General features: G+C 40.0%; 1 protein-coding gene, 1 non-coding gene and 1 pseudogene across 2 annotated transcripts; 2 read left to right on the top strand and 1 right to left on the bottom strand.

Annotated features, from left to right (window-relative positions):
• The first annotated feature begins 10,120 nt into the window (after nt 1-10,120).
• FLT3 (fms related receptor tyrosine kinase 3) lies at nt 10,121-107,257 on the top strand. Its single transcript, XM_066365827.1, has 24 exons — nt 10,121-10,213; nt 17,694-17,815; nt 51,665-51,867; nt 55,518-55,633; nt 61,281-61,410; nt 65,388-65,515; nt 66,240-66,379; nt 66,476-66,629; nt 67,591-67,759; nt 75,098-75,201; nt 75,871-75,979; nt 76,254-76,432; nt 77,201-77,307; nt 77,419-77,551; nt 77,642-77,746; nt 81,220-81,330; nt 82,514-82,667; nt 85,261-85,343; nt 86,740-86,867; nt 90,523-90,645; nt 92,488-92,599; nt 92,959-93,058; nt 93,895-94,000; nt 106,966-107,257. The coding sequence occupies exons 1-24, from the start codon at nt 10,171-10,173 to the stop codon at nt 107,098-107,100; spliced, it is 2,994 nt and encodes a 997-aa protein (XP_066221924.1). The 5' UTR covers nt 10,121-10,170; the 3' UTR covers nt 107,101-107,257.
• Nucleotides 39,235-39,353, top strand: LOC136396278 (U2 spliceosomal RNA; annotated as a pseudogene).
• LOC136396501 (U6 spliceosomal RNA) lies at nt 104,149-104,251 on the bottom strand. The gene has a single exon (XR_010749786.1). It is a non-coding gene; the product is annotated as a U6 spliceosomal RNA (small nuclear RNA).
• Nucleotides 107,258-121,896: the final 14,639 nt, after the last annotated feature.

Below are 121,896 nucleotides of genomic sequence, written 5' to 3'. Positions count from 1 at the left end.
GAGAGACAAGAGAGACAGACTCCTGCATGCACCCAACCAGGATCCACCTGGCAAGCCCTGTCTGGGGCTGATGATGGAATCAACCAAGCTATCCTCAGCACCCAGGACTGACACTTTAACCAACTGAGCCACTGTCTGCAGGAGAGGAAGAGAGAGAGAAGGGGGAGAGGGAGGAGAAGAGAAGCAGATAGTTACTTCTCCTGTGTGCCCTCACTGGGGATTGAACCTGGGATGTTTGCCTGCAGGGCTGACACTCTATGCACTGAGCTTACTGACCAGGGCCATAGGTTTCTTTTAATCTTAGGTTAATCTTCCAATGCTTTCTTTTTTTTCTTACCAGATTTTGTTGAAGAAAACAGGTTATTTGACCTATGAAGTTTCCTGAGGTTGGAATTTTCTGATTTTATTGTTTCATTGTTGATCCTGTTCCACTGTCCCATGTACCATATCTCCCATGTATACGATGCTCCCATGTATAAGACGCACCTTAATTTTGGGGCCCAAAATTTGAAAAGGTTACAGAACTCAAGTTTTATTCATCATAAAACTCATACAAATCCTCATCGCTGTCAAAACTCCCATCCATTAGCTTGTCCTCATCTGTGTCTGATGACGAATCACTGTCTTCATATAATGTCTTGTCCTCAGTTCCCTCTATGGCATTTGAAATGCCACACTTCTTAAATGACTTGACAACAATCTCAATCTTGATAGTATCCCAGGATCTTTTCACCCAGGTACAAACTTCTTTTATAGTTGGTTTCTTCACTCTTCCTGCTGGTGTCAAATTGTCCCCAGAAGACTTCATCCATTGGTTCCATTCATCTCTCATGGCAGCTTTGAAGGGTTTATTAATGCTGACATCAAGTAGTTGGAGCTGGATGTCAAGCCTCCAGGTATAACAGCAAGTTTTGTTTTTTGCTCTGCAGCAATCTTGTTTGTGTTTTTTGTTATGTGTGCCCTGAACTGATCAAGCACCAATAGGGCATGTTTACATATGAGCCCACGTGGTCTCCTCCAGACTTTCTCAAATCAGATCTTCATCCCATCCTGTTCCAACCAACCCTTGTCATGAATGTGGACAATCACTCCTCAAGGAATGTCTTCTTTTGGCATTGTTTTGCTTTTGAAAATAAGCTCAGGAGGCAACTTGCTTCCGATGGCACAAGCTAGAACAACTTTATAACGTCCACTTGTCTTCTTCACAGTTTCAGTTTTTACCCCCTTCTTATCAACAGTCTGTTACTTCGGACATCAAATTGAAGGGGGACTTCATCCATATTTGCAATCTGTACCAACTCAAACTGATGTGTCTTCTGACATGGAATGACAAAATGATGAAATTCAAGGACCTTCTGCTCATAGCTTTCAGGCATCTTTTGAGCAAATCTGATGTGTGTACACATGCTTTGTTCATTCTGTTTTATGAACCTGAAGCACCAATTTTCAAAAAGTAACTTCTTTTTCATCAGCAATTCTTGCCTCATGTTTGTGGACACAGGAATTCCAATTGCCCTTTGCTCTTCAATCCATATCTTCAATTCTCTCTCTAAATCAGACCATTTAGCTGACTTGCCTCTCATGGCCTTCTTCTGCCATGGCATTTTCAGTAGGGTTTCTTCTCCCCGTAGCCAGTATCAGATTGATTTCTCAGTTGGAGGAGGACAAACTTATGTTCAGCAGCATGATTTCTATTCACTTTTGCAAACTATCACTTCTAATTTGAATTCAGCACTGTACGAAAATCTTTTCTGAGCCATTTCTGGGCAGAACATGGCAAAACATAACAAACCATAATATACCAATAACTAGCATGAAACAATGAGCGCAAAGACAAGCGTGGAAAAGCGGGAAATGTAAGTAAAAAGACCTACAACCACTGTATAACACACACCCTGAGAAGCCACTGCACCACCTCACCCGCAGGTGTTGTAAAGTACCAAAAGCTACAGAATCAATATTCATATTTTAAGAGGCTTGAAGAATATTTTATTAATTTGTGTTAAGGTGTGCAGAGAAATTGTGAGAAATAGTCTCTGTACTGTGTGATTGGCATAAAACCAGGATGGCCCTTGGCATTGTATTGTAAATGCAAAGGGGAGGAAAACATGGATTCCCAGACATTCTACCAACCCTGTGGGGAAAGGGGTGAATGGCTAGCCAGGTGCAGGGAGAGAAAAGCCAAAATAAACCTTTTCTTATGATAATGAGCCATTTGCGGGCATTTGTCCCTGGAAACTACCTCTCCCATATGAATGCATATAGTTGGTGTGTGTGACTCTGGACAAAGAGATGGCGGATAAACATTAGAAAATATAGGAATGTCTTTTAATATGTAAAGAGACATCTTTCTACCATTGTGTTGGCTTGTAAATTTTGTTTTCTTCAAAATGATGTATGGCTTGCAAATTGAACATGGTCCTATCATGTTAAAGGACATATGACTATAACCAATAGTGGTAAAGGCTCCTAATTGCAATTTTTTACTTCTGTACTTCCCACTTACAAAACTATAAAAACTAGGTAGAACAAAGGGCCGGAGCATTCTCCCTCAGATTTCTGTCAGAGTTGCCACAGCTTGGCCAAGCTAAGACAGTAAAGCTTTGATGTGTAATGTACGGACTTTGTTCATGTCTTTTGTGTTTCAGGTCCCTCTGGATTAGGCTTAACAACCCAATTTTTAGACCCCACATTTTATGGAAAAATGTTGCATCTTATACATGGGGAAATACAGTATTTCTATAAATTGTAGTTGGATCTGGAATCTTAATCAGACTCAAATATTATTTAGATACAACTAGTTCAGAAATGGAAGTATTGTGTCAAACTTCCATTTAATTTTTTTTATTGTGAAATACATCATACTCACCGCAGTATATAAAACTAATTATATAGTATAAAGACTAGTTAAAACAATGAACATGCAGTCGCCATCACAGAGGTTAAAAAACAGTAAGAGCCTTAGAAATTCTGTTTGCCTTTTCTAATTAAATCCCCTTTGTAAGGCTAGTGGCTGTGGCCATGCAAGTTCACACTGGATCTGGGCAGAAGGTGAAGGAACTGTGGAGCTGGAGGATGGCAGTCCATTCCCTTTATTAGAATCTTGTAAGGGCTAACAAGTGAGCTAGCAGGGAAAACTGCTTCTCTCTCTCTCTCTCTCTCTCTCTCAAGACGCAAAAGCAAAGCAGCCAGGGGAAAAACCCCTTCTCAGGCAAACAATAGCAACAAATGGCCCCTCCCAATGGTGGCAGGCAATCTGCAATTTACATTCTGCCACCCTGAGGGCAAGCACCAATCAGGCAAAGTACTAGGCAAGCAAGCCTAACACACTTGTTTGCCCAACACTCTTCTGTTTCCTCCCTGTTCTAGAGGTAAGAACTATCCTGGGTTCTGTAATAATTATTCTTTCACTTTCTTTATGCCCCTTATGCCTATCTTTCTAAAAAGAATATTGTCTGGTTTTGCCCTTACCTCTATTATTCTATGACTTGCTTTTTACCCCTTATACCTCATGGTTTTTGAGATTCATCTCTGTTGTTTCAGTTAACTGTAGTTCATTAATTTTCACTGTTAAATAGGATTTCATTATATGAATATACCATATTTCTCCATGTATAAGACACACCTTAATTTAGGGGTCCAGAATTTGAAAAAAAAAATGTATTACATAAAATTAACTTAAGTTCTTTCATCATAAAATCCATACAACTCCTTATCACTGTCAAAACTCATACCCATTAGCTTGTCCTTATCTGTGTCTGATGATGAATCACTTGTCTTCATATATTGTCTTGTCCTCAGTTCCATCTATGGCAGGGGTTGGGAACCTAAGCTTGCGAGCCAGATGTGGCTCTTTTGATGGCTGCATCTGGCTCGCAGACAAATGTTTAATAAAAAAAATAACGTTAAAAATATAAAACATTCTCATGTATTATAATCCATTCATTTCCTACTGCTCATGTTCATGGTTGCAGTTGGCTGGAGCCAATCACAGCTGTCCTCTGGGGCAACACCAAATTTTTATTCGATAATGTGTAACATACACGGGTTGTTGTATGGCTCTCACAGAATTACATTTTAAAATATATGGCTTTTATGGCTCTCTCAGCCAAAAACGTTCTCAACCCCTGATCTATGGCATTTGAAATGCCACACCACTGTATAAGATACACCCAGTTTTTAGACCCCAAAATTTTCAAAAAAGGTGCGTCTTATACATGGGGAAATATGGTACTATAGTTCTGTTGGTGGGCATTTATTATCTCCAATTTTTTTTTTATTTAGACAATTAAATTTAACAGGGTGACATTGGTCAACCAGAGAGAGTACATAGTGTAAGGTATTTTTCCCCACCGAGAAGGAAGGAAGGGGTGTAGCCACCAAGTGTGGAATAGTAAAGGCTTTATACAGTACAGAGCGTTTCTCGGATGAGATTCACTGGCCTGGAAGATGGAGGTCAGGAAAATCGCGCATGGAGAGACTGCGTGGGCAAATTTAAAAGGGTCCTCTAAGTCGGGCTAATATGACCTAGCAAAATCTCACTGGCTGACAGTCAGTTGCTTTTTTCCCAAGGATTCCTGCAAAGCCTCTTTTGGTGCGCTTGGTTGTGGGTGGTCCTAGCCAAAGTTCGTAGGTCTGACCTTTCCCCATTATCTACCGACTTTACACTTAGATTTAGAGAAAACATCTCCACATCATTTGGACAGTCGATTATGCTGTATATCCATCACCCAAAGTAAAATCATCCTTCGTCACCCCACTCCCCTCCACTCCTCTCTTCTCTTTCCCCTGGTAACCACCACACTCTTGTTCGTGTCCCCAAGTCTCATTTTTATGTCTCACCTATGTATGGAATCATACAGTTCTTAGCTTTTTCTGATTTACTTATTTTACTCAGTATAATGTTATCAAGGTTCATCCATGTTGTCATAAATGATACTATTATTCATCATTTGTTATGGCTGAATAGTATTCCATTGTATATATGTACCACATCTTCTTTATCCAATCCTCTATTGAGGGGTATTTTGGTTGTTTCCATGTCTTGGCCACTGTGAATAATGCTGCGAAGAACATGGGGGTGCATGTGTCTTTACATACCAATGCTTTTGAGTTTTGGGGATATATACCTAGTAGAGGGATTGCTGGGTCATATGATAGTTCTATTCTCATTTTTTTGAGTAAGAACCATACTTTCTTCCATAATGGTCATACTAATTTATGTTTCCACCAACAGTAAATGAGGGTTCTTTTTTCTCCGCAGCTTCTTCAGCACTTGTTATTACCTGTCTTGTTGATAATAGCTCCTCCCCCCTTCTCTCTCGCTGTCTCTCTCTCTCTCTCTCTCTCTCCTCTCTAAAAATGAATAAAGAAAAAATTAAAAAAAAAATTTTAAATTTTATTTATTCATTTTTAGAGAGGAGAGAGAAAGGGAGCTGGGGGAGAGAGAGGAGAGAGAAACAGAGAGAGAAGGTGGAGAGGAGCTGGAAGCATCAACTCCCAAATGTGCCTTGACCAGGCAAGCCCAGGGTTTCGAATCAGCGACCTCAGCATTTCCAGGTCGACGCTTTATCCACTGTGCCACCACATGTCTGGCGATTTTTTTAATTTTTTAAGTGATTGGAGGGGAGATAGATAGACAGACTCCCCCATGTTCCCCAACCAAGATCCACCCAGAAACTTCTGTCTGAGGCCAGTGCTCTGCCCATCTGGGGCCATGCTCATAACCGAGCTATTCTTAATGCCTGATGTGAAGGCTCTATGGAGCCATCCTAAGTCCCTGGGGCCAATGCTCTCCAATTGAGCTATGGCTACGGGAGGAGAAGAGAGAGAGTGAGACAGAAAGAGAGAGAGAGAGAGAGAGAAAGGGAGAGGAGGAGAAGCAGATGGTTGCTTGTCCTGTGTGCTCTGACTGGGAATCGAACCCAGGGCTTCCACATACCAGTTGATGCTCTACCACTGAGCCAACCAGTCAGGGCCTCTGATATTTTGATATTACAAATGGTAATGCTATGAACATTCTGGTACATGTCTCCTGATGCATAGGAATTTCTCTAAGGTACATATATATCTAGGAGTGAAACTTCTGGTTGTAAGGTATGCACATTTAATTTTTAAGTAATGTCAAATTATTTTTCAAAGTGCTTATACCAATTTAGAGTCCCTCTATCAGTGAATGACAGTTACTTATGACTCTGAATCCTTGCTAACACTAGGTATTGTCAGGTTTTGCCAATTGGTGGGTTCAATCTATTAATAAAAGATGTGTAAAATTGTACTATATAGTTAATATTTCAACTGAATTCACAGGACTCCTATTCAAATATTCCTTTTGCTTGTCCCTTATTTTAAGAAAAATATAAAGCTTTGTATTTTAAAAAATGACATGAAAGCATTTTACTTTTGGGTTTCCACTGAAAATATATCACAGTTTTTGAAGGGGGAAAAGGAGACATTTGTGTAATTTAAAGGCTGGAAAGATGTTCAAAAGATGAGATGAATGGCCACTTACTCATAGAGATGCAGCAACTAAGTTTCATGCGGATAAGAATCTAGATAAAAATGTATCATGTGTAGAACTAATTGCGAGACATTTCATTCAGCCTAGAAACAAACTTAATATTCTCTCTTTCAGTTTCTTCTTTTGCCTTATTCCTCCTGGTTGCTTTCTGCTTCTTTTGCAGCTTTTTAATAATAGCTGTCATTCATATCATGAGCTCTGAAAACATAATGTTACACTTGGGTGTTCAAAACTAGCTATGCAATCTAGGGTTTTAGATAATGTAGGGCTACCTTTCTCACAGTATCATGGTGAGGAATAAATTAGGTACTGTAACAGGCACGGCTCTTGGCACACTTCAAAGTATGGTGGGCCCTATCTCACCTTCTAAATGGTAGCCTATACATCAGACTATAAAAATTTTTAGTCCATAAAATTTTCTTTTTCTAGAATTACTTTTCTTCATTAATTTCCAGGGAAAATCAAGTGCACTTAGAAATCATTCCTAATTTCTCCCCTCTTACCATTGATTCTTAGAGATTTCTGCCTTGCAGCTAACATTCTTTGTAAAAGTAGTAGTAGCTTCATGAATCTGTGTCCATGAACAGTGCCTCACCCAAGCTGATATTTTGCAAAGTTGAAATCATCAGTCCCTCCCCCTCCACCAAAGCTTGCAATAATCAAGCTACAAATGAAAGGGAATGCATTAGCTCTGGGCAGTTGGAAGGCTCTCTGGCTCACTTTTCTTCCTATCACTATCCTGCTTCATGTCTTACTTAACTCATGTGTCTTCTTTCCTTGGTTCTGACCTAAGATAGACAGCTAAATCTTTTAAAAACTTAATTGTGATAAAACGCATATAATATAGAGTACACCACTGTAATCTTTTTAAAGTGTACAATTCAGCAGTGTTAAGTACATGCACATTGTTGTGCAACCATCACCACCATTCATCTTCAGAACTCCCTTCACTTTTCAAAACTGTAACTCTGAACCCATTAAACAACACCACCCTTCTTCATCTGTTTCTATGAAATTGACTACTCTAGGTGCCTCATATACATAGAATCATATAGTTTTAGTATTTTTGTGACTGGCTTACTTCACTTAGTATGTCCTCAAGGTTCTTCCATGTTGTAGCATGTGTTAGCATTTCTTCCATTTTTAAGGCTGAATAAAATTCCATTATATGTATATACCACTTTTTTATTATTATGCATTCATTCAGTTTTGCTTATCCATTTATTTGTGGGTGGATATCTGGGTTACTTGTATCTTTTGGCTATTATAAATATATTGTTATAAACACAGATGCACAAGTATCTCTTCATGACCCTACTTTTAATTCTATGGGTTATATATTCAAAAGTGGAACTGTGGGATCATATGGTAGTTTTATTTTTAAATTTTTGAGAAACTGCCATACTGTTTTCCATGGTGGCTGCACCATAGTAGACACTTTTATTTTATTTTATTACATTTGTTTCTTTAAAAAAATTTTTATTCAGCCCTGAATGGTTGGCTCAGTGGTAGAGCATTGGCCTGGCATGTGTATGTCCTGGGTTCAATTCCCAGTCAGGGCACACAGGAAAAGCAACCACCTGTTTCTCTACCCCTCCCCCTCTCACTTCTCCTCCCTTTCTGCAGTGATAGCTCAGTTGGAGCAAGTTGGCCCCAGGTGCTGAGGATGGCTTCATGGCCTCACCTCAGGTGCTAAAATAGCTCGGTATCCAAGCAACAGAGCAATGGCCCCAGATGGGCAGAGCATCACCCCATAGGGGGCTTGCCAGGTGGATCCTGGTCAGGGTGCATCCGGGAATCTGTCTCTCTGCCTCCCTGCTTCTCATTTTAAAAATTATTCATTTAAAAATTTTTAGGCCTGACCTGTGGTGGCGCAGTGGATAAAGCATCGACCTGGACTGCTGAGGTCGCCGGTTCGAAACCCTGGGCTTGCCCGGTCAAGGCACATATGGGAGTTGATGCTTTCTGCTCCTCCCCCACTTCTCTCTCTCTCTCCCTCCTCTCTCCTCTAAAATGAATGAATGAATGAATAAATAAATAAATAAATAAATAATTTTAAATTTATTCTTGGGGGGAGGAAGAGAGAGAGAGGAACATCAATGGGCTCCTGTATGTGCCCTGGTGGGGGATTGAGCCAGCAACCTCTGTGCTTCTGGATGATGCTCTAACCAACCAAGCCATCTGGCCAGGGTTGCTGCTGCTTCTTCTTTTTCTTTTTCTTCTTTTTTAATTTATTGTGTTGACATGGTTTCAAGTGTCCCACTCAACATAACACACTCTACATACCACACTGGACACTTTTAAAGTTTCTCTCATGCCCTGGGACAGACTGCAGCCAAGGAAAAGAATTCTGTGTCCAAGAATGAACACTGTCAATTATTATGCTTTATCAGAAAAGTATTAAAAACATGGAATTCCTAGAATTTGGAGATACATTATAAACCGGTTCATTCCCTTCATTTGTAGGTAAATAAAATGGGACTCAGAAAAACAAATGGCTGTTTAGGTCAATGACTTGTGAAGGTCAAAGGGCTAGTTAACTGGGAAGTCAGAACAGCATCCAGGGGCTTCCAATCTTCAATTTACTGCAAATAAAATAAAATTTTCCCCCAGAGAGAGGAGGGAGAGAGATTAGAAGCATCAACTCCTAGTTGCCAGCACTTTATTGTTCACTGATTGCTTCTCATGCATGCCCTGTTCAAGGGGCTCCAGGCAGCCACCATAGGCTCATGTCGATAATCCCATGCTCAAATCGATCACCCCACACTCAAGCTGGTGATCCTGCACTCAAGCCCCAGACCTCCCGGGTTTCCAACCTGGGAACTCAGCGTCCCAGGTGGATGCTCTATTCACTGACCCACCACTGGTCAGGCTGCAAGTAAAATAAATTTCAACTGGAAATATTATGCAATGAAGAACAAGAATTATGGAGTGGAGAAGTCATAACATCCTCTGCGATGCAAGGTCTGTATTTTGCTTTTGTTTCCCTGGCTGGTTCTCAGCTTTCCGAATTTCCTGGGTTGACATTGAAAGCGAGCCTGTTTTTCTTGCTGCCACTAGCGGACTGAGTTCTGGGCATCCTAGAAGATGGAGCGGAAGACAAAGCCCAGTGATCAGTCAGGATTCACCGAGCGTGGACCGCGACCCTCTGCTGGCCTGTGCACTTGTCAGGGCTGCAGGTGTAGCGCAGCTATAGATCCCATTCTGGGGCCTTAACAACCCCCCACCCCAGACGCAAGGAGGGTGCTTTCTGGCTCTCTAATGAACACACACCCCGAGAGCCAAAAGAGGTGTTCAGGCACGCCCTATGGAACAAGGTAGCTCTTGCCGTGCTTCCTCCTCAGCCAGAGCCACAGCCTGTGCGACTGGCCCGCCGTGGAGCGCAGGCTGCGAACACCGGGGACACGTGGGTTCAGCCGCTGCGCTGCGCCAGGCACCCGCTCCCCGCTGGGCCCAACCTCTGCGCGCCCGCCTTGGCCCCTGCCCGTGCGGAGAGAGATCCTCCCCCCTTCCACTTTGCACCAGTCCAAGGGAATTTGCGGTCGGTGACGCGCATCCTTAAGCGAGCCACCTGCAGCGCGGGGTGCGCGCTCTGGGCAGCATCGCAGGGTTGGGCCGGCGCGGCCAGGGGACCCCGGGCTCCGGAGGCCATGCCGGCGTTGGCGCGCCTCGGCGGCCGGCTGCCGCTGCTCGGTAAGGCCCCGCTCGCCCGCTCGCAGCCCCCGCAGTCCCCGGCGCGGTCTCAACCCCCAGCCCGCAGAGTAGCTGGCGCGCGCCTCCAGGTCCCTGGCGCCGGGCGCCTCTCCGCGCTTTCCCTCGCTCCCGCGCCCTCCCCTCTGTTGCGCCCTCCGGACCCAGACTCGGACTCGCCCCGCAGTGGCCCGCTGACCCGGCCCTGCTCACCCTACGTCTTCTGCCTCATCCGCAAAGTTGCTCCCAACTCGGGCCGCGTCCCGGCTGGCGGCCGGATTCCGCGGTTGGCCCACCGAGGCTCTGCCTCGGCCGGGGCCACCCCGCCGTCCGCCACCCGCCACCCACCGCCTGCTCGACCCGAGCGCTCTGGGGCTGTGCCCTCCACCTGCGTCGGCCGCCCCGCGGGTGGCGCAGGGTGGCTCCGGACCTTGCCGAACCGACCCTGGATACTGTTGGCTTCTGGGTGGCGTCTTTCTGTCTTTGGGGGTTTTAACGTATGAAGTGAACTATGATTGACAAATGCGCCCGCATTCTCCCCCAAAGCGAGTCATTCTGAATGACCCCCACCCTGCCGAGTTTAGGATGGATTAACGAATAAATTACTTTGGGAATATTATGCAAGCAGGATTTACATATTAAAACACTAGCTGCCCCTTCCTTCTTTACTCAATTTTTTATGTTGGCATTAAACCCCAAGGGAATTTTCAAGGACTTAGCTGATAGTTCCCAAATAATCTGCTGGGTAGTATAGTTGCCACTGGAAAAAAAAAAAAAAAAAAAAAAAAAGGCCCCTTTCGATGCACTCCATCTGTCTGGAAAGATGAGAGGGTGGACTCGAGTTTCGGGGAAAGGAGACAGTTCTGGGAGTCTGGGAGGCTCAGTTCTCTGTCCTCGGTTTGCAGTCTTGGAACCTGCACTCACTACTCCCAAATTCTAGGATTTCTAACATGAAGTTTCTATGGTATATATAGACATGTAAACATTATGTCCAGTAGTTTTTGTTACAAATCATTCAGAATTACAGAGTAAGAAATGTGACATAAGGGGGAAGCTGGGGAAAACAAAGACATTTGCATTTCTTAGACATTTTCCCTAGTTGGTAAATATGTATGCTTCAAATGTATAGTCCAATATGTTTTTCAGTCTATGACTACAAAGTTAGCTTTCTGTTAAGTATGACACTAGTGAGTTTTTCAGTGGCATATAAAGGCTTTCAGCAACTATAAAGATGAAAATTTGCAACTATATTTAAGCTGTATTGAGTTCTTTATTTAGGAAAGAACCCCCAAATTTCTACATCTCTCTGCAGATTTTTGTAAATAAGGTATATGATTTGCCTACAGCAAATATGCACAGTCATAACAGTATAACTCCATTAGTTTTTAGATATGTATGTGTCCACAAAACCATTATTGGATCAAGATATAAAACAATTCCAACTCAGCCTTGTCTCAGTCACTACTCTGCAAAGGTAGCTATTGTTTTGACTTCTAATATCATAAGTTCACTTGTTTTTGAACTTCATATAAACCAGACCATTGTCATGTACTCTTTTATGTGCAGCCTCTGCACTCAACACTGTGATTATGTGATTCAACCTTGTTCTCAGTAGCAGTGGTCATTTAAAAAATTACTGAGTGCTATTCCTTTGTATGGATATATGTATGGTTTGTTGGTCCATTCTATTGTTGAAAAACATTTAAGTTGTTTTCAGTTTTGTTTAATATGAATAATAGTGCTGTGAACATTTTTTGTGTGTGTTTTTGGTGTATATAACACACATTTCCCCTAAGAGGAATGATACCCACAAATAGAATTCCTAGATTATAGGGAAAGGCATATATTCAGTTTTGCTAGATACTGCCAACAGTCTTCCATAGTAGCCATACCAATATACATTCCTTCTAGCAGCATATGGGAGTTCCAGTTCCTCAGGTCTTTGCCAACTCTCAGTATAAGTGAAGCTGAAAAGTGAGGGCTTTAAAATATTTAAAAGCTTTAAATTCTTTGGATTATAAGATGCAATCCCCATTTTTCTTATGTTGTAAACTCTTTTATGAATAATGATGACTTTTTCTAAGTAGTGTATACAGAGTGGAACTGTACTGGCCAAGGCCTTAACTATATTGTGTGCTGATACTGGGTTAAAGAGAGAAATAGTATTTTAATAATTATGACATGACTTCTCTCACTAGTGTCAGAAAATTCATATTCAGAGCCTTGAATTACACATTTTCATTGACATCCTTTGTCCTAGTTGCTTAGCTATCTTTATTTGCCTTCTTGTAAGCTGCCAGTCTAAGAGAGGTTTGATTCAGGAGGAGGTAGAGGGCAGAGATAGTAGGCAAAGATCAATTTGGGTTGGATCAGATACCAGACCTGGTAACCTGATATTAAGGTCCCTTCAATTCTAGTTTGAATTGTCATCATACAAGTTTAGATGGCTATTTGTTTCTCCCAAGGTACAGCACATCTGTCTAGTAGTAAATGATCCTGTTAAGCTTAATTATGAACCACTTGCCTTCCATTTGAGAATGAGTCTACTTTTTATAACTAGAAAGACACTCTCGGTAACTCTTAGGTATCAGTGAAGATTTTGTTGTTCTTGAATTCTCCTGTTGTTTAAATGAAAAACAGCCAGGTGATAAGATAGTAAACATGAAGGGGGACCACTTTCTTATATTTCAGGGAAGACTTCAGATAAGAAAGGCGAGGAGGAAGCAAGCTTGGGAACGAAATTTTCTCTCTGACATGACAAGTTTTTACTGAACACTTATTTCTGTGCTAGGTAGAAATAATACAGAGATGAAGGGGATAGGGATGGGGGAACTTACATAGAGATAATAAGTTCCATTCTATTTAAGTAAATGCATGGACATTACCTTTCTATAGAAAAAGCATTTGAGCCCAAAGCTTGTTTTTAGTTGGTTCAAACTTCCAACACAGTGATATTCATTTATGGATATCACTCAATATCCGTAAATGAAAAATACTGTGTTTCAGCGAGGGAAGCTTCAGCCAGGTCAGAACAGGAACCTGGGTTTTTTGCCCCCTGAAACTACATAAACATACCCTGTTGCAGTGGAGACTGTATTGACTGGTTGTGGGAAAGAAACTGCTCTTCCATTTCTGATGAAACAAATGGAGTGTTCCAGAGTTAAGTCTGACCATCTTTTAAATTTTGGGAAGGAGTTTCTGAATGCTTCTTTGAAAAAATTTGTTGACTATGTTTTACTTTCAGAGAAGCATTTCTGCTCACTCGAGAAGCCCATGGAATGGATCAGCCTTATTGCTTTCTGCATAGTTCTTCTTGTTCCTCTTATCTTGTCGTTCTCTAATGAAACTCAGAAAGCGTGTGACAAAAGCTCATAGATTCAGTGTTGAAGATGTACAATCTTGCTGACTCCTGAAATACCCACCAGATGTTGCTTTAACCTTTGGGCCAAGATTCTGATTTGACAGAAAGCAAACAATCTCAAAAATAGTGTATTTTATAATTTTTCTTAATGTTGAAAGGGACTGTGCAGAGAATAAGAGAAGAGTAAGGACTTCGGGAAGAGAAATTGAGGGTTTAAAATTTGCTTCACCTACTTTATAATTTGCTTACGTTGGTCTTGCTCTATCCTTCAGTCACTCTAAAACAGCAAACCATAGTAGGTGGTTTGTCGGAGTAGAGCTCTTGGTTTTCATCGGTGACTTTGTGATCTTAAGCGTTTCACCCTGACTTCCAAAGACACTTTCACCACTTCTCAGTTAGGTAGTCACAATGTGTAGCTGAAGGTCTTTCCTTTTTTTGAGGGGTCTCTCTGAGCTTTACACATAGGTGATTTCAGTGCTGGTGGTTGATACCTTGTATACTTATGTTATTACTGGTCCTCATGGAATGAAATGAAAACTTTGGTCATTGATTTTAATCATGTAATTCTGTTCTATGGGTACCAACACATGTGGAGGAAATTTAAAAATAACATAAAGTACACACACACACAGTGTTCTTTTGTGGCTAGAGGAATTGCATAAGACCCCAAAAGAGGAACTATTGTTATTTTTTAGGTTAAACAGTAAAATATATATATTTACTGCTGTCATTATTAGTCAATTGGTAGCCAAGAATCCGCCATAAAACTATTCATAGTCTCTAATAAAACAGGATGTTGTTATTATTTCTTAAAACTATTGTATTTTGGTTATAAGAAACCCACTAAATTCAGTCTTCAGATGCTTTGCCATTTTTCAGATTTTCCTAATATGAGGGATTCTGGGTTTTAAGAAACACAGGTAGGACCACCACGTGGGAACGTGCTCTGTCCTCTGGCAGGGGGTGTCTCTGCACGCAGGCTCCTTGTTTGTACAAAGGAGAAAGCAGTACCTTAGAACTTCGAAGCAGATACTTGTGAGGTATGGCTGTGTTCCTTGTCAAGCAGGTGCTTTGCAGAAAGAGAAATGTATAAAGTCTGGAAAAATCATTAGGATTTAGAGCTACTGGATTTTTCTCCTTCACTTCTTAGATACTTTTTGAGCACCGACTATGTCCAAGATTTGTGTTAAGTGCCACATGTGACTGGTTCTGTCCCTCCAAAAACCCACAGCCTAATGGGGGTGTTGACAGGAAAGGGTCGGGAATGTAAAAGGAAAATGGCCGTGCAATTGTAAATATAAGCAGAGAGGTGACCCAGACTGGGAAAATAAGGCAAAGCTTCCAAGAGGAGGTGGTGACACTAGAGCCAGCACAGTTGACAGGGAAAAGAGAGGATAAGGACATTGCAGGCAAATAGGATAGCAAAGAAAACGATACAAAGTTGAGAAAGAAACATGGAGTAGATGGAAAACTAATTTTTTCTGGTTGCTGAGACAGGATGAATAAAGGCTGCAGGAATAGAGTGACTATCATTTACAAAGTTGTAACTCAGAAAGTTGTCTGAAGACTGTTCAGTGGTTAGCTTTATAAAGAATTCAGGTTGCCGGGGGCTCAATGTGTCATGTGTCAGTGTGTTGTAGTGATGTGATAAGGGACTTGAACTTTGTCATGTAGACCAAGAGTCTTTGGGTAGAGTTTAGAAGTCCATCGTATCCGTTAGGATGTGTGTGTGTGTGTGTGTGTGTGTGTGTGTGTGTGTGCGCGCGCGCGCACCTGTGCATACATGATATTTTTTTGAAAAAAGGGTTGATTGTTTTCATCAGATTTTCAAAGAGGTCTGTGACTCAAGAAATGGTAAGGACCATTGCTGTAGGTTGTGGAGGGGTTTTAAACAGAGCAGTGACACTCTGTGATTAGATTTAGAAAGACAACTCTGGTGTCTGTATGGAAGCTGGATGTGAAGCAGATGTGACCATGTCAAGGAAGCCAATTGGGAAGTTGTTGGCAGTAGTCCAGGCTAGAGATGATGAGGGCTGAATTAGGGCCATAGTAACAGCAAGGGAAGACAATACATAGAATTGGGAATCATCAAAAGATTAAAACATCAAGGCTTGACAACTGGCTTAAGGTGATGGGAAGTGAGGGAGATGGAGGAGTCATAATGACTTCTCCCGTTTGTGGCTTTGGTGACAGTGGATGTGTTGCCACTAACTGAGAGAGAGCAAAGATGGGGGAGGGAGTAGGTTTAAGAAGGAATAAATCAAGTTCAATCTGAATTTAAGGTTCCTGAGGGCCACCCAGATATGTAACTATATACACAGGAAGTATGAATTAGGAACTCATGAGCAAGTAGACAGTAGTTAAAATCATGTCAATATCCGGAGAATGAGAGAAGAGGATGAAACCAGGACTACCAAGTTCTAAGGCAACACACACATGTCTCCTTCTCTCTGTGCATGTCACTGCTAACACTGAACACTTCTGCTACTCTGGTCACCAATGTATTGAGGAGCCATTTCCCCACACCAGGCAATTTTGTAACACCAGCTGAGTGTCCTATGATTTAACTCAATTCAAACACTATCCAACTGGAGATAGTGTCAGATCCCACAGGTTATAGGTACAAGGACCCCATCCACTTCAGATGCCAGTCACAAGTCCAGGTGTCCCTGGGCTCCTGACGACAGGCTGTAACCAAAGGCTCCTTTGACCCACTCCTCAGGTTCGATTAACTTGCTAGAGGAGCTCGCAGAACGCAGGGAAACATTTTATTTGCTAGATTAGCTGTTTATTATAAAGGATAGAACTCAGAATAGCCAGATGGAAGATATGCATAGGACAAGGTGTGTGGGAAGGGCGCGGAACCTCTGTGCCCTCGATGAGGCAGCCACTCTCCCAGCGCCTCCACACGCTCACCAGCCCAGAGACTTCGCACATGTTTCAGTTTAAGAATTTCTATAGAGCTTCATTTGCAGCCCCCTGCTCCTTCCTTGTGGTCAGAGGGGGTGGCTGAAAGCCCTCACTTTCTAATCACTTGGTCTTTCTGGTGAACAGCCCATATTCAGGCTATCTAGGGGCTCCACCCTGTTACCTCATTAGCATAAACTCAGTTGTGCTCAAAAGAATTTTTTTATGAATGACAAGACACTCCTACCATTCATGAAATGCCAAGAGTTTTAGGAGCTTTGTGTCAAGTTTTATTTAAAAAAAATTTTTTTGGTGACATTGGTTAATAAAATTATACAGATTTCAGGTGCACAATTCTACAGTACATCATGTATATTGCATTGTGTGTGCACCAAAATTTTGAGAGCTTGAAAGTACATGAAAAATGCGGAATCATAAGGTGGGGCTGAGAAAGCTGAGAAGGGACCCCTGAAAGAACATAAATTGCCAGCACGAGCTCCCATGCCATGGGCAGCAGGCAAGAGAGGGGAGTCTTTTCTAGGGCCTCTGACTAGCCCATGAGAGAAACCTAAAGATATCCATGTGCAGAGCAAGCAGTGGGTCAGTTGTATGTGCAGAACCAACATGATCATCTTCTGTGTCCTTCTTATGTTCTCTGTGAGCAAACTGTCAAGGATCTTCACTCATTTGGGAAAAACATCCCAGTAATAGGAGAACAGAAAGTGAAAGAGAGAGAAGGAATAAAATAATTCAAGAAAACTTCTCCAAGGAGAAGAATATGAGTTTCTAGATTGAAAAGGCCCTCTGAGTACCTAACACTGTGGATGAAAATGGACTCTCCAATAACCACACAACTTTGAAAGTTTTAGTGCACAAAGAAAAGATTCTACAAGCATCCTTAAAGAAGAGGAAATGGCTTGTTTACAAATAGTTAGCTCCTCAGTTGCACCAGCCTCATTTCAAGTGATTAATAGCCACATGTTGCTAATGACTACCACGTTTAACAACACAGGTAAAGAATATTTCCATCACTGCAGGATGTTCTATTGAACAGCACTGATCTAGGCGCCTTGCTCTTGATGGAATCATACTTTCCTGCTGGCCACCTTTCCCCTGATGAACTTTAAAGTGCTTTTGTTTTGTTGCAAGATGAATACATATTTTCTATTTAAGGTGTGCATGTATCAACCTCATTGTTTCTATTTTATTTTACAGTTGTTTTGTCAGCAATGATATTTGAGACTATTACAAATCAAGATCTGCCTGTGATCAAGTGTGTTTTAATCAATCATAAGAATAATGATTCATCAGTGGGGATATCATCATCATATCCCACGGTAAAGTAATATTAATATTATAAGTTTAGCTATTTTCTCTGGAAACTATTGGGACCTACCAGGGTTATATGGGTCTTTTTAAAAAAAATGAATTTAAGTGTGTTATGTACTCATATCTGGTGTGTGTGAGCATCTATAACTCACTGCTCCCTGACACTGTAGTCCATCAAGAGTCATGTTCTCTTTGAGTTTGGTTTCAGGAAGGACAGATACACAACTTGAATAAGCAACAGGTAATTTCCCTTCCTCCTTAAAGAGAATCCAGACTTCTCTCTCAAGCCTGAGTCCCCACTTTCTAACTACCTCCTAGATATAGATAAATAAAATTTCCATTTTCTTGTTAAAACCAGCTCCATAATTCATTCCACTTCTATTTCCCCAAACCTGCTCCCATTCCTGTATTAACTGACTTCTGTTCATGGCCCTTCCCTGTTGCCAGGCTCGGAAGCTCAGTGTCATTTTGGAGTAGTGACTTGGCCTTCACATTCACTCAGTTACCAAGTCTTGTCAATTTCCTTTTTTTAAAAAAACTGATATAATCACCTCAGATTCTCTACTCTCACATCCTTAATTCAAGCCCTCATTAATTCCACCATAATCACTGATGGGATTCAGTTGGTTCGCACTGGTTCAGCGGAACCAATACCTAATGTTTTGTTGAGTTCAGCTGCTAAAATGGCACTTGTCATCAGGATTCTCTCAAAGTAGGCACCTGGGCAGCTGCCCAATGTAGAAATCACAAATTTACATTCCTTACTCTTTTTTTTTTTATGTTCATCTGCACAACAGCGTATTCCAAGCACCTGTAGTAATGTTCATTCTGTCCATAGGTGAAAAAAAATTGCAAATGAGGATGCTAATCAAGAAGCAATATGGAAATATCTTAAATAACAGTTTTATTGGTTTTTGTCAGGTATTATTTAATATTTTTTCATTATTATTTTAAATTTTTTTCTTATAATATAATCTAGGGTTTTTTTTAACCTTTTTATTGTCCTTATTTAAGTATTAAATGTATGAAATAATAGACTACCTTTTGGGTATGTGTCCTGACCAAGAATCAAACTCATAACCCTGGTTTATCAGGACGATGCTCTAACCAACTGAGTTCAGGGCCAGGGCCATATGTAGCTTCTTTATTGAGCAGTTCATCTCAGATGGTCTGTCAGATGATTTTTCCTGAAGCACAGCTCCATCCTTATTGCCTGCCTTAAGACCTTCAGTGACCTCACTTAGACTGACATGCAAATTGCTTCATAACCTGGCTTTGTTTCCTTCAGGTCCCAACCTTGATTTTCATCACTCTTCTCCTTTTTGCTATTCATCTAACATAGCCTAGGTATTAACACAAATACAGAAAGCTTAAATGACAGAGAACTGAGAATGTTAGAAGTTTATATACAATAAAAAGCAAACTGGCCTGACCTGTGGTGGCGCAGTGGATCAAGCACCGACCTGGAACACTGAGGTTGGTGGTTCAAAACCTTGGGCTTGCCCGGTCAAGGCACATATGGGAGTTGATGCTTCCTGCTCCTCCCCCCCCTTCTCTCTCTCTCTCTCTCTCTTCTAAAATGAATGAATAAATAAATAAAAATAATTTTTAAAAAAAGAGCAAACCTAAATCCAATTCTATGGACATTTCCAGTTAAGGATTTATACAAATATATAGTTGCTATTGCTTTTGCATAGGTATAATACATACACACAACATGACCTGAGATATTAAAATTTGAGATATTAGAAATAGTCTTAGATTTTAAAATCAGTGTGAAATAAGTTTTAATGACAACATCCTACATGAATGCAAACATATAATTTACTGCATGATTTTTTTAAATGCCAGAAGCATGGTTGGCTTGAATTTTTTAATTGCTATTGGTATCATAACACATTGGCTTATTAATAGTAGTATTTGTATACATAGTATTTCAGTGAGGACAAAACAATATTATTCCTATGATGTTTTAAACTTTCAGTGTCTTTTCAACATAAGAAAATAATTGCACACATTTAATTGGTTTTTACTTTTATTTATTGATTTTAGAGAGAGAGAGAGAGACAGAAAACATAGATCTGCTCCTGTATGTGCCCTGATCAGGGATCGAACCTACAACCTCTGCACATCAGGATGATGCTCTAACCAACTGAGCTATCTGGCCAAGGCTTAAGTGTTTTCTTATAAAACACAATCTTTAAAAAAAATTAATGATAATTAAGTCCTGCATTATTTTTTTCATGTAGTATAGATTATATTCTTATGCAATATTCAGGATTATATTAAGACCCAATAGTTCTTAAACAGCATTAAACAATCAACCATAGGAATTTTAACTGTGGTAAAGGTGAGTATTCCTCATTGTGCTCATTCATTTTCTCGAAGTTGAAGCTGCTGTGTTTGGGTATTTTCCCACTTCAATGTGAAGTTGATTGTTAGCATGTCTGTGACTTTTTAAAAAATGGTTTTGAACCCTGCCTAGGTATCTCAATTGGTTAGAATATTGTTGCCATATGCCAAGTTTGCAGGTTCCATCCCTGGCCAGGGCACATAAAAGAATCAACCAATGAATGAATAAATAAGTGGAACAACAAATTGATGTTTCTCTCTGTGTGTGACTTTCCCTTCTCTCTCTCCCTCTCTCTCTCTAAAATTAATTCTAAAAATTTTAAATCAACAAAAAATCTTTTTGAAGGATTTGATTTCTTTCACTTTTCATAGTTCTCAGATGAGACATCTTTCTGAAAATTTTATAGCCCAGGGGTATTTTTAATAACCAAGCATTCTTTAGTAAACAAAACTTGCCCATGAAAATCTAATAGGTTTCTACATTCTTAGCTATATTACCAGTATATCCTGGACCCAAAATAAGTTTATTTTACTGTTCCCACAATCCACTTAATTGTTGTTTAAAATCTGAATATTGCCATCGTTTTTTATTTCTTCTTGAAGATTAAGGTGGTATGTGCTGGGTTTCTCCACTTTGTAATTAACAAATACTACTTCTCCTTTGTAATTAACAAATATTTAAAAGGAGATGCAAATTCCCTTTTTCTTTTTCATTTTTCACCTGCTGATTTTAGATTCCATTAGTGGACTTTGTTGACAACAATTATTACTGTGATGTTTGCCTAATGGTGATTTTTTTAATTCCCTTCTTCCTTCCACATTTATTAATTGGCATTCTTCTGTGAGGAAGAGCTGTCCCTTCTCTGTTTTATTTATTTATTCAATTATTTATTTATATCAGTATGACCTCATAGATATTTATTTTATTCTATGAGTTCTAACCCAAAACTGTCATTTTTATTTTGTTGTACAAATGTTTCCAGCGTTGGCCCTTGAGAGCTACTTCAGGTTGGCTCCTATGTTCTTCAACATGTCCCTATCTTTTTTCAAGCACCTCCTTACTTTTTGGCACAGCAACATAGTTCAGACTCATCTTGTATTTTTCTTGCCTCAGCTCTGGAGTTAACCAGCTAACTCTCAAGGAGCACTGATTTCTTGGAGAACTGTATTTAGAAACCAAGATCTGAGAGCTGGATATACTCATTGCTACTGGGATGTAATTGTTTCTAGGCCCTCTCAGCAGGCAGAGCTAAGAAATGTATATATGAGTACTAACACCCTCCCCCATACACACACACTATTTATATTTCTCTATCACCTCTACATCTATCTGCTGTCATCTATCTATCTATCTATCTATCTATCTATCTATCTATCTATCCATCCATCACCATAAGTTCAAGCTGATAACTCTGGATTTAATTTGGCACCAAAGGGTTCATTCTAGCTTTTCCTCTTTCCTTATTTCTATTCTCTCTCTAAAAGTGAGAAATATGGCTGCCATTACCTATAATAATTTACTTATATATTCAATTCTAGTATATACATAAACTAGTTGGAAAAATACATATTAACCCATAACCCAATGAGAAACAGGTATACTAACTAAAGTACTATATTTGTGTTACAATTACTTTTGTCTTTTACCTTATTGTATCCAAAGTATTATTTTCCAGAGTTACTTAGATTAGTTCTTTACTATCCCATCCCCTTCACAATGGTTATGTTATTTATTTGTTACACATTAAGTTCATTTGTTTGTGTTTCATTTAGAGTTCCTCCTATATCCTGGTTGGTTTTAAATATTTATTTTTTGAGTGTATGAAACATAATTATGGTCCTAAAAGCCAAAGCAATATAAAAATATACTCAGAGAAGTATCACTTTCTTCTTATCTCTAGTACCTAGTTTTCATCATTTTCCTACTTACCTCCTATATTTAACCAATTCCTTTAGATTTTTAATATTATTCCTGCATTTCTTGTGCACAAATTAGCAGATACATGTGTATTTTCTTTTAAAAAAAATTTTCTTTACTGATTTTGGAGAGAGAGAAATATTGATCTGTTGTTTCACTTATTCATGCATTCATTAGTTGATTTCTTGTATGTTCCCTGACTGGGGATCAAATCCACAACCTTGGCATATTGGAACAACACTCTAACCAACTGAGCCATGGCATCTGTATTTAAAATTTTTTTATTTTTGTATATATTTTTTGACAGAGACAGAGAGAGAGTCAGGGACAAACAGATAGGAAGGGAGAGAGGTGAGAAGCATCAATTCTTCGTTGCGGCACCTTAGTTGTTCATTGATTCCTTTCTCATATGTGCCTTGATGGGAGGGGGGCACTACAATAGAGTGAGTGTCCCCTTGTTTAAGCCAGTGACCTAGGGCTCAAGCCAGTGGCCTTTGGGCTCAAGCCAGTGACAATGAGGTCATGTCTATGATCCCACGCTCAAGCCAGTGACCTCGCAATCAAGCTGGTGAGCCTGTGCTCAAGCCAGATGAGCCCGCGCTCAAGCTGGCGACCTAGGGGTTTCAAACATGGGCCCTCCATGTCCTAGTTGATGTTCTATCCACTGCACCACCACCAGGTCAAGCAATTTTTGTGTATTTTTTTATATTCCCTTCTTTTTTACATGAAGTATAGCATACTTGAAGGTAGATAGATTTTGCATTTAGCTTTCTTCACTTAACCGTATATCCAGGAAATAATTTTGAGTCAGCGCATAGAGACTGTTCTTTTCTTCTTTTTTTTTTATAAATAAATTTTTATTTTAATGGGGTGACATCAATAAATCACGGTACATATATTCAAAGAAAACATGTCCAGGTTATCTTGTCATTCAATTCTGTTGCATACCCACCACCCAAAGAGAGATTGTCCTCCGTCACCTTCTATCTAGTTTTCTTTGTGCCCCTCCCCCTCCCCCTCTCCCTCTTTCCTTCCCTCCACCCCTCATAACCACCACACTCTTGTCCATGTCTCTTAGTCTCGTTTTTATGTCCCACCAATGTATGGAATCCTGCAGTTCTTGTTTTTTTCTGATTTACTTATTTCACTCTGTATAATGTTATCAAGATCTCACCATTTTGTTGTAAGTGATCCGATGTCATCATTTCTTATGGCTGAATAGTATACCATGGTGTATATTTGTCACATCTTCTTTATCTAGTCTTCTATTTTTTTTTTACAGTGATTAAAGCCTTTAAGCAAACTCTTGGCCAATCCAGCAAGAATCCATAAAAGAGTAGTGTCCTTAACATGTTCACCAAGTCCAAGTTGGTCCCAACACCATGCCAAGTCCCTGATAAATGCAACCCAACCCCAGTTCAGTCTGTTAGGAGCTGTCACAAGGACCAGGAGCCAAAAAAAAGTCCACATCCAGGAAGAGTTCGCATGGCACTGGAATTGTTGGCACAATTCTATACTTTGCAGATCACGTCAAAGTCCCAATGACCACTGCTTCTAGCTGGGAATGATTCAGGTAGACTGGAAAAGCCATCTGCAGCATGTGTGGAGATGGAGCTTCTGTTCTCTTCTGCCTGGAGAGATGAGCCCAGATTGCTTTTCCCTGGAGCTCTGTGACTGTGGCTTGGTAAAGAGAACCTTGGGATACACTAAGATGGGTGGCAAAGGTAGATTCATAATAGAAGTTGGCAAAAGGGGGAAAGAGAGCTCTAAATTAGGAGTAGTTCCCAGCCTGAAATATGAGTGGGGCATTGAGGTAAGAGGAATTAAGGAAACACTATATATTAGACAAAGCAGCAGAAAATAGGACTATCAATGCCCACAACAGAGATCTTCGAGGGAAGAATAAAAAACCTGACTATTCAGGCATGACATAGTTAAATGGCCCTTGTGCAAATGAGATCAGTTTACCTGCTTCTTGGAAGAAATACCCTAGGCTCATCCACAGTGTCATAGATGGGGCCGACAGCCCTGGCCACCTTCAGCCTTCAGTGGCAAACCCCAGCATTCTGGGCAAGGTTAGGTCATAGGTGCCTGGAGCAGGGCTGGAAGAGACTGAACCCTCCCTTAGAGGAGCAAGGGAGAAGTACCTTCCAGTGTCCCTGTTTCCTCACAGCAGAGGCATGTAAGTCTGGCAGGCTTTAGCTCAATGACCTTCCTTTCCACTATTGAAGCAGGACCCAGATGGCATCCCATGAGACCCCTTTGGAGCGTTGGAACCTTTAGGGACGTATCCTAAAAGCTGGTAGTTCCCCTGATCTCTATTGGGCTTTTTCTGCCTCTTGGTATCTTAAAAGCCATGCTCAGAAGATCTCGCTGAAAGGTTTGAGGATCCCCATCTGCCTATATCAATCTTTTCCATATATCTGGAGCTATTTGGAAAAAGACAAAACAGTGTTATTAGCTGGATCAAATAAAGAAGGTAGTAGTTTGCAGGCGAAAAAGATTTGGCGTCTCCTGTTCATCAGCATTCAAAAGAAATTAAATTTTTTTTTTTAAGTAAGAAGCATGATATGGTAGACCCATAGGAGTTCCAAGATATGACTACCCCCTTTTAATTTTTTTTAAATTGATCTTAAAATATTTGCTGGGTACACTTTAATAGTACCTTAACTTTAAAGATTGTAAGAATGACAAAATACAGTAAATGCTTTTGCTCCATATGCAAGAACATTTTCAGTTTAATCAGTTTAGGAAATCCAATAATAGAACAATCATACAGACAATGAGCTATAACATGTTTAGCAGCCTTTCCTGTTCTGACAGAGGTTACTATAAATCCAGAATATGTATCCACGGTAACGTGGGCATAGGACTGTTTGCCAAATGAAGGTATATGAGTAACATCCATTTGCCAAAGTTGTCCTGGTATGGGTCCTTGAGGGTTAACTCCAATAGAAGGGGCAGATTGTAGTATAGGACCCCTTGAACAGGATTTCCCAATCTGCCGTGCTGCTTCTCGAGAAAGTTGAAACTGTTTATACAGGGCTGCAGCGTTCTGGTGATGAATAGTATGAGACTGAATTGCTCAATCTGTCATGGTTGCTGCAAATAATTTTCTTTTGGGTAGCTTGATCAACAAGGGCATTCCTAGGCCCGGGCCAGTTGGCTCAGTGGTAGAGCATCGGCCTGGTGTGCAGGATTCCCAGGTTCGATTCCCGGCCAGAGCACACAGAAGAAGCGCCAATCTGCCTCTCCACCCCTCCCCCTCTCCTTCCTCTCTGTCTCTCTCTTCCCCTCCCGCAGCCAAGGCTCCACCGGAGCAAAGCCACCCCAGGTGCTAAGGATGGACCCGTGGCCTCTGCCTCAGATACTAGAATGGCTCTGGTTGCAACAGAGCAACACCCCAGATGGGCAGAGCATTCCCCCTGATAGGTGTGCCGGGTGGATCCCAGCCGGGCGCATGCGGGAGTCTGTCTGACTGCCTCCCCATTTCCAACTTCAGAAAAATACAAAAAAAGGGGGGGGGGCATTCCCTTGTGCTAAAGCTCCAGGGAGCATGGAGTGAGCTCGAGTATGTCCTATGAAACATGGAGCTCTATGTTGACATACAAGTCTTTGAAGAAGGAGGAACTTCTGAAATAGTTCATCAGCATTTGTCCCTAAGACAGCAGTCTTTATAGTGGAAACACCATAAGTAAATATTTGCTGTCTGTATATAGATTAAAGGGGGGAATATGGCAAATGCTGAAAAGCCATGATCATAACATATAATTCTAGACTTTGAGCTGATTTTAAGTTGAGTGTTTCAGTATAAAGTTGTCCATTGATTTGCAAGAGCGATTTGCCATTTAGTGGAAGTTTCCCAGAGACATTGTTGTTGAACCTTTGAAAAAAGGAACAACAATAATTTTGAGGCTCAAAACCTATAAGGTGTAAGGGTCGCCTATGCCCCTTGATAATCCAGGAGGCAACAAGATCAAAATATGGACGTGTATTCCATGGGCTATTAGATGGTTCAATGTGCCCAAGCTGTAGCTGCTCTTGTACCAATTGAGCAGCTACCCTAAGTTTCTCCTGAGAAAGGGGCCATTGGTCTACCTATACAGGATTATCTGATTTCCAAGTAATTGGGTCTGCACAATGCATCATTGAGGTAGCAGGAGCTCCCAAGGCCCCTATGCTAAATTTTGATATCCTAATCCACACCTTCTGGTATTGGGTGCCACTTCTATGGGGGTGGGAATTCCTCACTATTCTTTCGCTAGACCCTTGGTGGGCAAAAATGCCCGATCAAGCATCTGAGTACTGACCCAGGCATCCCCAAACTGCGGCCCCCTGAGGCCATTTATCCAGTCCCCACTGCACTTCTGGAAGGGGCACCTCTATCATTGATGGTCAGTGAGAGGACCACTGTATTTGGCAGCCCTCCAATGGTCTGAGGGACAGTGAACTGGCCCCCTGTGTAAAAAGTTAAACCATTAGGACTGACAAGCAACACTCCCATATTTTTCAAAACATCTCTACCTCACAATTTAATTGGCCATCCATGGAGCACATAAGCCTTAAAAATCCAGAATGACCTTCTTAATCTTCCCAATGTAGAAAACTAGGACTTTGTTGAGGGGATTTACTCTGCCCTATACCTTGTAATTCTGTGGCTGCTGCATGAGTGGGCCAGGAAGGAGGCCAATGTAGCTTAGCAATAACAGATACATCAGCTCCAGTATCTAAAAGTCTTTTAAATTTATGCTCATATATTGTTAGTTCCATTTCAGGCCATTCCTGACCTATTTTTTTTTTTAAATCCAATTGGCAAAATCAGAGGAGCCAAATCACCAATTTGCTTGGGGCCCCTTTTGCAGAATGTGGCCTGAGAAGCAGAATTAGCATCCTTATACTATTTTTCTGTCTGAATTAGCCATGAGACACATTCTTTTCTTTTTTTTGATTAATTTTGATGGGGTGACATTGATAAAATTGTCTTCTGTCACCTTATAACTGGTTTTCTTTGTGCCCCTCCCCTCCCCTAACCCCCTCCCTCTGCTCCCCTCCCCACCCTGTAACCCCAACACTGTTGTCCATGTCTCTGAGTCTCATTTTTATGTCCCACCTATGTATGGAATCATATAGTTCTTAGTTCTTTCTGATTTACTTATTTCGCTCAGTATAATGTTATCAAGGCCCATCCATGTTGTTGTAAAAGATCCGATGTCATCATTTCTTATAGCTGAGTAGTATTCTATAGTATATATGTACCAAAGCTTTTTAATCCACTCATCCTCTGATGGACACTTGGACTGTTTCCAGATCTTTGCTATTGTGAACAATGCTGCCATAAACATGGGGGTGCATTTCTTCTTTTCAAACAGTGCTATGGTATTCTTGGGGTATATTCCTAACAGTGGTATAGCTGGGTCAAAAGGCAGTTTGATTTTTAATTTCTTGAGGAATCTCCATACTGTTTTCCACAGTGGCTGCACCAGTCTGCATTCCCACCAGCAGTGCAGGAGGGTTCCCTTTTCTCCACATCCTCGCCAGCACTTGTTCTGTGTTGTTTTATTGATGAGCTCCATTCTGACTGTGCAATTCTCTAATCATTAGTAATTTTGAACATGTTTTCATCTGCCTATTGGCCATCTGTGTGTCCTCTTTGGAGAAGTGTCTATTCATTTCTTTTGCCCATTTTTGGATTGGATTGTTTGTCTTCCTAGTATTAAGTTTTACAAGTTCTTTATAAATTTTGGTTATTAATCCCTTATCAGACGCATTGTCAAATATATTCTCCCATTCTGTAGTTTGTCTTTTATTCTGTTCTTATTGTCCTTAGCTGTGCAGAAGCTTTTTAGTTTGATATAGTCCCATTTGTTTATCCTGTCTTTTATTTCACTTGCCTGTGGAGACAAATCAGCAAATATATTGCTGTGAGAGATGTCAGAGAGCTTACTGCCTATGTTTTCTTCTAAGATCCTTATGGTTTCATGGCTTACATTTAAGTCTTTTATCCATTTTGAGTTTATTTTTGTGAATGCTGTAAGTTGGTGGTCTAGTTTCATTTTTTTGCAGGTAGCTGTCCAATTTTCCCAACACCATTTGTTGAAGAGGCTGTCTTTACTCCAATGTATTCTCTTATCTCCTTTGTCAAATATCAGTTGTCGATAAAAGTGTGGGTTTATTTCTGGGTTCTCAGTTCTGTTCCATTGATCTATATGTCTGTTCTTATGCCAGTACCAGGCTGTTTTGAGTACAATGGCCTTATAATATAACTTGATATCCGGAAGTGTGATACCTCCCACTTTATTCTTCCTTTTCAAGATTGCTGAGGCTATTCGTGTTCTCTTTTGGTTCCATATAAATTTTTGGAATATGTGTTCTATATCTTTGAAGTAAGTCATTGGTATTTTAATCGGTATTGCATTGAATTTGTAAATTGCTTTGGGTAATATAGACATTTTAATGATGTTTATTCTTCCTAACCATGAGCACGGAATATGCTTCCACTTGTTTGTATCTTCCCTGATTTCTTTTATCAATGTTTTATAATTTTTTGAGTACAAGTCTTTAATATCCCTGGTTAAATTTATTCCTAGGTACTTTATTTTTTGGTTGCAATGGTAAAGGGGATTGATTCCTTAATTTCTCTTTCTGACAGTTCATTGTTAGTGTATAAAAATGCCTCTGATTTCTAAGTATTGATTTTATATCCTGCCACTTTGCCGAATTCATTTATCAGGTCTAATAGTATTTTACTGAGAGTTTAAGGTTTTCTATATACAATATCATATCATCTGCAAATAATGATAGTTTTACTTCTTCTTTTCCAATTTGGATGCCTTTTATTTCTTTTTCTTTTCTGATTGCTGTGGCTAGAACTTCCAGGACTATGTTGAATAAGAGTGGTGAAAGGGGGCACCCCTGCCTTGTTCCTGATCTTAAGGGAATTGCTTTTAATTTTTGCCCATTAAGTATGATATTGGCTGTGGATTTGTCATAGATGGCCTTTATCATGTTGAGGTATGTTCCCTGACTTCCGACTTTGCTGAGAGTTTTGATCATGAACGGGTGCTGGATTTTATCAAATGCTTTTTCTGCATCTATTTAAATTATCATGTGGTTTTTCTCCTTCCTTTTATGAATCACATTGATTGATTTGCAAATATTGTACCAGCCTTGCCTCCCAAGAGTAAATTCCACTTGATTATGGTGTATAATTTTTTTTATATATTGTTGCATCCGGTTTGCTAATATTTTGTTGAGGACTTTTGCATCTAAATTCATCCAGGATATTGGCCTATAATTTTCTTTTTTTGTGTTGTCTTTGCCTGGTTTTGGAATGACAATTATGCTCGCCTCATAAAAGGAGCTTGGAAGTCTTCCTTCCTCTTGAATTTTTTAAAGTAGCTTGAGAAGGATAGGAGTTAGTTCTTCTTTGAATATTTGGTATAATTACTTGTGAAGCCATCAGGCCCAGGACTTTTCTTTTTTGGGAGTTTTTTCATAGCTGTTTCAATCTCATTTGTTGTAATTGGTCTGTTTAGATTTTCTGATTCTTCCAGATTGATTTTTGGAAGATTGTATGTTTCAAGGAATTTGTCCATTTCATCTAGGTTGTCTAGTTTTTTGGCATACAGTTCTTCATAGTATTTTCTTACAATATTTTGTATTTCTGTTGTGTCAATTGTTATTTCTACACTCTCATTTCAAATTTTATTTATTTGAGTCCTCTCTCTTTTTTTATTGGTCAGTCTGGTTAAAGGTTCATCGATCTTGTTTACCTTTTCAAAGAACCAGCTCCTAGTTTCATTGATCCTCTGTATTGTTTCTTTAGCCTCTATGTCATTTATTTCTGCTCTGATCTTTATTATTTCCTTCCTTCTACTAGCTCTGGGCTTTACTTGCTGTTCTTTTTCTAGTTCTTTTAGATGTAGGGTCAAGTTGTTTATTTGAGCTTTTTCTAGCTTCTTGAGGTATGCCTGTAATGCTATAATCTTCCCTTTCAAGACTGCTTTTGCTGTGTCCCATAAATTTTTTTAATTTTTTTTCCCTTTTTCTGAAGCTGGAAATGGGAGGCAGTCAGACAGACTCCCGCATGCACCTGTCCCGGATCCACCCGGCATGCCCACAAGCGGCGATGCTCTGCCCCTCTGGGGCATTGCTCTGTTGCATCCAGAGCCATTCCAGTGCCTGAGGCAGAGGCGACAGAGCCATCCTCAGCACCCGGGCCATCATTGCTCCAATGGAGCCTTGGCTGTGGGAGGGGAAGAGAGAGACAGAGAGGAAGGAGAAGGGGAGGGGTGATGGAGCAGACGGGCGCTTATCCTGTGTGCCCTGACCGCGAATTGAACCTGGGCTCCTGCACACCAGGCTGATGCTCTACCACTGAGCCAACCAGCCAGGGCCGCTGTGTCCCATAAATTTTGAGTTGATGTATGCTCATTATCATTTGTTTCTAGGAATTTTAAAATTTCTTTTTTGATCTCATTGTTAACCCATTCGTTATTTAATAACATGCTATTTAGTTTCCAAGTGTTTGAATGTTTTTCAGTTTTTCTGTTGTGGTTGATTTCTAGTTTAATGCCATTGTGATCAGAGAACGTAGTCGATATGATTTCAATCTTCTTAAATTTGTTGAGACCGCTTTTGTGCCCTACCATGTGGTCTATTCTAGAGAATGTACCATGAGCGCTTCAAAAGAATGTATATTCTGCTGTTTTAGGGTGAAAGGTTCTGAAGATATCTATTAAATCGAGTTGATCTAATATGTCCTTTAAGTCTGGTGTTTCTTTGTTAATTTTCTTTCTTGAGGATCTATCTAATGATGTTAATGGGGTATTGAAATCCCCTACTATTGTAGTATTGCTGTTGATCTCACCCTTTAAATCCATCAAAGTCTGCTTTATATATTTAGGTGCTCCTATATTAGGTGTGTAGATATTTATAATGGTTATATCTTCCTTTTGGATTGCTCCCTTTATCATTATGTAGTGACCTTCTTTATCTCTAACTATGGTTTTTTTTTAAGTCCATTTTGTCTGATATAAGTATTGCTACCCCAGCTTTTTTTTTATTTCCATTTGCATGAAATATTTTTTTCCATCCTTTTATCTTCAGTCTGTGTGCATCTTTTGATTTAAGGTGTGTCTCTTGTAGATAGCATATGTATGGGTCCTGTTTTCTTATCCACACAGCTACCCTATGTCTTTTGATCGGATCATTTAATCCATTTACATTTAAGGTTATTACTGATATGTAATTGTTTATTGCCATTTTATTCTTTCAAACTGTATTCCTCTTTTGCTATATCCTTTTTCTCCTTCGATCTGTTTACAACAGGTCCCTTAGCATTTCTTGCAGCCTTGGTTTGGTTGCAGTGAATTCCTTGAGGTTTTTTTTGTCTGTAAAGCTTTTTATTTCTTCTTCAATTTTAAATGATAGCCTTGCTGGATAAAGTAGTCTTGGTTGTAGGCTCTTGTTCAGCATTACTTTGAATATTTCTTGCCATTTTATTCTGGCCTCAAGTGTTTCTGTTGAGAAGTCTGATGTCATCCTTATGGGGACTCCTTTGTAGGTGATAGTCTTTTTTTCTCTAGCAACTTTTAATATTTTCTCTTTATCACTTAGCTTTGGTATTTTAATTATGATGTGTCTTGGTGTTGATTTCTTTGGGTTTCTCCTTAATGGAGTTCTCTTTGCTTCCTGAACATGTGAGATATTTTTCTGCCTTAATTGAGGGAAGTTTTCAGCTATGATATGCTTGAACAAAGTCTCTATCCCTTGTTCTTTCTCTTGTTCTTCAGGAACCCCTATGATGCGGATGTTGTTTCTCTTCATGTTGTCACAGAGCTCTCTTAGAGTTTCCTCAGACTTTTTGAGTCTCTTTTCTTTTTTCTGCTCTGCTTCCGTGCCTTTATTTATTGTGTCCTCTAACTCGCTGATTCGATTCTCCATTCTCCTCTTCATCTATCCTGCTTTTAATTCATTCCATTGTATTCTTTATTTCAGATATTGTATTTGTCATTTCTGACTGATTCTTTTTTATTATTTCAATGTCCTTTTTTATATTTGCTATCTCTTTATTTAGGTGTTTTTAATGACCATCTATTTTTGTTCTAATATCTTTAAGCATCCCAACAATTGTTATTTTAAACTCTGCATCTGGTAATTTGGTTATATCTGGTTCATTTAGGTCCTTTTCTGGGAATTTCTCTTGTTTCATTTGTATTGCCTTTCTCTGCCTCCGCACTTTGTATTCATGGGAGTGGCTGTGATCATGTGCTCGGGTGCACAAGCCTTGGTGGCCTTCGACTTTGCCCCGGCTCCATGGGTGATGTTATGCTCAGTGATGAGGGCACTGGTAAGAACCTTTGCTCAGCTGCGGTACTCCACCTGTTTCCAGGCTTTCGCCACGCTTTTGCAAGAGGAGCCCGCTCGTGGAACGGCTGCTAGCCTTGGCTCCACCAGCTGGGCAGCACTGCATGCCCACGCTCAGCTCAGTAGCGGAACTCAGCCTGTTCTGGGCTTTTGGCTCCACCCTCGCGGGAGAAGCCAGCTCCTAAGTCAGACCACAAGCCTGGGTTGCACGGGTGGGAAAGGCTGTGCTCCTGAGTCCTTGCTCAGGGGCTGGTCTCCACCCTTTCTGGGGTTCCCGCCCTTCTCCCGCAGGCTGGATTACAGGCTGCCGGCAGCTGGGCTTGACCGCTTTTGTACTCCCCCTCCTCCCCAGCCGGGCAAGACTGAGCTCACACCTGAGTCCAGTGGTGGCCAGCTGGCTTCCGCCCCTACCAACAGAACCACGCTTCTGTCTCCTGCTTCTGGCGAGCCCTCAGCCACGTGGGTGCCGGCACTGCAGCTCAGACCCTAACCCTCACTCCTGTAGACCCGAAAGCTCCCTCCTTCTAAGCAGCTCTGCTCTGAGTGCCGTGGGGGGAGCTTGTTTGGCTGCTCTCTTGCTTCCCTTTGCTGGTATTGCTATTTCCGGGGGAAATATTCACTTCAGATTTGGGGAGTGACTCGTCCCAGGGGTTAAGGTGGCTATCTCCCAAAATGTTTCTCCCTGTGCCTCCTAGATTACACTCTCTTCCTGCTACTCTGGTATTCTCTCTCTCCCCATCCCCTGGAGCCCCGGGTGAGTGGTTGTGAGAGAGGTTTTCTGCGCGGTCCCTTTAAGAAGAATCCTGGGTCTGAGAAATCAGTCTCTTTCTCACAAACAGTATCCTGACTTGTTTCCAGCTAAATACTGTCCTTACGCCTCTTCTGGGCTCTGGGGCTACAGGCTGGGACTCAGGACCCTCCCCTCTCTGCTAAACTCACTTCCTGCCACGCGAGTCTCTCCCGGCTGCTGTTCGCTCCAGGGAGCTGGGCAGCACTCTCTGCGTTTCCGCTTTTCTACCAGTCTCGGTGTGGCTTCTTCAGTGTTTCTTTGTTGAAGAGTCCTCTTAGTTTAGTCCAAAGTTGGTTTTTCCAGATGATAGTTCTTAATATTAGTTTGTAATCCGCTTTGGTTCTGGGAGGTAGATGTTGGTACATCCGCCTTCTCCAGCACCATCTTGTCTTCTCCCTGTTCTTCTTTACAGCTGCGTAATACTCTGTTGTTTGGATGTACCATACTTTTTTGACCACTCTCCTTTGTATGAGTATTTAGGTTTTTACTAATCGTTTACAATTACAAGTGAGCCCTGGTTGGTTGGCTCAATGGTAGAGCATCAGCCTAGTGTATGGACGTCCCAGGTTCAATTCCTCATCAGGACACACAGAAGCAATCATCTGCTTCTCCACCCCTCCCTTTCTCATTTCTCTCTCTTTCTTTCTTTCCCTCCCTCAGCCACAGCTCGGTTGGAGCAACCCCTGGGAGCTGAGGTTGGCTCCATGGCCTCACCTCAAGTGCTAAAATAGCTAGGTTGACAAGCAACAGAGCAACAGCCCCAGATGGGCAAAGCATTGCCTGGTATGGGGATTACTAGGGGGATGCTGTTCGAGGTGTGTGTGGGAGTCTGTCTCTCTGCTTCCCCGCTTCTCACTTAGAAAAATTAAAAAAGTAAAATTAAAAAAATACAATTACAGTTAATTATTAGAGGTATATTTCTAGAAAAGTGATTGCCGATTCAAACACTGAGTGCATATGTAGTTTTATTAGATATTGCCAAAATCCTAGAAGGTTGTACCAGTTTGCATTCCTCACTGCCTCACTAACAAAATGTGTTGTCATATTTTATAATTTATGCCAGATTAATAGCTGAGAATAAAAATATCTTATTTTTATTAATTTTAATGCACTGACATTGATAAATCAGGGTACCTATGTTGAGAGAAACATTTCCAGATTATTTGGACATTTGATTATGCTGCATACCCCTCACCCAAAGTCAAATTGTCTTCCGTCACCTTCTATCTGGATTTCTTTGTACCCCTCCCCTACCCCTATCCCCTCCCTCTCCTTCCTCGCCTCCGCCCCACCCCTCCACCCCACCCCCTGTTACCATCACATTCTTGTCCATGTCTCTGAGTCTCATTTTTATGTCCCATTTATGTATGGGTTTATATAGTTCTTAGTTTTTTCTGATTTACTTTTTTCACTCCATGTAATGTTATCAAGGTCCATCCATGTTGTTGTAAATGATCGATATCATCATTCCTTATGGCTGAGTAGTATTCCATAGTATATATGTACCAAAGCTTTTTAATCCACTCATCCTCTGATGGACACTTGGGTTGTTTCCATATCTTCGCTATTGTAAACAATACTGCCATAAACATGGGGGTGCATTTCTCCTTCTGGAACCATTCTATGGTGTTCTTGGGGTATATTCCTAAAAGTGGGATAGCTGGGTCAAAAGGCAGTTTGATTTTCAATTTTTTGAGGAATCTCCATACTGTTTTCCACAGTGACTGCACCAGTCTGTGTTCCCACCAGCAGTGCAGGAGGGTTCCCTTTTCTCCACATCCTCTCCAGCACTTATTCTGTTGTTTTGTTGATGAGTGCCACTCTGACTGGTATGAGGTGATATCTCATTGTGGTTTTAATTTGCATTTCTCTAATGATTAGTGATTTTGAGCATTTTTTCATATGCCTATTGGTCACCTGTATGTCCTCTTTGGAGAAGTGTCTATTCATTTTTTTTTTTTTTTGCCCATTTTTGGATTGGATTGTTTGTCTTTCTGGTGTTAAGATTTACAAGTTTTTTTATAAATTTTGGTTATTAACCCCTTATCAGACGTACTGTCAAATATGTTCTCCCATTGTGTAGTTTGTCTTTTTATTCTGTTCTTATTGTCTTTGGCTGTGCAAAAGCTTTTTAGTTTGATATAGTCCCATTTGTTTATCCTGTCTTTTATTTCACTTGCCCGTGGAGATAAATCAGCAAATATATTGCTGCGAAAGATGTCAGATAGCTTACTGCCTATGTTTTCTTCTAAGATGCTTATGGTTTCATGGCTTCCATTTAAGTCTTTTATCCATTTTGAGTTTATTTTTGTGAATGGTGTAAGTTGGTGGTCTAGTTTCATTTTTTTGCAGGTTGCTGTCCAATTTTCCCAACACCATTTATTAAAGAGGCTGTCTTTACTCCATTTTATGCCCTTACCTCCTTTGTCAAATATCAGTTTTCCATAGAGCTGTGGGTTTATTTCTAGGTTCTCCATTCTGTTCCATTGAATAGTATAGAGGAGGTTAGTCTGTGGGCAATTATTAGAGCAGTGGCTATTTAGCTTCATGGGGATTGGATGAGAATGGCTACAATCACCAGGGTTATATGACTTACTGATGAGTAGGCAATTAGTGATTTTAGGTCTGTTTGACATAAGCAGATTGAGCGTGTTATGATTATGCCTCATAGTGACAGCATTATAAACGGGTATGCCATATTACTTGTGAGCGGCCTGTTCTGTGTGCCTGTTCTTATGCCAGTACCAGGCTGTTTTGAGTACAATGGCCTTGTAGTATAAGTTGATATCCCTTTATTCTTCTTTTTTAAGATTGCTGAGGCTATTCATGTTCTCTTTTGGTTCCATATAAATTTTTGGAATATGTGATCTATATCTTTAAAATATGTCATTGGTATTTTAATTGCTATTGCATTGAATTTATAAATTGCTTTGGGTAATATAGACATTTTAATGATGTTTATTCTTCCTAACCATGAGCACAGTATATGCTTCCACTTGTTTGTATCTTCCTTGATTTCTTTTATCAATTTTTTTTTTTTTTTTCATTTTTCTGAAGCTGGAAACAGGGAGAGACAGACAGACTCCCGCATGCGCCCGACCGGGATCCACCCGGCACGCCCACCAGGGGCGAAGCTCTACCCACCAGGGGGCGATGCTCTGCCCATCCTGGGCATCGCCATGTTGCGACCAGAGCCACTCCAGCGCCTGAGGCAGCGGCCACAGAGCCATCCCCAGCGCCCGGGCCATCTTTGCTCCAATGGAGCCTTGGCTGCGGGAGGGGAAGAAAGAGACAGAGAGGAAAGTGCGGCGGAGGGGTGGAGAGGCAAATGGGCGCCTCTCCTATGTGCCCTGGCCAGGAATCGAACCCGGGTCCTCCGCACGCTAGGCCGACGCTCTACCGCTGAGCCAACCAGCCAGGGCCTTTATCAATGTTTTATAATTTTCCGAGTACAAGTCTTTAGTCTCCTTGGTTAAATGTACTCTTAGATACTTAATTTTTTTGGTTGTAGTAGTGAAGGGAATTGATTCCTTAATTTCTCTTTCTGACTGTTCATTGTTAGTGTATAAAAATGCCTCTGATTTCTGAGTATTAATTTTGTATCCTGCCACCTTGCTGAATTCATTTATCAGGTCTAGTAGTTTTTTGACTGAGAGTTTAGGGTTTTCTATATACAATATCATATCATCTGCAAATAATGATAGCTTTACTTCTTCTTTTCCAATTTGAATGCCTTTTATTTCTTCTGCTTGTCTGATTGCTGTGGCTAGGACTTCCAGGACTATGTTGAATAAGAGTGGTGAAAGGGGGCATCCCTGCCTTGTTCCTGATCTTAAGGGGATTGCTTTTAAATTTTGCCCATTGAGTATGATGTTGGCTGTGGGTTTGTCATAGATGGTTTTTTATCATGTTGAGGTATGTTCCCTGTATTCCCTCTTTGTTGGGAGTTTTGATCATGAATGGGTGCTGGATTTTATCAAATGCGTTTTCTGCATCTATTGAAATTATCATGTGGTTTTTCTCCTTCCTTTTGTTTATGTGATGAATCACATTGATTGATTTGCAAATATTGTACCAGCCTTGCCTCCCAAGAAGAAATCCCACTTGATCATGGTGTATGATTTTTTCCATATATTGTTGGATCCGATTTGCTAATATTTTGTTAAGGATTTTTACATCTATATTCATCAAGGATATTGGCCTATAGTTTTCTTTCTTTGTGTTGTCTTTGCCTGGTTTTGGAATCAGAATTATTCTCGCCTCATAAAAGGAGCTTGGAAGTCTTCCTTCCTCTTGAATTTTTTGAAATAGCTTGAGAAGGATAGGAGTTAGTTCTTCTTTGAATATTTGGTAGAATTCACTTGTGAAGCCATCAGGCCCAGGACTTTTCTTTTTTGGGAGTTTTTTGATAACTGTTTAGATCTCATTTGGTATAATCGGTCTGTTTAGGTTTTCTGATTCTTCCAGATTGATTTTTGGAAGATTGTATGTTTCAAGGAATTTGTCCATTTCATCTAGGTTGTCTAGTTTTTTGGCATACAGTTCTTCATAGTATTTTCTTACAACATTTTATAGTTCTGTTGTGTCAGTTGTTATTTCTCCACTCTCGTTTCTAATTTTATTTATTTGAGTCTTCTCTCTTTTTTTCTTGGTGAGTCTAGTTAAAGCAGCGGTTCTCAACCTGTGGGTCACGATCCCTGCGGGAGTCGAACAACCAAAACACAGGGGTCGCCTAAAGCCATCGGAAATACATATTTTATTTAAAAATGTATTGTATAATAAATATGTATTTTCCGATGGCTTTAGGCAACCCTTGTGTTTTGGTCGTTTGACCCCCGCTGGGTCACGACCCACAGGTTGAGAACCACTGAGTTAAAGGTTCATCAATCTTGTTTATATTTTCAAAGAACCAGCTCCTAGTTTCATTGATCCTCTATATTGTTTCTTTAGTCTCTATGTCATTTATTTCTGCTCTGATCTTTATTATTTCCTTCCTTCTACTACATTTGGGCTTTACTTGCTGTTGTTTTTCTAGTCCTTTTAGATGTAGGGTTAAGTTGTTTATTTGAGCTTTTTCTAGCTTCTTAAAGCGTGCCTGTAGTGCTATGAACTTCCCTCTCAGTACTGCTTTCGCTGTGTCCCATAAATTTTGAGTTGTATGCTCATTATCATTTGTTTCTAGGAATTTTTAAATTTCTTCTTTGATCTCATTGTTAATCCATTCATTATTTAACAACCTGCTATTTAGTTTCCATGAGTTTGAGAATTTTTGAGCTTTTCTGTTGTGGTTCTTTTCTAGTTTCATGCCATTTTGATCAGAGAAAGTCCTTGATATGATTTCAATCTTCCTAAATTTGTTTAGACCACTTTTGTGCCCTAACATGTGATCTATCCTAGAGAATGTACCATGAGCGCTTGAAAATAATGTATATTCTGCTTCTTTAGGGTGAAAGGTTCTGAAGATATTTATTAAATAGAGTTGATCTAGTGTGTCCTTTAAGTCTGGTGTTTCTTTGTTAATTTTATTTCTTGAGGATCTATCTAGTGATGTTAGTGGGGTATTAAAATCCCCTACTATTATAGTATTTCTGTTGATCTCGCTCTTTATATCCATCAAAGTCTGCTTTATATATTTGGGTGCTCCTATATTAGGTGCATAGATATTTAAAATAGTTATATCTTCCTTTTGGATTGTTCCCTTTATTATTATGTAGTGGCCTTCTTTATCTCTTACTATATTCTTTGTTTTAAAGTCCATTTTATCAGATATAAGTACTGCTACCTCAGCTTTTTTTTCATTTCCATTTGCATAAAATGTTTTTTTTCCATCCTTTTACCTTCAGTCTATGTGCATCTTTTGTTTTAAGGTGTGTCTCTTATAGACAGCATATGTACGGGTCCTGTTTTCTTATCCACACAGCTACCCTATGTCTTTTGATTGGATCATTTAATCCATTTACATTTAAGGTTATTCAGTGTTGTTTTAATTTATGCTTCTCATAGCTTCTTGACCCTTTGGCTCAGATCAAGTGTAGTAACTGTTCTTATCAGTTTAATTTATGCTTCTCTAATTATAAGCAAGGTCAAACATTTCTCATATATTTAAGGACCATTCTTTATATATATTTGTGTGAACTGTCCATTCATTTCATTTTCCTATTTTCTACTATGTTTTTAGTCCTGTGTCTCTCAATATTTAAAACTTATTTATATGTTAGGAATATTAGTCCTTTATTTGTAATATATATACAGTGTATATGTGTATGTGTATGTATATATATATATTTATATACATATGTATATATTGCAAATATTTTCTTCAAGTATGTCAGGTTTGTAAAATCCTTATTCTATGCCCATTCTTTTTTTTTTTTTTTTCATCTTTCTGAAGTGAGAAATGGGGAGGCAGAGAGATCCCACATGCACCCAACCGGGATCCACCCAGAAAGCCCACTAGGGGGTGATGCTTTACCCATCTGGGCTATTGCTCTGTTATAACTGGAGCCATTTTAGCACCTGAGGTAAGACCATCCTCAGCACCCAGGCCAACTCTCTCCAACGGAGCCATGGCTGCAGGAGGGGAAGAGAGAGAGAGATAGGAGAGGGGAAAGGGTGGAGAAGCAGATGGGTGCCTCTCCTGTGTACCCTGACCAGGAATCAAACCTGGAACATCTACATGCTGGGCTGATGATGCTCTACCACTGAGCCAACCAGCCACGGCCTATGCCATTTTTAAGATCCAGCTCCACTGCTGACTTCAGTGAGGCATGCCCTTCACCCCAATTTGGAAGTTGCCTGTCTTTCCTTTGAATTTCCAGAAAACTTAAATTTATCTTTCAAAGTAATTGGTACCTTTTTATGGGTCACATTTCATTTCAGTTACACTTATTTGTTATTACCAGACTAAAGACTTTTTTTAAAGGTATTTATTTTATTGATTTTAGAGAGAGGAAGGGAGAGAGAGAGAGAGAGAGAGAGAGAGAGAAACATCTGTTTCTATATGTGCCCTGACCAGGCATAGTCTGGCAAAGTCTGCACTTTAGGACGATGCTCTAACCAATCAAGCTATCTGGCCAGAGCTCAAAACTCTTTAAGGACAAGGTTAGTATCTTTACATTCTAGTTATAGTGCCCGGCAGATGGTCTGGCACTTATCAGACATTGATTAAATTAACTTATCTGATACTAACTGAATAAGTGAACAATTAAAACCAGAAATATGGCTTATGATCAATAGCAGAAGAGCCTTCCTGCTCTTCACCTGAAGAAGCTTCTGTGTGCGTGTGTGTGCACACGCATGTATGCATGAACTATGCTACATATTAGGAGGTAGAAAGTGCAGGCTCCAGCAGCAGAAGTTGCTACCATGCCCTTCTCTTTTTCTTAATATATCTCAATTTTTTTGAAACAGGCAAGGAATGTGATTGTGGCAATGAGCCTATGAGGATTATCTGCCCAGACACAATTATATATTACCTTTTTTTAAATTAATTTTTAGAGAGAGAGGAGGGAGAGAAACAGAAACAGAGAGAGGAGGAGATTTGTTGCTTCACTTATTCATGCTCTAATTGGTTGATTCTAGTATATACCCTGACTGGGGATTGAAACTGCAACCTCAGCATGTGGGAAGAACACTCTAACCAACTAACCAGGACCAAAAATATTTTAGTCTTTAAATTCTCACTAACACAAATACCAATTTACTAATACTACATAGATTCCTATGTGCATACCAATAATCACTAAAACATTTATCTATGTATTAAAAATTTTGTGATTATTGTTATATTAGTTTGCGAGAGCTATCCTAACTAAGTGTCACAGGCTGGGTGACTTAAACAACAGAGATTTCTTGTTTCATAGTTCTGGAGGCCAGAAGTCCAGAATCTAGTTGTCAGCAGGGCTGTTTCCTTCTTAGAGTCGTGAGGGAAGGGCCTGGTCCAACCCTCTCTCCCTGGTTTGTAGGTGGCTATCTTCATACTCACATGGCATTCTCCAAATGCCATATCTTCTTTAAATTTCTTCTTTTTTTAAAATTAATTTTAATGGGGTGACATTAATCAATCAGGGTACATAGGTTCAGAGAAAACATCTCCAGGTTATTTTGACATTTGATTATGTTGCATATACATCACCCAAAGTCATATAGTCTTTTGTCACCTTCCATCTGATTTTCTTTGTGCCCCTCCTCTCCCCCCATCTCCTCCCTTCCCCTCCTCCACCCCTGGTAACCACCACACTCTTGTCCATGTCCCTGAGTCTTATTTTTTTTTTATTATGTCCCACTTAGGTATGGAAACATATAGTTCTTAGTTTTTTCTTATTTACTTATTTCACTCAATATAATGTTATCAAGTTTCATCCATGTTGTTGTAAATGATCTGATGTCATCATTTCTTATGGCTGAGTAGTATTCCATAGTATGTATGTACCACATCTTCTTTATCCAGTCATTGATTGAAAAGGCTTTTTGGTTGTTTCCATGTCTTAGCCACTGTGAACAATGCTGCAATGAACATAGGGCTGCATGTGTCTTTACGTACCAGTGTTTTTGAATTATGAGGATATATTTCGAGTAGAGGGATTGCTGGGTCATATGGTAGTTCTGTTTTTAATTTTTTGAGGAACCACCATACTTTCTTCCATAGTGGTTGTACTACTTTACATTCCCACCAACAGTGGATGAGGGTTCCTTTTTCTCCACAGCCTCTCCAACATTTGTTATTACCTGTCTTGTTAATAATAGCTAATATAACAGGTGTGAGGTGGTATCTCATTGTAGTTTTGATTTGCATTTCCCTAATAGCTAATGAAGATGAGCATCTTTTCATATATCTGTTGGCCATTTGTATTTCTTCCTGGGAGAAGTGTCTGTTCATGTCCTCTTCCCATTTTTTTTATTGAATTGTTTGTTGTTGAGTTTTATGAGTTCTTTGTATATTTTGGATATTAGGCCCTTATCTGTGCTGTTGTTTGAAAATATCTCCCATTTGGTTGGCTGTCTGTTTGTTTTTTTTTAATTTTTATTTATTTATTTATTTTTTACAGAGACAGAGAGTGAGTCAGAGAGAGGGATAGACAGGGACAGACAGACAGGAATGGAGAGAGATGAGAAGCATCAATCATTAGTTTTTCATTGCGCATTTCAACACCTTAGTTGTTCATTGATTGCTTTCTCATATGTGCCTTGACCACGGCCCTTCAGCAGACCAAGTAAACCCTTGCTGGAGCCAGCGACCTTGGGTTCAAGCTGCTGGGCTTTTTCCTCAAACCAGATGAGCCCTCACTCAAGCTAGCGACCTCGGGGTCTCGAACCTGGGTCCTCTGCATCCCAGTCCGACGCTCTATCCACTGCACCACTGCCTGGTCAGGTGGCTGTCTGTTTGTTTTGTTGTCAGTTTCTTTTGCTGTGCAAAAGCTTCTTAGTCTAATATAGTTTCATTTATTTTTTCTTTGCCTTCACTTCCCTTGCCTTTGAAGTCAAATTCATAAAGTGCTCTTTAAAACCAAGGTCCATGAGTTTAGTACCTATGTTTTCTTCTATGTAATTTCTTGTTTCAGGTCTTATATTTTGGTCTTTGGTCCATTTTGAATTAATTTTAGTAGAAGGGGACAAACTGTAGTTGAGTTGCATTCTTTTGCATGTGGTTTTCCAGTTTTCCCAGCACCATTTGTTGAAGAGGCTTTCTTTTCTCCATTGTGTGTTGTTGGTCCCTTTATCAAAGAGTGTTTGACCATATACATGTGGTTTTATTTCTGGGATCTCTATTCTGTTTCATTGGTCTGAGTGTCTATTTTTCTGCCAATACCGTGCTGTTTTGATTATCCTGTCTCTATAATATAATTTGAAGTCAGGTATTGTAATGCCCCCAGCTTCGTTCTTTTTTCTTAGGATTGCTCTGGCTATTCGGGGTTTTTTACAGTTCCATATAAATCTGATGTGTTTTTGTTCCATTTGTTTAAAAAATGACATTGGAATTTTGATGAGAATTGCATTAAATTTGTATATTGCTTTGGGTAATATAGTCATTTTGACTATATTTATTCTTCCTATCCAAGAATAAGGAATATTTTTCCATTTCATTATATCTTTTTCAATTTCCCTTAACAAAGCTTTGTAGTGTTCATTATATAGGTCCTTTACATTCTTTGTTATGTTTATTCCTAGGTATTTTATTTGTTTTGTTGCAACCATGAAGGGTATTGTTTTTTGAGCTCATTTCAGATGTTTGAGCTCATTGTTGGCATATAGGAATGCAATGGACTTTTGTTTTTGTTTTTTTTTAATGTATTTATTAACTTTAATGTAGTGACATTGATAAATCAGGGTACATATGTTGAGAGAAAACATCTCTAGATTATTTTGACATTTGATTGTGCTGTATACCCCTCCCCCAAAGTTAAATTGTCTTCTGTCACCTTCTATCTGGTTTTCTTTGTGCCCCTCCCCTCCCCTAACCCCTCTCTCCTTCTTCGCCCCCTCCCCCTCCCACCACCCCCCACCCCTGTTGCCATCACATTCTTGTTCATGTCTCTGAGTCTCATTTTTATGTCCCCTCTAAGTATGGTTTCATATAGTTCTTAGTTTTTTTTCTGATTTACTTATTTCACTCCGTATAATGTTATCAAGGTCCATCCATGTTATTGTAAATGATCCGATGTCATCATTTCTTATGGCTGAGTAGTATTCCATAGTATATATGTACCAAAGCTTTTTTTTTTTTTTTGTATTTTTCTGAAGCTGGAAACAGGGAGAGACAGTCAGACAGACTCTCGCATGCACCTGACCGAGATCCACCCGGCACGCCCACCAGGGGCAACTCTCTGTCCACCAGAGGGCAATGCTCTGCCCCTCCGGGGCGTCGCTCTGCCGCGACTAGAGCCACTCTAGCGCCTGGGGCAGAGGCCAAGGAGCCATCCGCAGCGCCCAGGCCATCTTACTCCAATGGAGACTTGGCTGCGGGAGGGGAAGAGAGAGACAGAGAGGAAGGAGGGGGTGGGGGTGGAGAAGCAAATGGGCGCTTCTCCTATGTGCCCTGGCCGGGAATCGAACCCGGGTCCCCCGCATACCAGGCCGACGCTCTACTGCTGAGCCAACCGGCCAGGGCCTGTACCAAAGCTTTTTAATCCACTCGTCCTCTGACGGACACTTGGGTTGTTTCCAGATCTTCGCTATTGTGAACAATGCTGCCACAAACATAGGGGTGCATTTCTCCTTTTGGAGCCATTCTATGGTGTCCTTGGGGTATATTCCTAAAAGTGGGATAGCTGGGTCAAAAGGCAGTTCAATTTTCAGTTTTTTGAGGAATCTCCATACTGTTTTCTACAGTGGCTGCACCAGTCTGCATTCCCACCAGCAGTGCAGGAGGGTTCCCTTTTCTCCACATCCTCACCAGCACTTATTCTGTGTTGTTTTGTTGATGAGCACCATTCTGGCTGGTGTGAGGTGATATCTCATTGTGGTTTTAATTTGCATTTCTCTAATGATTAGTGATGTTGAGCATTTTTTCATATGCCTATTGGCCATCTGTATGTCCTCTTTGGAGTAGTGTCTATTCATCTCTTTTGCCCATTTTTGGATTGGATTGTTTGTCTTCCTGGTGTTGAGATTTATAACTTCTTTATAAATTTTGGTTATTAACCCCTTACCAGACGTATTGTCAAATATGTTCTCCCATTGTGTAGTTTGTCTTTTTATTCTGTTCTTGTTGTCTTTAGCTGTGCAAAAGCTTTTTAGTTTGATATAGTCCCATTTGTTTATCCTGTCTTTTATTTCACTTGCCCGTGGAGATAAATCAGCATATATATTGCTCCGAGAGATGTCCGAGAGCTTACTGCCTATGTTTTCTTCTAAGATGCTTATGGTTTCACGGCCTACATTTAAGTCTTTTATCCATTTTGAGTTTATTTTTGTGAGTGGTGTAAGCTGGTGATCTAGTTTCATTTTTTTGCAGGTAGCTGTCCAATTTTCCCAACACCATTTGTTAAAGAGGCTGTCTTTACTCCATTGTATTTCCTTACCTCCTTTGTCAAATATCAGTTGTCCATAGAACTGTGGGTTTATTTGTGGGTTCTCTGTTCTGTTCCATTGATTTATATGCCTGTTCTTATGCCAGTACCAGGCTGTTTTGAGTACAATGGCCTTGTAGTATAACTTGATATCATGAAGTGTGATACCTCCCACTTTATTTTTTTTTAAGATTGCTGAGGCTATTCGTGTTCTTTTTTGGTTCCATATAAATTTTTGGAATATATGGTCTATATCTTTGAAGTATGTCATTGGTATTGCATTGAATTTATAGATTGCTTTGGGTAATATAGACATTTTAATGATGTTTATTCTTCCTAACCATGAGCACAGTATATGCTTCCACTTGTTTGTATTTTCCTTGATTTCTTTTATCAATGCTTTGTAATTTTCCGAGTACAAGTCTTTAGTCTCCTTGGTTAAGTTTTTACTCCTAGGTACTTTATTTTTTTGGTTGTAATTGTGAAGGGGATTGTTTCCTTAATTTCTCTTTCTGACTGTTCATTGTTGGTGTATAAAAATGCCTCTGATTTCTGAGTATTGATTTTATATCCTGCCACTTTGCTGAATTCATTTATCAGGTCCAGTAGTTTTTTGACTGAGACTTTAGGGTTTTCTATATACCCTGCATATCATCTGCAAATAATGATAGTTTTACTTCTTCTTTTCCAACTTGAATGCCTTTTATTTCTTCTTCTTGTCTGATAGCTGTGGCTAGGATTTCCAGGACTTTGTTAAATAAGAGTGATGAAAGGAGGCACCCCTGTCTTGTTCCTGATCTTAAGGGGATTGCTTTTAATTTTTTCCCATTGAGTATGATGTTGGATGTTCTCATAGATAACTTTTATCATGTTGAGGTATGTTCCCTATATTCCCACTTTGCTGAGAGTTTTGATCATGAATGGGTGCTGGATTTTATCAAATGCTTTTTCTGCATCTATTGAAATTATCATATGGTTTTTCTCCTTCTTTTTGTTTATGTGATGAATCACAGTGATTGATTTACGAATATTGTAACAGCCTTGCCTCCCCAGAATAAATCCCACTTGATCATGGTGTATGATTTTTTCCATATATTGTTGGATCCGGTTTGTTAATATTTTGTTGAGGATTTTAGCATCTATATTCATCAGAGATATTGGCCTATAATTTTCATTCTTTGTGTTTTTGCCTGGTTTTGGAATCAGAATTATGCTTGCCTTATAAAAGGAGCTTGGAAGTCTTCCTTCCTCTTGAATTTTTTGAAATAGTTTGAGGAGGATAGGAGTTAGTTCTTCTTTGAATATTTGGTAGAATTCACTTGTGAAGCCATCGGGCCCCGGACTTTTCTTTGTTGGGCGTTTTTTGATAACTGTTTCAATCTCATGTGGTATAATCGGTCTGTTTAGGTTTTCTGATTCTTCCAGATTGATTTTTGAAAGATTGTATATTTCAAGGAATTTGTCCATTTCATCTAGGTTGTCTAGTTTTTTGGCATACAGTTCTTCATAGTATTCTCTTACAATATTTTGTATTTCTGTTGTGTCAGTTGTTATTTCTCCTCTCTCATTTCTAATTTTTATTTGAGTCCTCTCTCCTTTTTCTTGGTGAGTCTAGTTAAAGTTTCATCGATCTTGTTTACCTTTTCAAAGAACCAGCTCCTAGTTTCATTGATCCTCTGTATTGTTTCTTTAGCCTCTATGTCATTTATTTCTGCTCTTACCTTTATTATTTCCTTCCTTCTACTACATTTGGGCTTTACTTGCTGTTCTTTTTCTAATTCTTTTAGATGTAGGGTTAAGTTGTTTATCTGAGCTTCTTCTAGCTTCTGAAAGTGTGCCTGTAGTACTATGAACTTGGCTCTCAGTACTGCTTTCGCTGTGTCCCATAAATTTTGAGTTGTTGTAAGTTCATTGTCATTCATTTCTAGGAATTTTTTATTTCTTCTTTGATCTCATTCTTAATCTATTTATTATTTAACAACCTGCTATTTAGTTTCCATGTGTTTGAGAATTTTTGAGCTTTTCTGTTGTGGTTCATTTCTAGTTTCATGCTGTTGTAATCGGAGAAAGTGCTTGATATGATTTCAGTCTTCTTAAATTTGTTGAGAGCACTTTTGTGCCCTAACATGTGGTCTATCCTAGAGAATGTACCATGAGCACTTGAAAAGAATGTATATTCTGCTGTTTTAGGGTGAATGGTTCTGAAGGTATCTATTAAATCGAGTTGATCTAGTGTTTCCAATAAGTCTGCTGTTTCTTTGTTAATTTTCTTTCTTGAGGATCTATCTAGTGATGTTAGTGGGGTATTGAAATCCCCTACTATTATAGTATTGCTGTTGATCTTGCCCTTTAAATCCATCAAAGTCTGCTTTATATATTTGGGTGCTCCTATATTAGGTGCATAGATATTTATAATAGATATATCTTCCTGTTGGATTACTCCCTTTATCATTATGTAGTGGCCTTCTTTATCTCTTACTATATCCTTTGTTTTAAAGTACATTTTGTCTGATATAAGTATTGCTACCCCAGCTTTTTTTTCATTTCCATTTGCATGAAATGTTTTTTTCCATCCTTTTACCTTCAATCTATGTGTATCTTTTGTTCTAAGGTGTGTCTCTTGTAGAAAGCATATATATGGGTCCTGTTTTTTTATCCATGCAGCTACCCTATGTCTTTTGATTGAATCATTTAATCCATTTACATTTAAGGTTATTATTGATATGTAGTTGTTTATTATTGCCATTTTCTTCTTTAAAGGTGTATTCCTTTTTTTCTATATTCTTTTCCCACTTTGATCTGTTTACAACAGAGCCCTTTACATTTCCTGCAGCATTGGTTTGGTTGTAATGAATTCCTTGAGTTGTTTTTTGTCTGGGAAGCTTTTTATTTCTGCTTCGATTTTAAACGATAGCCTTGCTGGATAAAGTAGTCTTGGTTGTAGGTTCTTGTTCTGCATTACTTTGAATATTTCTTGCCATTCCCTTCTGGCCTCGAGTGTTTCTGTTGAGAAGTCGGATGTCATCCTTATGGGGGCTCCTTTGTAGGTGATAACTTTTTTTTTCTCTTGTAGCTTTTAATATTTTCTCTTTATCACTTAGCTTTGGTATTTTAATTATGATGTGTCTTTGTTTAGGTTTCTTTGGCTTTCTCTTTAACGGAGTCCTCTGTGCTTCTTGGACTTGCGAGAGTTTCTCTTGCATTAATTTAGGGAAGTTTTCAGCTCTGATATGATTGAGCAAAGTCTCTATCCCTTGTTCTTTTTCTTCTTCTTCAGGAACCCCTATGATGTGGATGCTATTTCTCTTCATGTTGTCACAGAGCTCTCTAAGAGTTTCCTCTGACTTTTTGAGTCTCTTTTCTCTTTTCTTCTCTGCTTTCATGCCTTCATTCCAGTTGTCTTCCAACTCGCTGATTTGATCCTCAGCTCTATCTATCCTGTTTGTTTGTTGTTGTTGTTGTTTTTTTTTGCATTTTTCTGAAGCTGGAAACGGGGAGAGACAGCCAGACAGACTCCTGCATGCACCCGACCGGGTTCCACCCGGCACGCCCACCAGGGGCGACGCTCTGCCCACCAGGGGGTGATGCTCTGCCCCTCCATGGTGTCGCTCTGCCGCGACCAGAGCCACTTTAGCGCCTGGGGCAGAGGCCAAGGAGCCATCCCCAGCGCCCGGGCCATCTTTGCTCCAATGGAGCCTTGGCTGCGGGAGGGGAAAAGAGAGACAGAGAGGAAGGAGGGGGGGTAGAGAAGCAAATGGGCGCTTCTCCTATGTGCCCTGGCCTGGAATCGAATGCAGATCCCCCGCACGCCAGGCCAACGTTCTACCACTGAGCCAACCGGCCAGGGCCTCTATCCTGTTTTTAATTCCTTCCATTGTGGTCTTTATTTCTGATATTGTATTTGTCATCTCTGACTGATTCTTTTTTATACTTGCTATTTCTTTATTTAGGTGTTCATAATGACCATCCATTGTTGTTCTAAGATCCCTATGCATCCTTACAATCATTATTTTGAACTTCGCATCTGGAAGGTTGATTATTTCCATATCACTCAGTTCATACCCTGAAGGTGTCTCTTGTGGTTTCATTTGGATTGCACTTTTTTGTCTTCTCATTGTGTTTTGGGGTGTTCTATTTGTAGAGTTGGTTTAGTCTAGGTTTGGTGTTGTCTGCCTTCAGTTTTCAGTTGTGTTATTTCTAGGTCTCTTGGGTTGGTATCAGCTGTTATCTGTAATCCACTTTCGGATTTGGGCAGCTTTGAAGTCTTGATTTGTTTGTTTTCTTAACAGGTGATAGTCTTGTTTACTGATCTCAGCAGGGGGCTTTCTTGAAACTGCATCCAGGAATGTGATGGGTGTTACCTGAGACTCTGAAGGCCTCGTTAGCCAACCAATCTCCCTGGGGGCAGGGTGTTTTCTCAGCCTCAGTAGGGGGAGGTGTATTTCAGATCTCCATGGATACCTGAGTTACTGCCCCTCTTCCCCACTTCTTCTTTTCAGCTGTGTCTTGTTGTGCTGATTGGAGCTGGATAGATGTCTGGAGATCTCTGATCCGGAAGCAATTCAGCTCTGTTTTGTGAAAGGTTCAGTCCCTCCCCCAACTATGGCCGCCTCCAGCACGGATGAGTCAGCTTTTTTAGGTCGTCTCCTTCATTCCTTAGCCCCTCACAGTCTGTCCCTCTCTCTTTCCTTTTCTCTTGGGAGATACGCTGGTCTTTTCAACACACCTTGCTCCCTGGTCACCAGGCAAGTGGCTCTGAGCAGTAGTTTCTGCTCTTTTTTCTTGTGTGAGAACCCCTCTGGGCTCTCAGCCTCACCCCTTCTTCGTTCCTATAAGAAGGGGAGATTCAGGCACTCCCTACCAGGTTTGTTGTGGCTTCTTCTTTGCTCCTTTGGTTTTTGAGAGCTGTTCTTGCAGTTCAGAGTTGGTTTTTCATGCTAATTTTTCCTAAATTGATTTGTATTCCAGTTTGGTGGTGAGAGCTGGGTGTCTGTGCATCTGCCTACTCTGCTGCCATCTTTTTCCTCCCCGGCAATAAACTTTTGTATATTAATTTTGTTTCCTGCGACCTTACTGTATTGGTTTATTGTTTCTAATAGCCTTTTTGTGGAGTCTTTGGGGTTTTCTATGTACAGAATCATATCATCTGTAAAAAGTGAAACCTTTACTTCTTCTTTCCCAATATGAATGCCTTTTATTTCTTTCTCTTGTCTGATTGCTCTGGCTAGAACTTCCAGCACTAAGTTGAATAAGAGTAGAGAGAGTGGTAAGCCTTGTCTTGTTCCTTGTTTTAGGGCACAAGTCCTCAGTTTTATGCCATTTAATATGTTAGCTAATGGTTTGTCATATAGATGGCCTTTATTATGTTGAGATATTTTCTTTCTATACCCAAATTGTTAAGTGTTTTAAACATAAAATGATGCTGAACGTGTCTGCCCTCACCCAGCTTTTTCCACGCCCCCAGTCCTCCCTTCCTCTCAGTTCCAAGTGAAAGCAGCCCTTGCTCAGGTCAGTGAGGAAAGCAGAATACTCCATTCTCCGTCTTATTTACTTCAGAGTAGATTATATATTCAGCAACCTTTTTGCCCAATTGTACCTTTGTTTGATGTATGTGTATTTCAGATGCTCCTGAGATTGTTTTTCTGTCTCTAGTTGTTGAATTTGCTGAAGTTTCAGGGAGAGGTATCAGGAGCCCTCCTCATAGCGCCATTTCTCTGATGTCACTCAAATTTCCTCTTTTTATAGGGACACCAGTCATATTGGATTAGAGCTCACCCTAATGGCCTTATTTTAACTTGATTAACTCTGTAAAGACTTTATCACAAAATAAGGTCACATGTAAAGATACTGAGGGTTAGGACTTCAAAGTATGAATTTGGGGGGACACAATTCAACTCATAACAGTCTGTTAAACATTTTAAAACTGCAATCTAAAGTTAGCTATCTCTTTAAAATTTTTTAGGTGAAAAGAGGAGAGATAGTGAGGCAGACTCCTGCATGAGCCCAAACCAAGATCCCAGCAACTTTGTCTGGGGCTGATGCCCCAGTACTGAGCTATTTTTAGTATCTGAGGCTGATGCATTTGGATCAACCAAGCTATCCTTAGTACCTGGGGCCACGCTCAAACCAATCGAGACACTGGCTATGGAAGGGGAAGAGAAAAAGAATAGGGAGAGGGAGGAAATCATACCCAGAACATCTGCATACAGGGCCAACCCTATCTACTGAGCCACCAGCCAGGGCCAAGTTAGCTGTCTTTTTTAAAAAACAGTTGTAATTAATGGGATTTTTAGTCAGTGGTATGTTCTCAATGGATATTGTGTACAGTGTCAACATGTATTTATCTGGCAAAGGTTCCAACTAAGAGACTGCATTAAGCATGCACTTGTAGTAAATTCACATTGTTTTGTCCATGGCACAGGCATCTGAATCCCCAGAGGACCTCGGCTGTGCCGTGCCACCTGGGAGTGTGAAGGCCATCTACCAAGCGGCTGCTGTAGAAGTGGACATGTCTGCGTCCATCTCACTGCAAGTGCTGCTCCCCACACCAGGGAACATTTCCTGTCTCTGGGTATTTAAACACAGCTCTCTGAATTGCCAGCCACACTTTGATTTACAAAACAGGTAAGGGGGGAGGGTGGATGTGCAACCATAAGGATTTGGGGAGGGATTCCTTTTTTGCCGTAAAAATACTTTTTGCTTCATTTAGAGTTTATTTTCAAATTTTGTACACATCTACTGTAACTCTTATCTCCAGTGAAATAATGAACTAAAAGTATAGTTAGGGAATGGATATGTGATATTTTATATTTGTCAAAACCCATCAGATGTACAACACAAAAGGTGAACCTAATATTAGTAAACTGTGAACTTTAGTTAATATAGTAATTGGTTCAACAATTTTAGCAAATATATCATACCCACCAAGGTATTAATTATTGGAAAAACTGTGGGAAGGGCAAGGATATATGTAGAATTTTTCTGTATTTTCTGGTCAATATTTCTATAAATCTAACATTGCTCTAAAAAAGTATTAATTTCAAAAATTATATATAGATATATAGGTATAGTTACGGCCTAAGAAAGCAGTGAAGAACTGGTAAAATATAAAAGAAACAGAGAAAAGAATATTTGAGATTTTTAAGGTGTTTTGTTTCTTTTTTTGTGACAGAGATAGAGAAAGACTGAGAGAGGGACAGATAGGGACAGACAGGAAGAGAGAGAGATGAGAAGCATCAATTTTTTGTTGTGGCACCTTAGTTGTTCATTGATTGCTTTCTCATATGTGCCTTGACGGGGGGGTGGGGGGCGGTACAGCAGATCGAGTGACCCCTTGCTTAAGCCAGCAACTTTGGGCTGAAGCTGATGAGCCTTGCTCAAACCAGATGAGCCCGTACTCAAGCTGGTGACCTCAGGGTTTTGAACCTGGGTCCTCTGCGTCCCAGTCTAACGCTCCATCCACTGCGCCCACCGCCTGGTCAGGCAAACTGTTTTGTTTCTTAATTGTCTTAAAGATAAAAAGTTAGAAAGTTTTAATTACATTCTAGCTAAAGTAGCAAAAAGCTTACTAGTTAAAGTAGTAAGAAGCTTCTTTCTAGGAAAGGCTTGGGGGAAAAAAACATTTGGCTTTATCTATTTTGTTTTACAGTATGATGAGCAGAATTAAAATGCAACAGCCACAAAATATTTTAGTAAGATATTGATCTGTGGCCCTGGCCGGTTGGCTCAGCGGTAGAGCGTCGGCCTAGCGTGCGGAGGACCCGGGTTCGATTCCCGGCCAGGGCACACAGGAGAAGCGCCCATTTGCTTCTCCACCCCTCCGCCGTGCTTTCCTCTCTGTCTCTCTCTTCCCCTCCCGCAGCCGGGGCTCCATTGGAGCAAAGATGGCCCGGGCGCTGGGGATGGCTCTGTGGCCTCTGCCTCAGGCGCTAGAGTGGCTCTAGTCGCAACATGGCGACGCCCAGGATGGGCAGAGCATCGGCCCCTGGTGGGCAGAGCGTTGCCCCTGGTGGGCGTGCCGGGTGGATCCCGGTCGGGCGCATGCGGGAGTCTGTCTGACTGTCTCTCCCTGTTTCCAGCTAGTCTCATGATCCAGCAAAGTACCTTAGCCCATGTTTGTGAATTGTGATCCAAGCCTGTATCTAACTCTGTTTGATTGCTCTCACCTATCACTGCCCTCTTGCTGATATCAGATGGGGTGGGAAGCAAGGGGCACAAACCATTTAAATGCCAACCTAATACAATGGTTCTCAGGTTATGACGGTCTCGACATATGACGTTTCGAGTTTACAATGCTCACTCTCATAAAAACTGAAAAAAATTGTGACAATGAATGTTTTGGCGTATGCCTTAGCATCGTACTTACGGACTTTGTTTGGGTGAACTAGTTTGGTTGTGTGCAGTGGAAGAATACACAATACAGTGTTCACTACAGTATATTTATATTCTTTTCCTTTTTCTGTGGCTTAGTTGTGTTTTTTTTTCTAGATTATGATGTTACGACTCTGTTAGGATAGGTAAGTGACTTAAGCTAGGGTGTGTTTCCACTTACACCAAAATTTGGGTTACATCACTGTCGTGGGAACGAAACTGTGTTGTAACCTGAGGACCCCTGTATTCTAACACTGCTTTTGTCTCTAACTCTTGGAGGTGTTCTTTCTGGTGCCCAACAGCTGTCAAAAAGGTATTGTTTTTCCAGAACAGAAAGACAGTAAATGGCACCCAAATGACTTAATGAAGGTATCAGGCCGTTTGACTGGGGTCTAAGGGAACATCTCTGTGACAGATTTGTTCCATGTATTTCTATTTGTTTACTTAAATTCAAGCAAACTCTTAAGTGATTTTAAGGACAGTGGCTATAATTCTAAAGTTTGGTTCTAAATCTTGGAACACATTCATTTTCTTTTCCTCTTTTGAGACTGTTTTATTCACTTCTGTTTTTCAGTTACCTTTATCTTTGGGTTAAACCAAAATACTCTTGTATTACAAATTTTGGCTTCAGGAAATGTTCTGGTCATCTTATTAAAACTGGATGCTGCAACAGTTCTCACTGGATTGAGGCCAAGAAGCAAAGTAAAAAAAGTCAGGATCTTTTCACTGCATGAGAGGTGGCCTTTTTCACTTTAGAATAGGCAGTCCCGTTTGTTAGCCAAAATCATAGATAGGTCTTGTGTGGATTGCTTAACTTAGTACCAAAATATTTTTAGCCACTTTTTCACAAATCTTACAAGGAGAAGGAATGATTCAGGAAAGAAGGCCCATCATCGAAATATCAGCAGAAACAAATCAAATGTCTGTGTAACCCAGTAACGTGCTGTCTGTGTGAGTGCAAGCACAGCTACTCAAGCCTGCTGTGGCAGCTCTGAAGCAGGACTTCTTCAAAGCAGTGTGCATGTGGACTCCCTGGGGGTCTTTGAGAATGTGGATTCTGGTTCAGTAGGTCTGGGTGTGGCCTGAGATTCTGTATTACCATCAACTCCCAGCTGATGCAAACACTGTTGGGGAAAGACCACACTTTGAGTAATAAGGGACTAAAAGTCAAAAAGTATACATTTAAATTCAACATTACTGAACAAACTGCTGGAGAATATTTTAATATAATGAGAATGAGTATTGCCAAACCTACCCCAAAGCTGTTCCTTTGAAGTGAATGCCCCCAGCCAAATTTTTCTTTACATGAATATCTGAAAAGTTAAAAATACATACATTGAGACATGCTCCTCCTTATGTCTATGTGTTATGTCAGTGTCATTATTATGTCATGAGAAAATACCTTGTGCCAGATTTTGCTTGAATTCTCTCACCCAGACAAGCAGACTGTTCCCTACTTCAGTGTGTGTTGGTTGTACAGTGATCTAGTTCAGGAAATGGGAACTGAGGCTGGTGGCCAGGTGACAGGGCCAGTGTGGCTGGGGAGGGTGCTTTGTTGTTGAAGGGAATGGCTCTCCATTGCTGGATGGGAGCACACCCACTATACCTGTGTGTTTTTGGAAGGAAGATTTTCCTCCAAAGGGCTTGGGAAGCATGAGGTGAAGGTGCTGGAGTGAAAGTCCTTCACTCTCAAGGGCAAGAGGTTCAGAGTTAAGGTCAGAGCAATGAGGCCCAGGCCGAGCGTTGGGCACACAACAGAAGCTGTGTTCCCCACAGGGCAGCCATCCTTGCCATAGGAGATGGACTATGGGACGCACCGAGCCGACTTCTGACTCAATATGAAATTTTATGTTTTTAGTTTCACACGTTTTTCAGAACAACCAGTTCTCTTTCTTGTTTTTCAGAGGTGTTGTTTCCATGTTCATTTTGAAAATGACAGAAACCCAAGCTGGAGAATACCTACTTTTTATTCAGAGTGAAGCAACAAATTACACAATATCGTTTACAGTGAGTATAAGAAGTAAGTGCAGCTTGCTACTAGGCCTTCATAATAGACCTGACATTGCCCAGAACCCACGAGCCTTTTCCCAGCTGTGCCAGATGCCGTGCACATGGTTCCCTCAACATATAGTTGAATTGATTGAATTCACTTCATCCCTCAATATAACGTACTGAGACTCTGACATGACCTTCGGACTATCAGAGTTACCACTCTGAAAACCCCAGGACACCCTCTATTCAGGCGCTTGATTTTTTCAGTGACAGATGACAGATGAAAGAAATGGAAACCATTTTGATCTTGGAATCAGAAGACCTGGGATCTCATTCTGGACCTGATATTAGCACCTCTGGCAGGTCACTTAATCACTCTGAGTCTTAATTTCTGCATTTGTAAGAAAGGGACAAAAATACATATCTCATGGACTGTAAGATCATCTTCGAGACAATGAAAATGCCTGTGTTTGCTCGTCTGCTCTTACCAGTATGATAACCACTAATCACGTGCAGCTGTGGAACACTTGAAATGTGACTAGTGTGACTGAGGAACCAAAGTTTTAATATTATTTAATTTTCTTTCTTTCTTTCTTTTTAAGTGAGAGGAGGGGAGATACAGAGACAGACTCCTGCTGTGACCCAACTGGGATCCACCTGGGGAACCCCGTCTGGGACCAATGCTGCCTATTTGGGGCCATGGTCACAACTGAGTTATTATCAGCATCTGAGGCAGAGGCTTAATGGAGCCATTCTCAGTGCCTGGGCTGATGTGCTCGAATCAATCAAGCTAAGCTGTGGAAGGGGAAGAGAGAAAGAGAGAGAGAAGGGGAAAGGGGGAGAAGCCACCCCCTGTGTGTCCTGACTGGAAATTGAGCCCAGGACTTACACATGCCAGGTTGACACTTTACCACTGAGCCAGCTGGCCAGGGCCTATTTAATTTTAATAAATTAAAAATTGAATTTAAATGGCCACATATAGCTAGTGAGACTGTATTTACACAAATGTCATAATGCTATGCAATCTGTAAGGAAGAGTCCAAATGTTCTGAAACATGGAGTCAACTGTGCAGTTGGCAGAATCACCACCTGCTGTGTCTCCTGGCTTCTTGTTTCCTCTCAGTTGTGCACAGGTATAGCAATTGCACAGGTTCCCACTATATGCTCTGAATGCTTTATCTCCTGTTGCAGACAAAACTATAGGTAGGTGCATTCACACAGGTCCCACTGCCCTTAGGACCAGAGAGCAATACTCCAGGTCTCTGGGTTTGTGCCATTGTAAGTTAGAGTTCCTAGCTAACACTGATAGGACTTGCTAGGCCCTCTTCTTCCTTGTCAGTGACTGGAAGGCACATAGCTTGGGTGTGGTGCATGTGAGTCCATCCCACAGAAGTGCCCTGGCTAAGGACTTCCTTTTGTGAGGTTGATCTGCACACCCCCTCTCCATCCTCACAGCAATCCAGCCTCCATAGAGGTGAGAAAACAGACATACTGAGAGGGGTGGTAAAGAGCACAGGTAGAGAGCTAAGTTTAGCCAGGTCTGTACTTCCTGTTTGGGGAGCATGAGGTGAAGGTGCTAGAATGGAAGTCCTTCACTCTCAGGAGCAAGACTGGTTAAAAGTCAAGGTCAAGGCCCTGGCTGGTTGGCTCAGTGGTAGAGCATTGGCCCAGAATGTGGAAGTCCTGGGTTCGATTCCTAGTCAGGGTACATAGGAGAAGTGACCATTTGCTTCTCCACCCCTCCCCCTTCTCTCTTCCATGCTTTCTCTCTCTTACCCTCCTACAGCCATGGCTTGAATGGTTCAAGCAAATTGGCCTCAGGTACTGAGAATGGCTCCATGACCTCTCCTCACGTGCTAAAATAGCTCTGTTGCCAAGCAACGGAGCAGTGGCTCCAGATGGGCAGAACAAAGCTCTGTAGGGGGCTTGCCAGGTGGATCCGTATGCATGCGGGAGTCTATCTCTCTGCCTCCCCACCTCTCACCTTCTCGCATAATTAAAAAGAAAGATCAAGGTCAAACTAACAAGGCCCAGGCTGAGTGTTGGGCACGTGCCCACACTGCACAGGGGCTTGCAGTCAAAGCTGCTAACGGAAAGAGCACTTGTATCCATTTAGGTCCCCAGATGTGTCATGCACTGGGGTTTGGGGTTTAGATTCTAAAATCAGCCTGTAAAGCAAAAATTAGATAAAGTCAAAATCAACCAAATTTGTTCTGAAAAGCCCTTCAATTACTGTGAAATTAAGGGAATCAGAGCCCTAGAAGATCAGAAGACAAGAGCTGCCTTTTGTTGCTCTTTGATTTTTGTCATGTTCTCTTTCCCCTCCCCAATCCCTGCCTCTCTTCTGACACAGTAAGTCTGTGTATTTCAGGTTGGAAGAGGCGATTTCTTGCTTGCTTTCTCTCTAAGTGTTAATATTTGAATGTATTTAAGGTAAGTGGGCATCTACTATGTCTCTGTTATATTTAGAATATCTTCTTTTCACTTAAGATGTACAATGTAAAAAATTTTAACAACAATCAATCAAGTAAATTGTAACCTAGTTTTAGCATTCTACTGGGTAGTGAGGTTCAAAAAAATCAGGTGGGGAAGGCTTGGCAACAGTCAGTGTGAAAAAGAGAAAAGGGTTTAATGAACTACGGGGTCTGTGTTAACTGAAAGTGTGGCATGGTTATTAAAAAAGAAAATCAGGCCCTGCCAGATAGCTCGGTTGGTTAGAGCATCATCCAGAAGCACAGAGGTTGTCGGTTTGAGCCCCAGTCAGGGCACATACAGTAACAGATTGATGTTCCTGTTTCTTCCTCTCTCTCCTTTCCTCTCTCTAAAAATCAATAAAAATAAACATTTTAAAAAGAAACAAAGGAAATATGAACCTTGGCAGTGTTCATGAAAATATAATGTCTAGGTTAAGGAAATTAGAAGATTATTATTTTCAGTTCTCCCTTTTTTTTTTTCAGATACATATTGACTAAACAGAGCACCCAGGGTAGTGAAGAACTTGAAATTTCTTAATTAGAACAATGGCAGGAATTGGGAAGGGTTAGTGTAGAGAAGGAAGGGTTTTGAGCAGAGAAGATTGATGGCAGGTGACATAGAGGAGTCTTCTGGCATCTGAGTCAGGAAACCTGGCCTACTAGTTAGAGCATCTTGGATGGTAATTATCTTTCTTGACCTTGATCTGACTTTTTTTTCTTTTAGTAGCAATTATTTTTATTTTTTAATTTTTCAATTACAGTTGACATAAAATATTATATTAGTCTCAGGTATACAGTACAGCTTTTTAAAATATTTTATTTATTGATTTTATAGAGGGGGTAGTAAGAAGCACCAGCTCATAGTTGCCTTACTCTAGTTGTTACATTGCTTGCTTGTGTATGTGCCTTGACCAGGCAAGCACAGGGTTTCAAACCGGCGACCTTAGCATTCCAGGTTGCTGCTGTATCTACTGTGTCACCACAGGCCAGGCATACAGTATAATGTCTAAACATTTGTATAACTTATGAAGTGATTGGTTTCTGATTTTAAATATATGAAAGATTTTCATGTGGAAGCAAAGCTACACTTAAAAATTTTCTTTAGAGGTTAGAATTGGGACCAATGGTCAGAAATTACAGGGAAAGAATGTAAAAACCACCAAAAAATGGAATTTTTGCAACTCACATAACGAACAAATGATTAATAGTCATAATGCATAGAGAGCTCCTATAAATCATTAAGAAACAAAAACAGTAGAAAAATTAACAAAAGACACGAGTTTTTCCAGAACATGAAAACTAAAGGGTCAAGAAATATGTTAAATTAATAATTGAAAATGCAAATTAATACCACAACAAGACATCATTTTATACCCACCAGATTGCTGGAATTTCAGAAGTCTCTAGAACACTAGGCAATCTCATATTCTGCTATGCATGTGGACATGTGTGTAACCACTTTGGAAAACAGATTGTTATTATGTGTAAAACTAAACAGTGCTCATACCATATAAGCCAGGGCTTCTGCTCCTAGAAAAATTCTGGAGGAACTTACACACTGCCTCAGTAGGAATGCACAAAGTGTTCATAGCACCACTGTTGGTAATACAAAAAAACTGGAAACCACTCAAGTGTCCACTGTAAGGAAATGTAATCATAGATTGTGATATGTTCACCAATGGAATGGTATGTAGTAGTAAAAGAAAATGAATGAAGTGTAGCTAAATGCAGAACCATGGATGCACTGAAAACATAAGATTGGATGAAAAAATAAAGTTGTGTGAGACCTGAGTGATACCTTCTGTTGATGCTCAAAAACAAAGAAACAAATATATTGTTTAGGGCCACATGTCTATGTAGTGAAACAGTTTTAAAAGTATGAGAATGATAAACAAAAAAATCAGAGTAAAGGTTACCTTGGGTTGGGAAATGGGGAGAAGTATAAAAGTGGATTCACAGGTGTTATTAATATTCAGGTTATTAGCTAGGTATGAGTTTTAGTTTTATTATTAAGCTCCAAAGTTAACACTGCATATGTTATTTTGTGTATATAATATATGTATGCGCGCACACACGCGCGCACACACACACACACATATATAAAGTATTATATAATACCTAAGATAAAATTTATTATAAAATGGGAAATTGGAATTTAGCATAGGGAAACTTTCTTTAGAAAAAAAAGGTTGTTGGAAAATAGAAGGCTCTACTCAGGGAGGTAGTGAACTCCTGTCCCTAGAGAGGTCCAAACAAGTAGAAAGAAAGTTTATACATTCAGTGTTGTGGGAGTGGCCAGGGGGAGGGCAGGCTGTGAGGGCCCAGCGGGAGCAGGAAGGCTAGACTGAGCTCAATTCAGTTCCAGTTCTTTTTATTTTTTTTCCAGTTGCAGTTGACATTAAATATTATTTAGTTCCAGTTCTGACAGTATCATATTATACTTCTACATTTCTAAATTTGTACATTTAAACAACATCTAGATAAAATTATAGGAAGAAAGGTGGGCTTTACACTATATAAGTATGGGTTTTAAACTTTATGTCCAGGTTTTCTTCTCCTATAAGTATCAATATTTTTATTTTCACATGGCTTCACTCCACTTGTCTTCAGTTATCTTTGGAGTTAAAAAATGCTCAAAGAAACTGGCTAAGGGCATAAATGCTAAAGTTGGCATTTCAGCCAGAGCTGAATTTAATATGTTGGTGAAGAGGGGTTATGTTATTATACATATTAAGAATGGATCAGAATAACATTATATGAAGTGAAATAAGTAAATCAGAAAAAAACAGGAACTGCATTATTCCATACGTCAGTGGGACATAAAAGTGAGACTAAGAGACATTGATAAGAGTGTGGTGGTTACAGGGGGAGGGGGGAGAGGGAGAGGGAAAGGGGGAGGGGGAGGGGCACAAAGAAAACTAGATAGAAGGTGACAGAGGACAATCCGACTTTGGGTGATGGGTATGCAACATAATTGAATGGCAAGATAACCTGGATATGTTATCTTTGAATATATGTATCCTGATTTATTGATGTCGCCCCATTAAAAAAAATAAAATCATTAAAAAAAAAGAATGGATCAGAAGACACTGCTATGGTATAAAATACTAGCTTTTCTTAATGCTGTAGAACTTTTTTGAGGGGGCTGTTAAGACAATTATTGCTAAAATATTAAAATGTTAATAATTTCTGATGCTTCAGATACACTGCTCTACACATTAAGGAGACCATACTTCAGAAAAATGGAAAATCAGGATGCCCTGGTCTGCATATCTGATAGCATTCCAGAACCAACCATAGAATGGGTGTTTTGCAATTCACAGAGTGAAAGGTATGACATGTATACAGAGATAATGGCTATGATTTTTACATATTTGGTCTTTTTCTAATACAGCTGACATCATACTACATGTACAGTTGAACTTGTCACCATGTTAACAGGAAACTTTGGCTACTTAGAGGATGGTTAGCATGGAGTTTCCAGAGAAGGGGGCTGTTTTAATAAGGAGACCTTTTAGAATTCTCCCATGTTACATCACTCAACTGCAGGGTTCTGCCTGGACACAACCCAAGTAAAAACTCTTCTAAGTTATAGGATTGTTAGCTCCCTGAGTACTGGTTGAGGGAAAAGGTATGGATTTTAGTGTATCATTACTTATAATAAGAAATTCCCTGTGAATAAATGCTTAATGTGTGAATGTTCTGTTTCTTTTGGAAGAGCAAGTTGGTAGGATTGTTTAAGGACATAAAATCTAGCCTGCGTTTGAACCCCGGTTTGCTTACTATCTGCGTGGCCTTCGGCATGTTACTTAACCTCTCCTTTCTCATTGGAAGAATGGGGATGGTAATGTTACTTACCTTATAAGATTGCTGTGGTGATTAAATGAACTGAAAATTTCAAAACACAGAGAACAGTGCCTGGCAGATAGTAAGTACCATATAACTGCTTACGTTTGTTTTTTGAATATGCCATAACTAAGTTTTCACAAAGTAATAATTCCCACAGTTTGAATTAATTAATATTTAATGAACAACTTATTGAAAAATAGAACTAAAGAGGAGAAAAAGACCTGACCTGTGGTGGCGCAGTGGATAAAGCATCGACCTGGAATGCTGAGGTTATAGGTCTGAAAGCCTGGGCTTGCCCAGTCAAGGCACATATGAAAAGCAACTACTACAAAGTAATGTTTCCTACTCCTCCCCCTTTTCTCTCTCTCTTTCTTCTTTAAAAACAATAAATAAAATCTAAAAATATATATAATAAAGATGAGAAAAAGAAATCAGGTTAAAAATGATATGCATGTGATCCCAAGCTTTTAGATGGAAAAGTAAAAGAGATTACTTGTGGATATATATATCATGTGAGCATAAACAACAACTAAAATTTAAAAAGCTACACACTAAAATTTGGATAATTTAAAACTCTTTTCTTTCTATTTTTTTCCTAAATTTTCCAAAATTCCTACAATGAACTCAACTTATTGGTGTCTTATAGTCACTAGAAAGGGACCAGCACAGAGCAGGTCTGCCTCTGGCTGGCCTGTAGAGTGTGGGTTCTCGACTTCATGCAGAAAAGATTTCACAGTGCAAGTCCAGGTGATGGTGAGAGTGCGTTTATTAGAGCTGGGGGACAGTGAACGAGGAAGGGCTTAGGATAAAAAAAGCAACATGAGAGAGACTAGGTGGGGCTACTTTGGAGCTCTAGAAATGTTAAAGGAAAGTGAGCCACGCTGGGCTACATGAACTCACTGAGAAAACAGAAGTGAGCCAAAGCAGGGCTGCTGTTAGCTCTACGGAAAGTTAGAGAAAAGGGTCCTTGGAAACAAGTTCAGGGGGTAGGCCTGTGACAAGCTGCCACTGCCCACTGCTCCCCTGGTTGCAAGTCTCATTGGAACCTTTAGAGTTTAGGAAAAAAGTACCTGCCTGAGAAAAAAAGGGATGCCAGCCTGCTCCAAAGAAGCTTCCTTTATCTTGAAGATTTTTATCTGTTTCCTAAAGGCAGGAATTTTAGGAGAGGTCTCATAATATTCATCAGCTTTCCAGGAGTGTCCTTCAATGTGCTGAGTCATCAGAATGAGCATATAGAGGGGCTAGGGTCACCTTCAAAGAATGTCACTGAAGAGGGATCTCATCTAGATGGGTCTGCCCTGGGCAAGGTCTGGACTGTGTAAATCATTTGCTCCTCAGTGTCCTTGGTTAGGAAAGATAAGACCCTGCATTTATTATCTGCTGTAAGTTGCTCGGCCAGTTTGTTCAGTTGTCCGTCTCAGTTTCCCCATTCCACCTGCCAAGGAATTTTCCTAGCTTCTGCCTCAGTATAATAAGGAAGAAAAGCCCTCAAGGAATGATGCATAAACAAAGAAAAGAATACACCTGACTCAAGTGATAAAGGGAGAAAAGTGATGCTACAGACTCAAAAGCTGCACCTGCCTGGGGAAAGGTGATGGTTAGGGAAGCTCTCAGGAGAGACCCAAGTCCCTTCTCTGCTGTGGGAGAAGAGGGGAAGGTGCCAGGCCTGAGATGTGGCTGACTGGCTGATGTCCCTCAGGAGGACACCTGGGCTCTCTCCTGTCAGCTCTGCCTCTCTCCCTCTCGCTGTTTGTCCCCTTCTGTGCCTCAAAGGAAAGCTATCTATTATAAGAGGAAAAGGGGGTGGGGGAGGTGGAAGAGCGTAGAGGGGGGATAGATGGTGATGAAAGGAGACTTGACTTGGAGTGGTGAACGCACAGTGCAGTGTACACGAAGTGTTATAGAAGTGTACACCTGAAACCTGTATGATTTTACTAACCAATGTCACGCCAATAAGTTCAATAAAAATAAAATGCAATATTCTTGGTCTTTTAAAAAAAGGGACCTAGGCCCTGGCCGGTTGGCTCAGTGGTAGAGCGTCGGCCTGGCGTGCGGAAGTCCCGGGTTTGATTCCCGGCCAGGGCACACAGGAGAAGCGCCTATCTGCTTCTCCACCCCTCCCCCTCTCCTTCCTTTCTGTCTCTCTCTTCCCCCTCCCGCAGCGGAGGCTCCATTGGAGCAAAGATGGCCCGGGCGCTGGGGATGGCTCCTTGGCCTCTGCCCCAGGCGCTGGAGTGGCTCTGGTCGCAACAGAGCGACGCCCCGGAGGGGCAGAGCATCGCCCCCTGGTGGGCAGAGCGTCGCCCCCTGGTGGGCGTGACGGGTGGATCCCGGTCGGGCGCATGCGGGAGTCTGTCTGACTGTCTCTCCCCGTTTCTAGCTTCAGAAAAAAAAAAAAAAAAATGAAAAAAAAAAGAAGGGACCTGACCTGTGGTTGCGCAATGGATAAAGCTTCAACCTGGAATGCTGAGGTGACTGGTTCATAACCTGCGCTTGCTGGTCAAGGCACATATGAGAATCAACTATGAATTGATGCTTCCTGCTCCCTCCCCCCACCTTTCTCTCTCTTTCTTTTCTCTAAAATAAACAAATATAGCAGCGGTTCTTAACCTGTGGGTTGCGACCCCGGCGGGAGTCGAAGGACCAAAACACAGGGGTCGCCTAATGGACCCCAGACACACAGACATCTGGAGAAGAGGAGTGGGACAGTGGAAGGGGCGGATGTTGAGCCTCACGTAGCTCTAGGCGACCCCTGTGTTTTGGTTGTTCGACCCCCGCCAGGGTCGCGACCCACAGGTTGAGAACTGCTGAAATATAGAATCTTTTTAAAAAAGGGCTACCTATCTTGTTAAGCTGTATTATAAAACTTAATCATGCTTTCCTTTTCTTTCTCTTTCTCCTCCCACTTCTGTCTTCTTTCTCAGTTCTTTTTATTTATTTAGAGGGAGGCAGGAAAGGAGAGAGATGAGAAGCATCAAATCATAGCTGTATCACTCTAGTTTTTCATTGATTGCTTCTCAGACGTTCCTTGACCAGGGGGTTCCAAATGAGCCAGTGACCCCTTGCTCAAGCCAGTGACCTTGGGGTTAGGAACCTGGGACCTCAGTGACCCAGGTTGACGCTCTACCCACTGTGCCAACATTTGTCAGGCAATTTTTTTCTCTCTTTAAACAACAACAAAGAAGTCACCAAACAAAAAGTTTGAGACTGTTTTATTATGTCATTCTCCCAAGTGTTATTCTAATTGTTAAGATAATGAGTAACTAGTTTCCTAGGAACTCCACTGAAATCATAGATGTGGGTTTATGTTTGCCTTTGACCTGCTCTCTCCTTTGCACTCTTCAACAGGCTTTCAGCAAAACAGGTTGTAGAACCTGGAACTCTGTTCTTCTCCTGAATCAATTCATTTGCAATTTTAAAACCTATTTAGTCAAATGGCACTTTCTTTTCTAATTGTAGTTGTAAAGGAGAAAATTCAGCAGTTGTTACAAAGGAGGAAAGCGTACTTCATCAGTTGTTTGGAACAGACATAAGGTGCTGTGCAAGAAATGAACTGGGCAGGGAATGTACCAAGCTGTTCACAATAGGTAAGACCATAATATGATATATTTCTATGTTCAGTGGCTACTCCTTCAAAACAATCTGTCACTAACAGTGACCATTCAGGTAATCTTCCAACTTCAGAAATTCTATGGTCCCTTTATAGCAGTTTCAATGTAATAGCATGGATTCTGTAAGTGCTACAAGACTTAATAAAAAATAAAATGTCTTAATTAGTGTATTAATTTTTTTTTTTTTTTGTATTTTTCTGAAGCTGGGAATGGGGAGGCAGTCAGACAGACTCCCGCATGTGCCCAACCGGGATCCACCTGGCACGCCCACCAGGGGGCGATGCTCTGCCCACCCGGGGCGTCGCTCTATTGCGACCAGAGCCACTCTAGCGCCTGAGGCAGAGGCCACAGAGCCATCCTCAGTGCCCAGGTCAACTTTGCTCCAATGGAGCCTTGGCTGCAGGAGGGGAAGAGAGAGACAGAGAGAAAGGAGAAGGGGAGGGGTGGAGAAGCAGATGGGCGCTTCTCCTGTGTGCCCTGGCCGGGAATCGAACCGGGACTTCCGCACGCCAGGCTGACGCTCTACCACTGAGCCAACTGGCCAGGGCCAGTGTATTAATTTTTAAAGATTACTAAGATAAAAAGTTCGTAACATTTAAAATGATATAAAAATCTTTGTTCTTCATAATGTTCAGCATATGTTTTGCGGTAGGAAAAAAAATCACATTTTTTTCTTACTTGGGATGTTTTCATCTTCTAGATCTAGATCAGATTCCTCAGACCACATTGCCACAATTATTCCTTAAAGTGGGGGAACCTTTGTGGATCAGGTGCAAAGCCATCCATGTAAACCACAGATTCGGGCTCAGATGGGAATTGCAAGATAAAACGCTGGAAAAGGTAACGGGACGACTTTGCATTTTGAAAATGCGGAAACAGGGACTCCATAAATCCAGGCTGAAATCATTAAATTCATTTTGTTTTATTAAAACCTAGGGCAGCTACTTTGAGATGAGCGCCTATTCTACAAACAGAACTATGATACGGATTCTGTTTGCTTTTGTATCATCAGTGGGAAGAAACGACACTGGATATTACACTTGTTCCTCTTCCGAGCATCCCAGTCAGTCAGCTTTGGTCACTGTCGTAGGTAATGCAGGCTGCTCAAGCAACCTTTATTCATGTTAGTAGTCGCATTGGTGTAGACTGTGATATGTGTGCTGTGAATTCTGATTCCAGTATAATGTTGGTGTTAAAAGCTGAGAAAAGACACTGAATCAGGATCACTTCGCAAACATAAGCCATCTACTCCCTTCCTTTGCCAGTTAAACCAAACCTGCTTGAATGTCACTGTCTTGCTACTTACTCCATTGTAAATGTGACCATTTGTGGGATTTTGTCTTCTAGTAGGCTGTAAATTTCTTAAGGACAGGAGTAATTCCTTCTCTCCTTGTAGTCCCAGAAATTAGCAGAGCCCAACACAAAGCAGGCCGTTAATAAATGCTTGTTCTGAGAGCTGAGAGGGCAGTAAATGAGTGAGAGATGCAGAACAACACCTGGATGTGTTGAACTTTGGGTGGGCTCTGGAGGATTTGAAAATAATCATGCTGTGAGTAATTTCAGATCAGCTGTAAGGAACATGCTAAGAAATGAAGTGATTTCCTTATCACACTGATAAGAAACTGGTCTACAGGAAGCCATGTGAATATTGCTGGCTAGATTGTATTGTGCCCTGAGGTTATGTGATGTGGGCTGCGTCAGTGAGAGCAGTGGGCTGACTGAGGACTCCTACTCTGAACATGGTCAGCTGGGCTGGGGAGCTCCTTCCACCTTTTGAAACTGTCTAAACTCTACAGGTGCATTAATACATTCCTTGGGGGAAGAGAGTCAGTTATTTGCATCCAATTTTCAGAGGAATCTTGACCCCAGAAGGTGAGGAGCTCAGTCTTATAACTGCAGAGTTATGTATTTCTTACACTAGCATATCTGACCTGCAGCATGAATTTTCTTGCATTAAACTGATGAAGGAAAATGTATTTATGTTATTAATATATTTCCATGTGGATCTCATTATCTAATTAATAATTTATTTTATTTTATTTTTTTTGCAGAAAAAGGATTTATAAATGCTTCCAAAACAAGTGAAAACTATGAAATTGACCAGTATGAAGAGTTTTGTTTTTCTGTCAGGTTTAAAGCATACCCACAAATCAGATGTACATGGACCTTCTCTCGAAAATTATTTCCTTGTGAACAGAGTGGCCTTGATGATGGGTACAGGTGAGACAGCATGAGCTCCAGGCTCACCTCAGTCTTAGCACAGCTCTTATCATCGCCCTAAAAGAGAAGCAGCTTTGTATTGGAGTTCATGGGTCACTGGCTTGACATTGAAGATGGCAGATGTGAAGACACACTAACAGAGAGTTTTAAAATCAGTTCAGACAGTGTCACCCCCCACATGAAAAAAGGAAAGAATCCTTTTAGTTTGAGCAAGGTTCTGTGGTGCTTTCTGAGTCACCAGATTGTAACTTCCTATTTGAGAGTGCCTGCTGTGGTGAGTACACTGACTCTTCTCAGCATGTTTGCAGAGGACTGAGGAATTGAAGTGCCTTAAAAACGGGAAAACATTACCTATCAGTGTATTGGATTTGTTTTTAAAAAAAAATAGGTGCAGAAATAGCCCAATAATCAATGCTAAAGGAAAAATCTGTTTTCCTGGGGATTGTACAACTATAGCTGAGGTTCTTTTATGAGAGGGATTCTTCATTTCTTCTTTGAAAAATAAAGAACTTTTATTCTTGTATTTTCTTTCTCTCTTTTTTTTCTTTCTTTTCTTTTCTTTCCTTTCCTTTTCTTTTTTTTAAGACCGGGAGAGAGACAGAGAGACAGGAACATTGAGCTGCTCTTGTTTATCCCCTGACCAGGGATCAAACCAGCAACCTCCATGCTCTGGGATGATGCTCCAACCAACCGAGCTATCCGGCCAGGGCTTAATTTTTTTATTGATTTGTAGACAGACAGAGAGAGGCAGGGAGGGAGAGGGGTAGGGAAGGAAGCACTCACTCGCTGCTCCACTCAGTCGTGCCTTCCTTGGTTGCTTCCTGTGTGTGCCCTGACTGGGGATCGAATCCACAACTTTGCGATCTTGTGATGACGCTCTTAACCAACTGAGTGAGCCAGCCAGGGCCTTTCTTGTATTTTCTACAATATGACACCTCACATGTATTAAAATGAATCCTATGCCACTTAGTTTCGGGCTAGACTGTGACTGAGAGTCACTGTGTCTTCCTCCGAGGCCCGTGTGCTGACTCAAATGCATCCCCGAACTCAGGACTTCTCAATGGTGGCACCATTAACATCTTGGGCTGGATGACGATTTGTTCTGAGGGCCTGTCCTGTGCATTTAGGGTGTTTAACAGCATCCCTGGCCTCCACTCACTGGATGTCAGTAGCACCATGACCCCCAATTGTGACAACCAAAATTATCTCCAGACACATTGCCAAACCTCCCCTGGTGAGGAAAAAATTGCCTGTGGTTAAGAACCACTGCCTTGGAGGGCTCACCCCATTGTCATCAGACCTTTTTTCTAAATCATCAAACATGAAAGTAGCAGGCCAAGATTCAGCCCCTCTTCCTAGTCGAACTGACTCCCACAGGCTGTGTTCAGAAAGCTATCAGAGCTGTCACTTTGCCTGCCCTTTGTATTGTGATCCAGTGTCAGAGAATCACCCGGCGTTGTGGGATTCTCTTTTTAACCTGATTCAGAGATGCAAAAACCAATTCAATTTAATTCAACTAGTATTCCCTTAATATCTCCTTGATGAGTTTGATGCTCTGTGGGGCTACAGGGTGAATAACATAATGCTTCTCCCCCATCCACTCCCCTCAAATTTACACAGGCACAGTTAAGAGGCCACCTGGGAAATCATTGCTAACTGTGCTGATGACATCTCATACAACCTCTTAAGATTTTACAGTTCACTGATTAGAGGACCATGTCTTTGATATGTGGGTCATGGGCCAATCTAGTAGGCTAATTAAATTAGTTTCATTTTATGATCACAATCTATACTTCTGACTCCAAGTATTTATCTTATAATAACTAGCCAAATGAATGAATCAGGGTAGATCCTGATTTCCACAGTGTTTTCTACCTCTCATTCGCCATGACCTGATGATATGGTTAAATTCTTTGTATGTTGAATCTTACCAGTGAATTTATGAGCTCCACAGGGATGGGCTCTCTGTTATTTCTCTATTTTTGTGTAATGCGTCCTTCAGTCAAGGGGTGTTTAATAATTGAATGAATCGTTGTCACCTCTGGAAAGCAGCTCAAAGTGCATAGCCTGGACCAAAGATGAGTCACTGCATCTTCTTTGCACTTCAGGGACCACACACATGACACTTGTCACAACACCCAGCAATCAGTGTTCATTTTATTTGAAAAAGTTCTTGAAGAGCTATAGTGTTTGCTTGTGATAATGATGCACAAGGGGTGATAGACACTTAATACAAAGGGAAAATGGTGTCTCCTTCTTCATGAAAAAGGTGATCAAAGTGTTGCATAAAAGATGAACAACAACAAAAAAGGAACACTAGTGCTCTAGCAAAATGTATTTTGCTTTCCACAGGAGGCTATGTGTTGAGATGGGGGATGGCAGACTAAATTGTCATCTGAGTTCTATTCAACTTGTTATCGTAAAAAGTTTCAAATTTACCAGTAAACTCAGACTAGTTCAGTAAGCATCCTTTCCTCATCTACATTCAACAATTTAATCAAACTGCACTTTGTGAAGTACAGTATTTTACTGTTGCAAGAGATGATCCGAGTGTTCATATATAACGGAAAGGTCTGTGTAATAACATACTCCTGAGAGGGCTTTGATGTGGTCATGGTGTGTGTGCTGGAAGGCTTTCAGCTTCCCCTGTCACAGCTTCGTTTCTCCAATTTACTTCCCCAAATATGACCCCAGAGTTGATGAGGGCTTGCCTTTGTGTGTTTACACTTTATTAAACTGTAACTTTTCAGCAGTCTGAGAGCCTCGTCTTGAGAAAGGGTTCCAGGCTATTTCATCTGTTGCTTTGCATAATACCTTATCTCTACAGACTGAATTACAGACAAATCTACCTTAGCTCTTCTAGTTTTGTGAAAAAAAAACACAAAGTATTAAAATTATATAATTTTTAGTAATTTCCACTGGAAGGCTCTCCATCGGCCTCCTCAGAAACTCCTCCAGTCTGAGGAAGACAGGGTCACCGCGTCCTGCTTGGGTGTTTCAGAGCTGTGGGCTGCCTCAGCCTGGCCAGCCCTCCCATGTCCAGTTCCAGCAGCGCCCATCGTCCCGGTGCCCGCTGTATTATTCTTGGCATGCTGATTTGACTTTGATGGTTCCTTGTTCTATGAGTAAAGTATTCTTTATCACGAAACTACTCCCTGAGCCACTAGAAAGAGTCTGCCCTTTCTTAACTCCTCCCTCGAGGCACTAAATGGAAAATAAAAATGACCTGCCTTTTAATTGTACAGAAGAGAAAACCTTTTTCATAGTTGTAATGAGAATATATCTTCTTAGTCATCAAGACATTTGGTCATTGTAAATTCCAGCTCCTTCACCTCCAGTCTCATGCCAGCTGGCCGTTTTTAGAAAAACACCAGGGGGAAGAGGAAGCTTTGAATCTCTCAGTCACCTCATCGGTTAGTCCCTTTGGAATTTCCAGAGGAGGTTCAGCAATGCAGTTCTCTCTTCTCTTCTCTTCTCTTCTCTTCTCTTCTCTTCTCTTCTCTTCTCTTCTCTTCTCTTCTCTTCTCTTCTCTTCTCTCCTTCTTCTTTCTTTCTTCCTTTCTTTTTAGTGAGAGGAGGGGAGATAGAGAGACAGACTCCCACATGTGCCCTGAACAGGGTCCACCTGGCAACCTCCTCTGGGGCTGATACTCAGACCAACCAAGCTATCCTCCGTGCCTGGAGCCAGTGCTCAAACCAATCAAGCCACTGACTGCAGGAGGGGAAGAGAGAGAGAAAGCAGAAAAGGAAGGGAAGAGAAGCAGACTGTCACTTCTCATGTGTGCCCTGACCAGAGATTGAGCCTGGGACGTCTGCACACTGGGCTAATGCTCTATCCACTGAGCCAACTGGCCAGGGCCTTCAACGCAGTTATTTCTATTGCTGGGACTGATTGTCATAAACAGGAAGGCAAGCAGTTTGAAATGACCTGGATGTTCACCTTTGTGTTCAAACTGTTTATGTGACCACTTTTCTACCTGTAAGAGTGAGACCATGTGAGATGCTATCTATTTGATACCATGGTCAGGCATACTCCAGGAAGACAGTACAAAAGACTTAAGAGGGAAATAGTTTACAAAACATTTTGATTTAGGCCACATGACAATCAATAGTTGTACTGGTAATTTTTTTTTCTATTAAATTGATTGGTGCTTTTGGCATGGTCCCTGGCTAGCCACATGACTTCTTTTTGTCTCCTCTCTCATTCCTTTTCAGGATCTTTGGTTATTTTTCAGTGAGAATTACATTTTCCTTTATAAAGGTTCACATCTTTCTCTTCTTGGACCATTTAAACTCTGTCTTCCTAAAGTCTGAAAATCACATACTGACTTTTTTCCCTAATGGTATAATTTGACTTTCCCCCAATTTTCCTACCACTTCACCAATCATTTCCTTCTTATTGTCCAGATGTAGGTCAGGATGAGAATTCCCTTATTACTTTGTTTTTTACATTTATTTTTAAATTACAGTTGATATGCTATATTATATTAATTTCAGGTTTACATCAGTTTTTGACATTTATATACCTTATGAAGTGGTCATCATGATAAGCCTAGGTACCCATCTGACACCACACATAGTTATTGCACATTACTGATTCTATTCCCTGTGCTGTACTTTATATCCCTGTGATTAATTTTATAACTGGCAGTTTGTACTTATTCCCCTCCCCCTTTTTCGCTTGTGGCACCCCCACACCCCCCCCCCTCCTTTTTACTTCAGCCTTCTTGTTAACAAGGCAGACAAAAAATGTGTTAAATGCTCACTTGATAGGTCAGAGCAAGAAATTCTCTCACTGCAACACTCAGAATTACCTTTGGCTTCAGAGTTCAAGATGCACAACATGGTATTATAAACACAGACTCCACACTGCTCATCAGTTGCTAGCTGTACCACTTGAATCTTAGGCATTAACTGCTGTTCTGTGCTCTCCTTCCTCTCCATATCCAAAACACCTGCATTCTCTCTTTTTTTTCTTTTTTCTGGTTGTCTCTTGGGTCTTATCTTCCCTCTTCTTTCCCATTTCCCTGCCTTAGGCAGCACTCATCTTTTCATGCTGTATTCAAATCTGAACTTTTTTTTCTCCTCTGCTATGACTTCCCACATTATACTTTAACTGCTAGTTGACTTGTCTGCCTTTACCACCAAACTAAACTGTAAATTCTGTGAAAATAGAAATCTATTTTTTCTAACTCACTATTGTATATATTACTGGTTCTACCCCCAAATAGGCTCTAACAATGATGGTAGAATGAATGAATGCATGCATGAATAAATGGCTGCCTGGGTTACAACAACTGCCTCTCTCCAATAAGCTTTTCTTATGCCATCAGTCTAAATTAAAACACTGTTTCTGATACTTCTCCTTTGTTCAGGAATTATAGCATCTTCTGTGTTCTTCACGTCTAATTAATTCAGCTGGGTTTTCAAGGTCCTTGATCATTGCCTCCCTCCTACTCATTTAACCCTCTTTGCTACCACATCCCAAGGAGTGCCTCTGCTCAGTCCATTGGTTTCCCCTTACTCTCCTTTGTGCCCGTATGAATTTCCATCTGATGTCTTAAGTCCTGTCCTTGCCTCCTCGGATGTCTTTTCTTTTGCTCTCTCATTAAAACTAACTTATCCATGCAGACCTAGCTTAAGTCCCACTTCTATGAAGCCATTAGAACTTGGCTCATCTATATTGGCCTCTATTATGACTACTCTGCTTATGTAGGCTTTGTCCGCCTACCTGGATAATGTCTTTGAGGACAGGAGCCATGTTTTATGTCTTTTGCTTTCATAGAGCTCCTAGTTGATGACTGGTCCCACTCTGGGTCCCTGTTTGCATCTCTACCCTGCCCACATGTAATCTTTTCTTTAACTCCAAGTAGGCTGCATAGTGGAAGTCAAGTTAAATAACCTCTGAAAAAGCCTTAGATTGTTTTTTAATCTAAGGGAAACTTTTTATTTTCAATGCATAAAGGCATATTCAGCATGCCTTCATTCTCCTACCTCTCCTATCTATCCCATATCCTCCTACAATAGCCAGCATCCCATATCCATGGTGGATATGATGGATAACTCCCATGGTCTGTTCTCTATGTCAAAATGTGTTGAGCCCTGGCCAGGTAGCTCAGTTGTTTAGAGCATCGTCCCGATACACCAAGGTTGTGATTGCCAGTCAGGGCACATACGAGAATCAACCAATGAGTGCATAAATAAGTGGAACAACAAATTGATGTTTCTCTCTCTCTTCTTTCCTTTCTATAATCAATCAATAAAAACAAATTTTTAATGTGTTGAGTGGTTGATGAGCACTCCAAGTGGAGCCTGCTGAGACCACCCAACGATTTTGTGCACACTCGGTTGATTTAAGCCTTCATCGCTATTAAATGCTATTTAAGTCAAGGGTTGGTCATAGGTTTTGCTTTGGACCAGTGCCAGAGAGCCATTCTTTTAGGAAGCAAGGAAGTTATGGGCTCCTTCACCTACAGCGGTTTTTCCATATTTCTGGTAAGTTGAATTAGTCTAGAATGTATAGAACTGGAAGGGCTAGAACCTTCTTGTTTCTCGGAGAAACCCCGGCCTAGATCAGTGAGTCACAACTTTTAATTTGCATATGAATCACATGGATATCATCTTAAAGTGCAGACTGATGTGGTGTGCAGATGATGTTTTATTGAACTACATACCTGAAACCTGTACCCCAATAAATTCAATTAAAAAAAAAGACATAGGTTTTCCTGATAGCTTTGAAGAATAATAATAAAATAATATCTATGATGGGAAGTGCCTGTAGAGCAGGACAAAGACCTGAGGATGCTCTCAAGGAGTCGGCAGGGCTCCCCAGCCAATAGCTAGCAAGAAAATAGGGACTTCTATCATATAGTCACAGGTAAATGAATTCTGCCAACAACCTGAGGGGGCGTGGAATCACACTATGTCCTTACAAGAGCTTGAAGATAAAGCCACACAGCCAGCCAACACACTGCTTTCCACCATGTGAGGCTGAGCAGAAGGCCCTGCCCAAATCACCAGACTCCTGGCCTGTAGAAGCTGAGATAACAAACATGCTGTTTTAAGGCATTTTTAAAAAGTGCAGACTCTGAGTCGGTAGTTTGGGTTGGGGCCTGCGATTCTGTATTCCTAACAAGCTCCCAGATAATGTAAGTACTGATACTGCCTGTCCCTAGACCACACTTCGAGTGGCAAGGGTCTAGCCAACAGACACCTCCTTGTCCATTGAATTTGAGAGAATGAGTGTCTTGAGGGAGATCCCATCCATCCATGCACACATTATTTCAACATCTCCTATAAGAATTGGGCTAAGTCTGTCTTTAATTCTTTTTCAAACAGCATATCTAAGTTCTGCAACCACAAACACCAGCCAGGAGAATACATATTTCATGCAGAAAATGATGACGCCAAGTTTACCAAAATTTTCACACTAAATATAAGAAGTAAGTTAAGTTACCAAGAAATCTTATTTCAGTCTTTTAACTCCTTAACTATTTATCAACTATGACCAGAAAGAGCTAAGTAATGGCTTAGAAACAATACTGTAAAACTTATTATATACTGCAATATTTTGAAATGTCTCTTTCGTCCCTACTGGCTTTGTTTATAGATATCTATCTGCGTCCATCCTTTGAAGCTAAGAGACTTATTCCATGTGCTCTGTGAATCTATTTAGTGTTGTGATTGTTGACTTTAGTATTTTGAAAGGTCATATTAAAGAAAGACTAAAAGTCATATTATCTGCCATTTACTTTTTTAAATAATTTTTGTTTTTCTGATCTATAAAAGAAGAGAGTTTGTTTCGTTGGAATTTTTGCAGATACTCTTGAAGCTAAGAATCATTTTTAGGTGTCCAGGTAGATAGAGCTCTACAGCTTAGCTCCCCGCGGAGCCTAGCAGTGGGAACATGTGATCTGCAGATATGCGGGAGGGAGGACTACATGACAGGGAAAGAGAGAATAACCAGAAATCTTGTGCCATCCTGCATGAGACACCCTCCCAGAAGCACAAAATGCTCAGAGTAAATGTGCAGACTATATGAAGCTGACTTTGAAACCATTTCTGGAAAGTACTGTCCCACATGAGCTTCTTTTTCATGTTATTGTCTCCAGGGAAACCTCAAGTACTGGCTGAGGCATCAGCAAGTCAGGCCTCTTGTTCCTCAGATGGGTATCCATTACCATCTTGGACCTGGAAGAAGTGTTCAGACAAGTCTCCCAAGTAATACATACACTGGCATCTCTTACATTGGAAGGACATGAAACTCATATTCTCCCTGACATATTGGCTCTTTCTCGTGAATACAGTTTAAGAAGAAATGATGAAGTATTTAAAATGCTTGCCTTCTGAGTCCCCCATAATTCTACCTAGTCATAGATTATTTCTGATAGTTTATGATAGATGAATCTCATTTTGAGCTCACTAGAGAAATTCAAACTTCTAGTCTGACGACGGCCGTAGCTCTCTGACTTCCTTCTCTGCCATTTCTTTGCAGCTGCACAGAAGAAATCACAGAAGGAATTTGGAACAGGAAGGCTCACAGGAAAGTATTTGGACAGTGGGTTTCGAGCAGTACGCTAAACATGAGTGAGGCCATCAGAGGGCTCCTGGTGAAGTGCTGTGCTTACAACTCCCTGGGCACATCCTGTAAAACAATCCTTTTAAACTCACCAGGTACACGGCTGTTGCTATTGTAATGTGCCACCTTCGGGTATTCCCCAGTAGCAGTTAGTCCCTACTGTTCATTTTTATTTGGGGAATTTTACAGGAATGTACAGGTTCAGTGTATGACACAGGAGGCTTTTTGAGTCAGGCAGGAATCCCCACTGACACACACTGTGGTGTTGTTCAGGGGCAGAGTGACTTCTGCATCACCTTATGATGACTTATAAGTTAAAGTGATGTAGGTTGATTCGTAAATTCCTTGAAGAGTAGATATCTCCCAAAAGACCCAATTTCAGAAAAACAGATTTAGTAATTTGCAGTTGCTAGCATTTTTCCTTTTGCCTAATCTTATTTGCCTTTAGCTTTCTGTTTTTTTGTTTTGTTTTGTTTTTTAGAGCCATCCTAAGTTAATTCTGCCTACACACTTATTCAGGATGACAGTACCCTATACCTAACTTCTCCATGTTTATACAATAGAATTTCTTCAGTATCTTTTTTTTTATCTGATTTGCCTATCCTGTGGGTTTAAATAGATGTAATTCTTATAATCCTATGATTTTTAAGAATGGGTTCAGGATTGTTTATTATTTTCTAAGTAGGAAACGTGTCCTTTATCTACCATTGCCCGATTTTCCGTGGGGAGTGAAATATTTGTAGAGAGCTTGTAAGGTTGCCAATTCTGATGACTCAAACAGGATGCTGAGATCACGATGAGCATTCACTATAATATCAATCAGGAACCCTGAGTCCCTGCTCAGTGATACTTTTTTGTTGCAGGCCCCTTCCCTTTCTTCCAGGACAACATCTCATTCTACGCAACCATTGGGCTCTGTCTCCCCTTCATTGCCGTTTTAACCATGCTAATTTGTCACAAGTACAAAAAGGTAAAAAAAAAAAAAAAAAAGCTCCCAAAACTCAAAGGTAAAAATTATTCATGATTTTCTGTTCCTGAAGAAAAGCCTGTTGCTAATTGATTCATTATTTCAACTCTGAAGCAATTTAGGTATGAAAGCCAACTGCAGATGGTGCAGGCGATTGGTTCTTTGGATAATGAGTACTTCTATATTGACTTCCGAGAATATGAATATGATCTCAAATGGGAGTTTCCAAGAGAAAATTTAGAATTTGGTATGAATTGAATATTCCAGATGTTCCTATAGCATTTCCTTTCTGTGGGAATGTCTTGAACCTGCACTCACTCACCATTTGTCTTTCCAGGGAAGGTACTAGGATCAGGTGCATTTGGAAAAGTGATGAATGCAACAGCTTATGGGATTAGTAAAACAGGAGTGTCCATCCAGGTTGCTGTCAAGATGCTGAAAGGTACAGTGGAATGATAGCCACCTCCCCTTCTCTTTCCCATCATTTTTGTGGGTCCTGCTGACCATTCTTCAGAGCTGGAGAGGAAGTGAGTTGGGAATAAATGAATATAAAATAAGTCATAAAACCCTACCTCTTCTTCCTCTTCTCTTTGTTTAGTTTTTGGGGGGCTTTTAGTTTTTTGAGATACTGTTGCTATAGGCAGATGTTGTTTCTGCCATTTTGACATAAACTCTGGGTAGAAGAACAAATTGGAGCTTTTCGTATTATTTTTCACCCATTGTACCAACTGCTCCCATCTGACTCCCACCTCCAACCCTCCACATAGCCTTGCTCACTTTGCAAGATCTCCCTTTCCTACCCTGCTGGCTTTTGCTAAGGTGATCAGTGACCTCCAATGAACTAAAATCTAATGGGGATTTTTCAGTCCTCACATGATTTGAATTTTTAACATGAATCGGCAAGATTGACTCCTCTCCATATTTAAATGCCTCTTTTATTTTGGTTTCATGTCATCATTTTTTCTGTTTTTTCCTCTTATCCCACTGACTTCTACATAGCCCTTTGCCAGCCTGTCTTCTACCCAGCTCTTTATATAGAGTTCTGGAAGGCTTGTTCCTGGGTCCCCTTCAATTTTCATTCCACATGCTCACCATGGGCGGTCTCACACACCTGGGTCTTTATCTTGTACACTAGTTCTCATGATTGCACCTTCCTTCTAAGTTCTAGGATCATATGTCCAAATGCTTGCCTGTCACAAAAGTCTCTTTAATTTAGCTCATTCAAATCAAACTCTTCCAACTCTGGCCCTCCATCCTCAGTGGTTGGTATGAGTACTCATGACTCCACTTTCCACACAATTGAGCAAACCAGAATCCTAGTAGAGAGCAAGAGAGACAGGCAGGCAGGCAGGCAGGAAGGGAGAGAGATGAGAAGCATCAACTTGTAGTTGCGGCACCTTAGTTGTTCATTGATTGCTTTGTCTTGTATGCCTTGACCGGGAGGCACAAGAGTGCCTTTGACCAGCAAAGCCAGTGACTCCTTGCTCAAGCCAGTGACCTTGGGCTCAAGCCAGCGACCTTGGGCTTCAAGCCAGTGACCTTTGGACTCAAGACAGTGACAATGGGGTCATGTCTATGATCCCATGCTCAAGCCGGCTACCCACTGGTGAGCCCATGCTCACCTTGGGGTTTTGAACCTGGGTCCTCAGTGTCCCGGGCCAGTGCCCTATCCACCATGACACACCTGGCCATACCTAGGCCTCATCCTTTAAACCATCCCCATTCTAACACCCCAGAAGTTATTTCCATTAGGTTTCTGCTTGGTGTCCTTTGAGTTCATCCTCAGTCTTGTCTCTATGAATACCACATTAATCCAAGTTCATCTCTTCTGAATAGCTGTAATAGCCTTCCAAGCAGCTCTCCTATATGCACTCCTATGTCCTTTTAGATTCTCTATATTGAGCCCAAGTGATGGTTATGAGATGCAAAGCAGATCCTGTCATTTTCCTATCTAACATTTCCAGTTGCTTTCAATGGCTCTTGAAATACGCTACCAGCCTGGTGTGGTTGGGCATCTGCTCACTGCTTTACTCCGTGCTCTCAGCCTTCTTTCAGTTCCTCCAGAACACAGAGCTCCCTCCCACCCCAGAGCCTTGCACAGGCTCACCCTCTCTGCTTGCCCTTCCCCTTCCACCAGTTCTCTCCTACCCCTCCTTCAGATCTCAGCTTGAATATCACTTCCTCAGGGAAACTTTCTCTCACACCAAAGACAAGGTAAGTTCCTTGCTGGAAACTGTCTTAGCTCTTTGTAGATTTTCCCCCCATAAAATTTATCATAATATGTAGTTCTGTCTCTGTTTAATTACTCAATTAATGTCTTATTTGCCATGTTAGCCTGTAAGCCTCATGAGGGCATGGTCTGCATCTGTTTGCTATGGTCTCTTTTTCCTTGGTCTTCGCTCATTCTGCTCCTTCAACATAAGGCATTCTTCTCTCCACCTCCTCACTGTGCATTCACCTGGTTAATTCCTATTTTCCTCAGGTCTCAACACAGACATTTAGTGTCCCCTTTCCCACCCCTCTGAAAGCTAGGTTAGGTGTCCCCTCTGGTGTGACCCCACAACTCTCTTAATTCATTTGCCACATTGCATTTATCACACTATGTTGTGATTGTTTGTTCACGTCTCCCTTTTCCAGGAGACTGTAGGCTCCAAGAAGGCAGGGGCCGTGTCTTGTCTGTCATTTATTCCACCAATGCTTGACATATTTCTTCATACAGAGTAGGCATTCAGTAAATACTTGTTCAATGAATGAGTGAATGAATGTCAGGTAATGGTACCTAAAAGTGCTTTGAGAAAGTTAAGCACACTATAAAGTGTATTATATTGGTTATGAGAAATAAGACATGGACAATTGAGAGCTATGAGTCCCTATAAAACATGAAGCAGCAGAAGACATTAGGTGCTGGTGGTCACAATGCACAAGTGGAGGATCTCATGCCCAAGCTAAGATGTTGGAAATAAGATACCCCTGATGGCATCAAGGCTCTGGAAAAGCCATCATTAAGGCTGAGATATCTTCTCGGACAAAATAAAGAGACCTGGAAATATCTAATTAAATCTTTATTGAATGTAAAGAAAAGTTACTATGTTTGTAAGGAATAATAAGTTAATAGAGGAGTGGGTGCCTGATGCCTAGAAAGGGAAGTTCAAAGATTTTGCCATTGCCTATAGGGCTTCAGCACCCACTTGGGTAAGGGTGCCCTGACTGGCTGGCGCATCAGCCTTAGTGACACAAGACTTCTGAGTTCCTCAATAACTACCCTCATGCTATGCTTCTGAGCAAGATGGTGAGTACAATTTACCAACCTATTCAGACTTTTCTCCAGAGAGAGAATGCATAGGCCAGTGGATACATTCTAGCCTACTCATCAGTTATATTTTTCATTATCAATTAATAAGTCTCTTGAGAACTTGGTTAGTGGGTGTTGATCCTTTTGACAGCCCTACCATTCAACCCACTTACAAATTTAAGGCTGTAGACCTGAGGGCCAACAAGCTATAACAGCTCCCCTTACTGACATTTCTGTCTTGTTTCTCTATGAATTCAACAAATTCAACTGTTGGAAAAATATATGTATATATGTTTTTCCCTTCAGTATGTGTATTAACTTCTGTGGAGGAAAAGCTATTGTTATATTGTTTTGTTTTCTATTTTGCATTTTGAGGGTCAATATTATAAATTTCTATTTTGGTAGAGGAACATCTGATGAAAAGGCACATTATTAGGCTCAACTTTTATGCTATTATAAGCTTTGAAATTTTGTCTTAAAACACAGAATATTATTCAAAATTCAGGCAGTGTATTTTTAAAATTTTTATGCAAATATCCTCTGAACTGAGGAAAGTTAATTTATTAAATGACCTAAAACTCCCATTTTACTTTGGTCTTCCATTTATACTCTTCCATGGACAGAAAAGGCAGACAGCTCTGAAAGAGAAGCTCTCATGTCTGAACTCAAAATGATGACTCACCTGGGGAACCATGAGAACATTGTGAACCTGCTGGGGGCATGCACACAGTCAGGTAACCAATTCCCACTGGAAACTCCTAATCAAACATAGTGCAGCCTGAGGATGAGGAGAACATTTGTTCTCATGTGTTTCCTCCTCTCTCAGTGACAGTGTGGGTCCTCAAACCCAAGTGGAGTTAGACATGAGTGTGCGGTAAGCAGATGAGCCAGTGTAGAGGGCACCCCATGCTTTTAACCTACTTAAAACCAGTCACCACATGTCAAGTACATTCCATGGGTTCTCCCTCCACCGTCTCACCAGCTGTGAAGGGCTGCTGAGCATGGCCGCTGCCCTGTGTGCTGCTTCAGAGAAGCTTAGGGAGGGCGGGACTTTAGACTTTATTTGGCTAGGATTTAATGGAACATACACTCTGATTCTTTCACTTCTGCCTAGAAATACCCGAATAATGTGCCCCAGGGTCATTCTTTCTGGGATAGCTGGCCTGGGACTGGAACTAATGGAAGAGCAAACGAGACATGAGGGATGTATCTTCCTTCTCAGGCAAACCACAAGTCAGTGTATACCGTATTTCCCCATAAGACGCATCATAGTTCAAAAAATTTAGGGTCTAAAAACTGGTTGCATCTTATACAGTGGTTGTAGATTTTTTACTTGCATTTCCCACTTTTTTGCGCTTGTTTTTGTACTCATTGTTAAAGACAGTGATTTGTCATCAGACACAGATGAGGACAAGTTAATGGACAGGAGTTTTGACAGTGATGAGGAATGGTATGAAATTTATGATGAATAAAACTTGAGTTCAATAACTTTATGTAATACATTTTATTTCAAATTTTGGGCCCCAAAATTAAGATGCATCTTATACATGGGAACATCTTATACATAGGAGCGTCTTATATGTGGGAAATACAGTATTTATCAAGTGCCCATCATGCAGCTGGCATAGTATTTCCAATTGCAAAGAGGAGAATCTAAGTGCACAGTGGTTATTGGTGAGGCCACATGTACAAGGGCCAAAGTGGAAGGCAAAAAGACACTACTTTCTATAGGAGTTTGAACAAAAAGCTGAAATCGAATTTAAAGTATGAGAAGAGGTAGGCTCAGAAAAAGTTGTACTGTCCCAAAGTCAGGGGAGAAATGAGCTCTCATAGTGTGTAATATGTTTCATTTTAGATAGATATGAAGAAAATGACTTGGTATTCATCTACCTGTAACTAAAACTGTCATTATTTCAGGGCCAATTTACTTGATTTTTGAATATTGTTGCTATGGTGATCTTCTCAACTATCTAAGAAGTAAAAGAGAAAAATTTCATAGGACATGGACGGAGATTTTCAAGGAACACAATTTTAGTTTTTATCCCACTTTCCAATCACATCCAAATTCCAGGTAAGAGAATAAGTCAAGGTGATGCATCAAGACATCAAAGTCTGATGGCTAGACACCTCCCACAATACACACTCTGGCCAACTTCTAAAGATCATACATCAGCATTGTGGAGTCTGTGGGTTCTGAGACCTAGAAAAGTCGCTTATCTTTGCTATTATTGCCCTGCTGATTTGGAACAACAGGAACCTGCCTACATTACAGGCTCTGTAGCTGAGCCAATCTCTGTCTACCTGTGCCTAAATCACACCCTACACACGTATTTAGTTTTGGGAAAGGTATATTATTCAATCCTTCAGGACTCCTGGTTAACATGTAGGTTTTGGTAAAAGAATGAACACTTCTTCCAAAGTCCTGGACATGTTCATAGAGGTTCTGGGAGTATTGCACAAAAGAGCTCTAAACTTATAAATTGGATTTTAAAAAATAGGATAAATCCTATTGACATAATATGATAAGGACAGAATAAACTTGTGGGAACATTTGTCGCTGTGCTCTGCATTGTACATTCCTCCATCCATGAGAATCCTGAGTGGCTCTTGCCCTGACAGATTTTTTTTAATTTTATTTATTTATTTATTTGTTCATTCATTTATTTATTTTTGGTGACACAGACAGAGAGAGACAGAGAGAGGGACAGACAGACAGAACGGGAGAGAGATGAAAAAAATCAGTTCTTCGTTGAGGCACCTTAGTTGTCCATTGACTGCTTCTCACATGTGTCCTGACAGGGGGGCTACGGCAGACTGAGTGACCCCCCCACTCAAGCCAGCAACTTGGGCTCAAGCTGGTGAGCCTTGCTCAAACCAGATGAGCCCACGCTCAAGCCAGTGACCCTAGGGTCTCGAACCTGGGTCCTCTGCATCCCAGTCTGATGCTCTATCCACTGCGCCATTGCCTGGTCAGGCTTGCCCTGACAGATTTTTTTTTTTTTTTTTTTTTTTAGAGAGGAGAGGGAGAGAGAGAGAGAGACAGAGAGAGAGGAGAGACAGAGAGAGAGAAGGCGGTGAGGAGCTGGAAGCATCAACTCCCATATGTGCCTTGACCAGGCAAGCCCAGGGTTTCGAACCAGCGACCTCAGCACTTCCAGGTCGACGCTTTATCCCACTGCGCCACCACAGGTCAGGCCTGACAGATTTTTGTTCTGGTGGGATGCTCATCCTTATCTTTGGAAATTTCTTGCTAATTACTTGAACATTGTAGCTCTATAACACCTTTCTCTGAATGAGTGCACAGACATTCTGATAGAATCATTCCTCAACCCATAGTACTTTCCTGTTTTCCTTATCCTAAAGGCACATCTATCAGAGGCTTTTACATTTACTGGGGGTCTTTTGAAAGGTGCATTTGAGATCCAGCTTTAATTTCTTAGCATAAGTTCTAGTGCAGGCCTTTGACCTTCTAAGGTATGAGACAGACTCAGCATCTAAACTTGTAAGGCCCCACGAAGGTCTCCGTACCCGTCTTTGTGCAGTTGCCCCTCACCAATGTATACCTGTCACACTAGTCTACCCTTTTATACTCATATCTTAGTTCACATTCTAATACTGAGACAATTCTGATGTCATCTGTATTTGAGAACAGAGAGTCTTTTCTAATAAGTCAAATGTGTGTGAACAGTGGTTAGTAAAAACCAAGGCTGGTACCTCAGCAACCTTGGTCCTGTCACTGGGCTATGAAATACACTGCAGCAGTTACTTTGAGAATATCTGTGGCCTTAAGTAATTTCCCAAAGATGTAGAAACTGTAAATTGGGGTAAACTTGTATATTGGAATGAATGGAATCATTGTTAATATATAATATATACCAAGTTCATCAGTGAAGAGTTCTATATTATATATTGTAAAATACATTGTATTATTACTATTTATTAATTTTACAAGTAAAGGAAATAAGCTTTGCAAAGGTCCCTTAGAAGAAAGGAGAGCCTGACCTGTGGTGGCGCAGTGGGATAAAGCGTCGACCTGGAACACTGAGGTCACCGGTTCAAAACCTTGGGCTTGCCTGGTCAAGGCACATATGGGAGTTGATGCTTTCTGCTCCTCCCCCTTCTCTCTCTCTCTCTGTCTCTCTCTCTCTCACTCCTCTCTCTCTAAAAAATCAATAAATAAAAAATATTTAAAAAAAAAACGTTTAAAAAAAAAAGGAAGAAAGGAGGGTGGTGGAATATGCAGAGGTCCCTGCGGAAGGCTGGCGCCCCTCGAGCAGCTGCAGGGAAAGGCCACTGTGTTGGGAGACAGAAGTGGAGGTGCAGTGTACTCTTTACTAGTGCCATGGTTTTTCAGCCAATGCAATTCTTCTTGCCAAGCCTGAGTTTTCTTTTATAAAATGTAACTTTGACACTCAGCTGATAGATTTGTGGTAAGGACTGAGTGAAGACTCCATATGGATACCAGGCACACTCCCCCCCTAGACTGGCTCAATTAATTATACAGGTGTTTTTAATTCCTGAAAAAATGAACACGTTGATGCTGTGCCTTTAATTTAAAAGCCCATTTGTAATTGGAATTCATTTATTTGATGAATTGTATCTTTTTAAATGAAAATGTCTACTCAGAAGAACATAAATAATGAAATAAAAATTTTTTTAAATAGTATGCCTGGTTCACAAGAAGTTCAAATACACCAGGACTCGGATAATATCTCAGGGTTCAATGGAAATTCATTTCAACCCAAAGGTAATATTATATTCCAATTAGTAGCACTGAAAAATAGAAACAGATACAAGAGTTTGTGCTAGCTATTTTTTAAAAATGTGTAAATGGAAAAGCATGTTTCACTTTGCTACTGTTTATAGACTTATGAATGTATATTTGCTTTAAAAGTAGTTAAAAACCAATAGTTTATGTATGGGGTCCTAGGGTTACGACAGTCTCTACATATGACATTTTGAGTTTATGACACTCACTCCCATAAAAACTTTAAAAAATTGAGATGTGAGTGTTTTGGTTTAAGCCATTAAGTCATACTTATAGACTACGTGGGCGAACTAGTTTGGTTGCACGCAGTGGAAGAATACGCAGTAACACAGATTTGAGTGAGGGAGTTGGCGTCTCCAGAACACTTACCTACGCCATTTTGGACTGTTAAAAGCGCAAGTGTTCCGTTTGTGTTAGGCTAGCCACTAGGGTGTGTTTCGATTTACAACAAAATTCAGGTCACATCACTGTCGTAGGAACAAAACTGTGTCATAACCTGAGGACCTCCTGTATTGTGAATCATATGTCAATTTATTTTAAGATTTTATTCATTATTATAAAGAAAGGAGGAGGGGGAAGTAAGAAGTATCAACTCATAGTTGTTTCATTTTAGTTGTTCATTGATTGCATGTTGTATGTGCCTTGACTAGGCAAGCCCAGGGTTTCAAACTGGTGACCTCAGCATAAAGTGGATAAAGATCTACTGCACCACCACAGGCCAGGCCATATGCCAATGTTTAACTAATAACCACTCAAGGCTGTTTTATTTGTCAGATTATTCCTTTTAAAATCATAAGTGAATTAGAGCCAGTGCTACCCTGGTAAGTGGAAAAGATGCTGCTGGGTTCTGGAGTGAGACAGAAGTTGGGCTAACCTCTCTCTGGTTCCTTTGCTTTCTGGCTGGATGACTTTCGATAAATTACTTAACCATCCGAGTCACAATTTTCTCATTGGTAAAATTGGCTTAATGATACTACCTTCATCAGACTACTAGAAGGATTAAATGGAAGAAAATTAAGTGTGCAATATGGTGCCTAAAATGTGTGAGGTTGGTGTGAATTATTTTCCTGATGTGACAAAACTAGGCTAGTGCAAAAGAGGAGCATCTGAGATTCCTGGCTGACCCAGAGGCCGTCTATCACCAAAGCAGCTAGGGAACTAACCCTCTAAGCAAAAAGAATCTGTAGGTAACTTCCTAGGCTGCTGCACTGTCCTCAGCGTGGCCAGCCCAAGAGCTTCCAGGACAATGACTTGGGGCTGCACTTGCATGGCCTGGCACCTCACTCCTCTGTGGCTTTAATCACTTCCCTGTAGAGATTTAATAGGCAACTTCTTAGAGGTTTTGGCAAAAATGAGGACCAGTTTTATTTTACAGATGAAATTGAATATGAAAACCAAAAAAGGCTGGAGGAAGAAGAGGACTTGAATGTGCTTACATTTGAAGATCTTCTTTGTTTCGCTTATCAAGTTGCCAAAGGAATGGAATTTCTGGAATCTAAATCGGTAAGCTCCTTAAGGAATACATGAACAACACAATAGCAAGAGATAATTCTGAAAAAGAGAAGTGCTTCTTTTTTTTCTCTCTTGTTTATTTTAACTTATATCCCTTAGTCTATCTTTCCCAGCCTTGTCCACTGTTGGAGTCACCTAGAATGTTACCTGGCTCTGGGCTAATGATAGTATAAAGGCTCTGGAACCCTTATTGGACAATTTTTGTTATAGCCCTCCTGGGCTACCCTGGCACGTCCGACAGGGGGTCCTCAGAAATCCCTCCTCACAACTAGGTGTAGCAACGTTGGTTCTTCCTTAGATGGTTCAGGTTGTCAGGCTATATTTTACACATGGGCATTTGACCCAGGGGGTGAGTGGAGGCTCAAACACAGAGTCCCCTGCTTGCCAGCGCAGCCATCCTGGGCACCTATGTCTGTTTTGTGATGTCCTGAGATGTGCCAGCAACCCTCCAGGCTGGCACCACTTCCTCTGCTGCTGATCCCAGATCTTTCAGGGCTGGGAAGAGAAGGTCCTGGAACCCGCTTCCAACCACGGTCTGCCTCAGTTTTGTGTTCTTTCTATACTGTCTCTGCCATTTCATTCTCCTGCTTACCAGCAGAGTCAAGTCCTTTTTGGCCTCATTTACTGGCCTTCCATTATCATCTCTTCACTTTCCAAACTTTTCCCTCCTCTCTTTTCTTTGAGTCTTTTGTACTCTTCCTTTTTCACTTCTTCTCCTCCACTTCACTCCCCTCGCCTCCTCTATTTCTTTCTCCTGGAATTTGGAGAGAGTCATTTCAACTGTGTAATTTTTCTTTAAAAAATTAGTCCCTAGCCTGACCTGTGGTGGCGCAGTGGATTAAGTGTCGACCTGGAATGTGAGGTCGCTGGATGGAAACCCTGGGCTTGCCTGGTCAAGGCACATATGGGAGTTGATTCTTCGTGTTGCTCCCGCCCCTCTTTTTCTCCCCTCTAAAAGAAAGGAAAAAGAAGTCCCTAATTTAATGTTACATGTCAGTTACATCTTACTTTTTAAAAGATTAACAAGAAATAAATCAATATCTTTGAAGGCTGGAAAAAATTATATTCATAATAACAACTAAACCTACAAAACATATTGAGATAAGCATAACAAGAAACATTTTTACCTGAAGCCTGTGAAACTTTGTTAAAGGGCAGAAAACCAGACCCAAATAAATGAGGTCATAGTTTATAGGAGAGCACTCATGTTTAAAAGAAAAAGTCAATTTTCTCCAAATTAATCTGTATACAGGAGTAGGCAAAAGTAGATTTACAGTTGTTTGTCTGGAAAAGGAACTGTAGGTTATGATTATTACAAAAGCTTTACTAACTCTGTTTCACATACTCACAACTGTCACCCTACTGCTGCCCACCCTGTATTTAGCACAGTCCCAATTAGAAGTGCTAGGAATTTTTTCCCTTCAGTGATATTAAAAGTTCCTGTTATCTTCTTTGCTCTTCTTTTCCAAATTTGGGCATCCTTGTTCAAAAGTTTTTAAAAAAATTACTGTCTGGTAGTATTTTCCCACCTTTCTTCTCTGAGGCACATTCTTCTCTTCATCTTCCTACCTGCTTGTCAGAGTTTCTTTATCCGAATAGTTCGCCTGCATGTCTACAATAGTACTTTTATAGGGATCTTTGTAGACCATGGAGGGTGGTTCACCTGGATCATCCAGCTTGGTTGGCTGCCTCTCGTTAAGAAAATACTGAGTGCTGCCCTGGCCAGATGGCTCAGTTGGTTGGAACATTGTCCTGAAGTGTAGAGATTGCCAGTTCGATCCCCGGTAAGGGCATGTACAGGACCATATCCATGTTTCTGTCTCTCTTTTTCTTTCCCTTCCTCTCTTGCTAAAATCAATAAATAAACATTAAAAAAGAAAAGAAAAGAAAGGCCCTCTCCCCTCATTTCCCTGTAGGCCTCCCCTGAATCATGTGGTGCTGTTTCCCCCGCTCTCGGGTTGCTCCTCCTGTGCCTCTGTCGGCTCTGTGACTCCCTCAGACATGACTTGAAACTGGCGAGTGTGAAGCACTGTGCTCAGCGCTCAGGTATAGATAGATAAGAGCTCGTCATTCTAAGGGGAGGAAGAGGCAAATAGACACTCAAGTCAGTGATTATTCTGTAGTATGATGAGTATTGTGTTCCAGTAAGATCTGGGAACCTAGGGGAGGGACAGACATGTCAGACCGGGGGAGGGGAGGTGGTATAGAAAGCGGGTCTGAAGGAAAACCAGCAGGTAACATTGGATGAGGTCAGGAGTACAGAATCAGGAGGAAGTTTGTTGAGAAAGGTCATCAGTTAAACATGTTGAATGTGAGATTCACTGGGCAAAAATATAGGGCTTAGTCCAGTAAATACTTGGCTGTGCCTATCTGAAGCTCAAGGGAACTGTTTGGGCTGGAACTAGAGATTTGGGTGATGGTAGTTGCATTGTTGACTTTGGATGAAGTGGCTCGGGGGAGGAGGTGGAACCATCAGAGCAGTAGGAGGAAAACAGGGGTGTGTGGCCTGCAGAGCTCACAGAGGAAGGACCTGAAAAAGAAGGGCTGGCCAGCAGTACCAGATAGAACCAAAAGGCCAGATCTTGCCTGGACTGGCACTATGCAGGTCATTGCTGGGCTTGGCCAGAGCAGCTGGGCAACCGGCTGGGAGGCGGGCAGTGGGATACAGGGGCCTGGTGGGGAAGAGGGGGAAAGGTCAGTGGAGCCTGCAAGCCGACAGCACTCCCAGACACCTGGACATGGAGGAAGGCGCGCTATTGGAATTTCAGTCATTATGGTTTTTGCTTTTATTTTTTGAGCATTAAAGACAGACCTTTGGATCTTTGCTACTACTAGTTCCCTTGTTAAATCTTCCTTCTTAGAGTTAATTTTCTTTTTAAAAATTTTAAAAAATTTTATTGATTTTTAGAGAGAAAGGACAGGAGAGGGGAACAGAGAGAGAACCACTGATTCATTGTTTCACTTATTTATGCATTCATTGGTTGATTTTTGTATATACCGTGACTGGGGATCAAACCTGCAACTTTGGCATATCGGGACGACACTCTCACCAACTGAACTACCCAGACAGGGCCTAGAGTTAATTTTCTTGACACCACTTATATTAATGATGTCACATCATGTTTCAATTCAGGGATTCCTTCTAATTCCACTGTATAATTCCAAATTTATTTTTAGTTTTTTCTGAATATTTTCTTTGAGGTTACTCCATTTTATTGCCAAAGCTATTTTCCAGTCAGAAAAGAGATTATTTTTTCCCCACCCGCACAATAAGAGTGCTGGAAGACAGCCTCTACAAGTCCCTTGGGTAGCTCAGCAGAGGGTCCTGTTGGGTCTCTTGTTTATAGCAAGATAGACACTGGTTTAGTTTGTTCTCCTTCCTAAGAACCAGCCCTGTTGGCCTTTGGGAATGTTGAATAGGTGGCACAATATCTGCAACCCTGGGAACTGGTGACCTGGGCCCTGGGGTTACTGACTGACTTGGTTACCCCCAAGATGACTGCTCATGGCCCAGCATGGATAAGACACTGCATGAACTATCCAGTCCGTCATCTGTTATTCTTATTGAACTCAAAGCCAGAAGGAAGGTTGCACACTGTAAGACTCTACACCATAACAAATAGCACTCTAATGTCCTTCCTTACAGTGCATCCACAGAGACCTGGCGGCCAGGAACGTGCTGGTCACACGTGGGAAAGTGGTGAAGATATGTGATTTTGGATTGGCTCGAGATATTATGAGTGATTCCAACTATGTCGTCAGGGGCAACGTGAGCCTGCTCTTTCTTATGTGTTTTTGTACCATTCTTACTTGTATTTTGTCATTGTCAGGGTGAATATCTACTCTCACAGCAGTGTACTGGTTAGCATCCAAACAAGCATCCCTCACAGCAGTTTGACAGGTTTTCTGCAGTTTCAGGGAACATTCCGTCTGTAATAAAAGTTGAGCAAAACAGCAAAGCATCTATCCTTGGGCTAATTACAATAGGTCAGTTAGGGTCCTTTGAGTGCAAGCCACCCTTAGAAACAGATCTCATTACTTGTATTTATCTCAGTCCTCTTACCTATAAAGTGACTTTGGGTATGTTTTCAATAATGGACATAGCTCATAGTTACCATAAAACACTTAAAATGCAACATATAAATGAAATATTAAACATAAAATTTTAAAGGCACAATATTTAAATTAAAAATTAGTTAATGAATATTTGTCATCCTATTACTGTTACACAAGGAAACCTGAAATATGACTAAATCTATTTGTTTAAAAAAACAGGACAAGTGTACTATTTACAAGAGAACCATTAGAAATACTAGATGATAACATTGTGTAGTTGAAAGAATATGGTTGTTAAGAAGTACGACACCTGGATTCAAGACCCTAGTCTTCTTTTTGGCTCTTCGTTGTAGGGGTTTCTAGCTGCTTTATTGTCCCTATTTGTAAAATAACAACAACAAATGCTGATGTTATATTCACTGTGTGCATAGCACTGTTCTAGGTGCCTTGCCTATATTAATTCAGTTAGTCCCAAAGTACCCATTAGTGGGTGTGGAAACTGAGGCACAGATATGTAACTTGCCTGTGATTACACAGCCCGTGGATTAGGATATGAATGATCTGAGCCCAAGTCTCTGTGTAACCGTGGTTGTACAGTGCTTCTCATGAGGATTATGCACCGACCTTAATGTCGTTGAGAGAATGAACCAAAAACACCCGCATGAGAGTGTCCAATAAATGTTAAAAATCAAATTCAGCTGTATTCCTAATAGACTCAAATAATCAACTGATTGTAGATCTGTGTTCATGGTAGCTGAAGTCACAAATATGATGAATACTTATCTATGGCTCTGCAATTTCTGCCCTGCTGGCTGGTGCTCTCTTAGGTGAGAAGCTGAATCACATTTGCAACCATAATTGATCAAATTAGCCAGACTAGCCTGCTTGATTCTATCAGTTCACCAGCTTGTGGAGGGTTTAAGATAGGCTTTCTATCTCAAGCTTTGATTTTACTTGGCAGAATAAACTTAAACTGTGAGAGTCTCCCCAACCCATGTAAAAGAAACTAGTACACAATGCCCTTGGTCTCTGTCTTGACTCTTATCTGAAGTGGTACTTATTCAAAACCCCCGTTGCATGCTACTGGAAAGTATTAAAGCCACAGCTATCATTTCTGGAAGTGATGACATGTGCTCCCTTTACCACATTCTTGTGGAGAGCATTTTCAAGAAGCATTCTTCCAATAAATGCTTTAACAAAATAATGCACCAGTTCACTAGTATCCACTCACTTCTGCCAACCTCTGAATGGAAAGTGTCCTCTTTTAAACTTCCCAATGCAAGCACAAGTTTTTGTTCAAGATTAGTTTTAAAGAAGTTTGGGTGAAAAATAAAAAGAAGTATGGGTGGTTTCTTTGTGTTTTTGTTTATTTGTTTGTTTTGTTTTTAAGGCTACAATGTTAATTTGAAATGAAACACTCCCGTGCCGGGAATAGATTTTCTCAAGTAAGCATTGAGGGCCTTAGGAAGATAAAATGTATCATCTAGCATAGGAGAGACAAGAGGTAATATTTGTCCATGGAAAACTTACCTTTGATCTCTTGGGTTTTACACAGGCCCGCCTGCCTGTGAAGTGGATGGCTCCTGAAAGCTTATTTGAAGGAATCTACACAATCAAGAGTGATATCTGGTCCTACGGAATATTACTCTGGGAGATATTCTCACTTGGTAAGTTTTGTCATTTGCTGCACTCTCTGGGTTCTGGGCTTCTGGGTGGTCTGTTCCTCTGTGCTCCTCCCCAGCTCCCAAGTCAAAGAGTAGATGAAATGCCACCTCTAATGTGCCCAGAACCACAGAGTCTTATCTCTGGTGTGACAGGTGCCACTTGATGTTTTATTTGCTGGTGTCAACAGTTTTGTCTTCAGGCTGTAGCTGCTTGACAGCAGGAACTGTGGCTTCACCTTGTAGCCGCTGGAACAGCTCACTGTCTCGCCCACAGGAGCTCCGCATACATGTCTGTGAAATGAATGAATGAGTAAACAAATGCAGAATGAATAAATGCTTATACTCTCCAATATTTTCCTCAGGTGTCAATCCTTACCCTGGCATTTCGGTTGACGCTAGCTTCTACAAACTCATCCAGAGTGGGTTTAAAATGGACCAGCCATTTTATGCTACAGAAGAAATGTAAGTTCACACAGACTGCACAGTGGCTAAAATCAGAAATGTACGATCTGTCTAGTTTCCAATCCAGGAAAAGAAAATAAAACTCCTTAATGCAAAGCTCATATGATTCCTCCTTAAAAAAGAAAACTCCTTTGTGTTTGGGGGAGGGGGGGTTCTGAACAAAACTGAACCTTTCCTGCCCAAAGGTGCTTACTTCTGGGTTTCAATTCCTTTGCTTGAGGGATCTATAAACGTGCTAAGGCTCAATCTCCTGACTTCTGGTCCACATTGTTGTTGTTTTTGTTTGTTTGTTTTTTGAGAAATAGAAAGAAAGAGACAGACAGAGAGGAAGAGAGATGAGAAGCATCAACTCGTAGTTGCATCACTTCAGTTATTTTTTCATTGCTTCTCATATGTGCTATTTGAAAGGCTTAAGCTGAGCCAGTGACCCCTTGCTCAAGCCAGCGACCATGGTCATGTCGATGACACCCCCCCCCCCTCAAGCCAGTGACCCACAACTGATTTGGCAAGCCTGCACTCCAGCATGGGATGAGCCCATGCTCAAGCCGGGACCTTGGGGTTTCAAACCTAGAACCTTAAGCATCCCAGGTAGACACTCTGTCCACTGTGCCACCACTGGTCAGGCCACAGTATATTTTTAAAAATGCATTCCTGTCCACCATTGAATCTGTCCTTTCTGAGATGAGTTCAAAATCTAGCCAAGTACTTGCCCTGCAACAAACATGCCATAAATAAGTGGCTGTCTGGCACTCAATGGTGCTTCATTATGTGGAAAAGGATCCCCTTTTCTCTGTTCAGATTTCTGCACCTTGCTCCTTGTTCTGTTGCTTCTACAGATACTTAATAATGCAATCCTGCTGGGCTTTTGACTCAAGGAAACGGCCATCCTTCCCCAACCTGACTTCATATTTGAGATGTCAGCTGGCAGACGCAGAGGAAGCGGTAAGTGTCAGCCCGCACTTGCTTGAGCAGGACTAGAAAGAAGGCAGTGAGAACACTTGTTGCTGGTTTCCTAAAAAACAAAGGCACCAGGTTGTCTTCCTCACTCCAATCTGTCCTGGTTGCCCTTCAAAAGTTGTGTGGGTGATACACCTGAAACCAATATAATGTTGTATGTCCACTGGAATTGAACACTTTTATTTTAAAAATTAAATTCAACTTAAAAAAAGAAGAAAAAATAGTATGGGTGAGACATACTTATTGATAAGTGGTTTTAGGGGGGAGGCAAAAGCTTTTCCTGAAGATTTTAGACAATTGATTAAGAAATGCTTTTAACTGTCTGGTGTAGAGACAACTAAGTAAAATGTAATCCCTGACCTGCCTTTCCTAGTTCAACAGGGAGCTTTGTACATGCAATCATGTGGTAGCAGGGTGTAAAGAACACTGACCTAGAGTCATGAGACTCTAATACCAGCCTCTGGTAACAGCGGTAGTTTCTTTAGGTAAATTAGAAAAAGGCACCCTTCCGGGTCGGATGAGTACACCAGGAGGAGTTCCTGACTCGACGCCTGGGGAGCAGAGCACAGGGGGGTTCAGTCCTCACTTGCCCACTTGGCTGGGCACCATCGAGCAAGGTGTAATCTGTACGACCAAGCCAGGCAGCTCTGCCCGCTCTGAGCAAACCCTGTCCCTCCTCTGCTGCTGCTCCATCTTCGCACATCTTAGCACAGTCATATCCAGTCTGTCAGATGGGAAAATAGGCCTGGCCAGCAGACTTTGCCTGGGATAACCTTTCTGGAGTTCATGCAAATAGTTTTGTAGGCTCTCTGTTTGTGCTTCATCATGGACTAGGGAAAGAAAATGGCCCTCAGAGAACAGTGAGAAGGGAGGGAAACATAGAAAAAATGTAGGTTAATCTTAGATGTAACCCAACCCTGATAGTATGGAGTTAGAGCAGGAAGATCATTGAAAAACCTGCTAAAGCATCATTTAAACCAGGGGTCCCCAAACTTTTTACACAGGGGGCCAGTTCACTGTCCCTCAGACTGTTGGAGGGACAGACTATAAAAAAAACTATGAACAAATCCCTATGCACACTGCACATATCTTATTTTAAAGAAAAAAACAAAACGGGAACAAATACAATATTTAAAATAAAAGAACAAGTAAATTTCTTTTTTTTTTTTTTTTTTTTAAATAAATTTTTATTAATGGTAATGGGATGACATTAATAAATCAGGGTACATATATTCAAAGAAAACATGTCCAGGTTATCTTGTCATTAAACTATGTTGCATACCCCTCGCCCAAAGTCAGATTGTCCTTCGCCACCCTCCATCTAGTTCTCTGTGCCCCTCCCCCTCCCCCAACCCTCCCCCTGTCCCCCCTCCCCCCACCCCTGGTAACCACCACACTCTTGTCCATGTCTCTTAGTCTCATTTTTATGTTCCACCAATGTATGGAATCATGTAGTTCTTGTTTTTTTCTGATTTACTTATTTCACTCCTTATAATGTTGTCAAGATCCCACCATTTTGCTGTAAATGATCTGATGTCATCGTTTCTTATGGCTGAGTAGTATTCCATAGTGTATATGTGCCACATCTTCTTTATCCAGTCTTCTATTGAAGGGCTTTTTGGTTGTTTCCATGTCTTGGCCACTGTGAACAGTGCTGCAATGAACATGGGGCTACATGTGTCTTCACGTATCAATGTTTCTGAGGTTTTGGGGTATATACCCAGTAGAGGGATTGCTGGGTCATAAGGTAGTTCTATTTGCAGTTTTTTGAGGAACCACCATACTTTCCTCCATAATGGTTGTACTACTTTACAGTCCCACCAACAGTGAATGAGGGTTCCTTTTTCTCCACAGCCTCTCCAACATTTGCTATTACCCGTCTTGTTGATCATAGCTAATCTAACAGGGGTGAGGTGGTATCTCATTGTAGTTTTGATTTGCATTTCCCTAATAACTAATGAAGCTGAGCATTTTTTCATATATCTGTTGGCCATTTGTATCTCTTCCTGGGAGAAGTGTCTATTCATGTCTTCTTCCCATTTTTTTATTGGATTGTTTGTTTGTTTGTTGTTGAGTTTTATGAGTTCTTTGTAAATTTTGGAAATTAGGCCCTTATCTGAGCTGTTGTTTGAAAATATCATTTCCCATTTAGTTGGCTGTCTGTTTATTTTGATATCAGTTTCTCTTGCTGAGCAAAAACTTTTTATTCTGATGTAGTCCCATTCATTTATCTTTGCCTTCACTTCTCTTGCCATTGGAGTCAAGTTCATAAAATGTTCTTTAAAACCCAGGTCCATGAGTTTAGTACCTATGTCTTCTTCTATGTACTTTATTGTTTCAGGTCTTATATTTAGGTCTTTGATCCATTTTGAATTAATTTTAGTACACGAGGACAGGCTGTAGTCGAGTTTCATTCTTTTGCATGTGGCTTTCCAGTTTTCCCAACACCATTTGTTGAAGAGGCTTTCTTTTCTCCATTGTGTGTTGTTGGCCCCTTTATCAAAGATTATTTGACCATATATATGTGGTTTTATTTCTGGGCTTTCTATTCTGTTCCATTGGTCTGAGTGTCTATTTTTCTGCCAATACCATGCTGTTTTGATTATTGTGGCCCTATAATATAGTTTAAAGTCAGGTATTGTAATGCCCCCAGCTTCATTCTTTTTCCTTAGGATTGTATTGGCTATTCGGGGTTTTTTATAGTTCCATATAAATCTGATGATTTTTTGTTCCATTTCTTTAAAAAATCTCATAGGGATTTTGATGGGAATTGCATTAAATTTGTATATTGCTTTGGGTAATATGGCCATTTTGATTATATTTATTCTTCCTATCCAAGAACAAGGAATATTTTTCCATCTCATTGTATCTTTTTCGATTTCCCTTAACAATGCTTTGTAATTTTCATTATATAGGTCCTTTACATTCTTTGTTATGTTTATTCCTAGGTATTTTATTTTTTTTGTTGCAATCGTGAAGGGGATTATTTTTTTGAGTTCGTTTTCTAATATTTCATTGTTGGCATAGAGAAAGGCTATGGACTTCTGTATGTTAATTTTGTATCCTGCGACCTTACTGTATTGGTTTATTGTTTCTAATAATCTTTTTGTGGAGTCCTTCGGGTTTTCGATGTATAGGATCATATCATCAGCAAAAAGTGATACCTTTACTTCTTCTTTTCCAATATGGATGCCTTTTATTTCTTTGTCTTGTCTGATTGCTCTGGCCAGAACTTCTAGCACCACGTTAAATAAGAGTGGAGAGAGTGGACAACCCTGTCTTGTTCCTGATTTAAGGGGGAAAGTCCTCAGTTTTTTGCCGTTTAAAATGATGTTGGCTGATGGTTTATCATATATGGCCTTTATCATGTTGAGATATTTTCCTTCTATACCCATTTTGTTGAGAGTCTTAAACATAAAATTGTGTTGTATTTTATCAAAAGCCTTTTCTCAAAACCAGCCGAAGAAAGGAGATAATAAAAATCAGAGCAGAAATAAATGAAATAGAGAACAGAAAAACTATAGAAAAAATTAATAAAACAAGGAGCTGGTTCTTTGAAAAGGTCAACAAAATTGACAAACCCTTGGCAAGACTCACCAAGGAAAAAAGGCACAGGACTCAAATAAATAAAATCCAAAATGAAAGAGGAGAGATCACCACAGACATCATAGATATACAAAGAATTATTGTAGAATACTATGAAAAATTATATGCCACCAAATACAACAATCTAGAAGAAATGGATAAATTCCTAGAACAATACAACCTTCCTAGACTGAGTCATGAAGAAGCAGAAAGCCTAAACAGACCAATCAGCAGGGAGGAAATAGAAAAAACTATTAAAAACCTCCCCAAAAATAAAAGTCCAGGCCCAGACGGTTATACTAGTGAATTCTATCAAACATTCAAAGAAGACCTGGTTCCTATTCTACTCAAAGTCTTCCAAAAAATTGAAGAAGAAGCAATACTTCCGAACACATTTTATGAGGCCAACATAACCCTCATACCAAAACCTGGCAAGGATGGCACAAAGAAAGAAAACTACAGACCAATATCTCTAATGAATACAGATGCTAAAATTCTAAACAAAATACTGGCAAACCGAATACAACAACATATTAAAAAAATAATACATCATGATCAAGTGGGATTCATCCCAGAATCTCAAGGATGGTTCAACATACGCAAAACGGTTAACGTAATACACCATATCAACAAAACAAAGAACAAAAACCACATGATCTTATCAATAGATGCAGAAAAGGCTTTTGATAAAATACAACACAATTTTATGTTTAAGACTCTCAACAAAATGGGTATAGAAGGAAAATATCTCAACATGATAAAGGCCATATATGATAAACCATCAGCTAACATCATATTAAATGGCACTAAACTGAAGGCTTTCCCCCTTAAATCAGGAACAAGACAGGGTTGTCCACTCTCTCCACTCTTATTTAACGTGGTGCTAGAAGTTCTGGCCAGAGCAATCAGACAAGACAAAGAAATAAAAGGCATCCATATTGGAAAAGAAGAAGTAAAGGTATCACTTTTTGCTGATGATATGATCCTATACATCGAAAACCCGAAGGACTCCACAAAAAGATTATTAGAAACAATAAACCAATACAGTAAGGTCGCAGGATACAAAATTAACATACAGAAGTCCATAGCCTTTCTCTATGCCAACAATGAAATATTAGAAAACGAACTCAAAAAAATAATCCCCTTCACGATTGCAACAAAAAAAATAAAATACCTAGGAATAAACATAACAAAGAATGTAAAGGACCTATATAATGAAAATTACAAAGCATTGTTAAGGGAAATCGAAAAAGATACAATGAGATGGAAAAATATTCCTTGTTCTTGGATAGGAAGAATAAATATAATCAAAATGGCCATATTACCCAAAGCAATATACAAATTTAATGCAATTCCCATCAAAATCCCTATGAGATTTTTTAAAGAAATGGAACAAAAAATCATCAGATTTATATGGAACTATAAAAAACCCCGAATAGCCAAAACAATCCTAAGGAAAAAGAATGAAGCTGGGGGCATTACAATACCTGACTTTAAACTATATTATAGGGCCACAATAATCAAAACAGCATGGTATTGGCAGAAAAATAGACACTCAGACCAATGGAACAGAATAGAAAGCCCAGAAATAAAACCACATATATATGGTCAAATAATCTTTGATAAAGGGGCCAACAACACACAATGGAGAAAAGAAAGCCTCTTCAACAAATGGTGTTGGGAAAACTGGAAAGCCACATGCAAAAGAATGAAACTCGACTACAGCCTGTCCCCGTGTACTAAAATTAATTCAAAATGGATCAAAGACCTAAATATAAGACCTGAAACAATAAAGTACATAGAAGAAGACATAGGTACTAAACTCATGGACCTAGGTTTTAAAGAACATTTTATGAACTTGACTCCAATGGCAAGAGAAGTGAAGGCAAAGATAAATGAATGGGACTACATCAGAATAAAAAGTTTTTGCTCAGCAAGAGAAACTGATATAAAAATAAACAGACAGCCAACTAAATGGGAAATGATATTTTCAAACAACAGCTCAGATAAGGGCCTAATTTCCAAAATTTACAAAGAACTCATAAAACTCAACAACAAACAAACAAACAATCCAATAAAAAAATGGGAAGAAGACATGAATAGACACTTCTCCCAGGAAGAGATACAAATGGCCAACAGATATATGAAAAAATGCTCAGCTTCATTAGTTATTAGGGAAATGCAAATCAAAACTACAATGAGATACCACCTCACACCTGTTAGATTAGCTATGATCAACAAGACGGGTAATAGCAAATGTTGGAGAGGCTGTGGAGAAAAAGGAACCCTCATTCACTGTTGGTGGGACTGTAAGGTAGTACAACCATTATGGAGGAAAGTATGGTGGTTCCTCAAAAAACTGCAAATAGAACTACCTTATGACCCAGCAATCCCTCTACTGGGTATATACCCCCAAAACTCAGAAACATTGATACGTGAAGACACATGTAGCCCCATGTTCATTGCAGCACTGTTCACAGTGGCCAAGACATGGAAACAACCAAAAAGCCCTTCAATAGAAGACTGGATAAAGAAGATGTGGCACATATACACTATGGAATACTACTCAGCCATAAGAAACGATGACATCAGATCATTTACAGCAAAATGGTGGGATCTTGATAACATTATAAGGAGTGAAATAAGTAAATCAGAAAAAAACAAGAACTACATGATTCCATACATTGGTGGAACATAAAAATGAGACTAAGAGACATGGACAAGAGTGTGGTGGTTACCAGGGGTGGGGGGAGGGAGGACAGGGGGAGAGTTAGGGGGAGGGGGAGGGGCACAGAGAACTAGATAGAGGGTGGCGAAGGACAATCTGACTTTGGGCGAGGGGTATGCAACATAATTTAATGACAAAATAACCTAGACATGTTTTCTTTGAATATATGTACCCTGATTTATTAATGTCATCCCATTACCATTAATAAAAATTTATTTTAAAAAACAAACAAACAAACAAACAAAAAAAAAGCCTTTTCTGCATCTATTGATAAGATCATGTGGTTTTTGTTCTTTGTTTTGTTGATATGGTGTATTACGTTAACCGTTTTGCGTATGATGAACCATCCTTGAGATTCTGGGATGAATCCCACTTGATCATGATGTATTATTTTTTTAATATGTTGTTGTATTCGGTTTGCCAGTATTTTGTTTAGAATTTTAGCATCTGTATTCATTAGAGATATTGGTCTGTAGTTTTCTTTCTTTGTGCCATCCTTGCCAGGTTTTGGTATGAGGGTTATGTTGGCCTCATAAAATGTGTTTGGAAGTATTGCTTCTTCTTCAATTTTTTGGAAGACTTTGAGTAGAATAGGAACCAAGTCTTCTTTGAATGTTTGATAGAATTCACTAGTATAACCGTCTGGGCCTGGACTTTTATTTTTGGGGAGGTTTTTAATAGTTTTTTCTATTTCCTCCCTGCTGATTGGTCTGTTTAGGCTTTCTGCTTCTTCATGACTCAGTCTAGGAAGGTTGTATTGTTCTAGGAATTTATCCATTTCTTCTAGATTGTTGTATTTGGTGGCATATAATTTTTCATAGTATTCTACAATAATTCTTTGTATATCTATGATGTCTGTGGTGATCTCTCCTCTTTCATTTTGGATTTTATTTATTTGAGTCCTGTGCCTTTTTTCCTTGGTGAGTCTTGCTAAGGGTTTGTCAATTTTGTTGATCTTTTCAAAGAACCAGCTCCTTGTTTTATTGATTTTTTCTATAGTTTTTCTGTTCTCTATTTCATTTATTTCTGCTCTGATTTTTATTATCTCCTTTCTTCAGCTGGTTTTGGGTTGTCTTTGTTCTTCTTTTTCTAGTTCCTTAAGGTGTGAAGTTAAGTGGTTTATTTCGGCTCTCTCTTGTTTGAATAACAAGTAAATTTCAATCAACAAACTGACCAATATTTCAATGGGAACTATGCTCCTCTCACTGACCACCAATGAAAGAGGTGCCCCTTCCGGAAGTGCGGTGGGGGCCGGATAAATGGCCTCAGGGGGCCACATGTGGCCCGCGGGCCGTAGTTTGGGGACCCCTGATTTAAACAGTGGTGAACCGATGAAGATTTTAGAGCAGACAAACATGCTTCAAGATTCACTTTAAAGATCCGTATCACTGTGTGGTGACGGGTGTTAACTACATTTATGTGGTGATCATTTCACAATATATACAAATATTGACTCTGTCATACACCTGAAACTACACTGCTCACAAAAATTAGGGGATAGTTTATCGCTTCATATTCATTTTGAAATATCCCCTAATCTTTGTGAGCAGTATAATATAGTGTGCTAGCGAATTATACCATAATTAATATAAAAGATGAGCCAGATCAAATAGTCTCTTCTCTCTAAAGGATCCCCTCACTTCCCCAGTCAGATTTCAGGCTACTTCTTTCAAGCTCTGTAACACTTTTGCTATGACTCAGTATGAGATGCAGACAATTTTGCATTACGGGTCTGTCTTTCTCATCACTGGACTTGATTCACAAGGGCAGGGACAGTGAGCTGCTCATCCTTACATCATCTGATAATGTCCCATTGTCAGTAGACAATAACTGGTCCCTAAATAAGAAAATGAATGTAGATTAGAGGCCACATCTGTGCTGTTTGTCATTGTTTATGCAGCTTAGCATATGGAAGGTAGAAGCAAATATTTCTAGAAGGAAGGAAAGGGAGCAAAAAAGTAAATTTGGGAAAGCAAAGGCAAAAGAGTGAAAGTATGTCAGGTAAGAGGTGAGGGAGGGCAGCAGTAGAGGTGAAGCGAACACTGGAGCAAAAGAGGGCAGTGGCCTCGGGGCCTCAGCTCCCATTATTTCTCCTCTCGTACTAGCCCTATAAATGACAGGAAACATGTATGTCTATATTTTAAAACAAGTGAGGTCATCATTGCCTTTGAAAGCAAGATCTTTGTGGACCAGAAACCATGGACAGTTCCTGAGACGATGCAAGCAATAGAGATTGGACAACAGAAGAGGCTTTGAAAAAACAAGGAAAAGTGCTTTAATAAAAGGGCAGGAAGAGCCCTGGTCAGTGGGATCAGTGGTAGAGCATCAGCCCAGCATGTGGAAGTCCCAGGTTTAATCCCCGGTCAAGGCACACAGGAGAAGCGACCACCTGCTTCTCTACCCCTCCCCCACCTCTCTTTCTCTCTCTCCTACCCCTCTTCCATAGCCATGGCTTGAATGGTTCAATCAAGTTGGCCCAGGTGCTGAGGATGGCTCCATGGCCTCACCTCAGGCACTAAAATAGCTCTGAGCAATGGAGCAGTGGCCCCAGATGAGCAGAGCATCAGCCCCAGATGGGGGTTGCCAGGTGGATCCTGGTTGGGGCACATGTGGGAATCTGTCTCTCTGCCTCCCTGACTCTCACTAAAAAGAAGGGGGGGCAGAAAGAGGTCTAACGGGACTTTGCAAAAGTTCGGCACTGGAAGTGGCCATGCTGTAAATAAACAAAAGACTAAAATGGGAATGAGAAGTGAAAATATAACTACTGGTAAAATAGAAATATATAACCTCAGGTTCAGTATAGAGGGGAAAAAAGCACTATGGAAAAGCTGATCAATCCAAAAAATGAGGAAGAAAGAAACAAAGAGAATAATGGCAATAGAAAAACAAAATGGCAAGAATTAACAAATCCACTTAAGAAAGAGAATTTCAAAATAAATAAAATTATCATACAGGCCACATTCACTAAACTTAATGCAGTGAAATGAGAAATTACCAGTAATAACCCAAAAAAAGCCCAAAGGCATATGTCAGAAATTAAAAATCAAGTCTGATTAAAAAGGAGGAGGAGGAAAAGGAATGGACACTGCTTATTTAAACCTGTGGGAGTTGGCCAAATTTATAACTCTAAATTCATTTATTAAAAAACAGAAAAAAATTAAAATAAATGACAATTTTCAACTTAAGAAACTAACAAAAAATGAAGAAGAAAGAGGAAGAAGAGGAAGAAGGGAATAAGCAAAGCAAAAAGAAGGAATTAATAGAGATAAAGGCAGAATTAATTAAACAAAGGACAGCAGCAAAAACAAATAATAGGTGATGATAAGGAAAACCAAAAGTTGTTTTTTGAACAAAGAATAGTAATAATAGAATAGCTAACATTTTGTGAATGTTTGCCATATACTCTACTAACATATGACCTGTAATAATTTATTTAACCCTAACACCAATCTTACAAAGGACTTCTATAACACCTCTGTTGCAGATCAGGAAGTTGAGGTACAGACAGGTCAAGTCATTTGCTCAAAGTAACAGTGCATGCCAGACTTAAGATTTGAATACAGCAGTCTGGCCCTAGTCTATATTGTATATTAATAAAATATACAAATATACCACTATGAAGACACAGTTAAGAAAAAAATGAAAGCACAAATGAATAGCATTCAGAATGAAAGTAAGAACATAACTATGGATAGAAAAAACATTTTTAAAAGTATAGAAAAATAAATCATATATGCCTCTTTATACTGAACACACTATAAAACCTAGGGTTTAAAGTTTTTATAAGGAGAACATACTCATGTACTACTCTAAATATATATATTTTATGGACCGCTTTACAAATTTGCATGTCATCCTTGCACAGGGGTCATGCTAATCTTCTCTATACTGTTCCAATGTTAGTATATTTGCTGCCAAAGCAAGCACTAAAAAATTCATTTAAAATCACTTAAAGAGATGGAAAGGAAGACATTAAATGTGACATAATTAGAACTAGACCCAGTAACTGTAGGTGTAGATTGGCTGTATGTAGAGAGAGCATAATGATGTAATTCCAAAACTTCTAGTCTGTGGGGCTGGATGAATGGCAGTGTGTTAAGTGAAATGACAAATACAGGAAGAAGAGAAAGTTTGGAGATAAAAGATAATTCAGGTTTGGAGATGTTGGATTTTAAGTGTTATTGGTATTTTTTGTCACAGTGTTCATTAGCTGGTTAGAAATTCAGTACCAGAGATATACAGCAGGTCCAATTAAGTCATAACCAACTGCTATGTTCACTTCACAGAAAAGATGTATTGTTATTCATCCTCAAGGACACAGGCGTACTGTCATTTTGCAGACCGAATTCAAAAGTATATATATATTATATTATATTGCAGACCGAATTCAAAAGAATATATATAAATATATATATATGGTCTACCGGAAAGTTCTGTCCATTTCTATCACAACAAGTTTCGACACGTAAGCACATGTTTATTTGGCACATGTGTGCCTCTCTATTTTTATCACTTAATGTATACATACTGACGTAGCAAATTAACTAAAACAAAGTTGATTCATGTTAGTCTTATGTGTGAAGCGATAGTGTACCCATGACTACTGATAAAGTTCATTTACGCCACTGTAATTTTTATGAATTTCAACAAGGAAGAAATGCTACAGAAGCATGTCTGTCACATCCACTATATTCCCCGGACTTAGCACCCTCCGACTATCACTTGTTTTTGTCCTTACAAAATTTTTTGAAGGGCAAAAAATTCAAAAATGAAGAAGATATCAAACAAGCACTGGTTCAATTTTTTGCATCAAAAGATAAAACATTTTTCAAAAATGGGATATACAAATTGCCCTCACGCTGGCAAGAAATCATTAATAATAATGGCAATTATATTATTTAATAAAGTTTATTGACAGTAAGAAAAATTTGTATTTTGTTTTATTCCAAAAACGGACAGAACTTTCCTGTAGACCATATATATATATATATACACATTTTGTTTTCTAGAAAGAAAAATTCAGAATATGAAACAGTTCATTCATTTAACGCTATAACTGATCATCAAAAACAAATAATAACAACAAAGACAATAACGAGGTGTGGGGGAATGGAGGAGTCTGTCAGACTTAAAATATGCACTGTCCCTACTTCCTAAGGTGTTCTTATAAATAATTAAAAAACATGTCAGCCTGATATAAAAGGGCAAAGGAGGTTAGCAGACTATTCACAATGAAATGCACAAGGCCACTGAATATAGAAAAAAGCTGTTTAACTTTGCTTATCATGAAACATATGCAGATAGGGAGGGAGAGAAAACTTGTTGCTGGACAATGGACTAGGGATATGGGAGATTGTTACTACCCGCTGTAGGTAAGGTTCCTGGAAAAGCCTTCGCATACACTGTTGGTAGGAGTAGAAATAAGGAAACCCTTCAGCAGCACAGCACAGGTGTGGTGTATCATAATTCAAATGTGCATTCCTGTGGATCACTTCCCCAACTTCTCTCAAAGACAGACAAGGTCACCTGTGCACTTTTTTACTTTGTGTTATATAACCAATCCATCAAAAGCTTAATTATGGTATATCAGTATTATAGAATCCTAGGCTGCCATTAAAAAGATGATATCTGTCCTGACCAGGCAGTGGTGCAGTGGATAGAGCATTGGACTGGGATGCGGAGGACCCAGGTTCGAGACCCCGAGGTCGCCAGCTTGAGCGCGGGCTCATCTGGTTTGAGCAAAGCTCACCAGCTGGACCCAAGATCGCTGGCTTGAACAAGGGGTTACCCGGTCTGCTGAAGGCCCATGGTCAAAGCACATATGAGAAAGCAATCAATGAACAACTAAGGTGTCGCAATGGAAAACTGATGATTGATTCTTCTCATCTCTCTCCGTTCCTGTCTGTCTGTCCCTATCTGTCCCTCTCTCTGACTCTCTCTCTGTCTCTGTAAAAAAAAAAAAAAAAAAAAAAAAAAGATGATATCTGTTTGTATTTAGCAAACAGTGAAAATAGTAACACACATAACATATGAACATCATAATTGACACATACAACATGCATATTAGTAATTCAAAATAAGGTTCTAAAACAGAATCTACAGTCTGAGCCAACAGACACAAATTTGTGTGTGCATCTATTTGTGTGATAGCAAGCTATCTATAATGATGGGTACTTCTGATGGTTTTAGCTTTTCTTCTATATAGTTTTTTTATAGAATGTTCTATATTGCTTAACTTATCTATATGGATGTGTATTAATTTGATAATCAGACAAAAATGTAGAGCTGTTTTTGTTTTTGTAAAACAAATTTAGAAGTCATTAAACCTCCCAAGTGAGAACTCAAGAATTAGTCCTTCTGTCCCAATTGCATAATGGACAGATGTCCTTGTTGTGGCCTTTCTCATTTTAGATGAAGATTTTATATCTAAAAGTAGAAGCAATAATGAACTAAAATATTTGACTGTGATGACTATGACTTGATTTCTCCATGAATAAAAGGACCAAAATTGCTTTGTCAATTGATATATAGCCTTTGAAGTGTATGCATAGTAAAAGTAAGCAATAATTTGCAACATGGTCACATGACATGTAAGTCTTAATCCGATGATAATGAGTGTTCTTTTTCCCATGTTCAGATGTATCAGAACATGGATGGCCACGTTTCCAAATGTCCTTCCGGCTACCGAACCAGGCAGCCTTACAGCAGAGAGACAGATGCAGGGCTGCCCTCTCTGCAGGATCACGATGAAGACTCCAGGGAAGCTATTTAGTCTTAAGGACTCTTCCTCCAGAACCCTACCCACCTTCAACAGGTTTTTGATTACCAAAATGTGGTTAACTTCATCACTGAAAGAAAATGTATTCTCAACTGCTGCTGCTTTGCTGGACTTTTCTCTAGAAGCTCTCTGTATTTACTCTTGTTTTCAAAGGAACTTTTGTAAAATCAGATTTGCACAAGGCAGGAAGAGCTGATAATTAACTTTATTGGAGCATCTACCTACATCCAAACACCTTCTCAGGCTGGCTTGAGTGAAAACTGTGTACTTGAAGTACAGTATATTCTTGTAAATACATAAAACAAAATCATTTTGCTAAGGAGAAGCTGATATGATTTTTAAAATCTATGTTTTAAAATAATATGTAACTTTTTCAGCTATTTGGTGATATATTTTATGAATGAAAATAAAATTTCTACTATAAAAATGTTCATTATTGAATTGCCTACATGGTATATTTATGACAAGACTTCCTTGGAGTTCACAAACCTACTGAAGTTGTGTGTGACATTTTGTTTCTGCATGTGTATTTTTTTCCCCTACTGAGAAGGCCCATTCTTCATCACATTCTTAAAAGGACCATGACTCCTGCCCCCCAGACTAGGAGAAGAACAGCTTAATAAACTTGGACTTGTCCTCCTCTTTACATGCCAGGTATAGTTCTTGGTGAAGATCATGGTGAAGCTCTGCCTTTTCTTTCTTATTCGTGTCCCCTCTTCTAGTATAATGGTTGCAAATAAGAGCTCTCCATCACGTTTTAGGTGAGTGATGATGGGCAAATAAATGAACTTCTTTAGGCCCCAGTTTCCTCCTCTGGAAAATGGGTGTAATAATGGCATCTATCTTATAGGGCTATTGTAAGAATTTGTTGAATTCCATATATTATATATGCACGTTATATATGTGTGTGTGTGTGTGTGTGTGTGTGTGTGTGTGTGTGTATAACACATAAACACTTACATCACTTAGATCACTGTCTGGCCCATAGATATAATCTGATGTCATTTGTGCTTTCCTTTCTGGCTTTAATCCTCTGCTGTAGATCAGGCCCCCATAAACTCACTTTGATCACACTCATTTCTTCACCTAACTCTGTCCCCGGTCTCTCCACTGCCCAGTGTTTTCTCTGAGCCACTGGCAGTTTCATTTTCCCAAAGTATTGGCCTGCATCTATCACTGCTAGGCTGGAGAGCTATCAGTGGCTCTCGGGTCCATCTGCTAAAGTCACACTCCCAACGTTTGGGGCCCCTGCAGCTGGTTTGACTGCATCTGTTGGATTAGATGACATACACTGTCTCTATAGCCAAAACCTCCTGCCCCTGTTCAGTGGACATGTCGTAGGCATTCTCATCTCTTTTTTCCCCCTTTCCTTCATCTTCCCTCTGCCTAGGATGCCAGCTCCCTCCATTCCCTATTGAAGCCTTTGCTTCATGACCACACTGTCACTCTGACTCCTGCTCAGGCCTTTCTGAGCTCCACCCGCCATTACTGCCAGCTTCCCCCACTGAAGACCTGTCTGGGCTTTGAGTTTATATCATCTAGTGGACTCTGAACATACAGTCTACCTACCTCAGGTGATAATTTGTTTTCTTAAGTAAACATCTTTTACTGGATTTTAAAACAAATTCCGAAATAGATATGATTCGTACCAAGTTGCATGCAACGCTTTTATTCATATGGCTAGTCAAGACACAATAAGTATATGTAGTCAGTTATTTTTTACCTAGTAAAAGCATAAAATGTGCTTAATGTTAAAAATTCAAGTAATTTTATGTTTTTACTTATAGTAATAAGTGAAATTTCTCATTTATGCACCCAAATTTCAAATGCTTCTGTAGAGAAGCCACTGTTAAAATTTCAGGTATATTTTCTCTATCTTCTTGTTTATAGACATTTACTCACACATGTTTACACATAAACACACACGCAGAGTTCTTAGTTTTTTACATAGTGAAATTTACTAGCCATGCTCTCAAACATGCTTTTTGTTTTGTTTTTTTGTATCTTTCTGAAGTTGGAAATGGGGAGGCAGTCAGACAGACTCCCGCATGCGCCCAACCGGGATCCACCAGGGGGCGATGCTCTGCCCATCTGGGGCATCGCTCTGTTGCATCCAGAGCTATTCTATGCCCTGAGGCAGGGGCCACAGAGCCATCCTCAGTGCCTGGGCCAACTTTGCTCCAATGGAGCCTTGCCTGCAGGAGGGGAAGAGAGAGACAGAGAGGAAGGAGAGGGGGAGGGGTGGAGAAGCAGATGGGCACTTCTCCTGTGTGCCCTGGCCGGGAATCAAACCCGGGACTCCTGCACGCCAGGCCGACACTCTACCACTGAGCCAACCGGCCAGGGCTGCTTTTTGTTTTTTACAAGGTATTAATATTTCCCCCAACTATATAGTTATGTGCTAAGTATTATGCTAAGAATGACATGTCTTATCTCATTTAATCTTATGAAGTAGACACCAAAATTATACTAACTTTTTTCTGAGGAAATTGAATCATAGATTAATAACTTCCAGTCATCAAGCCCCTGTTAACACTTACCTGGTGATTCTCTTGGGTCCTACTATTATTTTATTTATTACATTTATGTATTTATTTTTAATTGTGGTTAAAAAACACACAGAGTGTAAAACTTACCATCTTGACCATTTTTAAGTCCAGGAGTGTTAAATATCTGCACTTCATTGTGAAACAGATCTCCAGAATTTTTCCATCTTGCAAAACTGAAACCCTCCAGCTATTAAACAACAACAACACTTTCTCCTCCCCAGCAGCTCATAAGGGCCACTCTACTTTCTGTCTCTGTGAATCTGACTACTCTGGATGTCTCATATAAATGCAATCATACAGTATTTGTCTTTTTGTGGTGGCTTATTTCACTGAGCATAATTTCCTTAAGGTTCATCCATGTGATAGAGTGTGACAGGATTTACTTCCTTTTCAAGGCTGAACAATAATATTCCATGTTATATATGTATATATATAACACACATATTGTTTATTCATTTATCTATCAGTGGACATTTAGTTTGCTTCCACCTCTTGGCTATTATGAATAATGAGGCTATGAACATGGGTGTGCAAATATCTCTTTGAAACCCCGCTTAAAACCCTTGTGTGTGTGTGTGTGTGTGTGTGTGTGTGTATACACAACTAGAAGTGGGATTGCTGAATCATGGCAATTCTACTTTAATTTTTTTGTGTTTATTATTTTTAAAGACTCCATTATAGTATGAGATGTGTTTCTTTGGCCATCCAGTATCAATTCCCATTTCTTCTGTTACCAACACTGTGATTTAAGGTATCACTTCTCCCTATTGTATGCAGTGCCCGTGGGACTTAGGGGCTTTGCCTTCTAGCCAAGGAGGACTCTTGACTCAAGCCTTTGTTTGAGCTAGGCGAGTAGACATCCTCTCTTGTTCGGGAACTTTGTGCCTTGACTGGATTCAGGGGAGAGTGAAATGGGAATGGGAACTTAGCATCCACACAGCGGCAGTCTCTGACAAGCACTTCCCATTTCTTGGACCTCTGGAGTTGCATTGGTCCCTCTTCTTGCCCACACCTCGTCTCTGGCTTTCCTGTTACACCAGTAAATCATCTTCTGAGACAGTGAGCCTGCATCTGCCCCAGGTGCATAAAACTTGAGAACCTTGATGCAGACACCTGCCCTGACTCAGTTTCCTTGGCTGGGCTGAAGGTTTCATCTGCTATACTTTCTCTAAAACATCCTCTCTATTTTGGTTGGCCTGTAGGCTTCTTTCTCGCTTCAAGTATTGTACTCATTTATCTTCCTGGCACATTCTTTTGTCATCTGGATAAGATCTGAGGCAGTAGAGCAGTGTTTCCCAACCTTTTTTGTGCCATGCCCCACCTTAACCTTTCTAAAATTTTTATGTCCCCCCCTATGTAACATACATAATTTTTAACATTAAAAAATTGATTTGTTCACTTAATAAACATAAATGATAGGTTCTAGGATGAAATCACTATGAAATTGTTAACAAAACACAGTAAGTAAAATTTCAAAACATATAATGAAAAACAGAAATTTAAAGTCCAAATAATTTTAATACAGATTTTTCTATATTAATTTATTATTATAATTTAGTGTGATCCTTGCGCTTGATGCTTGCTGCACAGAGATTTTATATTAGGTTCCAATTTGGTTAGCTTTAGTCTCAAGTCTCCACGTTGTGTTATATCCAGCTGATTTCTTTTTTTTACCAGTAAATCATTTACAGCACTAAATCCACATTCAGCTAAAAATGAAGATGGAAATGGTAGCAATAGTTTTCTTGCACATTTGGTTGAATTTGGGTATTTGATTTCTGTTTCCTCACAAAGCCATGCCATCGCGCCTTTGATATTAAATAAAGCTTTAACTGACTCATCATTTTGCAATTCTGCGAGTTCTTCTTGATACTGCATATTTGATATATCAGACAAATCCACTAACATTGGCTGCATCATCCATGTTGGGAAATCAATTTGTTTTAAATCAGAAAATCTTTCTTTTAAATCAGCGATAGAATATTCAAATGATTGACAATAACAAGTAAAGCGGTATCAGTTACTTCACATTTTTGGAGCCAATGAAACTGTTTAAAGTTTTTGTTGTTAATATGTTTCTGACATAACTCAATATTGGTAATGAAACCAAATATCTTTGCTTTTGCATTGACAAGAGTTTTATTTGTTCCTTGAAGTTGCTTATTTAATATATTTAGTTTTTCAAAGATATCGGCTAAATAACTCACAAATGCTTTACCATCTATTGTTAACAGATACTTCATTTCAGGTTTGTTGCTTAAAAAATCACTAAGAGTATCAAACAGTTCCATAAATCTTTTCAAACAGTTTCCTTTAGATAGCCATCTTACTTCAGTATGAAGTAAAAGTCTCACATGGTCTTCATTTTGTTCTTCACAAAATAGCTTGAAAAGACGCTCACATTTGGCACTAGCTTTAATAGCATTAACACACTTTATTACTGTATGTAATACTTCATTCAGAACAGGTGAGATGTTTTTAGCTACCAGGTTTTCCCTATGCACAATGCACAAGAATCATTTCTGGATTCGCATCTTTCATCAATTTTAAGCAGCCATTTTTCTTGCCCATCATATTGGGAGCATCATCTGCAGCACAAGATGTTATATTTTTCATTGGTGTATCATTGACATCTAAGTAGTTTTTTAGCTTATTATATATATCTTTGGAGGTAGTGGTGCTTTCTAATCTTTTACAGAACAACATTTCTTCAGCAAAATGTCCTTTATCAATATATCTTATGTAAGTTATCAATACTGCCTCACTGTCTCTCAAAGTTGATTCATCCATTTGCAAGGAGAGTTTTCTTGTTTTCAGCTTTTCAATAAGTTGTTTTTCAATATCCTCACTCATTTTGTCTATTCTTCTGCTAACAGTATTGTCACTGAGTGGCATAGCTTTTACATCTTTGTCATCTTTTTCAAGAACCGTTTTAAGAAATGCTGATATTGACGGTTTTATTAAATTCTCTCCTATAGTGTGATTTTCTCCAGTTTTAGCGATGAATAAAGAAATTTGATAACTAGCCTCAAGAACACGATTATTAGTTGAAGTATGAGCAGTAAATAGAGACTTTAATGTTGTTCTTTTTTCAAAATTTTTCTTTAAAGTTTTAAAGTAACTCAAATCTGAATTAATATGAGCACTATGTTTCGCCTTCAAATGTGCCTCAAGACAACCTTGTTTCATTGATTCATTGGTCAAGCATTGCTGGCATAAAAGACAAAAAGGAATCTGCTCATCATGAACAGCGGGTATGAACCCAAATTTTAAATATTCCTCCGAATATTGACGAGTTTTTTTCTTGCTTGCACCACTCATTTTACTCTGGGCTATAAGAAATAAAAATAAGATAAATTAAAAACTAATATTAAAATATGTGTTAAAATATATTCAATGTGACATAGAGTAAACGTATACTAAATATTCATATTTATTTAAATGTATATAACACATTTACTACACTACCACCGCAAATCAAAAGGTATCTATATTTTTTTCACTTGACAAAATTTTCTGGAAAGTTATGCTTCTAAAATTAAAATTGTCGTGCATGCACTATTATAGCCCCAATAATATTTATAAAATATTAGTGCTTTCTAGCCCCGATGCAAGAAGTACTTAATAAAGAGTTTAATATTGATAAAAATAAAATCAAATACTTACCAATTATATCTATACAATATATATATGTATATTTATTAAATCAACGAGCTTTTACAACAGTTTTGATTGACACTTATTTCAAATTAACACCAACTGAATTATGTGAAACACTACAGAAGTTGCGATGGGCCAATTAGGTGAGAATAACTGCGTTGTTTAGCGAGTTTTAAAAACATCCGGGGTTCCCTGCGGCAGATGGCATGCTCCGCGGTGAACCCAGGACGAAGTTTACTTGACGACGCCAATCACCCAGTTGATATTTTGGTCTCGTCAAACGAAATTATACTTAATAATTATTTACCGCAATTATTTAAGAATTGCATTTTTTGTTAAATTTGGCACCGATATCTAGCATTGCATTTCTTTTAATAATAATTTTATTTTAATGGGGTGACATCAATAAATCAGGATACATATATTCAAAGATAACAAGTCCAGGTTATCTTGTCATTCAATTATGTTGCATACCCATCACCCAAAGTCAGATTGTCCTCTGTCACCTTCTATCTTGTTTTCTTTGTACCCCTCCCCCTCCCCCTTTCCCTCTCCTATTCCCCTTTCCCCCCCATAACCACCACACTCTTATCAATGTCTCTTAGTTTCACTTTTATGTCCCACCTACGTATGGAATAATGCAGTTCCTGGTTTTTTCTGATTTACTTATTTCGCTTCGTATCATGTTATCAAGATCCCACCATTTTGCTGTAAATGTTCCGATGTCATCATTTCTTATGGCTGAGTAGTATTCCATAGTGTATATGTGCCACATCTTCTTTATCCAGTCATCTATTGATGGGATTTTTGGTTGTTTCCATGTCCTGGCCACTGTGAACAATGCTGCAATGAACATGGGGCTGCATGTGTCTTTACGTATCAATGTTTCTGAGTTTTTGGGGTATATACCCAGTAGAAGGATTGCTGGGTCATAAGGTAGTTCTATTTTCAGTTTTTTGAGGAACCACCATACTTTCTTCCATAATGGTTGTACTACTTTACATTCCCACCAACAGTGTATGAGGGTTCCTTTTTCTCCACAGCCTCTCCAACATTTGTTATTACCTGTCTTGCTAATAATAGCTAATCGAACAGGTGTGAGGTGGTATCTCATTGCCGTTTTGATTTGCATTTCTCTAATAGCTAAAGAAGATGAGCATCTTTTCATATATCTGTTGGCCATTTGTATTTCTTCCTGGGAGAAGTGTCTGTTCATATCCTCTTCCCATTTTTTTATTGGATTGTTTATTTGTTTGTTGTTGAGTTTTATGAGTTCTTTGTATATTTTGGATATTAGGCCCTTATCTGAGCTGTTGTTTGAAAATTTCATTTCCCATTTAGTTGGCTTTCTGTTTATTTTATCAGTTTCTCTTGCTGAGCAAAAACTTCTTAGTCTGATGTAGTCCCATTCATTAATTTTTGCCTTCACTTCTCTTGCCTGTGGAGTCAAATTCATAAAATGCTCTTTAAAACCCAGGTCCATGAGTTTAGTACCTATGTCTTCTTCTATGTACTTAATTGTTTCAGGTCTTATGTTTAGATCTTTGATCCATTTTGAGTTAATTTTTGTACAGGGGGACAAACTGTAGTCCAGTTTCATTCTTTTGCATGTGGCTTTCCAGTTTTCCCAGCACCATTTATTGAAGAGGCTTTCTTTTCTCCATTGTGTGTTGTTGGCCCCTTTATCAAAAATTATTTGACTATATATATGTGGTTTTATTTCTGGACTTTCTATACTGTTCCATTGGTCTGAGTGTCTATTTTTCTGCCAATACCATGCTGTTTTGATTGTCGTGGCCCTATAATATAGTTTGAAGTCAGGTATTGTAATGCCCCCAGCTTCATTCTTTTTCTTTAGGATTGCTTTGGCTATTCGGGGTTTTTTATAGTTCCATATAAATCTGATGATTTTTTGCTCTATTTCTTTAAAAAATGTCATTGGAAGTTTGATGGGAATTGCATTAAATTTGTATATTGCTTTGGGTAATATAGCCATCTTGATTATATTTATTCTTCCTAGCCAAGAACAAGGTATATTCTTCCATCTCATTATATCTTTTTCGATTTCCCTTAACAATGGTTTATAGTTTTCATTATATAAGTCCTTTACATTCTTTGTTATGTTTATTCCTAAGTATTTTATTTTTTTTGTTGCAATCGTAAAGGGGATTATTCTTTTGAGTTCGTTCTCAATTGTTTCATTGTTGGCATATAGGAAGGCTATTGACTTCTCTGTATGTTAATTTTGTATCCTGCGACCTTACTGTATTGGCTTATTGTTTCTAGTAGTCTTTTTGTGGATTCTTTGGGGTTTTCGATGTATAGGATCATATCATCTGCAAAAAGTGATACCTTTACTTCTTCTTTTCCGATATGGATGCCTTTTATTTCTTTGTCTTGTCTGATTGCTCTGGCTAGAACCTCTAGTACCACATTAAATAAGAGTGGAGAGAGTGGACAACCCTGTCTTGTTCCTGATTTAAGGGGGAAAGCCTTCAGTTTAGTGCCATTTAATATGATGTTAGCTGATGGTTTATCATATATGGCCTTTATCATGTTGAGATATTTTCCTTCTATACCCATTTTGTTGAGAGTCTTAAACATAAAATTGTGTTGTATTTTATCGAAAGCCTTTTCTGCATCTATTGATAAGATCATGTGGTTTTTGTTCTTTGTTTTGTTGATATGGTGTATTACGTTAACCGTTTTACGTATGTTGAACCATCCTTGAGATTCTGGGATGAATCCCACTTGATCATGATGTATTATCTTTTTAATATGTTGTTGTATTCGATTTGCTAGTATTTTGTTTAGTATTTTAGCATCTGTATTCATTAGAGATATTGGTCTGTAGTTTTCTTTTTTTGTGTTGTCCTTGCCTGGTTTTGGTATGAGGGTTATGTTGGCCTCATAAAATGTGTTTGGAAGTATTGCTTCTTCTTCAATTTTTTGCAAGACTTTGAGTAGAATAGGAACCAAGTCTTCTTTGAATGTTTGATAAAATTTGCTGGTATAGCCGTCAGGGCCTGGACTTTTATTTTTGGGGAGGTTTTTAATGTTTTTTTCTATTTCTTCTCTACTGATAGGTCTGTTTAGGCTTTCTGCTTCTTCTTGACTCAGTCTAGGAAGGTTGTATTTTTCTAGGAATTTATCCATTTCTTCTAGGTTGTTGAATTTAGTGGCATAAAGTTTTTCATAGTATTCTACAATAATTCTTTGTATATCTACGGTGTCCATGGTGATTTCTCCTCTTTCATTTTGGATTTTGTTTATATGAGTTCTTCCTCTTTTTTCCTTGGTAAGTCTTGCCAAGGGTTTGTCAATTTTGTTAATCTTTTCAAAGAACCAGCTCCTTGTTCTATTAATTTTTTCTATAGTTTTTCTGTTCTCTAATTCATTTATTTCTGCTCTGATTTTTATTATCTCCTTTCTTTGGCTAGTTTTGGGTTGTCTTTGTTCTTCTTTTTCTAGTTCCTTAAGGTGGGAAGTTAAGTGGTTCACTTGGGCTCTCTCTTGTTTGTTCATATATGCCTGAAGTGATATGAACTTCCCTCTTATCACTGCTTTTGCTGCATCCCATAGATTCTGATATGTCGTATTGTCATTTTCATTAGTCTGTATATATCTTTTGATCTCTGCACTTATTTCTTCTTTGACCCATTCATTTTTTAAAAGTATGTTGTTTAGTTTCCACATTTTTGTGGGATTTTTTTCCTCTTTTTTGCAGTTGAATTCTAGTTTCAAGGCTTTATGATCAGAAAATATGCTTGGTACAACTTCAATTTTTCTGAATTTGCTGATGTTGTTTTTGTGGCCCAACATATGGTCAATTCTTGAGAATGATCCATGTACATTGGAGAAAAATGTATACTCAGTCACTTTGGGATGAAATGTCCTGTAGATGTCTATCATATCCAGGTGCTCTAGTGTTTTGTTTAAGGCCACTATATCTTTGTTAATTCTCTGTTTGGATGACCGATCTAGAGCCATCAGCGGTGTATTGAGGTCTCCAAGTATGATTGTATTTTTGTCAGTTTTTGTTTTAAGATCAATAAGTAGCTGTCTTATATATTTTGGTGCTCCTTGGTTTGGTGCATATATATTAAGAATTGTTATGTCTTCTTGATTCAGTGTCCCCTTAGCCATTATGAAATGGCCATTTTTGTCTCTGAGTACTTTTCCTGTCTTGTAGTCAGCATTATCCGATATGAGTATTGCTACACCTGCTTTTTTTTGGATGTTATTTGCTTGGAGTATTGTTTTCCAGCCTTTCACTTTGAATTTGTTTTTATCCTTGTTACTTAGATGAGTTTCCTGTAGGCAGCATACAGTTGGATTTTCTTTTTTAATCCATTCTGCTACTCTGTGCCTTTTTATTGGTGAGTTTAATCCATTTACATTTAGTGTAATTATTGATACTTGTGAGTTCCCTATTGCCATTTTATATCTTGCTTTCTGTTAGTTTTGTGTCTTGTTTGATCCTTCTCTTTTGTTTTTCTATCTTTTGTTTTTATTTGGTTGTATTCCATACATCTTTCCTCTGTTGCTATCTTTTTTATCTCATGTGCTTCTGTGGTGGTTTTTTCAATGGTGGTTACCTTTGAGTAATGAAAAGGGTTCCTACCCTGTTCATTGTAGCGAACTATTTTGTGAGTATTTTTGCACTCCATCGTCCTTTGCTACTGTTAATCTCCATCTTCTCCCCCTCTTTCTTTTTGTTGTTGTCACAGTTTATATTTGGTTTTATTGTGTTCTTCTTGGAGCTTTTACTTGTGGCTCTGTTTTTTTTTTGTTCTTTGTATCTGATTGGAGAACCCCCTTTAGTAATTCCTGGAGTGGGGGTTTTCTGATGATAAATTCCCTCATCTTTTCTGTATCTGTGAATGTTTTTATTTCTCCTTCATATTTGAAGGATAGCTTTGATGGGTATAGTATTCGTGGCTGAAAGTTTTTCTCTTTCAGGATTTTAAATATTGGGGTCTACTCTCTTCTAGCTTGTAGAGTTTCTGCTGAGAAATCTGATGATAATCTAATGGGCCTTCCTTTACATGTTGTATTCTTCTTTTCCCTGGCTGCCTTGAGAATTTTTTCTTTGCTGTTGGTTTGTGTCAATTTCATTATGATATGCCTTGGAGTAGGTTTGTTGGGGTTAAGAAAACTCGGAGTTCTGTTTGCTTCTTGAACTTGAGGCTTTAGTTCTTTCCACAGGCTTGGGAAATTCTCATCTATTATTTGTTTGAGTATGTTCTCCATTCCATTTTCTCTCTCTTCTCCCTCTGATATACCTATTATTCTTATGTTATTCTTTTTGATGGAGTCAGATAATTCTTGTAGGGCTATCTCATTTTTTTTTAATTTTTGAGTCTCTTTCTTCTTCTCTCTGTTGTGCCTCAAGTTGCTTGTCTTCTATTTCACTAATCCTCTCTTCTATCTGACCTGTTCTATTAGCTAAGCTTGTTACTTCGTTTTTCAGCTCGTGAATTGAGTTTTTCATCTCTGTTTGATTTGTTTTTATAGTTTCAATTTCCTTGGACATATATTCTTTGTGTTCATTGAGTTGTTTTCTGAGCTCCCTAAATTGCCTTTCTGTGTTTTCTTGTATATCTCGGAGGATTTTTAGGATTTCTATCTTGAATTCTCTGTCATTTAGCTCCAAGGTTTCCAATATATTAAATTTTTTCTCCATAGATTTTTCCTCATCTAGCTGTGTTACCTCTCTTTCTTTTGTATCCATGATATTCGATTTTCTCTTCCTTAATGGCATCTGAGGGTGGTTTTGTTGATAGTATTAATGAGATTTAATAAAGAATAAAAAGTTAAAAAAAATAAAAAGATAAATCGAAAAGAGTTGTTTTTTTAAAAAAAATTAATAATGAAATAAAGAAAAATAAAATAAAATAAAAATTTTAAAAAAAGGAAATTATTCCCCCCCTCCTTTTTTCCTCTCCTCTCCTCTCCCCTCTTTCTTGAGAAAATCTTGTGGTGAACTGTGAATTATAACAAACAATGCCTGTGATGGAGGGCCTGAATTGGGGAAAAGTAATAAAGGAGCAAAAAAAAGAAAAGAAAAAAGAAAAGAAAAAAAAAGGGGGGTATGGACCCACAAAAAGCAAATAAGGAAAAAATTTGGGTCAAGAATAAAATGATTTGCTTTTAGGTGTTGGTTGTCTAAGAGTTATGATGAGAGGAATAAGAGGAAAACAGAAAAATGGGGGGACAAATTAAAAAATTACTATTGTATTTAGTGGAATAAGAACTAGATAAAATGGAGAGCCAGGGATGGGAGCACTGCTAGTGAGTTAAAAAGGTGAAGTAAAAACCCCCCAAAATGCCATAAACATAAGTTTGAGTCCCAGATAAGATAATTTGTTTGTTATTGAGGTTTGAATGAGAGGAGATGTAAAGGAGAAAGGAAGAAACTAATATAGAGGGAGAAAAGAAAGAGAGAAAAAAAGAGGGAACCACTAAAAGAAGAAAAAAGAAAGGAGAGAGAGAGAGAGAGAGAGAGAGAGAGTTAAGGGTTTTGGAGTGCAACCCTCATAGAGAGAAAGGAAGAGGAGAGAAAAGATAATGGGAGATGTAACACTTATGGGTAGTGTAGTTCAAGGAGAGTAGAGAGTAAGACCGGCAGAAAGTTAATCGGCCAAATTGGAGGAGGAATAAAAGTATCAAGAATGAATATAAGAGAAACAAATGAACAAATATAATAAAATAGGATAGGTTATAAAGTCTGCAGATTATTCTTGATTTTGAGAGGTTATCTTCTTGCTTTTTCTTTTCTCTCCCTCTTCCTGGTCGGTGACTCTGTACCCCGGGTTCTGCCCCTTTGGCACGCTCAGGTAGAGCTTTGCAGTTGATAAGTCTCTATGGCAATGTCATGTATTGTGCTTTAGTCTCGTTGGCAGTCGAGGCTCATTAGCATTTATAGGCTCCGACAGTGAGAGAGTCCGTGTTCCTGGAGCCTTTCTCCTAGTCTTTCCTTCCTCAATTAGTAGCCTGATAATCCAGCTATGGGGTTGCTGCTGCCTCTGCCTGGATAGTAAGAGGCTCAAAGAGCGGCAACTCCCCACTCTATTTCCACTCAGCACAGGGCTCTGGGTAAGGCTCAGTCAGTCAGAGCTGCTAGCATAATCAGGCGGGCTTTCCGCCCACTCAAAGACCTCTGGCTCTGCCACTCTGTCCAGTAACACAGGCGGGCGCCCACTTCTGGGGCGCTTGGAGGAAACTCTCGCTATCTGCGCGCACAGACCAGGATATCCGGCCAGCAGTCTCACGCTCTGAGTGAAACCCCCAACCGCATGGAAAAGTTGCAGCGTTGGAATTGGCTCTCGCTCCGTCCCCGTGCGCGGCTTTTGCAAGGCGCTGGGGCGGCCCGAGATTCCGCTTTGGCCCACACAAAGGCCCCTGACTCTGCCCCTCTGTGCGATAACACGGGCGCGCACTGCCGAGGCACTCGGAGGAATCTCTCACTCCCTATCTGCGCGCGCAGACCAGGATATGAGGCCGGCCGCGTTTCCCTCTGAGTGAAACCCCCACCAGCACGGAAAATTTCCACCATTGGAATTAGTTCTCGCTCCCTCCCGTGCGCGGCTTTCCCAGGGCACTGGGGCTGCCCAGAGATTCTGCTTTCGGCCCACAGAAAGGCCTCTGACTCTGCCTCTCTGTGGGGTAACATGGGCACCCACTCCCGGGGCTTAGGAAGAAATCTCTCGCCCACTAACTGCACTCCAACCAGGAGATCGGGTAAAATGGCTGCCCCACTTGTCTTTCTTTGTTTGGGTTTGGCGCGAGTGTTAGCTTGTATTGCCCGGCTTGCCACAGGATCAGTTTTTCCTCGGCTTGGATCTCCGTGCCACAGCCTGGTTCGGCTGTTTGTGCTGCGGCCTGGATCTATTCACCCCCTTTGCCCGCCTCAGTTTCTATATTCACAGTTACCAGAGAAAGCCGCCCTGTTTAGGTTAGTGAGGAAGGTGGAGCAATTCTTACTCCTTATTATTTCCTTCGGGGTTTGGTTATATATTTAGCCAATTTTTCACTCGAACATACCTTCGGGTGTATTGCGAATCATCTGGAGGCTCCAAGTATAGGTTTTTCTGTTTCTGGTTGAAGATCTTGTTGAGTTTTGGGGGAGATTTATCGGTATCGCTTCCTACCCTGCCATTACTCTGACGTCATCTCCTAGCATTGCATTTAAACGGCCCTGGGCGAAAGTTAAAGTTGTGTCGAGTCCATTTTCAAATTGCCCCCCTTAACTATCGAATTGCCCCCCTGTGGGGCGTGGGCCCCACGTTGGGTAACACCGCAGTAGAGTTACAGGCATTTGGTAAGCCCTCTTGAACGTCTTGTCCAAAAATTCTGGTGACTACAGGGAGGAAAATAAAACAAGTTAACATTTATAGGGATAAACAGGAACAAATGCACTCGTACACAGAACCATCTTCCCAGCACTGCCCTGTTGTTGCCCTGTTCAAGGTACCACCATATTTGAATTCCTTGAAAATGAGTATTTGTTCACGAGCTTGATAAAAATGGCATCATACTTTCTGTAGACTTCTAGATCCTGCTTACTTAAAAAAAATCC

Source organism: Saccopteryx leptura, chromosome 2 (genome assembly GCF_036850995.1).
Source record: "Saccopteryx leptura isolate mSacLep1 chromosome 2, mSacLep1_pri_phased_curated, whole genome shotgun sequence".
In the NCBI taxonomy this organism is placed as follows: domain Eukaryota; kingdom Metazoa; phylum Chordata; class Mammalia; order Chiroptera; family Emballonuridae; genus Saccopteryx; species Saccopteryx leptura.
Note: the sequence above shows the minus strand (reverse complement) of the source record. Positions and strands in the feature narration are given on the sequence as shown.

Excerpts from the sequence above, each read along its gene's own strand:
- FLT3 (XM_066365827.1), top strand. The coding sequence starts at position 10,171 with ATGCCGGCGTTGGCGCGCCTCGGCGGCCGGCTGCCGCTGCTCG. Across the intron at positions 76,433-77,200 it reads AATCCTTTTAAACTCACCAG|GCCCCTTCCCTTTCTTCCAG; the intron begins GTACACGGCTGT and ends TTTTTGTTGCAG. Across the intron at positions 92,600-92,958 it reads CTGGGAGATATTCTCACTTG|GTGTCAATCCTTACCCTGGC; the intron begins GTAAGTTTTGTC and ends TATTTTCCTCAG.